Source organism: Ranitomeya imitator, chromosome 3 (assembly GCF_032444005.1).
Source record: "Ranitomeya imitator isolate aRanImi1 chromosome 3, aRanImi1.pri, whole genome shotgun sequence".
Taxonomy (NCBI): Eukaryota; Metazoa; Chordata; class Amphibia; order Anura; family Dendrobatidae; genus Ranitomeya; species Ranitomeya imitator.
In genome coordinates this window covers 195,398,007-195,542,185 of record NC_091284.1, presented here as the reverse complement: position 1 = coordinate 195,542,185, position 144,179 = coordinate 195,398,007, and positions in this window count along the sequence as shown.

Genomic DNA, 144,179 nt, shown 5'->3' with positions numbered 1-144,179 from the left:
CTGCACATCCAAACATAGACTCAGTGTGAACAGGTGCTGAACCTAGAGTCGCCAACTCGTATATAGTTAAGTAAATAAGGCAGCACACTGCAGCGCTAGAACATACAAACTTGAAAAATGAAATTTAAACTGTATTACTACACTAGAAATATGAAAAATGAGAGCTTTTAGCGCATAAAAATGGCCAATTTTATGTGTACCTGGTAGCCACGTTACGGCATCTCTCTTATACCAGGTCCTAAACTTGCCTTACCTCGCTGAGAATAAACGTCTCCATCTGAATGGGTACATGTGAAAACCTCTTACTAGACTAAAATTCTCTCTCTCTGTGGAGGGGTATTGGACCTGCTGTAATTAAAACACCTGAAGCTAGAAGGCGGAGTGCACGATCAGAAGGCTAGAGAATACATTTCAAAAACCTGACCTGCACATCCAAACATAGACTCATAGACTCAGTGTGAACAGGTGCTGAACCTAGAGTCGCCAACTCGTATATAGTTAAGTAAATAAGGCAGCACACTGCAGCGCTAGAACATACAAACTTGAAAAACGAAATTTGAACTGCATTACTGCACTAGAAATATGAAAAATGAGAGCTTTTAGCGCATAAAAATGGCCAATTTTATGTGTACCTGGTAGCCCCGTTACGGCATCTCTCTTATACCAGGTCCTAAACTTGCCTTACCTCGCTGAGAATAAACGTCTCCATCTGAATGGGTACATGTGAAAACCTCTTACTAGACTAAAATTCTCTCTCTCTGTGGAGGGGTATTGGACCTGCTGTAATTAAAACACCTGAAGCTAGAAGGCGGAGTGCACGATCAGAAGGCTAGAGAATATATTTCAAAAACCTGACCTGCACATCCAAACATAGACTCAGTGTGAACAGGTGCTGAACCTAGAGTCGCCAACTCGTATATAGTTAAGTAAATAAGGCAGCACACTGCAGCGCTAGAACATACAAACTTGAAAGATGAAATTTGAACTGCATTACTGCACTAGAAATATGAAAAATGAGAGCTTTTAGCGCATAAAAATGGCCAATTTTATGTGTACCTGGTAGCCCCGTTACGGCATCTCTCTTATACCAGGTCCTAAACTTGCCTTACCTCGCTGGGAATAAACGTCTCCATCTGAATGGGTACATGTGAAAACCTCTTACTAGACTAAAATTCTCTCTCTCTGTGGAGGGATATTGGACCTGCTGTAATTAAAACACCTGAAGCTAGAAGGCGGAGTGCACGATCAGAAGGCTAGAGAATACATTTCAAAAACCTGACCTGCACATCCAAACATAGACTCAGTGTGAACAGGTGCTGAACCTAGAGTCGCCAACTCGTATATAGTTAAGTAAATAAGGCAGCACACTGCAGCGCTAGAACATACAAACTTGAAAAACGAAATTTGAACTGCATTACTGCACTAGAAATATGAAAAATGAGAGCTTTTAGCGCATAAAAATGGCCAATTTTATGTGTACCTGGTAGCCCCGTTACGGCATCTCTCTTATACCAGTTCCTAAACTTGCCTTACCTCGCTGAGAATAAACGTCTCCATCTGAATGTGTACATGTGAAAACCTCTTACTAGACTAAAATTCTCTCTCTCTGTGGAGGGGTATTGGACCTGCTGTAATTAAATCACCTGAAGCTAGAAGGCAGAGTGCACAATCAGAAGGCTAGAGAATATATTTCAAAAACCTGACATGCACATCCAAACATAGACTCAGTGTGAACAGATGCTGAACCTAGAGTCGCCAACTCGTATATAGTTAAGTAAATAAGGCAGCACACTGCAGCGCTAGAACATACAAACTTGAAAAACGAAATTTGAACTGTATTACTACACTAGAAATATGAAAAATGAGAGCTTTTAGCGCATAAAAATGGCCAATTTTATGTGTACCTGGTAGCCACGTTACGGCATCTCTCTTATACCAGGTCCTAAACTTGCCTTACCTCGCTGAGAATAAACGTCTCCATCTGAATGGGTACATGTGAAAACCTCTTACTAGACTAATATTCTCTCTCTCTGTGGAGGGGTATTGGACCTGCTGTAATTAAAACACCTGAAGCTAGAAGGCGGAGTGCACGATCAGAAGGCTAGAGAATACATTTCAAAAACCTGACCTGCACATCCAAACATAGACTCAGTGTGAACAGGTGCTGAACCTAGAGTCGCCAACTCGTATATAGTTAAGTAAATAAGGCAGCACACTGCAGCGCTAGAACATACAAACTTGAAAAACAAAATTTGAACTGCATTACTGCACTAGAAATATGAAAAATGAGAGCTTTTAGCGCATAAAAATGGCCAATTTTATGTGTACCTGGTAGCCCCGTTACGGCATCTCTCTTATACCAGTTCCTAAACTTGCCTTACCTCGCTGAGAATAAACGTCTCCATCTGAATGGGTACATGTGAAAACCTCTTACTAGACTAAAATTCTCTCTCTCTGTGGAGGGGTATTGGACCTGCTGTAATTAAATCACCTGAAGCTAGAAGGCGGAGTGCACGATCAGAAGGCTAGAGAATATATTTCAAAAACCTGACCTGCACATCCAAACATAGACTCAGTGTGAACAGATGCTGAACCTAGAGTCGCCAACTCGTATATAGTTAAGTAAATAAGGCAGCACACTGCAGCGCTAGAACATACAAACTTGAAAAACGAAATTTGAACTGTATTACTACACTAGAAATATGAAAAATGAGAGCTTTTAGCGCATAAAAATGGCCAATTTTATGTGTACCTGGTAGCCACGTTACGGCATCTCTCTTATACCAGGTCCTAAACTTGCCTTACCTCGCTGAGAATAAACGTCTCCATCTGAATGGGTACATGTGAAAACCTCTTACTAGACTAATATTCTCTCTCTCTGTGGAGGGGTATTGGACCTGCTGTAATTAAAACACCTGAAGCTAGAAGGCGGAGTGCACGATCAGAAGGCTAGAAAATACATTTCAAAAACCTGACCTGCACATCCAAACATAGACTCATAGACTCAGTGTGAACAGGTGCTGAACCTAGAGTCGCCAACTCGTATATAGTTAAGTAAATAAGGCAGCACACTGCAGCGCTAGAACATACAAACTTGAAAAACGAAATTTGAACTGCATTACTGCACTAGAAATATGAAAAATGAGAGCTTTTAGCGCATAAAAATGGCCAATTTTATGTGTACCTGGTAGCCCCGTTACGGCATCTCTCTTATACCAGGTCCTAAACTTGCCTTACCTCGCTGAGAATAAACGTCTCCATCTGAATGGGTACATGTGAAAACCTCTTACTAGACTAAAATTCTCTCTCTCTGTGGAGGGGTATTGGACCTGCTGTAATTAAAACACCTGAAGCTAGAAGGCGGAGTGCACGATCAGAAGGCTAGAGAATATATTTCAAAAACCTGACCTGCACATCCAAACATAGACTCAGTGTGAACAGGTGCTGAACCCAGAGTCGCCAACTCGTATATAGGTAAGTAAATAAGGCAGCACACTGCAGCGCTAGAACATACAAACTTGAAAAATGAAATTTGAACTGCATTACTGCACTAGAAATATGAAAAATGAGAGCTTTTAGCGCATAAAAATGGCCAATTTTATGTGTACCTGGTAGCCACGTTACGGCATCTCTCTTATACCAGGTCCTAAACTTGCCTTACCTCGCTGAGAATAAACGTCTCCATCTGAATGGGTACATGTGAAAACCTCTTACTAGACTAAAATTCTCTCTCTCTGTGGAGGGGTATTGGACCTGCTGTAATTAAAACACCTGAAGCTAGAAGGCGGAGTGCACGATCAGAAGGCTAGAGAATACATTTCAAAAACCTGACCTGCACATCCAAACATAGACTCATAGACTCAGTGTGAACAGGTGCTGAACCTAGAGTCGCCAACTCGTATATAGTTAAGTAAATAAGGCAGCACACTGCAGCGCTAGAACATACAAACTTGAAAAACGAAATTTGAACTGCATTACTGCACTAGAAATATGAAAAATGAGAGCTTTTAGTGCATAAAAATGGCCAATTTTATGTGTACCTGGTAGCCCCGTTACGGCATCTCTCTTATACCAGGTCCTAAACTTGCCTTACCTCGCTGAGAATAAACGTCTCCATCTGAATGGGTACATGTGAAAACCTCTTACTAGACTAAAATTCTCTCTCTCTGTGGAGGGGTATTGGACCTGCTGTAATTAAAACACCTGAAGCTAGAAGGCGGAGTGCACGATCAGAAGGCTAGAGAATATATTTCAAAAACCTGACCTGCACATCCAAACATAGACTCAGTGTGAACAGGTGCTGAACCTAGAGTCGCCAACTCGTATATAGTTAAGTAAATAAGGCAGCACACTGCAGCGCTAGAACATACAAACTTGAAAAATGAAATTTAAACTGTATTACTACACTAGAAATATGAAAAATGAGAGCTTTTAGCGCATAAAAATGGCCAATTTTATGTGTACCTGGTAGCCACGTTACGGCATCTCTCTTATACCAGGTCCTAAACTTGCCTTACCTCGCTGAGAATAAACGTCTCCATCTGAATGGGTACATGTGAAAACCTCTTACTAGACTAAAATTCTCTCTCTCTGTGGAGGGGTATTGGACCTGCTGTAATTAAAACACCTGAAGCTAGAAGGCGGAGTGCACGATCAGAAGGCTAGAGAATACATTTCAAAAACCTGACCTGCACATCCAAACATAGACTCATAGACTCAGTGTGAACAGGTGCTGAACCTAGAGTCGCCAACTCGTATATAGTTAAGTAAATAAGGCAGCACACTGCAGCGCTAGAACATACAAACTTGAAAAACGAAATTTGAACTGCATTACTGCACTAGAAATATGAAAAATGAGAGCTTTTAGCGCATAAAAATGGCCAATTTTATGTGTACCTGGTAGCCCCGTTACGGCATCTCTCTTATACCAGGTCCTAAACTTGCCTTACCTCGCTGAGAATAAACGTCTCCATCTGAATGGGTACATGTGAAAACCTCTTACTAGACTAAAATTCTCTCTCTCTGTGGAGGGGTATTGGACCTGCTGTAATTAAAACACCTGAAGCTAGAAGGCGGAGTGCACGATCAGAAGGCTAGAGAATATATTTCAAAAACCTGACCTGCACATCCAAACATAGACTCAGTGTGAACAGGTGCTGAACCTAGAGTCGCCAACTCGTATATAGTTAAGTAAATAAGGCAGCACACTGCAGCGCTAGAACATACAAACTTGAAAGATGAAATTTGAACTGCATTACTGCACTAGAAATATGAAAAATGAGAGCTTTTAGCGCATAAAAATGGCCAATTTTATGTGTACCTGGTAGCCCCGTTACGGCATCTCTCTTATACCAGGTCCTAAACTTGCCTTACCTCGCTGGGAATAAACGTCTCCATCTGAATGGGTACATGTGAAAACCTCTTACTAGACTAAAATTCTCTCTCTCTGTGGAGGGATATTGGACCTGCTGTAATTAAAACACCTGAAGCTAGAAGGCGGAGTGCACGATCAGAAGGCTAGAGAATACATTTCAAAAACCTGACCTGCACATCCAAACATAGACTCAGTGTGAACAGGTGCTGAACCTAGAGTCGCCAACTCGTATATAGTTAAGTAAATAAGGCAGCACACTGCAGCGCTAGAACATACAAACTTGAAAAACGAAATTTGAACTGCATTACTGCACTAGAAATATGAAAAATGAGAGCTTTTAGCGCATAAAAATGGCCAATTTTATGTGTACCTGGTAGCCCCGTTACGGCATCTCTCTTATACCAGTTCCTAAACTTGCCTTACCTCGCTGAGAATAAACGTCTCCATCTGAATGTGTACATGTGAAAACCTCTTACTAGACTAAAATTCTCTCTCTCTGTGGAGGGGTATTGGACCTGCTGTAATTAAATCACCTGAAGCTAGAAGGCAGAGTGCACAATCAGAAGGCTAGAGAATATATTTCAAAAACCTGACATGCACATCCAAACATAGACTCAGTGTGAACAGATGCTGAACCTAGAGTCGCCAACTCGTATATAGTTAAGTAAATAAGGCAGCACACTGCAGCGCTAGAACATACAAACTTGAAAAACGAAATTTGAACTGTATTACTACACTAGAAATATGAAAAATGAGAGCTTTTAGCGCATAAAAATGGCCAATTTTATGTGTACCTGGTAGCCACGTTACGGCATCTCTCTTATACCAGGTCCTAAACTTGCCTTACCTCGCTGAGAATAAACGTCTCCATCTGAATGGGTACATGTGAAAACCTCTTACTAGACTAATATTCTCTCTCTCTGTGGAGGGGTATTGGACCTGCTGTAATTAAAACACCTGAAGCTAGAAGGCGGAGTGCACGATCAGAAGGCTAGAGAATACATTTCAAAAACCTGACCTGCACATCCAAACATAGACTCATAGACTCAGTGTGAACAGGTGCTGAATCTAGAGTCGCCAACTCGTATATAGTTAAGTAAATAAGGCAGCACACTGCAGCGCTAGAACATACAAACTTGAAAAACGAAATTTGAACTGCATTACTGCACTAGAAATATGAAAAATGAGAGCTTTTAGCGCATAAAAATGGCCAATTTTATGTGTACCTGGTAGCCCCGTTACGGCATCTCTCTTATACCAGGTCCTAAACTTGCCTTACCTCGCTGAGAATAAACGTCTCCATCTGAATGGGTACATGTGAAAACCTCTTACTAGACTAAAATTCTCTCTCTCTGTGGAGGGGTATTGGACCTGCTGTAATTAAAACACCTGAAGCTAGAAGGCGGAGTGCACGATCAGAAGGCTAGAGAATATATTTCAAAAACCTGACCTGCACATCCAAACATAGACTCAGTGTGAACAGGTGCTGAACCCAGAGTCGCCAACTCGTATATAGTTAAGTAAATAAGGCAGCACACTGCAGCGCTAGAACATACAAACTTGAAAAATGAAATTTGAACTGCATTACTGCACTAGAAATATGAAAAATGAGAGCTTTTAGCGCATAAAAATGGCCAATTTTATGTGTACCTGGTAGCCACGTTACGGCATCTCTCTTATACCAGGTCCTAAACTTGCCTTACCTCGCTGAGAATAAACGTCTCCATCTGAATGGGTACATGTGAAAACCTCTTACTAGACTAATATTCTCTCTCTCTGTGGAGGGGTATTGGACCTGCTGTAATTAAAACACCTGAAGCTAGAAGGCGGAGTGCACGATCAGAAGGCTAGAGAATACATTTCAAAAACCTGACCTGCACATCCAAACATAGACTCATAGACTCAGTGTGAACAGGTGCTGAACCTAGAGTCGCCAACTCGTATATAGTTAAGTAAATAAGGCAGCACACTGCAGCGCTAGAACATACAAACTTGAAAAACGAAATTTGAACTGCATTACTGCACTAGAAATATGAAAAATGAGAGCTTTTAGCGCATAAAAATGGCCAATTTTATGTGTACCTGGTAGCCCCGTTACGGCATCTCTCTTATACCAGGTCCTAAACTTGCCTTACCTCGCTGAGAATAAACGTCTCCATCTGAATGGGTACATGTGAAAACCTCTTACTAGACTAAAATTCTCTCTCTCTGTGGAGGGGTATTGGACCTGCTGTAATTAAAACACCTGAAGCTAGAAGGCGGAGTGCACGATCAGAAGGCTAGAGAATATATTTCAGAAACCTGACCTGCACATCCAAACATAGACTCAGTGTGAACAGGTGCTGAACCTAGAGTCTCCAACTCGTATATAGTTAAGTAAATAAGGCAGCACACTGCAGCGCTAGAACATACAAACTTGAAAAACGAAATTTAAACTGTATTACTACACTAGAAATATGAAAAATGAGAGCTTTTAGCGCATAAAAATGGCCAATTTTATGTGTACCTGGTAGCCACGTTACGGCATCTCTCTTATACCAGGTCCTAAACTTGCCTTACCTCGCTGAGAATAAACGTCTCCATCTGAATGGGTACATGTGAATACCTCTTACTAGACTAAAATTCTCTCTCTCTGTGGAGGGGTATTGGACCTGCTGTAATTAAAACACCTGAAGCTAGAAGGCGGAGTGCACGATCAGAAGGCTAGAGAATACATTTCAAAAACCTGACCTTCACATCCAAACATAGACTCATAGACTCAGTGTGAACAGGTGCTGAACCTAGAGTCGCCAACTCGTATATAGTTAAGTAAATAAGGCAGCACACTGCAGCGCTAGAACATACAAACTTGAAAAACGAAATTTGAACTGCATTACTGCACTAGAAATATGAAAAATGAGAGCTTTTAGCGCATAAAAATGGCCAATTTTATGTGTACCTGGTAGCCCCGTTACGGCATCTCTCTTATACCAGGTCCTAAACTTGCCTTACCTCGCTGAGAATAAACGTCTCCATCTGAATGGATACATGTGAAAACCTCTTACTAGACTAAAATTCTCTCTCTCTGTGGAGGGGTATTGGACCTGCTGTAATTAAAACACCTGAAGCTAGAAGGCGGAGTGCACGATCAGAAGGCTAGAGAATATATTTCAAAAACCTGACCTGCACATCCAAACATAGACTCAGTGTGAACAGGTGCTGAACCTAGAGTCGCCAACTCGTATATAGTTAAGTAAATAACGCAGCACACTGCAGCGCTAGAACATACAAACTTGAAAAATGAAATTTGAACTGCATTACTGCACTAGAAATATGAAAAATGAGAGCTTTTAGCGCATAAAAATGGCCAATTTTATGTGTACCTGGTAGCCCCGTTACGGCATCTCTCTTATACCAGGTCCTAAACTTGCCTTACCTCGCTGGGAATAAACGTCTCCATCTGAATGGGTACATGTGCAAACCTCTTACTAGACTAAAATTCTCTCTCTCTGTGGAGGGGTATTGGACCTGCTGTAATTAAAACACCTGAAGCTAGAAGGCGGAGTGCACGATCAGAAGGCTAGAGAATACATTTCAAAAACCTGACCTGCACATCCAAACATAGACTCAGTGTGAACAGGTGCTGAACCTAGAGTCGCCAACTCGTATATAGTTAAGTAAATAAGGCAGCACACTGCAGCGCTAGAACATACAAACTTGAAAAACGAAATTTAAACTATTACTACACTAGAAATATGAAAAATGAGAGCTTTTAGCGCATAAAAATGGCCAATTTTATGTGTACCTGGTAGCCACGTTACGGCATCTCTCTTATACCAGGTCCTAAACTTGCCTTACCTCGCTGAGAATAAACGTCTCCATCTGAATGGGTACATGTGAAAACCTCTTACTAGACTAAAATTCTCTCTCTCTGTGGAGGGGTATTGGTCCTGCTGTAATTAAAACACCTGAAGCTAGAAGGCGGAGTGCACGATCAGAAGGCTAGAGAATACATTTCAAAAACCTGACCTGCACATCCAAACATAGATTCATAGACTCAGTGTGAACAGGTGCTGAACCTGGAGTCGCCAACTCGTATATAGTTAAGTAAATAAGGCAGCACACTGCAGCGCTAGAACATACAAACTTGAAAAACGAAATTTGAACTGCATTACTGCACTAGAAATATGAAAAATGAGAGCTTTTAGCGCATAAAAATGGCCAATTTTATGTGTACCTGGTAGCCCCGTTACGGCATCTCTCTTATACCAGGTCCTAAACTTGCCTTACCTCGCTGAGAATAAACGTCTCCATCTGAATGGGTACATGTGAAAACCTCTTACTAGACTAAAATTCTCTCTCTCTGTGGAGGGGTATTGGACCTGCTGTAATTAAAACACCTGAAGCTAGAAGGCGGAGTGCACGATCAGAAGGCTAGAGAATATATTTCAAAAACCTGACCTGCACATCCAAACATAGACTCAATGTGAACAGGTGCTGAACCTAGAGTCGCCAACTCGTATATAGTTAAGTAAATAAGGCAGCACACTGCAGCGCTAGAACATACAAACTTGAAAAACGAAATTTGAACTGCATTACTGCACTAGAAATATGAAAAATGAGAGCTTTTAGCGCATAAAAATGGCCAATTTTATGTGTACCTGGTAGCCCCGTTACGGCATCTCTCTTATACCAGGTCCTAAACTTGCCTTACCTCGCTGGGAATAAACGTCTCCATCTGAATGGGTACATGTGAAAACCTCTTACTAGACTAATATTCTCTCTCTCTGTGGAGGGGTATTGGACCTGCTGTAATTAAAACAACTGAAGCTAGAAGGCGGAGTGCACGATCAGAAGGCTAGAGAATATATTTCAAAAACCTGACCTGCACATCCAAACATAGACTCAGTGTGAACAGGTGCTGAACCTAGAGTCGCCAACTCGTATATAGTTAAGTAAATAAGGCAGCACACTGCAGCGCTAGAACATACAAACTTGAAAAACGAAATTTGAACTGCATTACTGCACTAGAAATATGAAAAATGAGAGCTTTTAGCGCATAAAAATGGCCAATTTTATGTGTACCTGGTAGCCCCGTTACGGCATCTCTCTTATACCAGGTCCTAAACTTGCCTTACCTCGCTGGGAATAAACGTCTCCATCTGAAGGGGTACATGTGAAAACCTCTTACTAGACTAAAATTCTCTCTCTCTGTGGAGGGGTATTGGACCTGCTATAATTAAAACACCTGAAGCTAGAAGGCGGAGTGCACGATCAGAAGGCTAGAGAATATATTTCAAAAACCTGACCTGCACATCCAAACATAGACTCAGTGTGAACAGGTGCTGAACCTAGAGTCGCCAACTCGTATATAGTTAAGTAAAAAAGGCAGCACACTGCAGCGCTAGAACATACAAACTTGAAAAACGAAATTTGAACTGCATTACTGCACTAGAAATCTGAAAAATGAGAGCTTTTAGCGCATAAAAATGGCCAATTTTATGTGTACCTGGTAGCCACGTTACGGCATCTCTCTTATACCAGGTCCTAAACTTGCCTTACCTCGCTGAGAATAAACGTCTCCATCTGAATGGGTACATGTGAATACCTCTTACTAGACTAATATTCTCTCTCTCTGTGGAGGGGTATTGGACCTGCTGTAATTAAAACACCTGAAGCTAGAAGGCGGAGTGCACGATCAGAAGGCTAGAGAATACATTTCAAAAACCTGACCTTCACATCCAAACATAGACTCATAGACTCAGTGTGAACAGGTGCTGAACCTAGAGTCGCCAACTCGTATATAGTTAAGTAAATAAGGCAGCACACTGCAGCGCTAGAACATACAAACTTGAAAAACGAAATTTGAACTGCATTACTGCACTAGAAATATGAAAAATGAGAGCTTTTAGCGCATAAAAATGGCCAATTTTATGTGTACCTGGTAGCCCCGTTACGGCATCTCTCTTATACCAGGTCCTAAACTTGCCTTACCTCGCTGAGAATAAACGTCTCCATCTGAATGGGTACATGTGAAAACCTCTTACTAGACTAAAATTCTCTCTCTCTGTGGAGGGGTATTGGACCTGCTGTAATTAAAACACCTGAAGCTAGAAGGCGGAGTGCACGATCAGAAGGCTAGAGAATATATTTCAAAAACCTGACCTGCACATCCAAACATAGACTCAGTGTGAACAGGTGCTGAACCTAGAGTCGCCAACTCGTATATAGTTAAGTAAATAACGCAGCACACTGCAGCGCTAGAACATACAAAATTGAAAAATGAAATTTGAACTGCATTACTGCACTAGAAATATGAAAAATGAGAGCTTTTAGCGCATAAAAATGGCCAATTTTATGTGTACCTGGTAGCCCCGTTACGGCATCTCTCTTATACCAGGTCCTAAACTTGCCTTACCTCGCTGGGAATAAACATCTCCATCTGAATGGGTACATGTGAAAACCTCTTACTAGACTAAAATTCTCTCTCTCTGTGGAGGGGTATTGGACCTGCTGTAATTAAAACACCTGAAGCTAGAAGGCGGAGTGCATGATCAGAAGGCTAGAGAATACATTTCAAAAACCTGACCTGCACATCCAAACATAGACTCAGTGTGAACAGGTGCTGAACCTAGAGTCGCCAACTCGTATATAGTTAAGTAAATAAGGCAGCACACTGCAGCACTAGAACAAACAAACTTGAAAAACGAAATTTAAACTATTACTACACTAGAAATATGAAAAATGAGAGCTTTTAGTGCATAAAAATGGCCAATTTTATGTGTACCTGGTAGCCACGTTACGGCATCTCTCTTATACCAGGTCCTAAACTTGCCTTACCTCGCTGAGAATAAACGTCTCCATCTGAATGGGTACATGTGAAAACCTCTTACTAGACTAAAATTCTCTCTCTCTGTGGAGGGGTATTGGACCTGCTGTAATTAAAACACCTGAAGCTAGAAGGCGGAGTGCACGATCAGAAGGCTAGAGAATACATTTCAAAAACCTGACCTGCACATCCAAACATAGACTCATAGACTCAGTGTGAACAGGTGCTGAACCTAGAGTCGCCAACTCGTATATAGTTAAGTAAATAAGGCAGCACACTGCAGCTCTAGAACATACAAACTTGAAAAACGAAATTTGAACTGCATTACTGCACTAGAAATATGAAAAATGAGAGCTTTTAGCGCATAAAAATGGCCAATTTTATGTGTACCTGGTAGCCCCGTTACGGCATCTCTCTTATACCAGGTCCTAAACTTGCCTTACCTCGCTGAGAATAAGCGTCTCCATCTGAATGGGTACATGTGAAAACCTCTTACTAGACTAAAATTCTCTCTCTCTGTGGAGGGGTATTGGACCTGCTGTAATTAAAACACCTGAAGCTAGAAGGCGGAGTGCACGATCAGAAGGCTAGAGAATATATTTCAAAAACCTGACCTGCACATCCAAACATAGACTCAGTGTGAACAGGTGCTGAACCTAGAGTCGCCAACTCGTATATAGTTAAGTAAATAAGGCAGCACACTGCAGCACTAGAACATACAAACTTGAAAAACGAAATTTAAACTGTATTACTACACTAGAAATATGAAAAATGAGAGCTTTTAGCGCATAAAAATGGCCATTTTTATGTGTACCTGGTAGCCACGTTACGGCATCTCTCTTTTACCAGGTCCTAAACTTGCCTTACCTCGCTGAGAATAAACGTCTCCATCTGAATGGGTACATGTGAAAACCTCTTACTAGACTAAAATTCTCTCTCTCTGTGGAGGGTTATTGGACCTGCTGTAATTAAAACACCTGAAGCTAGAAGGCGGAGTGCACGATCAGAAAGCTAGAGAATACATTTCAAAAACCTGACCTGCACATCCAAACATAGACTCATAGACTCAGTGTGAACAGGTGCTGAACCTGGAGTCGCCAACTCGTATATAGTTAAGTAAATAAGGCAGCACACTGCAGCACTAGAACATACAAACTTGAAAAACGAAATTTAAACTATTACTACACTAGAAATATGAAAAATGAGAGCTTTTAGCGCATAAAAATGGCCATTTTTATGTGTACCTGGTAGCCACGTTACGGCATCTCTCTTATACCAGGTCCTAAACTTGCCTTACCTCGCTGGGAATAAACGTCTCCATCTGAATGGGTACATGTGAAAACCTCTTACTAGACTAAAATTCTCTCTCTCTGTGGAGGGGTATTGGACCTGCTGTAATTAAAACACCTGAAGCTAGAAGGCGGAGTGCACGATCAGAAGGCTAGAGAATATATTTCAAAAACCTAACCTGCACATCCAAACATAGACTCAGTGTGAACAGGTGCTGAACCTAGAGTCGCCAACTCGTATATAGTTAAGTAAATAAGGCAGCACACTGCAGCGCTAGAACATACAAACTTGAAAAACGAAATTTGAACTGCATTACTGCACTAGAAATATGAAAAATGAGAGCTTTTAGCGCATAAAAATGGCCAATTTTATGTGTACCTGGTAGCCCCGTTACGGCATCTCTCTTATACCAGGTCCTAAACTTGCCTTACCTCGCTGGGAATAAACGTCTCCATCTGAATGAGTACATGTGAAAACCTCTTACTAGACTAAAATTCTCTCTCTCTGTGGAGGGGTATTGGACCTGCTGTAATTAAAACACCTGAAGCTAGAAGGCGGAGTGCACGATCAGAAGGCTAGAGAATACATTTCAAAAACCTGACCTGCACATCCAAACATAGACTCAGTGTGAACAGGTGCTGAACCTAGAGTCGCCAACTCGTAAATAGTTAAGTAAAAAAGGCAGCACACTGCAGCGCTAGAACATACAAACTTGAAAAACGAAATTTGAACTGCATTACTGCACTAGAAATATGAAAAATGAGAGCTTTTAGCGCATAAAAATGGCCAATTTTATGTGTACCTGGTAGCCCTGTTACGGCATCTCTCTTATACCAGGTCCTAAACTTGCCTTACCTCGCTGAGAATAAACGTCTCCATCTGAATGGGTACATGTGAAAACCTCTTACTAGACTAAAATTCTCTCTCTCTGTGGAGGGGTATTGGACCTGCTGTAATTAAATCAACTGAAGCTAGAAGGCGGAGTGCACGATCAGAAGGCTAGAGAATATATTTCAAAAACCTGACCTGCACATCCAAACATAGACTCAGTGTGAACAGGTGCTGAACCTAGAGTCGCCAATTCGTATATAGTTAAGTAAATAAGGCAGCACACTGCAGCGCTAGAACATACAAACTTGAAAAACGAAATTTGAACTGCATTACTACACTAGAAATATGAAAAATGAGAGCTTTTAGCGCATAAAAATGGCCAATTTTATGTGAACCTGGTAGCCCCGTTACGGCATCTCTCTTATACCATGTCCTAAACTTGCCTTACCTCGCTGAGAATAAACGTCTCCATCTGAATGGGTACATGTGAAAACCTCTTACTAGACTAAAATTCTCTCTCTCTGTGGAGGGGTATTGGACCTACTGTAATTAAATCACCTGAAGCTAGAAGGCGGAGTGCACGATCAGAAGGCTAGAGAATATATTTCAAAAACCTGACCTGCACATCCAAACATAGACTCAGTGTGAACAGGTGCTGAACCTAGAGTCGCCAACTCGTATATAGTTAAGTAAATAAGGCAGCACACTGCAGCGCTAGAACATACAAACTTGAAAAACGAAATTTAAACTGTATTACTACACTAGAAATATGAAAAATGAGAGCTTCTAGCGCATAAAAATGGCCAATTTTATGTGTACCTGGTAGCCACGTTACGGCATCTCTCTTATACCAGGTCCTAAACTTGCCTTACCTCGCTGAGAATAAACGTCTCCATCTGAATGGGTACATGTGTAAACCTCTTACTAGACTAAAATTCTCTCTCTCTGTGGAGGGGTATTGGACCTGCTGTAATTAAAACACCTGAAGCTAGAAGGCGGAGTGCATGATCAGAAGGCTAGAGAATACATTTCAAAAACCTGACCTGCACATCCAAACATAGACTCAGTGTGAACAGGTGCTGAACCTAGAGTCGCCAACTCGTATATAGTTAAGTAAATAAGGCAGCACACTGCAGCACTAGAACAAACAAACTTGAAAAACGAAATTTAAACTATTACTACACTAGAAATATGAAAAATGAGAGCTTTTAGCGCATAAAAATGGCCAATTTTATGTGTACCTGGTAGCCACGTTACGGCATCTCTCTTATACCAGGTCCTAAACTTGCCTTACCTCGCTGAGAATAAACGTCTCCATCTGAATGGGTACATGTGAAAACCTCTTACTAGACTAAAATTCTCTCTCTCTGTGGAGGGGTATTGGACCTGCTGTAATTAAAACACCTGAAGCTAGAAGGCGGAGTGCACGATCAGAAGGCTAGAGAATACATTTCAAAAACCTGACCTGCACATCCAAACATAGACTCATAGACTCAGTGTGAACAGGTGCTGAACCTAGAGTCGCCAACTCGTATATAGTTAAGTAAATAAGGCAGCACACTGCAGCTCTAGAACATACAAACTTGAAAAACGAAATTTGAACTGCATTACTGCACTAGAAATATGAAAAATGAGAGCTTTTAGCGCATAAAAATGGCCAATTTTATGTGTACCTGGTAGCCCCGTTACGGCATCTCTCTTATACCAGGTCCTAAACTTGCCTTACCTCGCTGAGAATAAGCGTCTCCATCTGAATGGGTACATGTGAAAACCTCTTACTAGACTAAAATTCTCTCTCTCTGTGGAGGGGTATTGGACCTGCTGTAATTAAAACACCTGAAGCTAGAAGGCGGAGTGCACGATCAGAAGGCTAGAGAATATATTTCAAAAACCTGACCTGCACATCCAAACATAGACTCAGTGTGAACAGGTGCTGAACCTAGAGTCGCCAACTCGTATATAGTTAAGTAAATAAGGCAGCACACTGCAGCACTAGAACATACAAACTTGAAAAACGAAATTTAAACTGTATTACTACACTAGAAATATGAAAAATGAGAGCTTTTAGCGCATAAAAATGGCCATTTTTATGTGTACCTGGTAGCCACGTTACGGCATCTCTCTTTTACCAGGTCCTAAACTTGCCTTACCTCGCTGAGAATAAACGTCTCCATCTGAATGGGTACATGTGAAAACCTCTTACTAGACTAAAATTCTCTCTCTCTGTGGAGGGTTATTGGACCTGCTGTAATTAAAACACCTGAAGCTAGAAGGCGGAGTGCACGATCAGAAGGCTAGAGAATACATTTCAAAAACCTGACCTGCACATCCAAACATAGACTCATAGACTCAGTGTGAACAGGTGCTGAACCTGGAGTCGCCAACTCGTATATAGTTAAGTAAATAAGGCAGCACACTGCAGCGCTAGAACATACAAACTTGAAAAACGAAATTTGAACTGCATTACTGCACTAGAAATATGAAAAATGAGAGCTTTTAGCGCATAAAAATGGCCAATTTTATGTGTACCTGGTAGCCCCGTTACGGCATCTCTCTTATACCAGGTCCTAAACTTGCCTTACCTCGCTGAGAATAAACGTCTCCATCTGAATGGGTACATGTGAAAACCTCTTACTAGACTAAAATTCTCTCTCTCTGTGGAGGGGTATTGGACCTGCTGTAATTAAAACACCTGAAGCTAGAAGGCGGAGTGCACGATCAGAAGGCTAGAGAATATATTTCAAAAACCTGACCTGCACATCCAAACATAGACTCAGTGTGAACAGGTGCTGAACCTAGAGTCGCCAACTCGTATATAGTTAAGTAAATAAGGCAGCACACTGCAGCACTAGAACATACAAACTTGAAAAACGAAATTTAAACTGTATTACTACACTAGAAATATGAAAAATGAGAGCTTTTAGCGCATAAAAATGGCCATTTTTATGTGTACCTGGTAGCCACGTTACGGCATCTCTCTTATACCAGGTCCTAAACTTGCCTTACCTCGCTGAGAATAAACGTCTCCATCTGAATGGGTACATGTGAAAACCTCTTACTAGACTAAAATTCTCTCTCTCTGTGGAGGGTTATTGGACCTGCTGTAATTAAAACACCTGAAGCTAGAAGGCGGAGTGCATGATCAGAAGGCTAGAGAATACATTTCAAAAACCTGACCTGCACATCCAAACATAGACTCATAGACTCAGTGTGAACAGGTGCTGAACCTGGAGTCGCCAACTCGTATATAGTTAAGGAAATAAGGCAGCACACTGCAGCGCTAGAACATACAAACTTGAAAAACGAAATTTGAACTGCATTACTGCACTAGAAATATGAAAAATGAGAGCTTTTAGCGCATAAAAATGGCCAATTTTATGTGTACCTGGTAGCCCCGTTACGGCATCTCTCTTATACCAGGTCCTGAACTTGCCTTACCTCGCTGAGAATAAACGTCTCCATCTGAATGGGTACATGTGAAAACCTCTTACTAGACTAAAATTCTCTCTCTCTGTGGAGGGGTATTGGACCTGCTGTAATTAAAACACCTGAAGCTAGAAGGCGGAGTGCACGATCAGAAGGCTAGAGAATATATTTCAAAAACCTGACCTGCACATCCAAACATAGACTCAATGTGAACAGGTGCTGAGCCTAGAGTCGCCAACTCGTATATAGTTAAGTAAATAAGGCAGCACACTGCAGCGCTAGAACATACAAACTTGAAAAACGAAATTTAAACTGTATTACTACACTAGAAATATGAAAAATGAGAGCTTCTAGCGCATAAAAATGGCCAATTTTATGTGTACCTGGTAGCCACGTTACGGCATCTCTCTTATACCAGGTCCTAAACTTGCCTTACCTCGCTGAGAATAAACGTCTCCATCTGAATGGGTACATGTGTAAACCTCTTACTAGACTAAAATTCTCTCTCTCTGTGGAGGGGTATTGGACCTGCTGTAATTAAAACACCTGAAGCTAGAAGGCGGAGTGCATGATCAGAAGGCTAGAGAATACATTTCAAAAACCTGACCTGCACATCCAAACATAGACTCAGTGTGAACAGGTGCTGAACCTAGAGTCGCCAACTCGTATATAGTTAAGTAAATAAGGCAGCACACTGCAGCACTAGAACAAACAAACTTGAAAAACGAAATTTAAACTATTACTACACTAGAAATATGAAAAATGAGAGCTTTTAGCGCATAAAAATGGCCAATTTTATGTGTACCTGGTAGCCACGTTACGGCATCTCTCTTATACCAGGTCCTAAACTTGCCTTACCTCGCTGAGAATAAACGTCTCCATCTGAATGGGTACATGTGAAAACCTCTTACTAGACTAAAATTCTCTCTCTCTGTGGAGGGGTATTGGACCTGCTGTAATTAAAACACCTGAAGCTAGAAGGCGGAGTGCACGATCAGAAGGCTAGAGAATACATTTCAAAAACCTGACCTGCACATCCAAACATAGACTCATAGACTCAGTGTGAACAGGTGCTGAACCTAGAGTCGCCAACTCGTATATAGTTAAGTAAATAAGGCAGCACACTGCAGCTCTAGAACATACAAACTTGAAAAACGAAATTTGAACTGCATTACTGCACTAGAAATATGAAAAATGAGAGCTTTTAGCGCATAAAAATGGCCAATTTTATGTGTACCTGGTAGCCCCGTTACGGCATCTCTCTTATACCAGGTCCTAAACTTGCCTTACCTCGCTGAGAATAAGCGTCTCCATCTGAATGGGTACATGTGAAAACCTCTTACTAGACTAAAATTCTCTCTCTCTGTGGAGGGGTATTGGACCTGCTGTAATTAAAACACCTGAAGCTAGAAGGCGGAGTGCACGATCAGAAGGCTAGAGAATATATTTCAAAAACCTGACCTGCACATCCAAACATAGACTCAGTGTGAACAGGTGCTGAACCTAGAGTCGCCAACTCGTATATAGTTAAGTAAATAAGGCAGCACACTGCAGCACTAGAACATACAAACTTGAAAAACGAAATTTAAACTGTATTACTACACTAGAAATATGAAAAATGAGAGCTTTTAGCGCATAAAAATGGCCATTTTTATGTGTACCTGGTAGCCACGTTACGGCATCTCTCTTTTACCAGGTCCTAAACTTGCCTTACCTCGCTGAGAATAAACGTCTCCATCTGAATGGGTACATGTGAAAACCTCTTACTAGACTAAAATTCTCTCTCTCTGTGGAGGGTTATTGGACCTGCTGTAATTAAAACACCTGAAGCTAGAAGGCGGAGTGCACGATCAGAAGGCTAGAGAATACATTTCAAAAACCTGACCTGCACATCCAAACATAGACTCATAGACTCAGTGTGAACAGGTGCTGAACCTGGAGTCGCCAACTCGTATATAGTTAAGTAAATAAGGCAGCACACTGCAGCGCTAGAACATACAAACTTGAAAAACGAAATTTGAACTGCATTACTGCACTAGAAATATGAAAAATGAGAGCTTTTAGCGCATAAAAATGGCCAATTTTATGTGTACCTGGTAGCCCCGTTACGGCATCTCTCTTATACCAGGTCCTAAACTTGCCTTACCTCGCTGAGAATAAACGTCTCCATCTGAATGGGTACATGTGAAAACCTCTTACTAGACTAAAATTCTCTCTCTCTGTGGAGGGGTATTGGACCTGCTGTAATTAAAACACCTGAAGCTAGAAGGCGGAGTGCACGATCAGAAGGCTAGAGAATATATTTCAAAAACCTGACCTGCACATCCAAACATAGACTCAGTGTGAACAGGTGCTGAACCTAGAGTCGCCAACTCGTATATAGTTAAGTAAATAAGGCAGCACACTGCAGCACTAGAACATACAAACTTGAAAAACGAAATTTAAACTGTATTACTACACTAGAAATATGAAAAATGAGAGCTTTTAGCGCATAAAAATGGCCATTTTTATGTGTACCTGGTAGCCACGTTACGGCATCTCTCTTATACCAGGTCCTAAACTTGCCTTACCTCGCTGAGAATAAACGTCTCCATCTGAATGGGTACATGTGAAAACCTCTTACTAGACTAAAATTCTCTCTCTCTGTGGAGGGTTATTGGACCTGCTGTAATTAAAACACCTGAAGCTAGAAGGCGGAGTGCACGATCAGAAGGCTAGAGAATACATTTCAAAAACCTGACCTGCACATCCAAACATAGACTCATAGACTCAGTGTGAACAGGTGCTGAACCTGGAGTCGCCAACTCGTATATAGTTAAGGAAATAAGGCAGCACACTGCAGCGCTAGAACATACAAACTTGAAAAACGAAATTTGAACTGCATTACTGCACTAGAAATATGAAAAATGAGAGCTTTTAGCGCATAAAAATGGCCAATTTTATGTGTACCTGGTAGCCCCGTTACGGCATCTCTCTTATACCAGGTCCTGAACTTGCCTTACCTCGCTGAGAATAAACGTCTCCATCTGAATGGGTACATGTGAAAACCTCTTACTAGACTAAAATTCTCTCTCTCTGTGGAGGGGTATTGGACCTGCTGTAATTAAAACACCTGAAGCTAGAAGGCGGAGTGCACGATCAGAAGGCTAGAGAATATATTTCAAAAACCTGACCTGCACATCCAAACATAGACTCAATGTGAACAGGTGCTGAACCTAGAGTCGCCAACTCGTATATAGTTAAGTAAATAAGGCAGCACACTGCAGCGCTAGAACATACAAACTTGAAAAACGAAATTTGAACTGCATTACTGCACTAGAAATATGAAAAATGAGAGCTTTTAGCGCATAAAAATGGTCAATTTTATGTGTACCTGGTAGCCCCGTTACGGCATCTCTCTTATACCAGGTCCTAAACTTGCCTTACCTCGCTGGGAATAAACGTCTCCATCTGAATGGGTACATGTGAAAACCTCTTACTAGACTAAAATTCTCTCTCTCTGTGGAGGGGTATTGGACCTGCTGTAATTAAAACACCTGAAGCTAGAAGGCGGAGTGCACGATCAGAAGGCTAGAGAATATATTTCAAAAACCTGACCTGCACATCCAAACATAGACTCAGTGTGAACAGGTGCTGAACCTAGAGTCGCCAACTCGTATATAGTTAAGTAAATAAGGCAGCACACTGCAGCGCTAGAATATACAAACTTGAAAAACGAAATTTGAACTGCATTACTGCACTAGAAATATGAAAAATGAGAGCTTTTAGCGCATAAAAATGGCCAATTTTATGTGTACCTGGTAGCCCCGTTACGGCATCTCTCCTATACCAGGTCCTAAACTTGCCTTACCTCGCTGGGAATAAACGTCTCCATCTGAATGGGTACATGTGAAAACCTCTTACTAGACTAAAATTCTCTCTCTCTGTGGAGGGGTATTGGACCTGCTGTAATTAAAACACCTGAAGCTAGAAGGCGGAGTGCACGATCAGAAGGCTAGAGAATACATTTCAAAAACCTGACCTGCACATCCAAACATAGACTCAGTGTGAACAGGTGCTGAACCTAGAGTCGCCAACTCGTAAATAGTTAAGTAAAAAAGGCAGCACACTGCAGCGCTAGAACATACAAACTTGAAAAACGAAATTTGAACTGCATTACTGCACTAGAAATATGAAAAATGAGAGCTTTTAGCGCATAAAAATGGCCAATTTTATGTGTACCTGGTAGCCCTGTTACGGCATCTCTCTTATACCAGGTCCTAAACTTGCCTTACCTCGCTGAGAATAAACGTCTCCATCTGAATGGGTACATGTGAAAACCTCTTACTAGACTAAAATTCTCTCTCTCTGTGGAGGGGTATTGGACCTGCTGTAATTAAATCAACTGAAGCTAGAAGGCGGAGTGCACGATCAGAAGGCTAGAGAATATATTTCAAAAACCTGACCTGCACATCCAAACATAGACTCAGTGTGAACAGGTGCTGAACCTAGAGTCGCCAATTCGTATATAGTTAAGTAAATAAGGCAGCACACTGCAGCGCTAGAACATACAAACTTGAAAAACGAAATTTGTACTGCATTACTACACTAGAAATATGAAAAATGAGAGCTTTTAGCGCATAAAAATGGCCAATTTTATGTGAACCTGGTAGCCCCGTTACGGCATCTCTCTTATACCATGTCCTAAACTTGCCTTACCTCGCTGAGAATAAACGTCTCCATCTGAATGGGTACATGTGAAAACCTCTTACTAGACTAAAATTCTCTCTCTCTGTGGAGGGGTATTGGACCTGCTGTAATTAAATCACCTGAAGCTAGAAGGCGGAGTGCACGATCAGAAGGCTAGAGAATATATTTCAAAAACCTGACCTGCACATCCAAACATAGACTCAGTGTGAACAGGTGCTGAACCTAGAGTCGCCAACTCGTATATAGTTAAGTAAATAAGGCAGCACACTGCAGCGCTAGAACATACAAACTTGAAAAACGAAATTTAAACTGTATTACTACACTAGAAATATGAAAAATGAGAGCTTCTAGCGCATAAAAATGGCCAATTTTATGTGTACCTGGTAGCCACGTTACGGCATCTCTCTTATACCAGGTCCTAAACTTGCCTTACCTCGCTGAGAATAAACGTCTCCATCTGAATGGGTACATGTGTAAACCTCTTACTAGACTAAAATTCTCTCTCTCTGTGGAGGGGTATTGGACCTGCTGTAATTAAAACACCTGAAGCTAGAAGGCGGAGTGCACGATCAGAAGGCTAGAGAATACATTTCAAAAACCTGACCTGCATATCCAAACATAGACTCATAGACTCAGTGTGAACAGGTGCTGAACCTAGAGTCGCCAACTCGTATATAGTTAAGTAAATAAGGCAGCACACTGCAGCGCTAGAACATACAAACTTGAAAAACGAAATTTGAACTGCATTACTGCACTAGAAATATGAAAAATGAGAGCTTTTAGCGCATAAAAATGGCCAATTTTATGTGTACCTGGTAGCCCTGTTACGGCATCTCTCTTATACCAGGTCCTAAACTTGCCTTACCTCGCTGAGAATAAACGTCTCCATCTGAATGGGTACATGTGAAAACCTCTTACTAGACTAAAATTCTCTCTCTCTGTGGAGGGGTATTGGACCTGCTGTAATTAAATCAACTGAAGCTAGAAGGCGGAGTGCACGATCAGAAGGCTAGAGAATATATTTCAAAAACCTGACCTGCACATCCAAACATAGACTCAGTGTGAACAGGTGCTGAACCTAGAGTCGCCAATTTGTATATAGTTAAGTAAATAAGGCAGCACACTGCAGCGCTAGAACATACAAACTTGAAAAACGAAATTTGAACTGTATTACTACACTAGAAATATGAAAAATGAGAGCTTTTAGCGCATAAAAATGGCCAATTTTATGTGAACCTGGTAGCCCCGTTACGGCATCTCTCTTATACCAGGTCCTAAACTTGCCTTACCTCGCTGAGAATAAACGTCTCCATCTGAATGGGTACATGTGAAAACCTCTTACTAGACTAAAATTCTCTCTCTCTGTGGAGGGGTATTGGACCTGCTGTAATTAAATCACCTGAAGCTAGAAGGCGGAGTGCACGATCAGAAGGCTAGAGAATATATTTCAAAAACCTGACCTGCACATCCAAACATAGACTCAGTGTGAACAGGTGCTGAACCTAGAGTCGCCAACTCGTATATAGTTAAGTAAATAAGGCAGCACACTGCAGCGCTAGAACATACAAACTTGAAAAACGAAATTTAAACTGTATTACTACACTAGAAATATGAAAAATGAGAGCTTCTAGCGCATAAAAATGGCCAATTTTATGTGTACCTGGTAGCCACGTTACGGCATCTCTCTTATACCAGGTCCTAAACTTGCCTTACCTCGCTGAGAATAAACGTCTCCATCTGAATGGGTACATGTGTAAACCTCTTACTAGACTAAAATTCTCTCTCTCTGTGGAGGGGTATTGGACCTGCTGTAATTAAAACACCTGAAGCTAGAAGGCGGAGTGCACGATCAGAAGGCTAGAGAATACATTTCAAAAACCTGACCTGCATATCCAAACATAGACTCATAGACTCAGTGTGAACAGGTGCTGAACCTAGAGTCGCCAACTCGTATATAGTTAAGTAAATAAGGCAGCACACTGCAGCGCTAGAACATACAAACTTGAAAAACGAAATTTGAACTGCATTACTGCACTAGAAATATGAAAAATGAGAGCTTTTAGCGCATAAAAATGGCCAATTTTATGTGTACCTGGTAGCCCCGTTACGGCATCTCTCCTATACCAGGTCCTAAACTTGCCTTACCTCGCTGGGAATAAACGTCTCCATCTGAATGGGTACATGTGAAAACCTCTTACTAGACTAAAATTCTCTCTCTCTGTGGAGGGGTATTGGACCTGCTGTAATTAAAACACCTGAAGCTAGAAGGCGGAGTGCACTATCAGAAGGCTAGAGAATACATTTCAAAAACCTGACCTGCACATCCAAACATAGACTCAGTGTGAACAGGTGCTGAACCTAGAGTCGCCAACTCGTATATAGTTAAGTAAATAAGGCAGCACACTGCATTGCTAGAACATACAAACTTGAAAAACGAAATTTGAACTGCATTACTGCACTAGAAATATGAAAAATGAGAGCTTTTAGCGCATAAAAATGGCCAATTTTATGTGTACCTGGTAGCCCCGTTACGGCATCTCTCTTATACCAGGTCCTAAACTTGCCTTACCTCGCTGAGAATAAACGTCTCCATCTGAATGGGTACATGTGAAAACCTCTTACTAGACTAAAATTCTCTCTCTCTGTGGAGGGGTATTGGACCTGCTGTAATTAAAACACCTGAAGCTAGAAGGCGGAGTGCACGATCAGAAGGCTAGAAAATATATTTCAAAAACCTGACCTGCACATCCAAACATAGACTCAGTGTGAACAGGTGCTGAACCTAGAGTCGCCAACTCGTATATAGTTAAGTAAATAAGGCAGCACACTGCAGCGCTAGAACATACAAACTTGAAAAACGAAATTTGAACTGCATTACTGCACTAGAAATATGAAAAATGAGAGCTTTTAGCGCATAAAAATGGCCAATTTTATGTGTACCTGGTAGCCCCGTTACGGCATCTCTCTTATACCAGGTCCTAAACTTGCCTTACCTCGCTGGGAATAAACGTCTCCATCTGAATGGGTACATGTGAAAACCTCTTACTAGACTAAAATTCTCTCTCTCTGTGGAGGGGTATTGGACCTGCTGTAATTAAAACACCTGAAGCTAGAAGGCGGAGTGCACGATCAGAAGGCTAGAGAATACATTTCAAAAACCTGACCTGCACATCCAAACATAGACTCAGTGTGAACAGGTGCTGAACCTAGAGTCGCCAACTCGTAAATAGTTAAGTAAAAAAGGCAGCACACTGCAGCGCTAGAACATACAAACTTGAAAAACGAAATTTGAACTGCATTACTGCACTAGAAATATGAAAAATGAGAGCTTTTAGCGCATAAAAATGGCCAATTTTATGTGTACCTGGTAGCCCTGTTACGGCATCTCTCTTATACCATGTCCTAAACTTGCCTTACCTCGCTGAGAATAAACGTCTCCATCTGAATGGGTACATGTGAAAACCTCTTACTAGACTAAAATTCTCTCTCTCTGTGGAGGGGTATTGGACCTGCTGTAATTAAATCACCTGAAGCTAGAAGGCGGAGTGCACGATCAGAAGGCTAGAGAATATATTTCAAAAACCTGACCTGCACATCCAAACATAGACTCAGTGTGAACAGGTGCTGAACCTAGAGTCGCCAACTCGTATATAGTTAAGTAAATAAGGCAGCACACTGCAGCGCTAGAACATACAAACTTGAAAAACGAAATTTAAACTGTATTACTACACTAGAAATATGAAAAATGAGAGCTTCTAGCGCATAAAAATGGCCAATTTTATGTGTACCTGGTAGCCACGTTACGGCATCTCTCTTATACCAGGTCCTAAACTTGCCTTACCTCGCTGAGAATAAACGTCTCCATCTGAATGGGTACATGTGTAAACCTCTTACTAGACTAAAATTCTCTCTCTCTGTGGAGGGGTATTGGACCTGCTGTAATTAAAACACCTGAAGCTAGAAGGCGGAGTGCACGATCAGAAGGCTAGAGAATACATTTCAAAAACCTGACCTGCATATCCAAACATAGACTCATAGACTCAGTGTGAACAGGTGCTGAACCTAGAGTCGCCAACTCGTATATAGTTAAGTAAATAAGGCAGCACACTGCAGCGCTAGAACATACAAACTTGAAAAACGAAATTTGAACTGCATTACTGCACTAGAAATATGAAAAATGAGAGCTTTTAGCGCATAAAAATGGCCAATTTTATGTGTACCTGGTAGCCCTGTTACGGCATCTCTCTTATACCAGGTCCTAAACTTGCCTTACCTCGCTGAGAATAAACGTCTCCATCTGAATGGGTACATGTGAAAACCTCTTACTAGACTAAAATTCTCTCTCTCTGTGGAGGGGTATTGGACCTGCTGTAATTAAGTCTGAACCACAGCGCTAAACGGGATTTAGGCTGGGGTCACACTGGCGACTTAAACGGACGAGTGCAATGCGAGTAAAAATCACACTGCACTCGGACCAATGTTAAATTATGGGGCAGCTCCCAGCAGCCGACTTTTTGTCGGCCGTTTTCCTTGGTCCGAGACAATCGCAGCATGCTGCTATTGTCACGGACACTTGGCCGACTCTCGGCTCACTCGCACCCATATGAGCCTATGGGTGCGAGTGAGACAGCGAACATCACTCGGATGTCATCCGAGTGCTGTGCGTTATAAGCGGACCTCAGCAATGGAGGAGATGGAGAAATTAGTTTCTCCGCCTCCTCCGCAGCTGTGCTCCGATCAGCTCTGTGCGAGACGATCGGAGCACAGATGCATGACACTCGACTCCCCCTCGCAGCAGAGCAGGAGCCGAGGGTCATTAGCATATCGCATCCGATACTCTCGCATCGGATGCAATACGCTAGTTTGACCCCAGCCTCACGCTTTTATTCTGAGGGGGTGATAGACGATAATGGTGCTGAAAGAGCGAACGTGTGTCCACCTCCATCAGGCATACATGCCCAAATCCCTTTTTGCTGGGGCTTTGGATGTAAACCTTTATGGGACCAATGAACAAGTGCCAGAATACATTGTGAACGCACCCTGGAAGGAAGTTCAGCATAGCACTGAAGTCATCAATGTACAAAGTAACTTAACCAGCAACTTTTAATAATTGCATTTCCCGGTTGTTTTTTTCTGAAAGTGTCTGCAGTTCTTCCAAGAAGTACACACACTATTTTTTCAGATTTACCTTTTTAGGAAGAGCCCAAAAGGGTATCAGGCAGCATATTTCAGTTGTCAAGTTCTCTTTAAGCAACAATATTTTAATATGAAACGGTATTTCCCTATAGGTAGTTTTGATAGTTTTCCATAATGCCTCGAGAAGGAATGTACTTGCTGGAGTTGGTTGACTGATGGCATGGGCATGTAGTTTCATTCTTTATGCAGCTTTTTTTCCTGTGGATGTAGAATGTGAACATGGCAATATGTGTTTGTGTTCTTTTTTTTGCAACCTTATACATAAAATTTGCAATGTACTTTCTTAAAATTACTGTATAGTCTTCATGTTTATGGGTTACGTACATTATACTAAAAAAACCAAAAATGTGATGCTACTTAAAATCCACTTTTTATTATTATAAAATATTCAACTTTTTTTTTCTATTACCTTCTTGATACATCTTTTTGTGGTCTAACATAATTTGCTGATACACATTTACAAGATTCCTGAGCAGGTTTTAAGTTTTAATCGATGTAGAACCTATTTTGCAAAAAATAATAAGGTTAAAGATGCACATTTATTTGCAGAAATGCTTTCAGGAAAATAAAAAGATTATCGAGATACTTCAGAAGGAATCTATATTTTTACCTTATTATCAGCGAATGACAAAAAAAGCAATCCAAGGGCAACTTTTTTTTTCTTTTCATAATATATGTGACAGAAGCACTGTTTTTCATATACATGTATCTAAATATATTTCTTCCTTTCACACAGCTAATAATAATAATAATAATAATAATTCTGCATATTCCGCAGCGCTTTACAGTTCTGCACACATTATCATCTCTGTCCCCGATGGGCTCACAATCTAGAATCCCTATCAGTATATCTTTGGAATGTGGGAGGAAACCGGAGAACCCGGAGGAAACCCACGCAGAGAACATACAAACTCTTTGCAGATGTTGTCCTGGGTGGGATTAGAACCCAGGACTCCAGCGCTGCAAGCACTGCGCCACCGGGCTAAAGCATTTAAGAATAAAATTCTGTCTGCTTGAAGTTTACTGTCCAAAAAAAGAATAATGTTCTTAAGTGGTTGGCAAATGTGAGCTAATTAATTTGACAAATATACTTTAGCTTTAGAAACTTCACTGATGGCCCAATTTCGGTGAAGTCAGTCTCGTTCTCTGTGTCGGCATCAGCCCTGGAGAAGAAGGAAGTTAACTTACTGAAGATAATGAACTGAGTCTGAATGTCAACCTATTTATCACTTCATTGACACATAATAGAAAAATAAGCCTTCTTCCTGTGATGGAACGGCATGAGAAATTATACAGAAGATCCATGACTACATAATAGCCCCTGGAATTGGGCCTTTGGTGTCATTTAGAAAATTAAAGGGGTGGTCTGACACCTTACTATTTTTTGAGGCATAAATGGTTCTGTGAGGGGTTCACAGAGACTGGTATATGCCCTCATCCCTTTAAGTACATCCAGGTTGTTGCACTGGGTAATGTATATTGTGCATTCTAAATGTTTGCTGTACCATAATGTGTTGCACTACTTATATGGTTCATTTTTGATAAGAATGTAGGGACAGTGTAGTACTGCAGTTGGCAACTCGTTGCATGGGCTGATGCCTTCAGAACCGTAGCGAAACAGCTAAGGGAACCCCCAGGCCCAGTGAATGTGGACAGGGAGAACGCTGAATTACCACTCACTCATTAACAATCACTAGCTGCTGCAGGTCGTGATGACTTCCAAATGGAGTAGACATTGTTTCCTAAACCAGTGCAGACCTTTAGAACGGCCTGTGCTGGATCCGTAGGGGTGCTAAAAGAAGAGTATTTTTTTTTTGAAAACCATAGATGTCTCGAAAAAAATAGTTCACTGTTTATCAAACCCTATAATCAATGAAAATTTCCCAACCGTTTAAGAACATTCGTAGGTCATTGGATAAGAAAAGAGGTTGTCCAGTGAAAACAAGTTATCTCCTATCATTTTCTATAGTGCTGTCGGTAAAAAGAAGCAAGAATGGAGTGGCATCAGAGCATGTGCACTTCTAATGGGGATAAAAGTGACATGTTCTTCAGACTATAGTGCAGAATAAACTATAGCTTGGCTCAGGTATTTCAGGGAAGATATACTTTTAAGGGACGTTCAGGGACCATAAACAGAGACTAGACTAGTCGGACGCCATTCCAAGCCGGTTCTTCTCAGGACAGCTAAAGGTGATTGACATGTCTTACCCTTGTGTATGCAGGGAGAGACCTGTCAATCACCTGCTACTGTCTCTTCAAAGTATACTTTCTCTGAAACCATGGAGTGTTTCACAGAATGGAAGGTGTAGTTGGAATCACAGCCAGGGTGCGATTCATGCCGCCTACAGTTTGGGCAGCATGAACAACCTAACAGGTTCCATTTCAGGAATTTAATACTGAGTTAAATAGGTAAATTCATAAGTACTAATCTTCCATTGTGTCACTTCCAAGTAGATCTGTATAATTTTTGTGGTTGTATGCAGAGATCTGATTCTTGAATTTTTGGATAAAAAAATGGTTCTCCATCCCTTATGAAGAAAGTTTAAAAAACAGCCTATTAAGATAACAAAATAAAACCCCACATTTTTAAACTTGTTTTTACGACCCGCAGATTCTGCCAGGATTCACGCAGCTGCCATGTAAACAAAATTTAACCAGTAGAAGATTAATTGAGCGCTCAGGGAAGCTGGCAGAGAACCATTCAGGAATTAATTCGGATTTCTTTTGTTTTATTATTAATTGGCTCAACATTCCAAGTACCGAGGGATTTTAGAGTTAGAAAGCACAGCTATATAAATTACAATCAATGAGAAAGCTATGAAGAAAACTGCAGTACATATACAGCAAATTGATTAATAGCAAAGCGCAGTCTACAGACAATTTCATTGCATCAGTACACCCCTTAGGCAGTCAGTAATTTGCTATTATCCAGCTAAAACAGTTGGTCTCATATAAAACAATACCACTTCCCTTCCAAATTTACATTCCCATTATCTGCTGCATCTATTACAACCTTGTCATACCCTTTAATCGAAGAAACCTCATGGATTTTCCATTTGTGTCTTGGAAGTGACAGAGATTAAAAGCTTTTTGTCTAACATTGAATTAATATTTAATGGCAGTTTCTCACCTGCCACGCTTGTGGAGCTGGCAAGATTGTATTCAGTGGCGGAAACGCTGCATTGATCTGATGATAAAAATAGCTCTGCCATCAATGAGACAGGAATGAATCACAGATTTCCAGGTTTAGTGGAGGTTTGCTTATTATCTCTAGGACTTTATTCGTTCTTTTGTAAAGTATATTTTTGTGAAGACCATGCATTTTTATTGTTTAAAAGGTAATTACATGTATTCACTGAGATGTCAAGTCTCTCAGTTTGTCATCCATTTCACTGCAATAATGGTATGACAGTACACAGGGCCGGCGTCAGCACCCGGGCAAGGGCCCAGTCGCCGTCGGGGACACTGGCGTGCTATAGTGCCGGCCCCCGCAAGTGGATCCCCCGCCTGCTCCGGGCCCCGGCACTTGCGATACTTGCCTCTCCCGGTTCCAGCATCTTCCATCCTCTGACTGTGACGTTCAGGTCAGAGGGTGCGATGACATCACCAGTGCCTGCCCTCTGCCTGAGCAGTCACAGCACAGAGAACAGGAATACGCCGACGGTGAGGAGTCCAGAGCAGAGCAGCGTCAAGCAACGAGAGATGAGTATTTCATTTTTTTTTTTATATTTGGAGCAATATATGGGGACCATCAGAAGGGGCCCATATATGGAGCATTATATGGGGCTAATTCTATATGGAGTATCTTATGGGGATAATAATATAGGGAGCATCTTATGGGGCCAATAATATAGGGAGCATCTTATGAAGCCAATTCTATAGGAAGCATTATATGGGGCCAGTTTAATATGGAGAATCTTATGTGGCAGATTTAATTTGGAGCAGTATATGGGGCCAATTACATATCGAGCAGTATATGGGTCCAATAATATATGAAACATCTTTTGGGACTAATTATATATGGAGCATTTTATATGGCCAATTATATATGGAGCATTATATGGGGCCCATTATACATGGAGCATCTTATGGGGACAATTATTTTTGGAGCATTATATGGGCAAAGAACTCTGGCGTATATCAAACTGTATTGGGCTAAATAAATAGAATAATCATATAAAACCAAAAATGTATTTATTTAAATATCTAAAATGCCACCAACCTGTGGCTGCACCAAAAAACAAAACACACCATGAAAAACTAGTGTAGGGGAAAATATAGTCCCTAGATAATAGCTATACTGGTGGCTGCCTAGCAGCGGGGGTTGGCGCCCTAGGGGGAACGTTGTGGCGCCCCCGCTCTACGATGACTATCCCTAGGGTCCCTGGATAGCCCTAGTATTCCCAAAGGGTCCCTCTACCCACACAGTAGGGATAAACTAAAGGAACCCCTGATTAGCTAGACAGGTAACACACCTAAGTATAGGGAATCCTATACCCCAACACCGTGAATATAAAAACAGAATGAGAACATGTGGTAGGCTTTTGACGGGTAAATATGATGTACACAAAGCATCTAGACAACCTTGCTTAAACAAGAAAATTTTGATGCTAGTTACTGTAATGCAAGGGTACCAGTGTAGTGGGTCACAAACAGCATAATATCCACTGGAGATAAATCACAAAATAGGCAATCCGCCTGATAAGCGTACACTTTCCATATATTCATAAATCCACATGCTGTAAGCAAAGCAAAAAGACCTCTGTTAACAGCACCCTATCATATATCAAGAGCTGCACAAATGGTACTCATCGTCAGGTGCCACGCCGTCAGCCCACTGTCATAAACCGCCTCAATGCGTTTCACCCCTCTGGCTCATCAGGAGGCCCGATAAGTTTGTCATGTGTCTTGATTAGGGTTGAGCGAAACGGGTCGAACATTTTCAAAAGTCGCCGACTTTTGGCTAAGTCGGGGTTTCATGAAACCCGATCCGACCCCTGTGCGGGGTCGGCCATGCGGTACGCGACTTTCGCGCCAAAGTCGCGTTTCAATGACGCGAAAAGCGCCATTTCTCAGCCAATGAAGGTAAACGCAGAGTGTGGGCAGCGTGATGACATAGGTCCTGGTCCCCACCATCTTAGAGAAGGGCATTGCAGTGATTGGCTTGCTGTCTGCGACGTCACAGGGGCTATAAAGAGGCGTTCCCGCCGACCGCCATCTTACTGCTGCTGATCTGAGCTTAGGGAGAGGTTGCTGCCGCTTTGTCAGAAGCAGGGATAGCGTTAGGCAGGGTCCATTAACCACAAAACCGCTTGTGCTGCAGCGATTTGCACTGTCCAACACCACCCTCGGTGTGCAGGGACAGTGGAAGTTTTTTTTTTTTTTTTTTTCCCCTCAGCGCTGTAGCTCATTGGGCTGCCCTAGAAGGCTCCCTGATAGCTGCATTGCTGTGTGTACGCCGCTGTGCAAACCAACTGCTTTTTTCAAAGCACAAATCCTCTTGTTCCTTCCTTTCTGCACAGCTATCTTTTTTGTTTGTCCACACTTTTTATTTCATTTGTGCATCAGTCCACTCCTTATTGCTGCCTGCCATACCTGGCTGAGATTACTGCAGGCAGGGAGATAGTAGCTGCCTGCCATACCTGGCTGAGATTACTGCAGGCAGGGAGATAGTAATTGTAGGACATTCCCTGTTTTTTTTTTTTTTTTTTTTTTGGTGGGAGATTAAGATTGGCAATTTGGCATTTCTGCTAGAGTGCCATCCCTGTGTGTGCCATCTCTCTCACATAGTGGGCCATAGAAAGCCTTTTCATTTTTCTGTATTTTTTTTTGTGGGGTGTATAAATTCTCCCTGATAAAAATACAGTGGGAGATTAATATTGGCCTTTGGGCTTGTGTGCCAGTCCTGAGTGTGCCATCTCTCTCACAAATAGTGGGCCATAGAAAGCCTATTTATTTTTTTTTTTGGTTTTATAAATTCTCCCTGAAAAAAAGGGAGATTAATATTGGCCTCTGGGCTTGTGTGCCAGTCCTGAGCGTGCCATCTGTGCCAGCCCTGAGCGTGCCATCTCTCTCACAAATAGTGGGCCATAGAAAGCCTATTTAATTTTTTTTTTTGTTTTATAAATTTTCCCTGAAAAAAGGGAGATTAATATTGGCCTCTGGGCTTGTGTGCCAGTTGTGAGCGTGCCATCTGTGCCAGTCCTGAGCGTGCCATCTCTCTCACAAATAGTGGGCCATAGAAAGCCTATTTAAATATTTTTTTGGTTTTATAAATTCTCCCAGAAAAAAAGGGAGATTAATATTGGCCTCTGGGCTTGTGTGCCAGTCCTGAGCGTGCCATCTGTGCCAGCCAGCCCTGAGCGTGCCATCTCTCTCACAAATAGTGGGCCATAGAAAGCCTATTTAATTTTTTTTTTTGTTTTATCAATTTTCCCTGAAAAAAGGGAGATTAATATTGGCCTCTGGGCTTGTGTGCCAGTTGTGAGCGTGCCATCTGTGCCAGTCCTGAGCGTGCCATCTCTCTCACAAATAGTGGGCCATAGAAAGCCTATTTAAATATTTTTTTGGTTTTATAAATTCTCCCAGAAAAAAAGGGAGATTAATATTGGCCTCTGGGCTTCTGTGCCAGTCCTGAGCGTGCCATCTGTGCCAGTCCTGAGCGTCCCATCTCTCTCACAAATAGTGGGCCATAGAAAGCCTATTTTATTTTTTTTTTGGGTTTTAGAAATTCTCCCTGAAAAAAGGGAGATTAATATTGGCCTCTGGGCTTGTGTGCCAGTTGTGAGCGTGCCATCTGTGCCAGTCCTGAGCGTGCCATCTCTCTCACAAATAGTGGGCCATAGAAAGCCTATTTAAATATTTTTTTGGTTTTATAAATTCTCCCAGAAAAAAAGGGAGATTAATATTGGCCTCTGGGCTTCTGTGCCAGTCCTGAGCGTGCCATCTGTGCCAGTCCTGAGCGTCCCATCTCTCTCACAAATAGTGGGCCATAGAAAGCCTATTTTATTTTTTTTTTGGGTTTCAGAAATTCTCCCTGGAAAAAAAAAGGGAGATTAATATTGCCCTTTGGGCTTGTGTGCCAGTACTAAGCGTTCCATCTCTCTCTCTCTCTCTCAGTCAGTGGGCCATAGAACGCATATTTTTGGTTTTATTTGTTTTCTAAATTCTCCCTGAAAAAATCATTTTATTTTATTTGGTTTCTAAATTCTTCCTGATAAAATCATATTTTTTTTATTATTTTTATTTCTAAAGTCTCCCTGAAAAAAAAAAAAAAAAAACAACCAAAAAAACAGTGGGAGATTAATATTGGCCTTTCTGCTTGTGTGCCAGTCTTGACTCCTGGGTGTGCCATCTCTCTCTCTCTCTCTCTCTCTCTCTCTCTCCAATTGTGGTCCATAGAAAGCCTATATTTTTTTTCCTTGATTTGGGTTCTAAAATCTACCAGAGAAAATAACTACATCAATCATTGGTAGAAAAATATTGGCCTCTGGGTTTGTGTGCCACTCCTGACTCCTGTGTGCGTCATCTCTCAGTCAGTGGGCCATAGAACGCCTATTTTTGTTTTTATTTGTTTTATAAATTCTCCCTGAAAAAATCATTTTATTTTATTTGGTTTCTAAATTCTTCCTGATAAAATCATATTTTTTTTATTATTTTTTTTTCTAAAGTCTCCCTGAAAAAAAAAAAAAAAAAAAAAAAACAGTGGGAGATTAATATTGGCCTTTCTGCTTGTGTGCCAGTCTTGACTCCTGGGTGTGCCATCTCTCTCTCTCTCTCTCTCCAATTGTGGTCCATAGAAAGCCTACATTTTTTTTCCTTGATTTGGGTTCCAAAATCTACCAGAGAAAATAACTCCATCAATCATTGGTAGAAAAATATTGGCCTCTGGGCTTGTGTGCCACTCCTGATTCCTGTGTGCGTCATCTCTCACTCAGTGGCCCATAGAAAGCATATAGTTTGTTACATTTGTTTTCTAAATTCTCCCTGCAAAAATCTATTTTTTTTTTTTTGGGGGGTTTCTAAAGTGTTCCTGAAAAAAATAAAAATAAAAAAAAAATAATAGTGTGACATTAATATTAACATTTGTGCTTCAGTGACAGTCCTGCGTGTGGGGCATCTCTCTAATTTGCAGCCACCAAAAAAAGAGTGTGTAACATTGGGCCTGATTTTCGCTGTGGTCTCACCAACCTGTAAAGGGGTAGCTAAATCATACTGAAGTTATAGCTCACCGTGTAAGTTGTGTGACTGCAACAAATAACGTTAGTTTGGTTACGTTTTTAAAACAATGAGGAAGTCTAGTGGAAGAGGTCGTGGCCGGGGGCGTTCATTGTCAGCTGGTAATGAGGGTAGTGGTAGTGGTGGAGCATCAGGTGGTCGTGGGGGAAAAAATATTGCACCTAAGTCTGGAGCTGTGGAGCCAGGTTCGTCGTCCGGCTACACAAGGCCTCGAACGCTCCCTTTTCTGGGATTAGGAAAACCGCTTTTAAAGCCGGAGCAGCAAGAGCAAGTTTTGGCTTATCTTGCTGACTCAGCCTCTAGCTCTTTTGCCTCATCTCGTGAAACTGGTAAAAGTAAAAGCAGCGCGTCGTTAGTGGATGTTCACGGTCAGGGACAAGTCACTTCCTTGTCCTCTTCAGCAAAAACAACAACAGAGAAGAATGCAGCAGGCGACACAACGGGTTACTCCATGGAGCTCTTTACACATACCGTCCCTGGCTTAGAAAGTGAAGCAGTTAACAGTCCATGCCCATTACAAATTGAATCTGACATGGAGTGCACTGACGCACAGCCACAGCCAGACTACTATGCTGGTCCTTTGACTCAGACCACAACATTGCCCTCGCAGGGTGCTGATCAAGAATCAGACCCTGATGAGACTATGTTGCCCCATCACGAACGCTATACCACCGAACGACACGGTGACACAGACGAAGTTGCGCAGGAGGTACAAGAAGAGTTATTAGATGACCCAGTTCTTGACCCCGATTGGCAGCCATTGGGGGAACAGGGTGCAGGCGGCAGCAGTTCTGAAGCAGAGGAGGAGGAGGGGCCGCAGCAGGCATCAACATCGCCACAGGTTCCATCTGCCGGGCCCGTATCTTGCCCAAAACGCGTGGCAAAGCCAAAACCTGGTGGAGGACAGCGTGGCCATCCGGTTAAAGCTCAGTCTGCAATGCCTGAAAAGGTATCCGATGCTAGAAAGAGTGCAGTCTGGCATTTTTTTAAACAACATCCAATTGATCAGCGCAAAGTCATCTGTCAAAAATGTTCTACTTCCTTAAGCAGAGGTCAGAATCTGAAAAGTCTCAATACTAGTTGCATGCATAGACATTTAACCACCATGCATTTGAAAGCTTGGACTAACTACCAAACGTCCCTTAAGGTTGTTGCACCCTCGGCCAATGAAGCTAGTCATCAACGCAACATCCCTTCCGGCAGTGTAGGACCACCATTTAGCGCACCACCTGCTGTATCTGTGCAGGTATCTTTGCCAGGCCAAAGCAGTCAGGGTCAGGGAATCACCAGTTTCGTAGTAGGAAACACTGCATCTAGGGCACCGGCGGCAACAATACCATCTCCCACCGTCTCTCAGTCTGCCATGTCCACCGGCACCCCCGCTAGTTCCACGATCTCCAGCTCTCCAGTCCAGCTCACCCTACATGAGACTATGGTTAGAAAAAGGAAATACTTAGCCTCGCATCCGCGTACACAGGGTTTGAACGCCCACATAGCTAGACTAATCTCGTTAGAGATGATGCCCTACCGGTTAGTTGAAAGCGAAGCTTTCAAAGACCTGATGGACTACGCTGTACCACGCTACGAGCTACCCAGTCGACACTTTTTTTCCAGAAAAGCCATCCCAGCCCTCCACCAGCATGTTAAAGAGCGCATCGTCCATGCACTCAGGCAATCTGTGAGCACAAAGGTGCACCTGACAACAGATGCATGGACCAGTAGGCATGGCCAGGGACGTTACGTGTCCATCACGGCACACTGGGTAAATGTGGTGGATTCAGGGTCCACAGGGGACAGCAAGTTTGGGACAGTTCTGCCTAGCCCACGGTCTAGTAAACAGTTGTCTGTAGCCGTTCGCACCCCCTCCTCCTCCTCCTCCTCGTCCTCCTGCAGAAGCAAGAGCTCGTCCACAGACCGCAGTCGCACAAACACTCCATCCGCACCTGCCACTGTTGCACACCAGGTCTCCCATTATGGGGCAGCTACTGGCATATGTCAGCAGGCTGTATTGGCTATGAAGTGTTTGGGCGACAATAGACACACCGCGGAAGTTCTGTCCGAGTTCTTGCAGCAAGAAACGCAGTCGTGGCTGGGCACTGTAGATCTTGAGGCAGGCAAGGTAGTGAGTGATAACGGAAGGAATTTCATGGCTGCCATCTCCCTTTCCCAACTGAAACACATTCCTTGCCTGGCTCACACCTTAAACCTGGTGGTGCAGTGCTTCCTGAAAAGTTATCCGGGGTTATCCGACCTGCTCCTCAAAGTGCGTGGACTTTGCGCACATATCCGCCGTTCGCCTGTACACTCCAGCCGTATGCAGACCTATCAGCGTTCTTTGAACCTTCCCCAGCATCGCCTAATCATAGACGTTGCAACAAGGTGGAACTCAACACTGCACATGCTTCAGAGACTGTGCGAACAGAGGCGGGCTGTTATGTTTTTGTGGGAGGATACACATACACGGGCAGGCAGTAGGATGGCAGACATGGAGTTGTCAGGTGTGCAGTGGTCGAAGATTCAAGACATGTGTCAAGTCCTTCAGTGTTTTGAGGAATGCACACGGCTGGTTAGTGCAGACAACGCCATAATAAGCATGAGCATCCCCCTAATGCGTCTGCTGATGCAAAGTTTGACGCACATAAAGGATCAGGCGTCTGCACCAGAGGAAGAGGAAAGCCTTGATGACAGTCAGCGATTGTCTGGTCAGGGCAGTGTACATGACGAGGTACCGGGCGAAGAGGAGGTGGAGGATGAGGAGGATGATGGGGATGAGTATATTTTTAATGAGGAAGCTTTCCCGGGGGCACGGGAAATTGGTGGCGTGGCAAGGCCGGGTTCTGGTTTTTTGAGGGACACAAGTGACGTAGATTTGCCTGCAACTGCCCCTCAACCAAGCACAACCGCAGATTTGACAACGGGAACTTTGGCCCACATGGCGGATTATGCCTTGCGTATCCTCAAAAGGGACACACGCATTACAAAAATGATGAACGATGACGATTACTGGTTGGCCTGCCTCCTTGATCCTCGCTATAAAGGCAAATTGCAAAATATTATGCCACATGAGAACTTGGAACTAATATTAGCAACAAAACAATCAACTCTTGTTGACCGTTTGCTTCTGGCATTCCCTGCACACAGCGCCCGTGATCGTTCTCACACGAGCTCCAGGGGCCAGCAGACCAGAGGTGTTAGAGGGGCAGAAATCAGAAGTGGCGTTGGACAGAGGGGTTTTCTGACCAGGTTGTGGAGTGATTTTTCTATGACCGCAGACAGGACAGGTACTGCAGCATCAATTCAAAGTGACAGGAGACAACATTTGTCCAGTATGGTTACAAACTATTTTTCATCCCTTATCGACGTTCTCCCTCAACCGTCATTCCCATTTGATTACTGGGCATCCAAATTAGACACCTGGCCAGAATTGGCAGAATATGCATTGCAGGAGCTTGCTTGCCCGGCAGCTAGTGTCCTATCAGAAAGAGTATTCAGTGCTGCAGGTTCAATACTAACAGAAAAAAGGACTCGTCTGGCTACCCAAAATGTAGATGATCTAACCTTCATTAAAATGAACCACAACTGGATTTCAAAATCTTTTGCCCCACCCTGCCCGGCTGACACCTAGCTTTCCTATGAAAAGGTCTTGCCTGTGGACTATTCTGAATGACTTTTCCAATCTCGTAATTTTCTTCACCTGATTGTCCAGCATACGACATGTTTCCACCTCACGAAATGGCCAAACTCCCCACACGGGGCCGTGCTATCGCCACTTTGCGCTTGGACCCTTGAGAGTGCTGTTTGTCTGAAGAGGTGGGTGTGGCCGCTTTTGGTCGACGGCACTGCCACTGGGTCCCTCATAGTACAATAAAGTGTCTCTGGCGGTGGTGGTGCGCACCCAACGTCAGACACACCGTTGTAATATGAGGGGCCCTGTGCCTGTACCGCCGGCCACAAGACAGTTCCCCCCCCCAGCTCAAACAGTGCTCTACCACTAGCAAAATTATCTCTCACAGCTTCACCAATGTGTAGTCTAGCCGCTGACATCCTTCAATGCCTGGCACTGACAATACCATTGTTTTGACATTTTTGTTATGTTAGGCCTTCGAAGCCTGTCTGCGGTCCCTTCTTTCTACAACTACTACACTGACCAGGCCACTGCTGGCCGTGTTACCCTGGAACCAATTTAAAAGTGCCTACAGTCAGCCCAATTTTGTTATGTTAGGCCTTCGAAGACTGTCTGCCGTCACTCCTTCCACTAGACTTCCACTGACCATACACTGCTGCCCATGTACCCCTGGAACCAATTTAAAGTGCCTACAGCCAGCCCAATTTTGTTATGTTAGGCCTTCGAAGCCTGTCTGCGGTCACTCCTTCCACTAGACTTCCACTGACCAGACCACTGCTGCCCGTGTACCCCTGGAACCAATTTAAAAGTGCCTACAGCCAGCCCAAGTTTGTTATGTTAGGCCTTGGAAGCCTGTCTGCGGTCACTCCTTCCACTAGACTTCCACTGACCAGACCACTGCTGCCCGTGTACCCCTGGAACCAATTTAAAAGTGCCTACAGCCAGCCCAAGTTTGTTATGTTAGGCCTTGGAAGCCTGTCTGCGGTCACTCCTTCCACTAGACTTCCACTGACCAGACCACTGCTGCCCGTGTACCCCTGGAACCAATTTAAAAGTGCCTACAGCCAGCCCAAGTTTGTTATGTTAGGCCTTGGAAGCCTGTCTGCGGTCACTCCTTCCACTAGACTTCCACTGACCAGACCACTGCTGCCCGTGTACCCCTGGAACCAATTTAAAAGTGCCTACAGCCAGCCCAAGTTTGTTATGTTAGGCCTTGGAAGCCTGTCTGCGGTCACTCCTTCCACTAGACTTCCACTGACCAGACCACTGCTGCCCGTGTACCCCTGGAACCAATTTAAAAGTGCCTACAGCCAGCCCAAGTTTGTTATGTTAGGCCTTGGAAGCCTGTCTGCGGTCACTCCTTCCACTAGACTTCCACTGACCAGACCACTGCTGCCCGTGTACCCCTGGAACCAATTTAAAAGTGCCTACAGCCAGCCCAAGTTTGTTATGTTAGGCCTTGGAAGCCTGTCTGCGGTCACTCCTTCCACTAGACTTCCACTGACCAGACCACTGCTGCCCGTGTACCCCTGGAACCAATTTAAAAGTGCCTACAGCCAGCCCAAGTTTGTTATGTTAGGCCTTCTAAGCCTGTCTGCGGTCCATTCTTTCAACTACTACTACACTGACCAGGTCACTGCTGCCCGTGTACCCCTGGAACCAATTTAAAATTGCCTACAGCCAGCCCAATTTTTTTATTTTAGGCCTTCGATGCCTGTCTGCGGTCCATTCTTTCAACTACTACTACACTGACCAGGTCACTGCTGTCCGTGTACCCCTGGAACCAATTTAAAATTGCCTACAGCCATGTGTTATTATTTTAGGCCTTCGATGCCTGTCTGCGGTCACTCCTTCCACTAGGCCTCCACTGACCACACCACTGCTGTCCGTGTACCCCTGGAACCAATTTAAAATTGCCTACAGCCATGTGTTATTATTTTAGGCCTTCGATGCCTGTCTGCGGTCACTCCTTCCACTAGGCCTCCACTGACCACACCACTGCTGTCCGTGTACCCCTGGAACCAATTTAAAATTGCCTACAGCCAGCCCAATTTTTTTATTTTAGGCCTTCGATGCCTGTCTGCGGTCCATTCTTTCAACTACTACTACACTGACCAGGTCACTGCTGTCCGTGTACCCCTGGAACCAATTTAAAATTGCCTACAGCCATGTGTTATTATTTTAGGCCTTCGATGCCTGTCTGCGGTCACTCCTTCCACTAGGCCTCCACTGACCACACCACTGCTGTCCGTGTACCCCTGGAACCAATTTAAAATTGCCTACAGCCATGTGTTATTATTTTAGGCCTTCGATGCCTGTCTGCGGTCACTCCTTCCACTAGGCCTCCACTGACCACACCACTGCTGTCCGTGTACCCCTGGAACCAATTTAAAATTGCCTACAGCCAGCCCAATTTTTTTATTTTAGGCCTTCGATGCCTGTCTGCGGTCCATTCTTTCAACTACTACTACACTGACCAGGTCACTGCTGTCCGTGTACCCCTGGAACCAATTTAAAATTGCCTACAGCCATGTGTTATTATTTTAGGCCTTCGATGCCTGTCTGCGGTCACTCCTTCCACTAGGCCTCCACTGACCACACCACTGCTGTCCGTGTACCCCTGGAACCAATTTAAAATTGCCTACAGCCATGTGTTATTATTTTAGGCCTTCGATGCCTGTCTGCGGTCACTCCTTCCACTAGGCCTCCACTGACCACACCACTGCTGCCCGTGTACCCCTGGAACCAATTTAAAATTGCCTACAGCCAGCCCAATTTTTTTATTTTAGGCCTTCGATGCCTGTCTGCGGTCCATTCTTTCAACTACTACTACACTGACCAGGTCACTGCTGTCCGTGTACCCCTGGAACCAATTTAAAATTGCCTACAGCCAGCCCAATTTTTTTATTTTAGGCCTTCGATGCCTGTCTGCGGTCCATTCTTTCAACTACTACTACACTGACCAGGTCACTGCTGTCCGTGTACCCCTGTAACCAATTTAAAATTGCCTACAGCCATGTGTTATTATTTTAGGCATTCGATGCCTGTCTGCGGTCCATTTTTTCAACTACTACTACACTGACCAGGTCACTGCTGCCCGTGTACCCCTGGAACCAATTTAAAATTGCCTACAGCCATGTGTTATTATTTTAGGCCTTCGATGCCTGTCTGCGGTCACTCCTTCCACTAGGCCTCCACTGACCACACCACTGCTGCCCGTGTACCCCTGGAACCAATTTAAAATTGCCTACAGCCAGCCCAATTTTTTTATTTTAGGCCTTCGATGCCTGTCTGCGGTCCATTCTTTCAACTACTACTACACTGACCAGGTCACTGCTGCCCGTGTACCCCTGGAACCAATTTAAAATTGCCTACAGCCATGTGTTATTATTTTAGGCCTTCGATGCCTGTCTGCGGTCACTCCTTCCACTAGGCCTCCACTGACCACACCACTGCTGTCCGTGTACCCCTGGAACCAATTTAAAATTGCCTACAGCCATGTGTTATTATTTTAGGCCTTCGATGCCTGTCTGCGGTCCATTCTTTCAACTACTACTACACTGACCAGGGCACTGCTGGCCGTGTACCCCTGGAACCAACATCAGAAAATATAAAAATAAGTATTTTGCTTATAAAAAAGAAAATACTGGTGAGATATCAAATGCAGACATTTTAACATTAAAAACAAACACACAACTCTAATCTGGTACAGTACTAAAAATGGCCACCAGCTACAATTACTTTCTCCTGCAAGTAGTTAACTGAAAGTTTTTTTAAATTGAAAACACACATATGGCATCCACCGAGTGTTGTCCTGTCGCGTCTTCTTTATATTATTGCCGAGAAGATGCAAAATAATGAAAATAATAAAATCATTAATTACCAAAATAATAGAGAAAGTCAACACCACATTGCAAATAAACATTCATTCCAAATAAAGAAGCAGGGCGCGTCCGAGGGTGAGTATATACCTAATAAGAATATAATCACCCTCGGACGCGCAATGCTTATTTCCAACAGCCTTCCTTCCTAAGAATCAGCCCTTCCGTCGTGTAGAGAGACGTTGTGTTACACTCCAAGGTGTTCCCCAGGTTGCCTTTCCTGAGCTTCGATCTTCCGGCTCTCGTTTAGTAGTTCTTGGAAACTACTCTGCATTAGGCCTTCAAATTGGGTATGGGGTGTAGAGAGATGGTGTGTTCCACTCCAAGGTGTTCCCCAGGTTGCCTTTCCTGAGCTTCGATCTTCCGGCTCTCGTTTAGTAGTTGTTGGAAACTACGCTGCATTAGGCCTTCAAATTGGGTATGGGGTGTAGCGAGAGGGTGTGTTACACTCCAAGGTGTTCCCCAGGTTGCCTTTCCTGAGCTTCGATCTTCCGGCTCTCGTTTAGTAGTTCTTGGAAACTACACTGCATTAGGCCTTCAAATTGGGTATGGGGTGTAGAGAGAGGGTGTGTTACACTCCAAGGTGTTCCCCAGGTTGCCTTTCCTGAGCTTCGATATTCCGGCTCTCGTTTAGTAGTTGTCGGAAACTACGCTGCATTAGGCCTACAAATTGGGTATGGGGCGTAGAGAGAGGGTGTGTTACACTCCAAGGTGTTCCCCAGGTTGCCTTTCCTGAGCTTCGATATTCCGGCTCTCGTTTAGTAGTTGTCGGAAACTACGCTGCATTAGGCCTACAAATTGGGTATGGGGTGTAGAGAGAGGGTGTGTTACACTCCAAGGTGTTCCCCAGGTTGCCTTTCCTGAGCTTCGATCTTCATGCTCTCGTTTAGTAGTTGTCGGAAACTACGCTGCATTAGGCCTACAAATTGGGTATGGGGTGTAGAGAGAGGGTTTGTTACACTCCAAGGTGTTCCCCAGGTTGCCTTTCCTGAGCTTCGATCTTCCGGCTCTCGTTTAGTAGTTGTTGGAAACTACGCTGCATTAGGCCTTCAAATTGGGTATGGGGTGTAGCGAGAGGGTGTGTTACACTCCAAGGTGTTCCCCAGGTTGCCTTTCCTGAGCTTCGATCTTCCGGCTCTCGTTTAGTAGTTCTTGGAAACTACACTGCATTAGGCCTTCAAATTGGGTATGGGGTGTAGAGAGAGGGTGTGTTACACTCTAAGGTGTTCCCCAGGTTTCCTTGCCATTGCTTCGGTCTTCCGACTCTCGTTTAGTAGTTGTAGAAAAGTACACTGCATTAGGCCATACAAAATGGGTATGGGGTGGAGAGAGATGGTGTGTTACACTCCAAGGTGTTCCCCAGGTTGCCTTTCCTGAGCTTCTATCTTCAGGCTCTCATTAAATTGTGGTTAAATGGAACAACTGCATTTGGCGTACTAGTTGGTTTGGGGCCTACTATCGGTGTCTGCCACTCCTTGCTGTTCTCCTCCACTGAACAAAGCTGTGCCGCCTGTTTACTACGGTTGCCAATTTTGAACTGCATTTCGACTACTTACTGATTTGGCCCTACTCTCTGTGTCAGCCTCTCATTCCAGTTGTCCTCCACTGCAATGCCCCCTGGTTATTCCTGTGTTACCAATTTTGAACTGCATTTAGCCCACTTTCTTCTTTGGGCCTATATCTGTGTTTCCACTTCATCGTGCCCATTGCCCAGCCAGTGATAGATGAGTCTGCTGGTACATTGACCCATAACGCAACATTCCCCGTGCACGCTACACAACAACATTGTGACCCTGCTGAAAGTCAGGTTGCTCTTCCCGCATACCATACCACCTTACACGGGGACAAAGAGGAAGGTGCAGATGAAAGTGCAGGTTCCTTCATCAGGTGGGGGGAGGAATACTAGTTGGCGACGTCACTGGCACAGGGCCTCTCATAGTACGCAAAAGTGTTGCTGCCGGTGGGAGGCGCCCCCGCCGTGCAAACACACCGCTGTACTTTGAGGGGCCCTGTGCCAGTGCCAATGCCAACGAGTGGGCCCCCCCTGCTTGCTCAGGTTCACAGCACTTGCAAAGTTGAAATACTTACCTCTCCCTGCTCCACTGCCGTGACGTGGTCCAGATTTCCTGGGCCCACTAATTACTTGAACCAGCCCTACCCCCCACAACTTTAGCCAAATGACCCCCAATTTCAAATGCCTTCCAATTATTATAAGGTAAATTACGCTTGACAAGCTTCATTAAGAAGAATGGATGGTTTTGACATTAAAATGGCCACTCTAGGTGTTTTCCTGGCCCCCACTCACTGCCGACTATGCTGCCCCATTGACTTGCATTGGGTTTCGTGTTTCGGTCGATCCCGACTTTACGTCATAATCGGCCGATTTCACTCGACCCGACTTTGGACATAGTCGGGTTTCGCAAAACCCGGCTCGACTCTAAAAAGGTCAAGGTCGCTCAACTCTAGTCTTGATAATGAAGGATGAAGGTTTGAGCATTATATGGGACCCATTCTGTAAGGAGTATTATATGGGGCCCATTCTGTATCGAGTATCATATGGGGCCCATTCTGTATGGAGCAATATATGGAACTCAGTACACCATATGGGGCCAATCATATACTGTATGGAGCATTATATGAGGCCCATTATATATGGAGCAATAGATGGGGCCTATCATATACTGTATGGAGAATTATATGAGGCCCATTATATATGGAGCAATAGATGGGGCCTATCATATACTGTATGGAGAATTATATGTGGCTCACTATACTGTATAGAGCATTATATGAGGTCAATTCCGTTTGGAGCAATATATGAGGCTCATTCTGTATGGACCACTCTGCGGTGCCTATTATACTGTATGGAGCATTATATGAGGCTCATTATTCTGTATGGAGCATAATATTGGGCTCATTATTCTGTTTGCAGCAATATATGGGGCTCATTATTCTGTATAGAGGACTATGTGGTGCCAATTACACTGTATGGAGCACTATATGGGGCCAATATACTGTATGGGGCAATATATGGGGCTTATTATTCTGTTTGGAGCAATATATGGAGCTCATTATTCTGTGTAGAGGACTATACTGTCCGGTTTCTGAGCTAAAGTAGAATGCACAATAGATATCACTCATGTAATGTAAGAAGTAAGTGGAATCTTTGACATTGTACTATACCTATATATCTCTGCCGTATCCATGCATTATGAATTGTGGTATGTGTTAAAGGGGCCCACCGGGACTCTTTCGCTCAGGGCCCATGAAAACCTGGAGCTGGGCCCTGACGGTACAGGAATAGATGTTAACAATAGTCTTTCTTACCACTACTGGAAAAAAAAGGAAAATACTGGAAAGGCAAGCTATTTTCTGAAACTTTTAATTAGATCCCAAAATGTTATTTTGTTTTACATGAGTAAATTAATTTTTTGTAAAATTAATCAGTTGTTACTTCTTACTTGATACACAGTACACATATTAACCATGGATACCTAAGCTACTGTAATCCTTCACCATTAGTAAGGTGAAGTTGTAGACTGCACACTGATGACAACAAATACAAAAATACTCAGACTCATATTGTTAAATATGCAGAGTGAAAATCACTTATCTGCTTAAATACCACTCCATAATCAATGATCAAATCAAGGAGAACTATAGGAGTTTTCATAAAAATATCAAAAAATCTTTATTAATACAATCCAAATAACATAAACAAAAGTTAAAAAATGTGCAAAAAAGGAACACCAGAAGTGATGTCACACTCAGTACAATGTATAAATATGATGGCAATTCCAATACAAATGGCTTTAAAGTTAAAGACTGCCATAAGGATTAACATGCCTCCATCTGTCACTAATAAAGTAAGCTTCAGTCCTGTATAATGTTGCCTTAACCCATGTGGACATGGTCAGCATGAGAAACCCATCCCTTATAAGGCTATCCCTACAAATAAGGCCATCTCATAAGCCTGCCTAATATGAGACAGGAGGTAATCTTACCCAGCACTGAGGTACACCACTGGACGCACCCCGACGTGCATTTTGCTGCCTTTTAGCCATGCTTTCTTAAGCGGAGGTGTGTTGAAGGTCTCCTGCAGGACCTTAAATATCCCTGGCAACCGGTCACTTGTGTGTCAGATGGCCGACCGCTGCCAGGTTGTGTATATTCGGCGCATGCGCCTGGGGCCACCCACACCATACCCATGTGACTTTGCCTGGCATAACCGCATGCTCGACCAGGAGTCAGGCCGTTGCCAAGACTCTCAGTTGAGCGCCAGCGGCGCCAAAAATGCCAGATGATGCAGGGCAGCAACGGACTAGCAAGCTCATGCGCACCACAGCCGCAGTGGTATAATAGATACATTGAAAACTTCATAATGTGCACAATGACATCAAAATATAACCACAGCAAATAAAATGATGACAACATGTAGCGAACAGCACCAACTACAGATATATGAAAAAGTTTGGGCACCCTATTAATCTTAAGCTTAATGTTTTCTAAAAAAAAAATTTTTGCAACAGCTATTTCAGCTTCATATATCTAATAACTGTTGGACACAGTAATGTTTCTGCCTTGAAATGAGGTTTATTGTACTAACAGAAAATGTGCAATCTGCATTCAAACATTAGCAGGGGTGTTACAACTCACTGACTGGGCACTGGTTGACTCTGGTGGCTTTGGGGACAGGCAGTCAATGGGCTGCTCCACAAGTCTTGGAATCCCCAAGGCTTGCGGGACAAACCTCTATATCTAACTCTTCCTAAACTGCTTCTTACACAGTGCAGGGAAGCTGACACCATGGGACGTGACAGACATCGGAATGTGAGTATGTAGTGTATTTTTTTTACTTTTACAATGGTAACCAGGGTAAATATCGGGTCACTAAGCGCGGCCCTGCACTTAGTAACCCGATGTTTACCCTGGTTACCCAGGGACTTCGGCATCGTTGAAGACAGTTTCAACGATGCCGAAGTTGTTCCCCTGATCGTTTGTCGCTGGAGAGAGCTGTCTGTGTGACAGCTCCCCAGCGACCACACAATGACTTACCATTGATCACGGCCAGGTCGTATCGCTGGTCATGATTGTTGCTAAATCGTTTAGTGTAACGGTACCTTTAATAATAGGCTACCTGACCATTGGGTTGGCCTCTCAGGGTTATGAACATTGCCTAGCAATTGTGGATCACTTCACGAAATATGCCGTTATGACTCCAACCCTGCACATGCAATCTGTTAGAACTTCATCCAACTCTATGGATGTCTGAGACTGAATCATTCTAACCAGGGAGCCTGCTTCTTATGAAAAGTAATGGAAGAATTGCATCGCATGTACCGGATTGACAAATCCCACACCACACCATATCATTCTAAGGACAATGACGACTGTGAGCGGTTCAATCGGACATTAATTCAAATGTTGAGAACTTTAGAAGAACATCGGAAAACCCGGTGGCCTGAACACGTGTCAGAGTTGATGTGGATATATAAAAACCGAGTACATTGAACTACAGGGGTTTAACCTCTTAACGACCGCAAATACGTCTTTTAACTGACCTGAGATATAAGAGAATAGCATCTCCGCACAGGTGACAATCCAGCAGCTGTCGGCTGGACACTATAGCTGACAACTGGCTGCATCAGCTACGATCAGTGTTTGCACCATCCAAATCTGTTTAATCCCTTAGATGCTGCTGTCTATAGTGACTACTAGAGTTGAGCGACCTTGACCTTTTTAGAGTCGAGCCGGGTTTTGCGAAACCCGACTATGTCCAAAGTCGGGTCGAGTGAAATCGGCCGATTATGACGTAAAGTCGGGATCGACCGAAACACGAAACCCAATGCAAGTCAATGGGGCAGCATAGTCGGCAGTGAGTGGGGGCCAGGAAAACACCTAGAGTGGCCATTTTAATGTCAAAACCATCCATTCTTCTTAATGAAGCTTGTCAAGCGTAATTTACCTTATAATAATTGGAAGGCATTTGAAATTGGGGGTCATTTGGCTAAAGTTGTGGGGGGTAGGGCTGGTTCAAGTAATTAGTGGGCCCAGGAAATCTGGACCACGTCACGGCAGTGGAGCAGGGAGAGGTAAGTATTTCAACTTTGCAAGTGCTGTGAACCTGAGCAAGCAGGGGGGGCCCACTCGTTGGCATTGGCACTGGCACAGGGCCCCTCAAAGTACAGCGGTGTGTTTGCACGGCGGGGGCGCCTCCCACCGGCAGCAACACTTTTGCGTACTATGAGAGGCCCTGTGCCAGTGACGTCGCCAACTAGTATTCCTCCCCCCACCTGATGAAGGAACCTGCACTTTCATCTGCACCTTCCTCTTTGTCCCCGTGTAAGGTGGTATGGTATGCGGGAAGAGCAACCTGACTTTCAGCAGGGTCACAATGTTGTTGTGTAGCGTGCACGGGGAATGTTGCGTTATGGGTCAATGTACCAGCAGACTCATCTATCACTGGCTGGGCAATGGGCACGATGAAGTGGAAACACAGATATAGGCCCAAAGAAGAAAGTGGGCTAAATGCAGTTCAAAATTGGTAACACAGGAATAACCAGGGGGCATTGCAGTGGAGGACAACTGGAATGAGAGGCTGACACAGAGAGTAGGGCCAAATCAGTAAGTAGTCGAAATGCAGTTCAAAATTGGCAACCGTAGTAAACAGGCGGCACAGCTTTGTTCAGTGGAGGAGAACAGCAAGGAGTGGCAGACACCGATAGTAGGCCCCAAACCAACTAGTACGCCAAATGCAGTTGTTCCATTTAACCACAATTTAATGAGAGCCTGAAGATAGAAGCTCAGGAAAGGCAACCTGGGGAACACCTTGGAGTGTAACACACCATCTCTCTCCACCCCATACCCATTTTGTATGGCCTAATGCAGTGTACTTTTCTACAACTACTAAACGAGAGTCGGAAGACCGAAGCAATGGCAAGGAAACCTGGGGAACACCTTAGAGTGTAACACACCCTCTCTCTACACCCCATACCCAATTTGAAGGCCTAATGCAGTGTAGTTTCCAAGAACTACTAAACGAGAGCCGGAAGATCGAAGCTCAGGAAAGGCAACCTGGGGAACACCTTGGAGTGTAACACACCCTCTCGCTACACCCCATACCCAATTTGAAGGCCTAATGCAGCGTAGTTTCCAACAACTACTAAACGAGAGCCGGAAGATCGAAGCTCAGGAAAGGCAACCTGGGGAACACCTTGGAGTGTAACAAACCCTCTCTCTACACCCCATACCCAATTTGTAGGCCTAATGCAGCGTAGTTTCCGACAACTACTAAACGAGAGCATGAAGATCGAAGCTCAGGAAAGGCAACCTGGGGAACACCTTGGAGTGTAACACACCCTCTCTCTACACCCCATACCCAATTTGTAGGCCTAATGCAGCGTAGTTTCCGACAACTACTAAACGAGAGCCGGAATATCGAAGCTCAGGAAAGGCAACCTGGGGAACACCTTGGAGTGTAACACACCCTCTCTCTACGCCCCATACCCAATTTGTAGGCCTAATGCAGCGTAGTTTCCGACAACTACTAAACGAGAGCCGGAATATCGAAGCTCAGGAAAGGCAACCTGGGGAACACCTTGGAGTGTAACACACCCTCTCTCTACACCCCATACCCAATTTGAAGGCCTAATGCAGTGTAGTTTCCAAGAACTACTAAACGAGAGCCGGAAGATCGAAGCTCAGGAAAGGCAACCTGGGGAACACCTTGGAGTGTAACACACCCTCTCGCTACACCCCATACCCAATTTGAAGGCCTAATGCAGCGTAGTTTCCAACAACTACTAAACGAGAGCCGGAAGATCGAAGCTCAGGAAAGGCAACCTGGGGAACACCTTGGAGTGGAACACACCATCTCTCTACACCCCATACCCAATTTGAAGGCCTAATGCAGAGTAGTTTCCAAGAACTACTAAACGAGAGCCGGAAGATCGAAGCTCAGGAAAGGCAACCTGGGGAACACCTTGGAGTGTAACACAACGTCTCTCTACACGACGGAAGGGCTGATTCTTAGGAAGGAAGGCTGTTGGAAATAAGCATTGCGCGTCCGAGGGTGATTATATTCTTATTAGGTATATACTCACCCTCGGACGCGCCCTGCTTCTTTATTTGGAATGAATGTTTATTTGCAATGTGGTGTTGACTTTCTCTATTATTTTGGTAATTAATGATTTTATTATTTTCATTATTTTGCATCTTCTCGGCAATAATATAAAGAAGACGCGACAGGACAACACTCGGTGGATGCCATATGTGTGTTTTCAATTTAAAAAAACTTTCAGTTAACTACTTGCAGGAGAAAGTAATTGTAGCTGGTGGCCATTTTTAGTACTGTACCAGATTAGAGTTGTGTGTTTGTTTTTAATGTTAAAATGTCTGCATTTGATATCTCACCAGTATTTTCTTTTTTATAAGCAAAATACTTATTTTTATATTTTCTGATGTTGGTTCCAGGGGTACACGGCCAGCAGTGCCCTGGTCAGTGTAGTAGTAGTTGAAAGAATGGACCGCAGACAGGCATCGAAGGCCTAAAATAATAACACATGGCTGTAGGCAATTTTAAATTGGTTCCAGGGGTACACGGACAGCAGTGGTGTGGTCAGTGGAGGCCTAGTGGAAGGAGTGACCGCAGACAGGCATCGAAGGCCTAAAATAATAACACATGGCTGTAGGCAATTTTAAATTGGTTCCAGGGGTACACGGGCAGCAGTGACCTGGTCAGTGTAGTAGTAGTTGAAAGAATGGACCGCAGACAGGCATCGAAGGCCTAAAATAAAAAAATTGGGCTGGCTGTAGGCAATTTTAAATTGGTTCCAGGGGTACACGGGCAGCAGTGGTGTGGTCAGTGGAGGCCTAGTGGAAGGAGTGACCGCAGACAGGCATCGAAGGCCTAAAATAATAACACATGGCTGTAGGCAATTTTAAATTGGTTCCAGGGGTACACGGGCAGCAGTGACCTGGTCAGTGTAGTAGTAGTTGAAAAAATGGACCGCAGACAGGCATCGAATGCCTAAAATAATAACACATGGCTGTAGGCAATTTTAAATTGGTTACAGGGGTACACGGACAGCAGTGACCTGGTCAGTGTAGTAGTAGTTGAAAGAATGGACCGCAGACAGGCATCGAAGGCCTAAAATAAAAAAATTGGGCTGGCTGTAGGCAATTTTAAATTGGTTCCAGGGGTACACGGACAGCAGTGACCTGGTCAGTGTAGTAGTAGTTGAAAGAATGGACCGCAGACAGGCATCGAAGGCCTAAAATAAAAAAATTGGGCTGGCTGTAGGCAATTTTAAATTGGTTCCAGGGGTACACGGGCAGCAGTGGTGTGGTCAGTGGAGGCCTAGTGGAAGGAGTGACCGCAGACAGGCATCGAAGGCCTAAAATAATAACACATGGCTGTAGGCAATTTTAAATTGGTTCCAGGGGTACACGGACAGCAGTGGTGTGGTCAGTGGAGGCCTAGTGGAAGGAGTGACCGCAGACAGGCATCGAAGGCCTAAAATAATAACACATGGCTGTAGGCAATTTTAAATTGGTTCCAGGGGTACACGGACAGCAGTGACCTGGTCAGTGTAGTAGTAGTTGAAAGAATGGACCGCAGACAGGCATCGAAGGCCTAAAATAAAAAAATTGGGCTGGCTGTAGGCAATTTTAAATTGGTTCCAGGGGTACACGGACAGCAGTGGTGTGGTCAGTGGAGGCCTAGTGGAAGGAGTGACCGCAGACAGGCATCGAAGGCCTAAAATAATAACACATGGCTGTAGGCAATTTTAAATTGGTTCCAGGGGTACACGGACAGCAGTGGTGTGGTCAGTGGAGGCCTAGTGGAAGGAGTGACCGCAGACAGGCATCGAAGGCCTAAAATAATAACACATGGCTGTAGGCAATTTTAAATTGGTTCCAGGGGTACACGGACAGCAGTGACCTGGTCAGTGTAGTAGTAGTTGAAAGAATGGACCGCAGACAGGCATCGAAGGCCTAAAATAAAAAAATTGGGCTGGCTGTAGGCAATTTTAAATTGGTTCCAGGGGTACACGGACAGCAGTGGTGTGGTCAGTGGAGGCCTAGTGGAAGGAGTGACCGCAGACAGGCATCGAAGGCCTAAAATAATAACACATGGCTGTAGGCAATTTTAAATTGGTTCCAGGGGTACACGGACAGCAGTGGTGTGGTCAGTGGAGGCCTAGTGGAAGGAGTGACCGCAGACAGGCATCGAAGGCCTAAAATAATAACACATGGCTGTAGGCAATTTTAAATTGGTTCCAGGGGTACACGGACAGCAGTGACCTGGTCAGTGTAGTAGTAGTTGAAAGAATGGACCGCAGACAGGCATCGAAGGCCTAAAATAAAAAAATTGGGCTGGCTGTAGGCAATTTTAAATTGGTTCCAGGGGTACACGGGCAGCAGTGACCTGGTCAGTGTAGTAGTAGTTGAAAGAATGGACCGCAGACAGGCTTAGAAGGCCTAACATAACAAACTTGGGCTGGCTGTAGGCACTTTTAAATTGGTTCCAGGGGTACACGGGCAGCAGTGGTCTGGTCAGTGGAAGTCTAGTGGAAGGAGTGACCGCAGACAGGCTTCCAAGGCCTAACATAACAAACTTGGGCTGGCTGTAGGCACTTTTAAATTGGTTCCAGGGGTACACGGGCAGCAGTGGTCTGGTCAGTGGAAGTCTAGTGGAAGGAGTGACCGCAGACAGGCTTCCAAGGCCTAACATAACAAACTTGGGCTGGCTGTAGGCACTTTTAAATTGGTTCCAGGGGTACACGGGCAGCAGTGGTCTGGTCAGTGGAAGTCTAGTGGAAGGAGTGACCGCAGACAGGCTTCCAAGGCCTAACATAACAAACTTGGGCTGGCTGTAGGCACTTTTAAATTGGTTCCAGGGGTACACGGGCAGCAGTGGTCTGGTCAGTGGAAGTCTAGTGGAAGGAGTGACCGCAGACAGGCTTCCAAGGCCTAACATAACAAACTTGGGCTGGCTGTAGGCACTTTTAAATTGGTTCCAGGGGTACACGGGCAGCAGTGGTCTGGTCAGTGGAAGTCTAGTGGAAGGAGTGACCGCAGACAGGCTTCCAAGGCCTAACATAACAAACTTGGGCTGGCTGTAGGCACTTTTAAATTGGTTCCAGGGGTACACGGGCAGCAGTGGTCTGGTCAGTGGAAGTCTAGTGGAAGGAGTGACCGCAGACAGGCTTCCAAGGCCTAACATAACAAACTTGGGCTGGCTGTAGGCACTTTTAAATTGGTTCCAGGGGTACACGGGCAGCAGTGGTCTGGTCAGTGGAAGTCTAGTGGAAGGAGTGACCGCAGACAGGCTTCGAAGGCCTAACATAACAAAATTGGGCTGGCTGTAGGCACTTTAAATTGGTTCCAGGGGTACATGGGCAGCAGTGTATGGTCAGTGGAAGTCTAGTGGAAGGAGTGACGGCAGACAGTCTTCGAAGGCCTAACATAACAAAATTGGGCTGACTGTAGGCACTTTTAAATTGGTTCCAGGGTAACACGGCCAGCAGTGGCCTGGTCAGTGTAGTAGTTGTAGAAAGAAGGGACCGCAGACAGGCTTCGAAGGCCTAACATAACAAAAATGTCAAAACAATGGTATTGTCAGTGCCAGGCATTGAAGGATGTCAGCGGCTAGACTACACATTGGTGAAGCTGTGAGAGATAATTTTGCTAGTGGTAGAGCACTGTTTGAGCTGGGGGGGGGAACTGTCTTGTGGCCGGCGGTACAGGCACAGGGCCCCTCATATTACAACGGTGTGTCTGACGTTGGGTGCGCACCACCACCGCCAGAGACACTTTATTGTACTATGAGGGACCCAGTGGCAGTGCCGTCGACCAAAAGCGGCCACACCCACCTCTTCAGACAAACAGCACTCTCAAGGGTCCAAGCGCAAAGTGGCGATAGCACGGCCCCGTGTGGGGAGTTTGGCCATTTCGTGAGGTGGAAACATGTCGTATGCTGGACAATCAGGTGAAGAAAATTACGAGATTGGAAAAGTCATTCAGAATAGTCCACAGGCAAGACCTTTTCATAGGAAAGCTAGGTGTCAGCCGGGCAGGGTGGGGCAAAAGATTTTGAAATCCAGTTGTGGTTCATTTTAATGAAGGTTAGATCATCTACATTTTGGGTAGCCAGACGAGTCCTTTTTTCTGTTAGTATTGAACCTGCAGCACTGAATACTCTTTCTGATAGGACACTAGCTGCCGGGCAAGCAAGCTCCTGCAATGCATATTCTGCCAATTCTGGCCAGGTGTCTAATTTGGATGCCCAGTAATCAAATGGGAATGACGGTTGAGGGAGAACGTCGATAAGGGATGAAAAATAGTTTGTAACCATACTGGACAAATGTTGTCTCCTGTCACTTTGAATTGATGCTGCAGTACCTGTCCTGTCTGCGGTCATAGAAAAATCACTCCACAACCTGGTCAGAAAACCCCTCTGTCCAACGCCACTTCTGATTTCTGCCCCTCTAACACCTCTGGTCTGCTGGCCCCTGGAGCTCGTGTGAGAACGATCACGGGCGCTGTGTGCAGGGAATGCCAGAAGCAAACGGTCAACAAGAGTTGATTGTTTTGTTGCTAATATTAGTTCCAAGTTCTCATGTGGCATAATATTTTGCAATTTGCCTTTATAGCGAGGATCAAGGAGGCAGGCCAACCAGTAATCGTCATCGTTCATCATTTTTGTAATGCGTGTGTCCCTTTTGAGGATACGCAAGGCATAATCCGCCATGTGGGCCAAAGTTCCCGTTGTCAAATCTGCGGTTGTGCTTGGTTGAGGGGCAGTTGCAGGCAAATCTACGTCACTTGTGTCCCTCAAAAAACCAGAACCCGGCCTTGCCACGCCACCAATTTCCCGTGCCCCCGGGAAAGCTTCCTCATTAAAAATATACTCATCCCCATCATCCTCCTCATCCTCCACCTCCTCTTCGCCCGGTACCTCGTCATGTACACTGCCCTGACCAGACAATCGCTGACTGTCATCAAGGCTTTCCTCTTCCTCTGGTGCAGACGCCTGATCCTTTATGTGCGTCAAACTTTGCATCAGCAGACGCATTAGGGGGATGCTCATGCTTATTATGGCGTTGTCTGCACTAACCAGCCGTGTGCATTCCTCAAAACACTGAAGGACTTGACACATGTCTTGAATCTTCGACCACTGCACACCTGACAACTCCATGTCTGCCATCCTACTGCCTGCCCGTGTATGTGTATCCTCCCACAAAAACATAACAGCCCGCCTCTGTTCGCACAGTCTCTGAAGCATGTGCAGTGTTGAGTTCCACCTTGTTGCAACGTCTATGATTAGGCGATGCTGGGGAAGGTTCAAAGAACGCTGATAGGTCTGCATACGGCTGGAGTGTACAGGCGAACGGCGGATATGTGCGCAAAGTCCACGCACTTTGAGGAGCAGGTCGGATAACCCCGGATAACTTTTCAGGAAGCACTGCACCACCAGGTTTAAGGTGTGAGCCAGGCAAGGAATGTGTTTCAGTTGGGAAAGGGAGATGGCAGCCATGAAATTCCTTCCGTTATCACTCACTACCTTGCCTGCCTCAAGATCTACAGTGCCCAGCCACGACTGCGTTTCTTGCTGCAAGAACTCGGACAGAACTTCCGCGGTGTGTCTATTGTCGCCCAAACACTTCATAGCCAATACAGCCTGCTGACGTATGCCAGTAGCTGCCCCATAATGGGAGACCTGGTGTGCAACAGTGGCAGGTGCGGATGGAGTGTTTGTGCGACTGCGGTCTGTGGACGAGCTCTTGCTTCTGCAGGAGGACGAGGAGGAGGAGGAGGAGGGGGTGCGAACGGCTACAGACAACTGTTTACTAGACCGTGGGCTAGGCAGAACTGTCCCAAACTTGCTGTCCCCTGTGGACCCTGAATCCACCACATTTACCCAGTGTGCCGTGATGGACACGTAACGTCCCTGGCCATGCCTACTGGTCCATGCATCTGTTGTCAGGTGCACCTTTGTGCTCACAGATTGCCTGAGTGCATGGACGATGCGCTCTTTAACATGCTGGTGGAGGGCTGGGATGGCTTTTCTGGAAAAAAAGTGTCGACTGGGTAGCTCGTAGCGTGGTACAGCGTAGTCCATCAGGTCTTTGAAAGCTTCGCTTTCAACTAACCGGTAGGGCATCATCTCTAACGAGATTAGTCTAGCTATGTGGGCGTTCAAACCCTGTGTACGCGGATGCGAGGCTAAGTATTTCCTTTTTCTAACCATAGTCTCATGTAGGGTGAGCTGGACTGGAGAGCTGGAGATCGTGGAACTAGCGGGGGTGCCGGTGGACATGGCAGACTGAGAGACGGTGGGAGATGGTATTGTTGCCGCCGGTGCCCTAGATGCAGTGTTTCCTACTACGAAACTGGTGATTCCCTGACCCTGACTGCTTTGGCCTGGCAAAGATACCTGCACAGATACAGCAGGTGGTGCGCTAAATGGTGGTCCTACACTGCCGGAAGGGATGTTGCGTTGATGACTAGCTTCATTGGCCGAGGGTGCAACAACCTTAAGGGACGTTTGGTAGTTAGTCCAAGCTTTCAAATGCATGGTGGTTAAATGTCTATGCATGCAACTAGTATTGAGACTTTTCAGATTCTGACCTCTGCTTAAGGAAGTAGAACATTTTTGACAGATGACTTTGCGCTGATCAATTGGATGTTGTTTAAAAAAATGCCAGACTGCACTCTTTCTAGCATCGGATACCTTTTCAGGCATTGCAGACTGAGCTTTAACCGGATGGCCACGCTGTCCTCCACCAGGTTTTGGCTTTGCCACGCGTTTTGGGCAAGATACGGGCCCGGCAGATGGAACCTGTGGCGATGTTGATGCCTGCTGCGGCCCCTCCTCCTCCTCTGCTTCAGAACTGCTGCCGCCTGCACCCTGTTCCCCCAATGGCTGCCAATCGGGGTCAAGAACTGGGTCATCTAATAACTCTTCTTGTACCTCCTGCGCAACTTCGTCTGTGTCACCGTGTCGTTCGGTGGTATAGCGTTCGTGATGGGGCAACATAGTCTCATCAGGGTCTGATTCTTGATCAGCACCCTGCGAGGGCAATGTTGTGGTCTGAGTCAAAGGACCAGCATAGTAGTCTGGCTGTGGCTGTGCGTCAGTGCACTCCATGTCAGATTCAATTTGTAATGGGCATGGACTGTTAACTGCTTCACTTTCTAAGCCAGGGACGGTATGTGTAAAGAGCTCCATGGAGTAACCCGTTGTGTCGCCTGCTGCATTCTTCTCTGTTGTTGTTTTTGCTGAAGAGGACAAGGAAGTGACTTGTCCCTGACCGTGAACATCCACTAACGACGCGCTGCTTTTACTTTTACCAGTTTCACGAGATGAGGCAAAAGAGCTAGAGGCTGAGTCAGCAAGATAAGCCAAAACTTGCTCTTGCTGCTCCGGCTTTAAAAGCGGTTTTCCTAATCCCAGAAAAGGGAGCGTTCGAGGCCTTGTGTAGCCGGACGACGAACCTGGCTCCACAGCTCCAGACTTAGGTGCAATATTTTTTCCCCCACGACCACCTGATGCTCCACCACTACCACTACCCTCATTACCAGCTGACAATGAACGCCCCCGGCCACGACCTCTTCCACTAGACTTCCTCATTGTTTTAAAAACGTAACCAAACTAACGTTATTTGTTGCAGTCACACAACTTACACGGTGAGCTATAACTTCAGTATGATTTAGCTACCCCTTTACAGGTTGGTGAGACCACAGCGAAAATCAGGCCCAATGTTACACACTCTTTTTTTGGTGGCTGCAAATTAGAGAGATGCCCCACACGCAGGACTGTCACTGAAGCACAAATGTTAATATTAATGTCACACTATTATTTTTTTTTTATTTTTATTTTTTTCAGGAACACTTTAGAAACCCCCCAAAAAAAAAAAAATAGATTTTTGCAGGGAGAATTTAGAAAACAAATGTAACAAACTATATGCTTTCTATGGGCCACTGAGTGAGAGATGACGCACACAGGAATCAGGAGTGGCACACAAGCCCAGAGGCCAATATTTTTCTACCAATGATTGATGGAGTTATTTTCTCTGGTAGATTTTGGAACCCAAATCAAGGAAAAAAAATGTAGGCTTTCTATGGACCACAATTGGAGAGAGAGAGAGAGAGAGATGGCACACCCAGGAGTCAAGACTGGCACACAAGCAGAAAGGCCAATATTAATCTCCCACTGTTTTTTTTTTGTTTTTTTTTTTTTTTTTTTTTTTCAGGGAGACTTTAGAAAAAAAAATAATAAAAAAAATATGATTTTATCAGGAAGAATTTAGAAACCAAATAAAATAAAATGATTTTTTCAGGGAGAATTTATAAAACAAATAAAAACAAAAATAGGCGTTCTATGGCCCACTGACTGAGAGATGACGCACACAGGAGTCAGGAGTGGCACACAAACCCAGAGGCCAATATTTTTCTACCAATGATTGATGTAGTTATTTTCTCTGGTAGATTTTAGAACCCAAATCAAGGAAAAAAAATATAGGCTTTCTATGGACCACAATTGGAGAGAGAGAGAGAGAGAGAGAGAGAGAGAGAGAGATGGCACACCCAGGAGTCAAGACTGGCACACAAGCAGAAAGGCCAATATTAATCTCCCACTGTTTTTTTGGTTGTTTTTTTTTTTTTTTTTTCAGGGAGACTTTAGAAATAAAAATAATAAAAAAAATATGATTTTATCAGGAAGAATTTAGAAACCAAATAAAATAAAATGATTTTTTCAGGGAGAATTTAGAAAACAAATAAAACCAAAAATATGCGTTCTATGGCCCACTGACTGAGAGAGAGAGAGAGATGGAACGCTTAGTACTGGCACACAAGCCCAAAGGGCAATATTAATCTCCCTTTTTTTTTCCAGGGAGAATTTCTGAAACCCAAAAAAAAAATAAAATAGGCTTTCTATGGCCCACTATTTGTGAGAGAGATGGGACGCTCAGGACTGGCACAGATGGCACGCTCAGGACTGGCACAGAAGCCCAGAGGCCAATATTAATCTCCCTTTTTTTCTGGGAGAATTTATAAAACCAAAAAAATATTTAAATAGGCTTTCTATGGCCCACTATTTGTGAGAGAGATGGCACGCTCAGGACTGGCACAGATGGCACGCTCACAACTGGCACACAAGCCCAGAGGCCAATATTAATCTCCCTTTTTTCAGGGAGAATTTCTAAAACCCAAAAAAAAAATAAAATAGGCTTTCTATGGCCCACTATTTGTGAGAGAGATGGGACGCTCAGGACTGGCACAGATGGCACGCTCAGGACTGGCACAGAAGCCCAGAGGCCAATATTAATCTCCCTTTTTTTCTGGGAGAATTTATAAAACCAAAAAAATATTTAAATAGGCTTTCTATGGCCCACTATTTGTGAGAGAGATGGCACGCTCAGGACTGGCACAGATGGCACGCTCACAACTGGCACACAAGCCCAGAGGCCAATATTAATCTCCCTTTTTTCAGGGAAAATTGATAAAACAAAAAAAAAAATTAAATAGGCTTTCTATGGCCCACTATTTGTGAGAGAGATGGCACGCTCAGGGCTGGCTGGCACAGATGGCACGCTCAGGACTGGCACACAAGCCCAGAGGCCAATATTAATCTCCCTTTTTTTCTGGGAGAATTTATAAAACCAAAAAAATATTTAAATAGGCTTTCTATGGCCCACTATTTGTGAGAGAGATGGCACGCTCAGGACTGGCACAGATGGCACGCTCACAACTGGCACACAAGCCCAGAGGCCAATATTAATCTCCCTTTTTTCAGGGAAAATTTATAAAACAAAAAAAAAAATTAAATAGGCTTTCTATGGCCCACTATTTGTGAGAGAGATGGCACGCTCAGGGCTGGCACAGATGGCACGCTCAGGACTGGCACACAAGCCCAGAGGCCAATATTAATCTCCCTTTTTTTCAGGGAGAATTTATAAAACCAAAAAAAAAAATAAATAGGCTTTCTATGGCCCACTATTTGTGAGAGAGATGGCACACTCAGGACTGGCACACAAGCCCAAAGGCCAATATTAATCTCCCACTGTATTTTTATCAGGGAGAATTTATACACCCCACAAAAAAAAATACAGAAAAATGAAAAGGCTTTCTATGGCCCACTATGTGAGAGAGATGGCACACACAGGGATGGCACTCTAGCAGAAATGCCAAATTGCCAATCTTAATCTCCCACCAAAAAAAAAAAAAAAAAAAAAACAGGGAATGTCCTACAATTACTATCTCCCTGCCTGCAGTAATCTCAGCCAGGTATGGCAGGCAGCTACTATCTCCCTGCCTGCAGTAATCTCAGCCAGGTATGGCAGGCAGCAATAAGGAGTGGACTGATGCACAAATGAAATAAAAAGTGTGGACAAACAAAAAAGATAGCTGTGCAGAAAGGAAGGAACAAGAGGATTTGTGCTTTGAAAAAAGCAGTTGGTTTGCACAGCGGCGTACACACAGCAATGCAGCTATCAGGGAGCCTTCTAGGGCAGCCCAATGAGCTACAGCGCTGAGGGGAAAAAAAAAAAAAAAAAACTTCCACTGTCCCTGCACACCGAGGGTGGTGTTGGACAGTGCAAATCGCTGCAGCACAAGCGGTTTTGTGGTTAATGGACCCTGCCTAACGCTATCCCTGCTTCTGACAAAGCGGCAGCAACCTCTCCCTAAGCTCAGATCAGCAGCAGTAAGATGGCGGTCGGCGGGAACGCCTCTTTATAGCCCCTGTGACGTCGCAGACAGCAAGCCAATCACTGCAATGCCCTTCTCTAAGATGGTGGGGACCAGGACCTATGTCATCACGCTGCCCACACTCTGCGTTTACCTTCATTGGCTGAGAAATGGCGCTTTTCGCGTCATTGAAACGCGACTTTGGCGCGAAAGTCGCGTACCGCATGGCCGACCCCGCACAGGGGTCGGATCGGGTTTCATGAAACCCCGACTTAGCCAAAAGTCGGCGACTTTTGAAAATGTTCGACCCGTTTCGCTCAACCCTAGTGACTACATCATTTTAAATGGTTAACAGAGTGTGGGGGCTTCCTCTTTATCCCAATTGGTGCCCTCAGATCAAGATTTTGTGGTCCTGATGTTTGTGATGGCAATTCACGACCAAATAGCGGCCTTAGTGTCTGACGGCTGCTGTAATCTGTTCAGAAGTTAGAAGCATTTAGGTGGTAAAAATACACATTTTCATTTCTGTCATGCCACTTTGCAACAATTCCTGAAACGCACCTGAAGGGTTAATAGACTACCTGACAGCAGTTTTCAATATGTCGAGGGGTGCTGTTTTTACAATGATATAACCTTTGGAGGTTTCCCACTATATAGGAACCCTAAAGGCACTTGAAACATGGATAAGTCCCTAAAAAAAAAATTCTGTAGATTTTCAAGAAAAACATGAAAAACTACTTCTACATTTTTAAACCTTCTGAAATGCTAACAAAATAAAATAACATTATACAAATGGTGCTGATGTAAAGCAAACATGTGGGAAATGTTAATTATTAATGTTTTGCCATGGTATGACTATCTGGATTAAAGGGATAATCATTCAAAGTTTGAAAATTGCTAATTTTTTTACATTTTTATCATATTTCTGATAGGTTTTGTGTATATTTATAAAAAATATCGACCTAAATGTACCATTATCATAAAGTATAATATGTCACAAAAAAACTTTCTTAAAATCACTGGGATTTGTTGAAGCGTTCTAGAGTTATTACCACATAAAGTGACACTGGTCAGAATTAAAAAAGTTGGCTCCGTCACTAAGGGGTTAACACTTTTTCCCTCTTATTTGGCCAGGATGGAAAGAAGATCACTGAGCTGGATTTGTATCCAGAAGAGGATTTCCTGTAGATCGGGATTTCCGCTTGGGTTAGTGAACATCTTCATCGCCTGCAGTCTTTACATCGGTTGGTACAGACCAGGCTTTGAGAGGTGGAGCATGCTGAGAGAACTTCTCTGCGGGCAACCGAACCTCAGGATCGAGACCGTGTCTTAGTGCGAGAAAGGCATCCTGAAGACAAACTGGAGAATCGATGGGAAAAGAACCCATATCGCGTGAAGCGATGAGTCAGTCCTAAAGGGCCTGTGTATGAGATTCAACCTGAAGGAGAAGTGAACACTCCTACTCTGACAGTCCACCGGAATATGCTTCGGCCTTGTCTATCAAAAGATCCTGAACAAGTAGAAGAGGTGCCAGAGGCTCCTGAGTCTCAATAGGAGGAGAGTGACTCAGGATCCCCGAAAGAGTCTGACCCAAAGAGTATAGACACATCATTGCCCTCTCCTATACTACCTTATTCTACCCCTCAAGGGGACTCAACTACTCCATCTAACTTACGACGCTCTGAATGAACAACAGCTGGAAAACCCCCCATCGTTATGATCAAGAAAATTTAATTTGGCAATGTGTACGACAGGAAAAAAGCCACAAGTTTCACAGGAATCCTTGCCCGTGGAATGATGAGCAAAAGTAGTGGGGAAATGTAGGAAGATGGACCGGGCTAGTGGTCCCTCTTGTGTATCCGGGCCGGAACTGTTGGGGCTGTCACCATTGTTGTCGGGGGAAAGACTTCCTGACTGGAGCAGACTTGTGCACTTGACTGAGGGTGATGGGTCGGGTATAAAAGATACTGAGCGCGGGAACACGGGACTCTAAGTGGGTACTCAGCCTGTGTGACAAGAGAAGGTTGACTCCCTCTCTGCTGACCGATGCCAATTGACAGCCGCATGATCTGACTATGGTCCCCACTCAGACACACCTCGCTTCCAAAAGGGACAATTACACACCGCCCTTTGACTCTGAGAGTTCTTACCGGACTGTGCCTCGTAGAACCACAGACATATCGCACAGTGCAGATCTCTCGGTGCACGCTGAGTGAGGGAGTGACGTTGTGGCCTGTTCTTCTGGAGTGTGTACTTCACCAGCGGTGCTGTGGATTTGCTCATGTACAGCTCCTCATTCCAAGGACAGGAGACCATGTGCGGGAAGGACCAGATACTTCACCTCCTTGCGGAGACAGTGCTTCAATTATTTTCAGGACTGGATCAGAGACTTCTTGCGCCATGTACGGCGCAACCGTGGGATTTTCCAGCCTTCACCGTCCAGGAACTAGAGACTGATAAGTTAATTTGTTTTACTTGTCCCTCGGCTATTACCTTGTTGCCGTAATCATTCATCTGTTGTTTTACATATTGTTCCCCCCATCCTCCCTGTCTGGAGAGTAACTGCTGAATTGTTTAATTATAAAGAACCAGTTAACTCTTGTCCTGTCTACTGCCTGTCACTGCATCCCTCGTGCATGCTAGTACCTTACATATCTCTACCCCAAGGAGTGGTCTGGGACTTAAATATCTAGCCTCCAGAGGCAGAGGGTGTTCAGTGTCTGGAGAGTAACACTGTAGAGAAGGGTATGTATTTGTGCTTAAACCTGAACTGAGGGTCTTGCTAACCCTGAGTGGGCTGATTATCACCATCACAAGGACTGTTCTGTGTGATGCCACTTTGTTTTGCTTTTGCCTATTTTTGCCCAGAATGCCATGTTTACTTTTTGCTTCAGCTTGGTTTATGCTGCACATAATAAACCAAGGAAGATCTTAAAAGAGACAACATTCCAGTATCTACCTCCATGTACAGCTGAGTGAGCCAATCTACCACAGTATGAACATGCTTGCAAGTGTAATAACGTGTGGGGTAAAGGTCCTTTTTACTTGGAATCTATATTTGTAAAAGATTTGTTTGCTCTACCAGAAGTGAAACATTATTTACTGGGTAGCTACTATCTGTCGAAGAACTATTTTGTAGTTACCACGCAGAAAATGATAAAATGTACAATGCAGAGGAACACAAACTGTAGACCAAGTGTATACAAAAAATCTAATTAAAATTCACATCACACGACACCTATTATCTTCTCAAGTTCCCTTATAGTTATTCATTCTTTTGCGAGTGCTGTTTTACATTCCACAATGGCAATAGATCAATTGCTAGGATAGAAGCAAAAAAGACTTAAAAGTGAATATACCATGTTGCGCTTCTGAAGGATTTGGTCTTGCATACAATTAACATTTTGTTGAAATAAATCTGCGGTTATATTTTATGAGGCAGACATCAAGACAAATGTGTTGATCTGTGCAGTAAGATCCTCAGCGAGAGGTGCGACAAGTATTAATTGAAATATGTGCTGCTTTGATTTGCTGCTCCATGGCTTTTCCGCTAGACATGCTGTTCTTATAACGAATTTTTCTGTCCTTGGATGTGGTGTGTAACACAAAACTGAATAAAGGCAATGAAAGCAGGAAAGTCAAATCTATCCTCCCTGTGCCTTAACCAGAAGTTAGCTGGATTTGAAGTGGAAAGCATTTTATTTTAACCACTAGATGGTGGCACGATTCTATCGCATTGGGTATTCTAGAATATGCATGTCCACGTAGTATATTGCCCAGCCACGTAGTATATTGCCCAGCCACGTAGTATATTGCCCAGTCACGTAGTATATTGCCCAGCCACGTAGTATATTGCCCAGTCACGTAGTATATTGCCCAGTCACATAGTATATTGCCCAGCCACGTAGTATATTGCCCAGCCACGTAGTATATTGCCCAGGCACGTAGTAAATTGCCCAGGCACGTAGTATATTGCCCAGTCACGTAGTATATTGCCCAGTCACGTAGTATATTGCCCAGCGACATAGTATATTGCCCAGACACGTAGTATATTGCCCAGCGATGTAGTATACGGCACAGTGCCACGTAGTATATTGCACAGCGACGTAGTATATTGCCCAGCCACGTAGTATATTGCCCAGCCACGTAGTATATTGCCCAGTCACGTAGTATATTGCCCAGCCACGTAGTATATCGCCCAGTCACGTAGACGTAGTATATTGCCCAGTCACATAGTATATTGCCCAGTCATGTAGTATATTGCCCAGTCACGTAGACGTAGTATATTGCCCAGTCACATAGTATATTGCCCAGTCATGTAGTATATTGCCCAGTCATGTAGTTTATTGCCCAGTCACGTAGTATGTTGCCCAGTCACGTAGTATATTGCCCAGTCACGTAGTTTATTGCCCAGTCACGTAGACGTAGTATATTGCCCAGTCACGTAGTATATTGCCCAGTCATGTAGTATATTGCCCAGTCACGTAGTATATTGCCCAGCCACATAGTATATTGCCTAGTGACGTAGTATACAGCACAGTGCCACGTAGTATATTGCACAGCGACGTAGTATACTGCCCAGCCACGTAGTATATTGCACAGCGACGTAGTATACTGCCCAGCCACGTAGTATATTGGCCAGTCACGTAGTATATTGCCCTGCTACATAGTATATTGCCCAGCCATGTAGTATATTGCCCAGCCACATAGTATATTGCCCAGTTACGTAGTATATTGCCCAGTGACATAGTATATTGCCCAGTGATATAGTATACAGCACAGAGCCACGTAGTATATTGCCCAGTTACGTAGTATATTGCCCAGTCACGTAGTATATTGCCCAGCTACATAGTATATTGCCCAGTCACGTAGTATACAGCACAGAGCCACGTAGTATATTGCACAGCGACATAGTATACAGCACAGAGTCACGTAGTATATTGTCCATTTACGTAGTATATTGCCAAGCTATGTAGTATATTGCCCAGTGACGTAGTATATTGCCCAGTGATGTAGTATACAGCACAGAGCCACGTAGTATATTTCCCAGATACTTAGTATATTGGCCAGTCACGTAGTATACAGCACAGAGCCACGTAGTATATTTCCCAGTTACTTAGTATATTGCCCAGCCACGTAGTATATTGCCCAGCTATGTAGTATATTGCCCAGTGATGTAGTATATTGCCCAGTGACGTAGTATACAGCAAACAGCCACGTAGTATATTGCCCAGTTACGTAGTATATTGCCCAGCCACGTAGTATATTGTCCAGCCACGTAGTATATTTCCCAGCCATGTAGTATATTGCCCAGTCACGTAGCATATTGCCCAGCCACGTAGTATATTGCCCAGGCATGTGGTATATTGCCTAGGCACGTAGTATAATGCACAACCCACGTAGTATATTGCCCAGTCACGTAGTATATTTCCCAGGCACGTAGTATATTGCCCTGTCACCTAGTATATTGCCCAGTGACTTAGTATATTGCCCAGTCACGTAGTATATTGCCCAGCGACATAGTATATTGCCCAGACATGTAGTATATTGTCCAGCCACGTAGTATATTTCCCAGCCACATAGTATATTGCCCAGTCACGTAGTATATTGCCCAGCCACTTAGTATATTGCCCAGGCATGCAGTGTAATGCACAGCCCACATAGTATATTGCCCAGTCACGTAGTATATTGCCCAGTGACGTAGTATATTGCCCAGTCATGTAGTATATTGCCCAGTCACGTAGTATATTGCCCAGTGACTTAGTATATTGACCAGACACGTAGTATATTGCACAGCGATGTAGTATACGGCACAGTGCCACGTAGTATATTGCACAGCGATGTAGTATATTGCCCAGCCACGTAGTATATTGCCCAGCCACATAGTATATTGCCCAGTCACGTAGTATATTGCCCAGCCACGAAGTATATTGCCCAGTCACGTAGTATAGTGCCCAGGCACATAGTATATTGCACAGCCCACGCAGTATATTGCCCAGTCACGTAGTATATTGCCCAGCCACGTAGTATATTGCCCAGTCACGTAGTATATTGCCCAATCATGTAGTATTTTGCCCAGTCACGTAGTTTATTGCCCAGTCATGTAGTATATTGCCCAGCCACATAGTATATTGCCTAGTGACGTAGTATACAGCACAGTGCCACGTAGTATATTGCACAGCGACGTAGTATACTGCCCAGCCACGCAGTATTTTGGCCAGTCACGTAGTATATTGCCCTGCCACGTAGTATATTGCCCAGCCACGTAGTATATTGCCAAGGCACGTAGTGTAATGCACAGCCCACATAGTATATTGCCCAGTCACGTAGTATATTGCCCAGTGACGTAGTATATTGCCCAGCCATGTATTATATTGCCCAGTCACGTAGTATATTGCCCAGCGACATAGTATATTGCCTAGACACGTAGTATATTGCCCAGCGATGTAGTATACGGCACAGTGCCACGTAGTATATTGCACAGCGACGTAGTATATTGCCCAGCCATGTAGTATATTGCCCAGTCACGTAGTATAGTGCCCAGGCACGTAGTATATTGCCCAGCCATGTAGTATATTGCCCAGTCACGTAGTATAGTGCCCAGGCACATAGTATATTGCACAGCCCACGTAGTATATTGCCCAGTCACGTAGTATATTGCCCAGGCACGTAGTATATTGCCCAGGCATGTAGTATATTGCCCGGTCACGTAGTATATTGCCCAGCCACGTAGTATATTCCCCAGCCATGTAGTATATTGCCCAGCGATGTAGTATACGGCAGAGTGCCACGTAGTATATTGCACAGCGACGTAGCATACTGCCCAGCCACATAGTATATTGCCCAGTCACATAGTATATTGCCCAGTCATGTAGTATATTGGCCAGTCACGTAGTATATTGCCCTGCTACGTAGTATATTGCCCAGCCATGTAGTATATTGCCCAGCCACATAGTATATTGCCCAGTTACGTAGTATATTGCCCAGTGACATAGTATATTGCCCAGTGATATATTATACAGCACAGAGCCACGTAGTATATTGCCCAGTTACGTAGTATATTGCCCAGTCACGTAGTATATTGCCCAGCTACATACTATATTGCCCAGTCACGCAGTATACAGCACAGAGCCACGTAGTATATTGCACAGCGATATAGTATACAGCACAGAGTCACGTAGTATATTGCCCATTTACGTAGTATATTGCCCAGCTATGTAGTATATTGCCCAGTGACGTAGTATATTGCCTAGTGATGTAGTATACAGCACAGAGCCATGTAGTATATTTCCCAGATACTTAGTATATTGGCCAGTCACGTAGTATACAGCACAGAGCCACGTAGTATATTTCCCAGTTACTTAGTATATTGCCCAGCCACGTAGTATATTGCCCAGCTATGTAGTATATTGCCCAGTGATGTAGTATATTGCCCAGTGACGTAGTATACAGCACACAGCCACGTAGTATATTGCCCAGTTGCGTAGTACATTGCCCAGCCACGTAGTATATTGTCCAGCCACGTAGTATATTTTCCAGCCACGTAGTATATTGCCCAGTCACGTAGTATATTGCCCAGCCACGTAGTATATTGCCCAGGCACGTAGTATATTGCCCAGGCATATAATGTAATACATAGCCCACGTAGTATATTGCCCAGTCACGTAGTATATTGCCCAGGCACGTAGTATATTGCACAATCCCCTAGTATATTGCCCAGTGACGTAGTATATTGCCCAGGCACGTAGTATATTGCCCAGTCACGTAGTATATTGCCCAGCCACGTAGTATATTGCCCAGGCACGTAGTATATTGCCCAGGCATATAATGTAATACATAGCCCACGTAGTATATTGCCCAGTCACGTAGTATATTGCCCAGGCACGTAGTATATTGCACAATCCCCTAGTATATTGCCCAGTGACGTAGTATATTGCCCAGGCACGTGGTATATTGCCTAGGCACGTAGTATAATGCACAACCCACGTAGTGTATTGCCCAGTCACGTAGTATATTTCCCAGGCACGTAGTATATTGCCCTGTCACCTAGTATATTGCCCAGTGACGTAGTATATTGCCCAGTCACGTAGTATATTGCCCAGTGACATAGTATATTGCCCAGACACGTAGTATATTGTCCAGCCACGTAGTATATTTCCCAGCCACAAAGTATATTGCCCAGTCACGTAGTATATTGCCCAGCCACGTAGTATATTGCCCAGGCACGTAGTATATTGCCCAGGCATATAATGTAATACATAGCCCACGTAGTATATTGCCCAGTCACGTAGTATATTGCCCAGGCACGTAGTATATTGCACAATCCCCTAGTATATTGCCCAGTGACGTAGTATATTGCCCAGGCACGTAGTATATTGCCCAGGCACGTAGTGTAATGCACAGCCCACGTAGTATATTGCCCAGTCACGTAGTATATTGCCCAGGCATGTAACAGATTGCACAATCTCCTAGTATATTGCCCAGTCACGCAGTATATTGCCCGGTCACGTAGTATATTGCCCAGGTACGTAGTATATTGCCCAGCCACGTAGTATATTGCCCAGCCACGTAGTATATTGCCCAGCGATGTAGTGTACGGCACAGTGCCAAATAGTATATTGCCCAGTCACGTAGTATATTGCCCAGCCACATAGTATATTGCCTAGTGACATAGTATACAGCACAGTGCCACGTAGTATATTGCACAGCGACGTAGTATACTGCCCAGCCACGTAGTATATTGGCCAGTCACGTAGTATATTGCCCTGCTACATAGTATATTGCCCAGCCATGTAGTATATTGCCCAGCCACATAGTAAATTGCCCAGTTACGTAGTATATTGCCCAGTGACATAGTATATTGCCCAGTGATATAGTCTACAGCACAGGGTCACGTAGTATATTGCCCAGCTACATACTATATTGCCCAGTCGCGTAGTATACAGCACAGAGCCACGTAGTATATTTCCCAGTTACTTAGTATATTGCCCAGCCACGTAGTATATTGCCCAGCTATGTAGTATATTGCCCAGTGATGTAGTATATTGCCCAGTGACGTAGTATACAGCACACAGCCACGTAGTATATTGCCCAGTTACGTAGTATATTGCCCAGCCACGTAGTATATTGTCCAGCCACGTAGTATATTTCCCAGCCACGTAGTATATTGCCCAATCACGTAGTATATTGCCCAGCCACGTAGTATATTGCCCAGGCACGTGGTATATTGCCTAGGCACGTAGTATGATGCACAACCCACATAGTGTATTGCCCAGTCACGTAGAATATTTCCCAGGCACGTGGTATATTGCCCTGTCACCTAGTATATTGCCAAGTGATGTAGTATATTGCCCAGTCACGTAGTATATTGCCCAGTGACATAGTATATTGCCCAGACACATAGTATATTGTCCAGCCACGTAGTATATTTCCCAGCCACGTAGTATATTGCCCAGTCACGTAGTATATTGCCCAGCCACGTAGTATATTGCCCAGGCATGTAGTATATTGCCCAGGCATATAGTGTAATGCACAGCCCACGTAGTATATTGCCCAGTCACGTAGTATATTGCCCAGGCACGTAGTATATTGCACAATCCCCTAGTATATTGCCCAGTGACGTAGTATATTGCCCAGCCACGTAGTATATTGCCCAGGCACGTAGTATATTGCCCAGGCACGTAGTGTAATGCACAGCCCACGTAGTATATTGCCCAGTCACGTAGTATATTGCCCAGGCATGTAGTATATTGCACAATCCCCTAGTATATTGCCCAGTCACGCAGTATATTGCCCGGTCACGTAGTATATTGCCCAGGTACGTAGTATATTGCCCAGCCACGTAGTATATTGCCCAGCCACGTAGTATATTGCCCAGCGATGTAGTGTACGGCACAGTGCCACGTAGTATATTGCACAGCGACATAGTATATTGCCCAGACACGTAGTATATTGCCCAGTCACATAGTATATTGCCCGGTCAAGTAGTATACTGCCCAGCCACGTAGTATATTGCCCAGTCACGTAGTATATTGCCCAGTCACGTAGTATATTTCCCAGTCACGTAGTATATTGCCCAATCACGTAGTATATTGCCCAGCCACATAGTATATTGCCCAGCCACATAGTATATTGCCCAGTCACGTAGTATATTTCCCAGTCACGTAGTATATTGCCCAGCCACGTTGTATATTGCAGAGCCACGTAGTATTTTGCCCAGCCACGTAGTATATTGCCCAGCCACATAGTATATTGCCTAGTGATGTAGTATACAGCACAGTGCCACGTAGTTAATTGCACAGGAACGTAGTATACTGCCCAGCCACGTAGTATATTGGCCAGTCACGTAGTATATTGCCCAGCTACGTAGTATATTGCCCAGCCACGTAGTATATTGCCCAGCCATGAAGTATATTGTCCAGTTACGTAGTATATTTCCCAGTGACGTAGTATATTGCCCAGACACATAGTATATTGCCCAGTCACGTAGTATAGTGCCCGGTCACGTAGTATATTGCCCAGGTACGTGGTATATTGCCCACCCACGTAGTATATTGCCCAGCCACGTAGTATATTGCCCAGCGATGTAGTATACGGCACAGTGCCACTTAGTATATTGCACAGCGACATAGTATATTGCCCAGACACGTAGTATATTGCCCAGTCACATAGTACATTGCCCGGTAATGTAGTATACTGCCCAGCCACGTAGTATATTGCCCGGTCACGTAGTATATTGCCCAGTCACGTAGTATATTTCCCAGTCACGTAGTATATTGCCCAATCACGTAGTATATTGCCCAGCCACATAGTATATTGCCCAGCCACATAGTATATTGCCCAGTCACATAGTATGTTGCCCAGTCACGTAGTATATTGCCCAGCCACGTTGTTTATTGCCGAGCCACGTAGTATTTTGCCCAGCCACGTAGTATATTGCCCAGCCACATAGTATATTGCCCAGTCACGTAGTATATTGCCCAGTCACGTAGTATATTGCCCAGCCACGTTGTTTATTGCCGAGCCACGTAGTATTTTGCCCAGCCACGTAGTATGTTGCCCAGCCACATAGTATATTGCCTAGTGATGTAGTATACTGCACAGTGCCACGTAGTTAATTGCACAGCAACGTAGTATACTGCCCAGCCACATAGTATATTGGCCAGTCACGTAGTATATTGCCCAGCTACGTAGTATATTGCCCAGCCACGTAGTATATTGCCCAGCCACATAGTATATTGTCCAGTTACGTAGTATATTGCCCAGTGACGTAGTATATTGCCCAGTGACGTAGTATACAGCACAGAGCCATGTAGTATATTGCCCAATTACGTAGTCCATTGCCCAGTCACGTTGTATATTGCCCAGCTACATAGTATATTGCCCAGTCACGTAGTATACAGCACAGAGCCACGTAGTATATTGCATAGCGACGAAGTATACAGCACAGAGTCACATAGTATATTGCCCAGTTACGTAGTATATTGTCCAGCCACGTAGTATATTGCCCAGCTATGTAGTATATTGCCCAGTGACGTAGTATATTGCCCAATGACGTAGTATACAGCACAGAGCCACGTAGTATATTGCCCAGTTACGTAGTATATTGCCCAGTCACGTAGTATATTGCCCAGCTACGTGGTTTATTGCCCAGTCACGTAGTACACAGCACAGAGCCACATAGTGTATTGCACAGCGACGTAGTATACAGCACAGAGTCACGTAGTATATTGCCCAGTGACGTAGTATATTGCCCAGTGACGTAGTATATTGCCCAGTGACGTAGTATACAACACAGTGCCACGTAGTATATTGCTCAGTTACTCAGTATGTTGCGCAGTCATGTAATATACAGCACAGAGCCACGTAGTATATTGCCCAGCCACGTAGTATATTGCCTAGTGACATAGTATACAGCACAGTGCCTTGTAGTATATTGCACAGCGACATAGTATACTGCCCAGCCACGTAGTATATTGGCCAGTCACGTAGTATATTGAACAGCTACGTAGTATATTGCCCAGCCACGTAGTATATTGCCCAGTCATGTAGTATATTGCCCAGCTACGTAGTATATTGCCAAGCCACGTAGTATATTGCCCAGCCACGTAGTATATTGCCCAGTTACGTAGTATATCGCCCAGTTACATAGTATATTGCCCAGTCACGTAGTATATTGCCCAGCTATGTAGTATATTGCCCAGTCACGTAGTATACAGCACAGAGCGACGTAGTATATTGCACAGCGACGTAGTATACCGCACAGAGTCACGTATTATATTGCCCAATTACGTAGTATATTGTCAAGTCACGTAGTATATTGCCCAGCTATGTAGTATATTGCCCAGCCACGTAGTACATTGCCCAGCTATGTAGTATATTGCCCAGTGACGTAGTATATTGCCAAGTGATGTAGTATACAGCACAGAGCCACATAGTATATTGCACAGCGACGTAGTATACAACACAGAGTCACGTAGTATATTTATTGCCCAGTCATGTAGTATATTGTGCAGCCACGTAGTATATTGCCCAGTAACGTAGTATATTTCCCAGTCACGTAGTACACAGCACAGAACCACGTCTTATATTGCCCAGTTATGTAGTATATTGCCCAGTCACGTAGTATATTGCCTAGTCACGTAGTATATTGCCCACTCACGTAGTATATTGCCCAGTGACATAGTATATTGCCCAGTTACGCAGTATATTGCCCAGTGATGTAGTATACAGCACAAAGCCACGTAGTATATTGCACAGTGACATAGTATATTGCCCAGCTACATAGTATATTGCCCAGTCATATAGTATATTGCCCAGTCACGTAGTATATTGCCCAGTCACGTAGTAGATTGCCCAGTCACGCAGTATATTGCCCAGCCACGTTGTTTATTGCCGAGCCACGTAGTATTTTGCCCAGCCATGTAGTATATTGCCCAGCCACATAGTATATTGCCTAGTGATGTAGTATACTGCACAGTGCCACGTAGTTAATTGCACAGCAACGTAGTATACTGCCCAGCCACGTAGTATATTGGCCAGTCACGTAGTATATTGCCCAGCTACGTAGTATATTGCCCAGCCACGCAGTATATTGCCCAGCCACGTAGTATATTGTCCAGTTACGTAGTATATTGCCCAGTGACGTAGTATATTGCCCAGTGACGTAGTATACAGCACAGAGCCACGTAGTATATTGCCCAATTACGTAGTACATTGCCCAGTCACGTTGTATATTGCCCAGCTACATAGTATATTGCCCAGTCACGTAGTATACAGCACAGAGCCACGTAGTATATTGCATAGCGACGTAGTATACAACACAGAGTCACAAAGTATATTGCCCAGCCACATAGTATATTGCCCAGTGACGTAGTATATTGCCCAGTGACGTAGTATATTGCCCAGTGACATGGTATACAACACAGTGCCACGTAGTATATTGCTCAGTTACTCAGTATGTTGCGCAGTCATGTAATATACACCACAGAGCCACGTAGTATATTGCCCAGCCACGTAGTATATTGCCTAGTGACATATTATACAGCACAGTGCCATGTAGTATATTGCACAGCGACATAGTATACTGCCCAGCCACGTAGTATATTGGCCAGTCACGTAGTATATTGAACAGCTACGTAGTATATTGCCCAGCCACGTAGTATATTGCCCAGTCACGTAGTATATTGCCCAGCTACGTAGTATATTGCCAAGCCACGTAGTATATTGCCCAGCCACGTAGTATATTGCCCAGTTACGTAGTATATCGCCCAGGTACATAGTATATTGCCCAGTCACGTAGTATATTGCCCAGCTATGTAGTATATTGCCCAGTCACATAGTATACAGCACAGAGCGACGTAGTTTATTGCACAGCGACGTAGTATACCGCACAGAGTCACGTAATATATTGCCCAGTTACGTAGTATATTGCCAAGTCACGTAGTATATTGCCCAGCTATGTAGTATATTGCCCAGCCACGTAGTACATTGCCCAGCTATGTAGTATATTGCCCAGTGACGTAGTATATTGCCAAGTGATGTAGTATACAGCACAGAGCCACATAGTATATTGCACAGCGACGTAGTATACAGCACAGAGTCACGTAGTATATTGCCCAGTCATGTAGTATATTGTGCAGCCACGTAGTATATTGCCCAGTAACATAGTATATTTCCCAGTCACGTAGTACACAGCACAGAACCACGTCGTATATTGCCCAGTTACGTAGTATATTGCCCAGTCACGTAGTATATTGCCTAGTCACGTAGTATATTGCCCAGTCACGTAGTATATTGCCCAGTGACGTAGTATATTGCCCAGCCACGTAGTATATTGCCCACTCACGTAGTATATTGCCCAGTGACATAGTATATTGCCCAGTTATGCAGTATATTGCCCAGTGATGTAGTATACAGCACAGAGCCACGTAGTATATTGCACAGTGACATAGTATATTGCCCAGCTACATAGTATATTGCCCAGTCATGTAGTATATTGCCCAGTCACATAGTATATTGCCCAGTGATGTAGTATATTGCCCAGCCACGTATGTCACAGATTTAAAAAAAAAAAACATACTCACCTTCTGAGGGCCAGTTGTAGTTCGATCACATGACCATGACGTCATGGCAGGTCCTTGTCAAGCAGGCGCGCAGGACCTGTGATGACGTCACGGTCACATGACTGTGACGTCATGGCAGGTCGTTCTCGCGCAGGGCCTGTGATGACGTCGCGGTCACATGACCGTGACGTCATCATGGCAGGTCCTTCTTGCGCAGGCACTATGGGCCTGTGATGACGTCGCGGTCACATGACCGTGACGTCATGGCAGGTCCTTCTCCCATACCACCGGAACTTGCCGCTTGCATGGAGCGGTCACCGGATCATAGCCAGGAGCGGGAAAGGCGACGGAAGGTGAGTATATAATGATGTTTTATTTTTTTTGTTATTTTAAACATTAGATGTTTTAATATTGACGCTGCATAGGCAGCATCAATAGTAAAAATTTGGTCACACATGGTTAATAGCGGCGGTAACGGAGTGAGTTACCTGCGGCATAACGCGGTCCGTTACCGCTGGTATTAACCCTGTGTGAGCGGTGACTGCGGGGAGTATGGAGCGGGCGCTGACTGCAGGGGAGTAAGGAGGGACTAATCGGACTGTGGCCATCGCTGATTGGTCGCGACAGCCATGACAGGCAGCTGGCGAGACCAACCAGCGACTTGGATTCCATGACAGACAGAGGCCGCGACCAATGAATATCTGTGACAGACAGAAGGACAGACAGACAGAAAGACAGAAGTGACCCTTGGACAATTATATAGAAGATATTTTTCCATGCCACAGACTACATTGGGCAGCATGTCCATGCTCTGTATGGTGCAATACCATAAAAGGAGACTGCACTGGAGGAAGTTGCTTTAAATTATTACAATGAGAAATTCCTTTTTGAAGATTTGAGTGTTCAAATTATTGAGAAGGAAGGTAGATATAATTTAGTATTATAGTAAAAAAGATTTATGAGAACACAAAAATGGAAACAATTATGCCACATTTATTTAAATTTTGCATGTGGCATAATATTGCCTAACTCCCTAGGCAAGTTTCTGTTTTTTTTTTGTTAGGATACCACATACATAAATATCCTGCATTGTTACTACATGCACTTATAGTCAGACACTTTTAAACATATACAGGTGCATCTCACAAAATTAGAATATCATCAAAAAGTTAATTTATTTTACTTCTTCAATACAAGAAGTGAAACTCACATATTAGATAGAATCATTACAAATAGAGTGATGCATTTCAAGTGTTTATTTCTTTTAATGTTGATGATTATGGCTTACAGCCAATGAAAACCCAAAAGTCATTATCTCAGTAAATTAGAATACTTTAGAACACCAGCTTGAAAAAATGACTTTAACATCTGAAATGTATGTTCAGTAAATGCACTCAATACTTGGTTGGGGCTCCTTTTGCATCAATTACTGCATCAATGTGGCGTGGCATGGAGATCAGCCTGTGGCACTGCTGAGGTGTTATGGAAGCCCAGGTTGCTATAATAGCAGCCTTTAGATCATCTGCATTGTTGGGTCTGGTGTCTCTCATCTTCCTTTTGACATTTTAGAGCACTTCATGCTTCCCTCTGCCAACAAGCTTTTTGCAGATGGAAATTTAAGTCTCCAACAGGACTTGGCACCTGTCCACACTGCCAAAAGTACCAATACCTGTTTTAAAACAACAGTGCTTGATTGGACAGCAAACTCGCCTGATCTTAACCCCATAGAGAATCTATGGAGTATTGTCAAGAGGAAGATGAGAGACACCAGACCCAACAATGCAGACGAGCTGAAGGCTGCTATCAAAGCAACCTGGGCTTCTATAACACCTCAGTAGTGCCACAGACTTATCACCTCCATGCCACGCTGCATTGATGCAGTAATTGATACAAAAGGAGCCCCAACCAAGTATTGAGTGCATTTAAAGAACATACATTTCAGTAGGCCAACATTTTGGATGTTAAAATCGTTTTTACAAACTGGTGTTATAAAGTATTCTAATTTATTGAGATAATGACTTTTGGGTTTTTATTGGCTGTAAGCCATAATCATCAACATTAACAGAAATAAACACTTGAAATACATCACTCTATTTGTAATTACTCTAATATATTAGTTTCACTTTTTGTATTGAAGAACTGAAATAAATTAACTTTTTGATGATATTCTAATTTTGTGAGATGCACCTGTATAATAAAAATTCAAAATAGTTCTCAGAATTTTCACATATTTTACCTAATAAATGTCCCCAGTGGATGTGGATGAATAAAAAACGTGTATTTTACCTAAAAGTGCCCTTCATCTGTATTAATTGTGCATATTTATGCATTTTAATGGTGACATACTATATTTCTGGTGAAAATGTAATCTTTTTTGTTCTGACTAGAGCTGCAGAAAAACTAGTTGCAGCACTTGGCTCATTACACTGCACAGTATTCAGTCCACAATACAGTAAAGTTTTGTACCCAAGATCAAAAACTCCTTGTGTGAGCAATGACATATCTAAAAGTATTCACCGACAGTAGTAGTAGATTTGTCGCCTGATTTATAAACTCTTGTGAATATTTCCTTAGTTTAGGCTGTTTCTGCAACTCCCCATGAACAATAATAATTATGAAGAATGAAAGCTCTGTTGGTGGATAAATTCTAAGCCCCATCTTACAGTCCCCATCGGTGTGAGTTACACTTGCGGGACGTCCACATATTAAACATTTTTTACATATCCTATAGCTGTGCTTTACTGCATACTCAATACATTTACAAAACAAACTTCGGGACATTTAAGCCCTGCCTTGCAAACACTTGGAGATGCCCACTAAAATGTCCCTAAAAGCCACCAATATACCCAACTAAAAACTATACTGTTAAGAAGTATGCATGTTGAGTAGACATGAGAGAAAATCGTCAGCTCCCTCCTTATTCGGCATTCTATAGTGCTTACAGAAGAAGCTACAGCAGGAACCCGGATACCTGGAGCGCTACCGATAATCAGGTGTCCGCAGCTACATGTGTCCGCGGCTGTGCGACAGTCGCAACACATGCATGGAGAGCCAGTGTGTTATGACTGTCGCACAGCCGTGACACATGCAGCTGCGACTCCGGACACCTGATTATCGGGAGCGCTACAGGTATCCGGATACCCGATGCAGCTATTCAGTAAGCTTTATTTGCGAGCCAAATAAGGAGGGAGCCAACGATGTTCGCGCATCTCTAATGTTGAGGCCACATTCACACATTCAGTATTAGATCAGTATTTTAGATCAACATTTGTAAGCCGGAGTGGAACAGTGAGAGGAAAAGTATAAAAGAAATATATGCACTTTTTTTTAAATCCACTCCTGATTTTGGCTTACAAATGCTGATGTAAAATGCTGGCCAAATAATGAGCATGGCATGAGAGTGGCCTACACTTATCTTCCAAATGAGATTTCTAAGACTCTTTGTTTTGTCTGGTTCCAAAGCTTCTTTGAATGGACAAGTGGCCATGCACGCTACATTTGCTTTAATGGAAGTTTGCACACTTGCTTGGGATTTGCCATATATGTTTAAGACAAGAATATCTATTCTTGTCATTGTGTTGAAGTGTGCTAGATTTTCTAGTAATGGTATAATTGGCAGGTTGCAGAGTTAACCTTGGGCCAAAAGACTTTCTGGAAGCTCCTGAACTCCAGAGTAAAAACTGTTACTGAGCTTTCTACCTACAGTACAGACCAAAAGTTTGGACACACCTTCTCATTTAAAGATTTTTCTGTATTTTCATGACCATGAAAATTGTACATTCACACTGAAGGCATCAAAACTATGAATTAACACTAGGGTTGAGCGAAACGGGTCGTTCATTTTCAAAAGTCGCCGACTTTTGGCAAAGTCGGGTTTCATGAAACCCAATCCGACCCCTGTGCGGGGTCGGCCATGCGGTACGCGACTTTCGCGCCAAAGTCGCGTTTCAATGACGCGAAAAGCGCCATTTCTCAGCCAATGAAGGTAAACGCAGAGTGTGGGCAGCGTGATGACATAGGTCCTGGTCCCCACCATCTTAGAGAAGGGCATTGTAGTGATTGGCTTGCTGTCTGCGGCGTCACAGGGGCTATAAAGGGGCGTTCCCGCCGACCGCCTTGTTACTGCTGCTGATCTGAGCTTAGGGAGAGGTTGCTGCCGCTTCGTCAGAAGCAGGGATAGCGTTAGGCAGGGTCCATTAACCACCAAACCGCTTGTGCTGTAGCGATTTCCACTGCCCAACACCACCTTCGGTGTGCAGGGACAGTGGAAGCTACATTTTTTTTTTTTCCCCCTCAGCGCTGTAGCTCATTGGGCTGCCCTAGAAGGCTCCCTGATAGCTGCATTGCTGTGTGTACGCCGCTGTGCAAACCAACTGTTTTTTTCAAAGCACAAATCCTCTTGTTCCTTCCTTTCTGCACAGCTATCTTTTTGGTTTGTACACACTTTTTATTTAATTTGTGCATCAGTCCACTCCTTATTGCTGCCTGCCATACCTGGCTGAGATTACTGCAGGGAGATAGTAATTGAAGGACACTCCCTGTTTTTTTTTTTTTTTTTGTGGGAGATTAAGATTGACATTTCTGCTAGAGTGCCATCCTTGTCTGTGTCATCACTCACTCAGTGGGCTATAGAAAGCCTATTTATTTTTTTGCTTGATTTGGGTTATAAAATCTACCTGAAAAAATCACTACATCAATCAGTGGGAGAAAAATATTGGCCTCAGGGCTTGTGTGCCACTCTTGACTCCTGTGTGCATCATCACTCACTCAGTGGGCCATAGAAAGCCCATTTTTTTTTTTTTTTGCTTTATTTGGGTTTTAAATTCTACCTGAAAAAATCAATAAATCAATCAGTGGGAGATTAATATTGGCCTTTGGGCTTGTGTGCCAGTCCTAAGCGTGCCATCTCTCTCTCTCAGATAGTGGGCCATAGAAAGCCTATTTTTTTTTATTTTTTTTATTGGGTTTATAAATTTTCCCTGGAAAAAAAAAAAAAAAGTGGGAGATTAATATTGGCCTCTGGGCTTGTGTGCCAGTCCTGAGCGTGCCATCTCTCTCACAAATAGTGGGCCATAGAAAGCCTATTTATTTATTTTTTTTTGGTTTTATAAATTCTCCCTTAAAAAAAAAAGGGAGATTAATATTGGCCTTTGGGCTTGTGTGCCAGTCCTAAGCGTGCCATCTCTCTCTGTCTCTCAGATAGTGGGCCATAGAAAGCCTATTTATTATTTTTTTTATTGGGTTTATAAATTTTCCCTGGAACAAAAAAAAAAAAGTGGGAGATAAATATTGGCCTCTGGGCTTGTGTGCCACTCCTGACTCCTGTGTGCGTCATCTCTCACTCAGTGGGCCATAGAAAGCCTTTTTTTGTTTTATTTGTTTTCTAAATTCTCCCTGAAAAAATCATTTTATTTTCTTTGGTTTCTAAATTCTTCCTGAAAAAATCATTTTATTCTATTTTTTTTTTCCTAAAGTCTCCCTGAAAAACAAAAAAACAAAAACAAATCAGTGGGAGATTAATATTGCCCTTTCTGCTTGTGTGCCAGTCTTGACTCCTGGGTGTGCCATCTCTCTCTCTCTCTCTCCAATTGTGGGCCATAGAAAGCCTATTATTTTTTTAGCTTGATTTGGGTTCCAAAATCTACCTGAAAAAATCACTACATCAATCAGTGGGAGATAAATATTGGCCTCTGGGCTTGTGTGCCACTCCTGACTCCTGTGTGCGTCATCTCTCACTCAGTGGGCCATAGAAAGCCTTTTTTTGTTTTATTTGTTTTCTAAATTCTCCCTGAAAAAATCATTTTATTTTCTTTGGTTTCTAAATTCTTCCTGAAAAAATCATTTTATTCTATTTTTTTTTTCCTAAAGTCTCCCTGAAAAAACAAAAAACAAAAACAAATCAGTGGGAGATTAATATTGCCCTTTCTGCTTGTGTGCCAGTCTTGATTCCTGGGTGTGCCATCTCTCTCTCTCTCTCTCCAATTGTGGGCCATAGAAAGCCTATTATTTTTTTAGCTTGATTTGGGTTCCAAAATCTACCTGAAAAAATCACTACATCAATCAGTGGGAGATAAATATTGGCCTCTGGGCTTGTGTGCCACTCCTGACTCCTGTGTGCGTCATCTCTCACTCAGTGGGCCATAGAAAGCCTTTTTTTGTTTTATTTGGTTTCTAAATTCTTCCTGAAAAAATCATTTTATTCTATTATTTTTTTTTCCTAAAGTCTCCCATAAAAAAAAAAAAAATCAAATCAGTGGGAGATTAATATTTACATTTGTGCTTCAGTGACAGTCCTGCGTGTGTGGCATCTCTCTCATTTGTTGCCACCAACAACAGAGTGTGTAACATTGTGCCTGATTTTCGTTGTGGTCTCACGCACCTGTAAAGGGGTAGCTAAATCATACTGAAGTTATAGCTCACCGTGTAATTTGTGTGACAGCAACAAATACCGTTAGTTTGTTTACGTTTTTAAAACAATGAGGAAGTATGGTGGAAGAGGTCGTGGCCGGGGGCGTTCATTGTCAGCTGGTAATGAGGGTAGTGGTAGTGGTGGAGCATCAGCTGGTCGTGTGAAAAAAAATATTGCACCTAAGTCTGGAGCTGTGGAGCCAGGTTCGTCGTCTGGCTACACAAGGCCTCGAACGCTCCCTTTTCTGGGAGTAGGAAAACCGCTTTTAAAGCCGGAGCAGCAAGAGCAAGTTTTGGCTTATCTTGCTGACTCAGCCTCTAGCTCTTTTGCCTCCTCTCGTGAAACTGGTAAATGTCAAAGCAGCGTGTCGTTAGTGGATGTTCACGGTCAGGGACAAGTCGCTTCCTTGTCCTCTTCAGCAAAAACAACAACAGAGAAGAATGCAGCAGGCGACACAACGGGTTACTCCATGGAGCTCTTTACACATACCGTCCCTGGCTTAGAAAGTGAAGCAGTTAACAGTCCATGCCCATTACAAGTTGAATCTGACATGGAGTGCACTCATGCACAGCCACAGCCAGACTACTATGCTGGTCCTTTGACTCAGACCACAACATTGCTCTCGCAGGGTGCTGATCAAGAATCAGACCCTGATGAGACTATGTTGCCCCATCACGAACGCTATACCACCGACCGACACGGTGACACAGACGAAGTTGCACACGAGCTACAAGAAGAGGTAATAGATGACCCAGTTCTTGACCCCGATTGGCAGCCATTGGGGGAATAGTGTGCAGGCGGCAGCAGTTCTGAAGCGGAGGAGGAGGGGCCGCAGCAGGCATCAACATCGCAACAGGTTCCATCTGCCGGGCCCGTATCTTGCCCAAAACGCGTGGCAAAGCCAAAACCTGTTGGAGGACAGCGTGGCCATCCGGTTAAAGCTCAGTCTGCAATGCCTGAAAAGGTATCCGATGCTAGAAAGAGTGCAGTCTGGCATTTTTTTAAACAACATCCAATTGATCAGCGCAAAGTCATCTGTCAAAAATGTTCAACTACCTTAAGCAGAGGACAGAATCTGAAAAGTCTCAATACAAGTTGCATGCATAGACATTTAACCACCATGCATTTGCAAGCCTGGACTAACTACCAAACGTCCTTTAAGGTTGTAGCACCCTCGGCCAATGAAGCTAGTCAGCAACGCAACATCCCTTCCGGCAGTGTAGGGCCACCATTTTCCGCACCACCTGCAGTATCTGTGCAGGTTTCTTTGCCAGGCCAAAGCAGTCAGGGTCAGGGAATCACCAGTTTCGTAGTAGGAAACACTGCATCTAGGGCACCGGTGGCAACAATACCATCTCCCACCGTCTCTCAGTCTGCCATGTCCACCGGCACCCCCGCTAGTTCCACGATCTCCAGCTCTCCAGTCCAGCTCACCCTACATGAGACTATGGTTAGAAAAAGGAAGTACTTAGCCTCGCATCCGCGTACACAGGGTTTGAACGCACACATAGCTAGACTAATCTCGTTAGAGATGATGCCCTACCGGTTAGCTGAAAGCGAAGCTTTCAAAGCCCTGATGGACTACGCTGTACCACGCTACGAGCTACCCAGTCGACACTTTTTTCCAGAAAAGCCATCCCAGCCCTCCACCAGCATGTTAAAGAGCGCATCGTCCATGCACTCAGGCAATCTGTGAGCACAAAGGTGCACCTGACAACAGATGCATGGACCAGTAGGCATGGCCAGGGACGTTACGTGTCCATCACGGCACACTGGGTAAATGTGGTGGATGCAGGGTCCACAGGGGACAGCAAGTTTGGGACAGTTCTGCCTAGCCCACGGTCTAGGAAACAATTGGCTGTAGCCGTTCGCACCCCTTCCTACTCCTCTTCGTCCTCCTGCAGAAGCGAGAGCTCGTCCACAGACCGCAGTCGCACAACCACTCCATCCGCAGCTGCCACTGTTGCACACCAGGTCTCCCATTATGGGGCAGCTACTGGCAAACGTCAGCAGGCTGTATTGGCTATGAAGTGTTTGGGCGACAACAGACACACCGCGGAAGTTCTGTCCGAGTTCTTGCAGAAAGAAACGCAGTCGTGGCTGGGCACTGTAGATCTTGAGGCAGGCAAGGTAGTGAGTGATAACGGAAGGAATTTTATGGCTGCCATCTCCCTTTCCCAACTGAAACACATTCCTTGCCTGGCTCACACCTTAAACCTGGTGGTGCAGTGCTTCCTGAAAAGTTATCCGGGGTTATCCGACCTGCTCCTCAAAGTGCGTGGACTTTGCTCACATATCCGCCGTTCGCCCGTACACTCCAGCCGTATGCAGACCTATCAGCGTTCTTTGAACCTTCCCCAGCATCGCCTAATCATAGACGTTGCAACAAGGTGGAACTCAACACTGCACATGCTTCAGAGACTGTGTGAACAGAGGCGGGCTGTTATGTTTTTGTGGGAGGATACACATACACGGGCAGGCAGTAGGATGGCAGACATGGAGTTGTCAGGTGTGCAGTGGTCGAAGATTCAAGACATGTGTCAAGTCCTTCAGTGTTTTGAGGAATGCACACGGCTGGTTAGTGCAGACAACGCCATAATAAGCATGAGCATCCCCCTAATGCGTCTGCTGATGCAAAGTTTGACGCACATAAAGGATCAGGCGTCTGCAGCTGAGGAAGAGGAAAGCCTTGATGACAGTCAGCCATTGTCTGGCCAGGGCAGTGTACAGGACGAGGTAGCGGGCGAAGAGGAGGAGGAGGACGAGGAGGATGATGGGGATGATTATATTTTTAATGAGGAAGCTTTTCTGGGGCCACTGGAAATTGGTGGCGCGGCAAGGCCGGGTTCTGGTTTTTTGAGGGACACAAGTGACGTGGATTTGCCTGAAACTGCCCCTCAACCAAGCACAACCGCAGATTTGAGAACTGGAACTTTGGCCCACATGGCGGATTATGCCTTACGTATCCTCAAAAGGGACACACGCATAACTAAAATGATGAATGATGACGATTACTGGTTGGCCTGCCTCCTTGATCCTCGCTATAAAGGCAAATTGCAAAATATAATGCCACATGAGAACTTGGAACTAATATTAGCAACCAAACAATCAACTCTTGTTGACCGTTTGCTTCTGGCATTCCCTGCACACAGCGCCCGTGATCATTCTCACACGAGCTGCAGGGGCCAGCAGACCAGAGGAGTTAGAGGGGCAGAAATCAGAAGTGGCGTTGGCCAGAGGGGTTTTCTGACCAGGTTGTGGAGTGATTTTGCTATGACCGCAGACAGGACAGGTACTGCAGCATCAATTCAAAGTGACAGGAGACAACATTTGTCCAGTATGGTTACAAACTATTTTTCATCCCTTATCGATGTTCTCCCTCAACCGTCATTCCCATTTGATTACTGGGCATCAAAATTAGACACCTGGCCAGAATTGGCAGAATATGCATTGCAGGAGCTTGCTTGCCCGGCAGCTAGTGTCCTATCAGAAAGAGTATTCAGTGCTGCAGGTTCAATACTAACAGAAAAAAGGACTCGTCTGGCTACCCAAAATGTAGATGATCTAACCTTCATTAAAATGAACCTCAACTGGATTTCGAAATCTTTTGCCCCACCTTGCCCGGCTGACACCTAGCTTTCCTATGAAAAGGTCTTGCCTGTGGACTATTCTGAATGCCTTTTCCAATCTCGTAATTTTCTGCACCTGATTGTCCAGCATACGACATGTTTACACCTCACTAAATGGCCAAACTCCCCACACGGGGCCGTGGTATCGACACTTGGCGACAGCACCCGTGAGAGTGCAGTTTGTCTGAAGAGGTGGGTGAGCCCGCTTTTGGTCGACGGCACTGCCACTGGGTCCCTCCTAGTACAATAAAGTGTCTCTGGCGGTGGTGATGCGCACCCAACGTCAGACACACCGTTGTAATATGAGGGGCCCTGGGCCTGTACCGCCGGCCACAAGACAGTTTCCCCCCACCCCAGCTCAAACAGTGCTCTACCACTTGCAAAATTATCTCACAGCTCCACCAATGTTTAGTCTATGCGCTGACATCCTTCAATGCCTGCCACTGACAATACCATTGTATTGACATTTTTGTTATGTTAGGCCTTCGATGCCTGTCTGTGGTCACTCCTTCCACTAGGCCTCCACTGACCACACCACTGCTGCCCGTGTACCCCTGTAACCAATTTAAAATTGCCTACAGCCATGTGTTATTATTTTAGGCCTTCGATGCCTGTCTGCGGTGACTCCTTCCACTAGGCCTCCACTGACCACACCACTGCTGCCCGTGTACCCCTGGAACCAATTTAAAATTGCCTACAGCCATGTGTTATTATTTTAGGCCTTCGATGCCTGTCTGCGGTCACTCCTTCCACTAGGCCTCCACTGACCACACCACTGCTGCCCGTGTACCCCTGGAACCAATTTAAAATTGCCTACAGCCATGTGTTATTATTTTAGGCCTTCGATGCCTGTCTGCGGTCACTCCTTCCACTAGGCCTCCACTGACCACACCACTGCTGCCCGTGTACCCCTGGAACCAATTTAAAATTGCCTACAGCCATGTGTTATTATTTTAGGCCTTCGATGCCTGTCTGCGGTCACTCCTTCCACTAGGCCTCCACTGACCACACCACTGCTGCCCGTGTACCCCTGGAACCAATTTAAAATTGCCTACAGCCATGTGTTATTATTTTAGGCCTTCGATGCCTGTCTGCGGTCACTCCTTCCACTAGGCCTCCACTGACCACACCACTGCTGCCCGTGTACCCCTGGAACCAATTTAAAATTGCCTACAGCCATGTGTTATTATTTTAGGCCTTCGATGCCTGTCTGCGGTCACTCCTTCCACTAGGCCTCCACTGACCACACCACTGCTGCCCGTGTACCCCTGGAACCAATTTAAAATTGCCTACAGCCATGTGTTATTATTTTAGGCCTTCGATGCCTGTCTGCGGTCACTCCTTCCACTAGGCCTCCACTGACCACACCACTGCTGCCCGTGTACCCCTGGAACCAATTTAAAATTGCCTACAGCCATGTGTTATTATTTTAGGCCTTCGATGCCTGTCTGCGGTCACTCCTTCCACTAGGCCTCCACTGACCACACCACTGCTGCCCGTGTACCCCTGGAACCAATTTAAAATTGCCTACAGCCATGTGTTATTATTTTAGGCCTTCGATGCCTGTCTGCGGTCACTCCTTCCACTAGGCCTCCACTGACCACACCACTGCTGCCCGTGTACCCCTGGAACCAATTTAAAATTGCCTACAGCCATGTGTTATTATTTTAGGCCTTCGATGCCTGTCTGCGGTCACTCCTTCCACTAGGCCTCCACTGACCACACCACTGCTGCCCGTGTACCCCTGGAACCAATTTAAAATTGCCTACAGCCATGTGTTATTATTTTAGGCCTTCGATGCCTGTCTGCGGTGACTCCTTCCACTAGGCCTCCACTGACCACACCACTGCTGCCCGTGTACCCCTGGAACCAATTTAAAATTGCCTACAGCCATGTGTTATTATTTTAGGCCTTCGATGCCTGTCTGCGGTCACTCCTTCCACTAGGCCTCCACTGACCACACCACTGCTGCCCGTGTACCCCTGGAACCAACATCAGAAAATATAAAAATAAGTATTTTGCTTATAAAAAAGAAAATACTGGAGAGATATCAAATGCAGACATTTTAACATTAAAAACAAACACATACAACAAAAATCTGGTACAGTACTAAAAATGGCCACCAGCTACAATAACTTTCTCCTGCAAGTAGTTAACTGAAAGGTTTTTTCAATTTTAAACACAGATATGGCATCCACCGAGTGTTGTCCTGTCGCGTCTTCTTTATATTATTGCCAAGAAGATGCAAAACAATGAAAATAATAAAATCATTATTTACCAAAAAAATAGAGTAAGTCAAAACCACATTGCAAATAAACATTCATTACAAATAAAGAAGCAGGGCGCGTCCGAGGGTGAGTATATACCTAATAAGAATATAATCACCCTCGGACGCGCCCTGCTTCTTTCCGACAGCCTTCCTTCCTAAGAAACAGCCCTTCCGTGGTGTAGAGAGAGGGTTTGTTACACTTCAAGGTGTTCCCCAGGTTGCCTTTCCTGAGCTTCGATCTTCCGGCTCTCGTTTAGTAGTTGTTGGAAACTACGCTGCATTGGGCCTACAAATTGGGTATGGGGTGTAGAGAGATGGTGTGTTCCACTCCAAGGTGTTCCCCAGGTTGCCTTTCCTGAGCTTCGATCTTCCGGCTCTCGTTTAGTAGTTGTTGGAAACTACGCTGCATTAGGCCTACAAATTGGGTATGGGGTGTAGAGAGATGGTGTGTTCCACTGTAGAGAGATGGTGTGTTCCACTCCAAGGTGTTCCCCAGGTTTCCTCGCCAATGCTTCGATCATCATGCTCTCGTTTAGTAGTTGTTGGAAACTACGCTGCATTAGGCCTACAAATTGGGTATGGGGTGTAGAGAGATGGTGTGTTCCACTCCAAGGTGTTCCCCAGGTTTCCTCTCCATTGCTTCGATCTTCCGGCTCTCGTTTAGTAGTTGTTGGAAACTACGCTGCATTAGGCCTACAAATTGGGTATGGGGTGTAGAGAGATGGTGTGTTACACTCCAAGGTGTTCCCCAGGTTTCCTCTCCATTGCTTCGATCTTCCGGCTCTCGTTTAGTAGTTGTTGGAAACTACGCTGCATTAGGCCTACAAATTGGGTATGGGGTGTAGAGAGATGGTGTGTTACACTCCAAGGTGTTCCCCAGGTTTCCTCTCCATTGCTTCGATCTTCTGGCTCTCGTTTAGTAGTTGTTGGAAACTACGCTGCATTAGGCCTACAAATTGGGTATGGGGTGTAGAGAGATGGTGTGTTACACTCCAAGGATTTCCCCAGGTTTCCTCTCCATTGCTTCGATCTTCCGGCTCTCGTTTAGTAGTTGTTGGAAACTACGCTGCATTAGGCCTACAAATTGGGTATGGGGTGTAGAGAGATGGTGTGTTACACTCCAAGGTGTTCCCCAGGTTTCCTCTCCATTGCTTCGATCTTCCGGCTCTCGTTTAGTAGTTGTTGGAAACTACGCTGCATTAGGCCTACAAATTGGGTATGGGGTGTAGAGAGATGGTGTGTTACACTCCAAGGTGTTCCCCAGGTTTCCTCTCCATTGCTTCGATCTTCCGGCTCTCGTTTAGTAGTTGTTGGAATCTACGCTGCATTAGGCCTACAAATTGGGTATGGGGTGTAGAGAGATGGTGTGTTACACTCCAAGGTGTTCCCCAGGTTTCCTCTCCATTGCTTCGATCTTCCGGCTCTCGTTTAGTAGTTGTTGGAAACTACGCTGCATTGGGCCTACAAATTGGGTATGGGGTGTAGAGAGATGGTGTGTTCCACTCCAAGGTGTTCCCCAGGTTTCCTCGCCAATGCTTCGATCATCATGCTCTCGTTTAGTAGTTGTTGGAAACTACGCTGCATTAGGCCTACAAATTGGGTATGGGGTGTAGAGAGATGGTGTGTTCCACTGTAGAGAGATGGTGTGTTCCACTCCAAGGTGTTCCCCAGGTTTCCTCGCCAATGCTTCGATCATCATGCTCTCGTTTAGTAGTTGTTGGAAACTACGCTGCATTAGGCCTACAAATTGGGTATGGGGTGTAGAGAGATGGTGTGTTCCACTCCAAGGTGTTCCCCAGGTTTCCTCGCCAATGCTTCGATCATCATGCTCTCGTTTAGTAGTTGTTGGAAACTACGCTGCATTAGACCTACAAATTGGGTATGGGGTGTAGAGAGATGGTGTGTTCCACTCCAAGGTGTTCTCCAGGTTGCCTTTCCTGAACTTCTATCTTCAGGCTCTCATTAAATTGTGGTTAAACGGAACAACTGCATTTGGCGTACTAGTTGGTTTGGGGCCTACTATCGGTGTCTGCCGCTCCTTGCTGTTCTCCTGGTTTCCTGTCCTGAAATTCCGTTTTCAGGCGCTCGTTAAGTAGTTGTTAATGTTAGACTGCATTTGGCCTACTAGTTGGGTTGGGGCCTACTATCGGTGTCTGGCACTCCTTGCTGTTCTCCTCCACTGAACAAAGCTGTGCCGCCTGTTTACTACTGTTGCTAATTTTGAACTGCATTTCGACTACTTACTGATTTGGGCCTACTCTCTGTGTCAGCCTCTCATTCCAGTTGTCCTCCACTGCAATGCCCCCTGATTAGTCCTGTGTTACCAATTTTGAACTGCATTTAGCCCACTTTATTCTTTGGGCCTATATCTGTGTTTCCTCCTCATCCTGCCCATTGCCCAGCCAGTGATAGATGAGTCTGCTGGTACATTGACCCATAACGCAACATTTCCCGTGCACGCTACACTGCAAGATTGTGACCCTGCTGAAAGTCAGGTCCCCCTTCCCGCATACCATACCACCTTACACGGGGACAAACAGGAAGGTGCAGATGAAAGTGCAGGTTCCTTCATCAGGTGGGGGGAGGAATACTAGTTGGCGACGTCACTGGCACAGGGCCTCTCATGGTACGCAAAAGTGTTGCTGCCGGTGGGAGGCGCCCCCGCCGTGCAAACACTCCGCTGTACTTTGAGGGGCCCTGTGCCAGTGCCAATGCCAACGAGTGGGCCCCCCCTGCTTGCTCAGGTTCACAGCACTTGCAAAGTTGAAATACTTACCTCTCCCTGCTCCACTGCCGTGACGTGGTCCAGATTTCCTGGGCCCACTAATTACTTGAACCAGCCCTACCCACCACAACTTTAGCCAAATGACCCCCAATTTCAAATGCCTTCCAATTATTATAAGGTAAATTACGCTTGACAAGCTTCATTAAGAAGAATGGATGTTTTTGACATTAAAATGGGCACTCTAGGTGTTTTCCTGGCCCCCACTCACTGCCGACTATGCTGCCCCATTGACTTGCATTGGGTTTCGTGTTTCGGTCGATCCCGACTTTACGTCATAATCGGCCGATTTCACTCGACCCGACTTTTGAGATAGTCGGGTTTCGCGAAACCCGGCTCGACTCTAAAAAGGTCAAGGTCGCTCAACTCTAATTAACACATGTGGAATTATATACTTAGCAAAAAGTGTGAAACAGCTGAAAATGTCTTATATTCTAGGTTCGTCAAAGTCGCCACCTTTTGCTTTAATGACTGCTTTGCACACTCTTGGTATTCTCTTGATGAGCTCCAAGAGGTAGCCACCGGAAATGGTCTTCCAACAATCTTGAAGGAGTTTCCAGAGATGTTTAGCACTTGTTTTTGCCTTCACTCTATGGTTCAGCTCACCCTAAACCATCTTGATTGGGTTCAGGTCTGGTGACTGTGGAGCACACCATCACTCTCCTTCTTGGTCAAATAGCCCTTACACAGCCTGGAGGCATGTTTGGGGTTATTTTCTTGTTGAAAATTAAATGATGGTCCAACTAAACTCAAACCGGATGGAATAGCATCCCGCTGCAAGATGCTGTGGTAGCCATGCTGGTTCAGTATGCCTTCAATTTTGAATAAATCCCCAACAGTGTCACCAGCAAAGCACCCCCACACCATCACACCTCCTCCTCCATGCTTTATGGTGGGTACCAGGCATGTAGAGTTCACCTTTTCTGCATCGCATAAAGACATGGTGATTGGAACCAAAGATCTCAAATTTGGACTCATCAGACCAAAGTACAGATTTCCCCTGGTCTAATGTCCATTCCTTGTGTTCTTTAGCCCAAACAAGTCTCTTCTGCTTGTTGCCTGTCCTTTGCAGTGGTTTCCTAGCAGCTATTTTACCATGAAGGCCTGCTGCAAAAAGTCTCCTCTTAACAGTTGTTGTAGAGATGTGTCTGCTGCTAGAACTCTGTGTGGCATTGACCTGGTCTCTAATCTGAGCTGCTGTTAGCCTGCGATTTCTGAGGCTGGTGACTCGGATAAACTTATCCTCAGAAGCAGAGGTGACTCTTGGTCTTCCTTTCCTGGGGTGGTCCTCATGTGAGCCAGTTTCTTTGTAGCGCTTGATGGTTTTTGCCACTGCACTTGGGGACACTTTCAAAATTTTCCCAATTTTTCAGACTGACTGACCTTCATTTCTTAAAGTAATGATGGCCACTTGTTTTTCTTTACTTAGCTGCTATTTTTGTGCCATAATACAAATTATAACAGTCTATTCAGTAGGATGATCAACTGTGTATCCACCAGACTTCTGCTCAACACAACTGATGGTCCCAACCCCATTTATAAGGCAAGAAATCCCACTTATTAAACCTGACAGGGCACACCTGTGAAATGAAAACCATTCCCGGTGACTACCTCTTGAAGCTGATCAAGAGACTGGCAAGAGTGTGCAAAGCAGTCATCAAAGCAAAAGGTGGCTACTTTGAAGAACCTAGAATATCAGACATATCTTCAGTTGTTTCACACTTTTTCCTTAAGTATATAATTCCACATGTGGTAATTCATAGTTTTGATGCCTTCAGTGTGAATGTACAATTTTCATAGTCATGAAAAATACAGAAAAATCTTTAAATGAGAAGGTGTGTCCAAACTTTTGGTCTGTGCTGTACAATGGACCAGTTATTGTGTTTGTGCCTTTTCTGGCATTGTGGACTTTGGGGGCTCACTCAGGCACCAAAACTCTGTAATCTGCATCTTCTATGGCCTTGCCCATACCTTGAGCTGTATCTAATATTGCAGTTTAGGTGAGGCAAGAGGGTTACAGTTTGTAGAAAGAAAACAGACTACTTTTCTTATATCATTTCACATAGCATATTAAAATGACAAAAATGTAAATTTAAAGTACTGCCATCCTCACTGTTCATGACCCTTAGTGACATGCTGAATGCCAACCATTTATATAGCACAACCGACTCCTGACAGGCAGAATGTAATACGTATTGTAGACAAGGTTAGTTCATGAACAAAGAGAGCAGAAACTACAAAGGACGTCTTCTGTACTGTCTCTAATGATGTGTCTCTTTTATTGGCCTTATCAAGCATCACCTTATTTCAAAGGTACTCAACTCTTGTCCAATGTCCCCTGCCAAAATAACAAAGACCATGTTCAGTTTGATCATTGATGGCCTAAAAAGCAGGTTTATGTTTGACTCAAAACCTCCTGCTGTTTTGGGATATAAGGGGAAAAGAATCACATTGAACTGAGTGTCAATGACGCACATAGCAAACATAGGAGTATGTTTGGACAATAAAGTTTGCAATGCATTGTCTTTAACCAGTTCATCACCAGACCATTTCACACCCTCCTAACAAGACAAATTTCCGGGCTGTGTCATACATGTACGTTTAACGGCTCTAAAAGTTTTCCTATTCTGATATTAAACCATTTTTGCCTCTTTTTTTGCAATACATGCAACTTATTGTTGTACTTCAGCTCATATTCAGTTACATTTGTGCTAATATCTAAAGAAAATTTAAAGAAAACAGCTATCTCCTCCCAATCAATCCTGATTTGTTTAATCAGATTGACGGTGTAAAATGGTTCTCCAAAATGTAAATTAGAGGGGCACATAATCTGAATAGAATCAGAGCAGGGGATGAGTGGAAAATACCCTTCAACGCTCCTGAGGGGCATTATGAAAATGTTGTCATGCCACTTGGTCTGACTAATGCTCCCTCCGCTTTTCAACATTTTGTCAGTGATATCTTTCATCATCTGGTGAGCAAATTAGTGGTGGTATATAAATATGACAATATGATTCATTCTCCTGATTTTGAGACTTATCTGGTACATGTCAGCAGGTATTACAGATATGAATGGATAATAAACTGTATGCTAAGCTTGAAAAATGCATGTTCACAGTAAAGGAGATGCCATTTTTAGGATACCTGGTGTCATCTTTGGGGTTCTGGATGTACCCTTAGAAAGTCTGCTCAGCGCCTTAATGCTCAAATGGGACTCTCCAGAAAATCTTCACGTTGATTGTCGAACCGCTCCCGAACATGATCAAAAAGGGCACAAATTTTTCCAATTGGTCTGACCTTTCTCACCAGGCATTTATTTCTCTAAAGAATGTGACCTCTCAAATCATCGTGTGACAGTAGGGATTAGATGCACAGATGAGGAATATGGTTGTTTACATTATGACTATAGGGTTAGTAATGAATAGGCATCTTATAGACGCTTCTCCATAACTAACCTGTGGGCTTGATGTCACCTGACAATACAAAGGTGACACCAACCCCACAAATATTAACCTCACTTACCTCCACTATAGGGCAAGTGGGAAGAGGCAGGCAAAGTGCCAAAATTGGCGCATCTAATAGATCCTCTGAGATGCTCTTTTTAGGCTGGGGCAATATCCATGGCCCCCTTACCAGCCTGAAAATACCAATCCCCAGCTGTCAGCTTTAGCTTGGCTGGTTGTCAAAAATGGGGGACCCCAAGCAGTTTTTTTAAATTATTTATTTAAATACTTTAAATAACATCCTGGGAACCACTCTCTTCCTGATAACCAGCCATGATAAAGCTGACAGCTGAGAGTTGCAGCCCACCGCTGTCAGTTTTACCATGCTGGTTATAAAAAATAGAATCGACCCTCGTGTCATTTAAAATATATATATATTTATAGCGCAGACACCATCTGATGAATTCTCCATCAGCGGTGCCTGCTCAGACTGATGGGAGTAATACTCACTTCAGAAAACGCCTCTGAGACTGGAGGTGAACTTTTTATCACTGGTGACATCTGCAGGCGCTTTGACCGGCGGTAATAATCTTGCCACTTGTGTTTCTTGTGCTGTCATGCAGATGACAGCTTGGGAAACAACTGATGTTCAGCGTGTCAAACCCGAACAACAACATTGACTTCCTGGAGAAGTCTGTGTTTGAGGTCCATGCCTGAGCAGTAGGTGCCTGGTACTGACCCCAAACGTTATTGTTCTGGTTTGCCCTTCACTATCTCTTATATCTAGAATCTGCTAAACATTAGTGATGAGCGAGTATACTCGTTACTCGAGATTTCCTGAGCATGCTCAGGTGGTCTCAGAGTATTTCGGCGTGCTCGGAGATTTAGTTTATGTTGATGCAGCTGCATGATTTGCTGCTGCTGGACAGCTTGAATACATGTGGGGATTGCCTGTTTGTTTAGGTAGTATGCAATTTTCGATTCTCATTTTATCTTTCTCTTGCTCCAATACCTGGCGCATTGGAAAGGTTATGATCTTGAGTAGAGAATGTGGGTACTGGTGCCTGAAGTTAATGCCAGTAAACTGGTTCATTCTGTATATGTAGGCTATGGAGATAAACCTGGTCCTGAGGGTCTGGAATCCCCTCATAGAAGTGAGGGTACTGTTATGAATGTGCTGCACCCTGCCGGAACCTGTGGTGTGTCTGGGATCAGAAAATCACATAGATTAGCTGATCATATGTCTTCTTTGGAGTCTACACAGCCATTCACGTGTATTTTGCAGGTTTATTATTTTTCATGGTATGGAAGGGGTTAAGAGTTTCTGGTATAAATCTGCTGAGATTCCATTAGGCTTTTTGTCTCAGTTGCTGCTCATTGGGGGCCACTCCCTTTTATTATTTAAATGCACTTTTGGCTTCCTCTCTTGCTAGCAATAGAAACTTCTGTGTCTTCCATTGAAGCCGTGCAGTTCTATTTGTTTGTATGTTTCCCTTGCTTTTTTCCTTTTCTGTGTTGTCTTGTCCTAGTAATAAGACCAGCATCTTGCTCTATATCTCTTTAGTCAGGGCAAAGCCCAGAATCAGCCAGGGCTTAGGCACGCGATGGAGCATGGAAGAAAGGACCCTTCTAGGGAGATTGCAAGGCATAATATATTAGCCCAGCATTAAGTGAGTGTCTCCCCCTTTCCCTATTGTCAAGGCTCACATTTCCTGTTTTTCCCTCTCAATTTGCGCCACTTGCAGGACATCTCTCTGCCCTGGCGTAACAGTTACCCTCGTACACCAATCTCTGGGTCTGGAGGTGGATGGACTGGCAGTTTTTCCTAATCTGTATAAACAGTGCTTGTTCAGCGCTGGGTATACAGCAATCGAGAAGGTAGACATGACTACAAACTATGTCTGCCTACTCGGCTGGGAGTCTAACTTTGTCTGACAGCTGGCACCACCCTCTCATAGTTGCACAATGCGTGCAGCAGCACTATTATGCAGACATGCTTTAGAACGCCATTGCAGAATAGAATAGTTTATAGTTTAGCTGCCCTGAAGTAGTTAGTTAAATTTCATCATCGGTTAATTTACCAGTGAGCTAAGATCTGATATAATGATTTTGGTATTCCCATGGTTAGAATGTGCAGTACGAGTGTCATCTGATTATCTCGTACATGAGGAAATAAAAAAAAATGTCTCTACCTTCTTCATTCTGACAGTTATTGGGAATTTTTTCACTGACCACTCGACTTGCATTGCAGATTTTGATCTGACCCTTGGATAAAAACCAGAAATGCCTGTCATATTTTCTGCGGACGACTTGAGCCGGGGAAAAAAATTAAACATGTGAATGGCCCCATATACTATCACTGGTACGAGTGCTATCCTTGAAAAACATAGATAGAACGTGCATGTGAAAATCGACTGTCTGAATGAGGCCTTAGGTTTAGTCATCACTCACACAGTTGTGTTACACGTACATGTGTTATCTGCTTTATTCACGGATACCATGCACACCCCTTATAATTTATGGTGCTATTCACATCTCAGTGCTTTCTCATGGGCCGTCTATCCATTTAAAACTCATGGAGACATGTCCATTTTCAACGGTATTACGGATGAAAAGTGAGAATACAAGTCCATCAAAAAAAAGTACAGCACATGGATACCATCTGTGTACCATTTGCATCCTGTCCGCATGTAACATTACAAAGAACACGAGAAGCTTTGTAATTTTATTTATTTATCCAACGTTGAAAAACACTCATGACACACTAATGGTAAAAATAGACACATGGATGACAGAATGATGATCCAAAACAATGATGATGCCGACACCATTTTTGTGTACTTGAAAATTACTGATGTGTGAATAAGGCCTTAGACAAAGAACAGTTCAATCAGAAGATGGAAAAACTACTCATGCTCATCTGGGCCTCCCCCAGTAATGGAGGCTGTTCACTGTTGATATTTTCGTTTGATATATTGAAAATCTTGCTATCTTGCATTCTATTTTGCAGTCATGGTCAAAAGTGTTGGCACCCTTGAAATTGTTCCATAAAATGACTTATTTCTGCCAAAAAATTCTTGGAAAGATATATATATTGGTACCGTGTTAGCCAGTGGATAGAAAAATATTTAGAATTTAGAGTCCTCAGTGGTTGATACCTTTTAATGGCTAACTGAAAAGATTAGCCATTAACCCCTTCACCCCAAAGCCTGTTTTCACCTAAGTGACAGGGCCAATTTTTACAATTCTGACCACTGTCACTTTATGAGGTCATAACTCTGAAACGCTTCAATGGATCCTGGTGATTCTGACACTGTTTTCTCGTGACATATTGTACTTAATGATAGTGGTAAAACTTCTTCGATATGACTTGCATTTATTTGTGAAAAAAACAAAAATTTGTCGGAAATTATGAAAATTTAGCAATTTTCAAACTCTTAGTTTTTATGCCCTTAAATTAGAGAGTTATATCACATAATATAGTTAATAAACAACATTTCCCACATGTCTGCTTTACATCAGCACAATTTTGGAAACATAATTTTTTTTTGTTAGGACGTTATAAGGGTTAAAAGTTAACCAGCGATTTCTCATTTTTGCAACAAAATTTGCAAAACCATTTTTTTACGGACCACCTCACACTTGAAGTGACTTTGAGGGGTCTATATGACAGAAAATGCCCAAGAATGACACCATTCTAAAAATTGCACCCCTCAAGGTACTCAAAACCACATTCAAAAAGTTTATTAACCCTTCAGGTGCTTCACAGGAATTTTTTGAATGTTTAAAAAAATTGAACATTTAACTTTTTTTTCACAAAATGTTTATTTCAGGTCCAATTTGTTTCATTTTACCAAGGGTAACAGGAGAAATTGGACCACAAACGTCGTTGTACAATTTGTCCTGAGTATGCCGATACCCCATATGTGGGGGTAAACCACTGTTTGGGCACATGGCAGAGCTCGGAAGGGAAGGAGCGCCATTTGACTTTTCAATGCAAGATTTGCTGGAATTGAGATCGGAGCCCATGTCACGATTGGAGAGCCCCTGATGTGCATAAACAGTGGAAACCCCCACAAGTGACACCATTTTGGAAAGTAGACCCCCTAAGGAACTAATCTAGATGTGTGGTGAGCACTATGAACCTCCAAGTGCTTCACAGAAGTTTATAATGTAGAGCCGTAAAAAATATGTTATATTAATTTTCACAAAAAATGATCTTTTTGCCCCAAATTTTTTATTTTCCAAAGGGTAACAGGATAAATTGGACCCCAAAAGTTGTTGTGCAATTTGTCCTGAGTACGTCGATACTTCATATATGGGGATAAACCACTGTTTGAGCGCATGGCAGAGCTCGGAAGGGAAGGAGTGCCATTTGACTTTTCAATGCAAAATTGGCTGGAATTGAGATCGGACGCCATGTCGCATTTGGAGAGCCCCTGACGTGCCTTAACAGTGGAAACCCCCCACAAGTGACCCCATTTTGGAAAGAAGACCCCCTAAGGAGCTTATCTAGATGTATGGTGAGCACTTTTAACCCCCAATTGTTTCACTAAAGTTTAGAATGTAGCATTGTGAAAATTAAAAAATAATTTTTTCTTTCCACAAAATGATGTTTTAGCCCGCAATTTTTTTTCCCAAGGGTAACAGGAGAAATTGGACCACAAATGTTATTGTCCAATTTGTCCTGAGTACGCTGATACTCCACATGTGGGGGGAAACCACCGTTTGAGTGCATGGCAGAGCTCGGAAGGGAAGGAGCACCGTTTGAAATGCAGACTTAGATGGATTGGTCTGCAGGCATCACGTTGCTTTTGCAGAGCCCCTGATGTACCTAAACAGTAGAAACCCACCACAAGTGACCCCATATTGGAAACTAGACCCCCCAAGGAACTTATCTAGATGTGTTGTGAGAGCTTTGAACCAACAAGTGTTTCACTACAGTTTATAACGCAGAGCCGTGAAAATAAAAAATATTTTTTTTTCCACGAAAATGATATTTTATCCCCTATGTTTTTATTTTCCCAAGGGTAACAGGACAAATTGGACCCCAAAAGTTGTTGTCCAACTTGTCCTGAGAACGCTGATACCCCATATGTTGGGGGGAACCACTGTTTGGGCACACAGGAGAACTCGGAAGGGAAGGAGCCCTGTTTTACTTTTTCAAAGCAGAATTGGCTGGAATTGAGATCGGACGCCATGTCGCGTTTGGAGAGCCCCTGATGTGCCTAAACAGTGGAAACCCCCAATTATAACTGAAACCCTAACCCCAACCCTAGCCCTAACCCTAGCCCTAGCCCTAACCCTAGCCCTAACCCTAGCCCTAACCCTAGCCCTAACCCTAACCCTAGCCCTAACCTTAACCCTAACCCTAGCCCTAACCCTAGCCCTAATGGGAAAATGGAAATAAATACTTTTTTTTACATTTTATTATTTTTCCCTAACTAAGGGGGTGATGAAGGGGGGTTTGATTTACTTTTATAACGTTTTTTAGGCGGATTTTTAGGGTTGGCAGCTGTCACACACTAAAATACGCTTTTTATTGCAAAAAATAGTTTTTGCATCACCACATTTTGAGAGCTATAATTTATCCATATTTTGGCCCACAGAGTCATATGAGGTCTTGTTTTTTGCGGGACGAGTTGTCGTTTTCATTGGTAACATTTTCGGGCAGATAACATTTTTTGATCGCTTTTTATTCCGATTTTTGGGAGGCGGAATGAACAAAAACCAGCAATTCCTGAATTTCTTTTAGGGGGGGCGTTTATACCGTTCCACGTGTGGTAAAATGGATAAAGCAGTTTTATTCTTCAGGTCAGTACGATTACAGTGATACCTCATTTATGTAATTTTTTTTATGTTTTGGCACTTTTACACAATAAAAACTATTTTATATAAAAAAATAATTTTTGCATCGCATTATTCTGAGAGCTATAACTTTTTTATTTTTCTGCTGATGATGCTGTATGGCGGCTTTTTTTTTGCGGGACAAGATGACATTTTCAGAGGTACCATGGTTATTTATATCCGTCATTTTGATCGCGTGTTATTCCACTTTTTGTTCGCCTGTATGATAACAAAGCAATGTTTTTTGCCTTGTTTTTTATTTTATTTTTTTGCGGTGTTCACTGAAGGGGTTAACTAGTGGGATAGTTTTATAGAGCGGGTCGTTACGGGCGCGGCGATACCAAATATGTGTACATTTATTGTTTTTTTTTTTTTTACATAAATAAATGGATTTATTGGGAAATAAACACTTTAAATAAATCGCTCTGTGATGACTCTATATAATATATGAGATTCACTTTTTGTATTGAAGAACTGAAATAAAATAACTTTTTGATGATATTCTAATTTTGTGAGAACCACCTGTACATTATGTAGTAATCAATTATTTGACAATAGCATTTACAGGAAGCATTGAGGGAGATTTATTAAAGTGATTCTTAGCTGTCTATACCACTATTTGAGCCAGGTATATTTACCTCTGTAACCCTGCAGCCTTTCAGAGAAAATAGAGATCCAGCGTTTCCATCATTTGGAGTAAAAGAAGACATAGTACAGGAACACTTTTATTGTGCTTTCTATGTAGGATTTCATCCATCTATTGCAGCACAAAAATATCAGAAACTGCTAAAACATATAATCTGTCAACTGCTTCTTCTGTGCTCAGTAGGTTTAATTAGCTTTTTGTGGGCTCACACCAACAGTTGGCTACTGATATAGTAGACAATAGTCATCATTATATAAGAAACACATGCTATCTATAAACCCCATGATCCTAGCATTGCCTTATGAAAATTGTTGTGTCTTGACGGGAGACCAGTAGATTAAAGAAATAATATATGAAAGCAATTATAATTCTGAGAAAAAATGCTGCAACAAGGTGACCTCACAGTACCAATAGTGGTTCACTATAACAGTATTTTTAATGATTGTACTTCATGTTGGTAAAACAGTCACTGTTTTAATGATTTTATACTCTGTTATTAACCCTATCCATGTTGTGTCTTAACTTCATGTCTTTATAATTATACAGTTTAGGATCATGAAAATAAAAAAATCAAATCAGGGAAAATAGCACAGAGGAACAATAGCAAGAAATAAGAGCAAGCTCATACAATAAGCAAATAAATGGCAGGACAATACACTTGGAAATATATCATCATGCCCTATGCAATCTTTGAGTGTCATTTGTTTCGGAAACCAAATGCGGCTGATAATCCTCAGGCCACCAGGGCCTGGATCATCTTTACTTGTCAGTTGCCTAAGCAATTAGATGCTGCTGAGAATCCACCGCAGCTCTGCCACAGGTTAAATCAGCAGGGTCAAAAGTGAGAAGGAATAAGCGTCTGTTTGCAAGATCATTAAAGACAGCCATGACTGCTTGCTGTGACATGGCACTGAAAATGATTTTCTTTATTTGTGACAGATCGGACAGTTTCTCTTTTGCTGTTTTTACTTAGTTTTAATAACAGCTGGGGATGAACCAACAGTAAAGTACTCGGATACTTGGTACTGGAATAGAGCGATTTGAAATGCTACGGTGCTCGATTCGAATACTGAGCATAATGTACGTCAATGAAGAACTCAAGCATTTTTCCGGCAAACTGTTACTCGATGGCCAAGGGGTTAGAAGAGAGAGAGAGAAAGAATATTCTCGGTTTCAGTGCTATGCAGCTCAGGGATACGAGCACTCGAGCACTATGCGATACTCAGCACTGTTTGGTACTTGATCGAGCACCCAAATGCTAGATCATGTATTGAGCATTGGCAAGCATGCTCGCCCATCACTACTAACAGCCCTCAGTATTTTTGGTGGCAAAGCTCAATTTAGTAGCCACCTAATGGTTAGTTATTGGTAAATTCATCTTCCTGGTGGTCATATATCTTGTAAAGATTCTATTTAGAGTTGAGCAACTTTTACTTTTTTAGGATCGAGTCAGGTTTCGCGAAACCCGACTTTCTCAAATGTCGGGTCGGGTGAAATCAGCCGATTATTGCGAAAAGTCGGGGGCCGACCGAAGCACGAAACACAATGCAAGTCAATTGGGGAATCAAAGTCGGCAGTGAGTGGACGACAGGAAAACACCTACAGTGTCCATTTTAATGCCAAAAACATCAATTCTTATTTCTTAAGCTTGTCAATCTTAATTTACTTTATAATAGTTAGGCATTGAAAACAGGGGCTCATTTGGCTAAAGTTGTGGGGGGATAGGGCTGGCTCAAGATTTTCGTGGGCCCAGGAAACGCAGAATACGTTACGGTGGTGGAGCAGGGAGAGGTAAGTATTTCAACTTTGCAAGTGCTGTGATCCTGAGCAAGCAGGGGGGGCCCACTAGTTGGCTCTGGCACAGGGCCCCTCATAGTATGGTGGTGTGTTTGACGGCGGGCAGCGCCTCCCACTGCCAGAGAAACTTTTGCGTACTATGAGGGGCCCTGTGCCAGTGCCAACGAGTATGCCCCCCCACCTGATGAAAAAAACTGCACTTTCATCTGCACCTTCCTCTTTGTCCCCGTGTAAGGTGGTATAGTATGCGGGAAGGGGAACCTGACTTTCAGCAGGGTCAGATTCTGGCTCTGTAGAGTGCTAGGGGAATGTAGTGGTCTGGGTCAATGCACCAACAGACTCATCTAGCAGTGGCTGGGCAATGGGCAGGATGAGGAGGAAACACAGATATAAGCCCAAAATAAAAAAAAGTAGGCTAAAAGCAGTTCAAAATTGGTAACAGGGCTAAACAGGCGGCATAGCTTTGTTCAGTGGAGGACAACTGTAATGAGTGGCGCAGACACAGTTAGCATGCCCAAAATAAAAAAGTATTCTAAATGCAGTTCAAAATTAGTAAGAGGAGTACACAGGCGGCATAGCTTTGTTCAGCGGAGGAGGACAACTGTTATGAGAGGCTCACATAGACTTAGTAGGCCTAAAACAAAAAAAGTAGGCTAAATGCAGTTCAATATTGGTAACAGGAGTACACAGGCGGCATAGCTTTGTTCAGCGGAGGAGGACAACTGTCATGAGAGGCTCACACAGACTTAGTAGGCCTAAAATAAAAAAGTAGGCTAAATACAGTTCAAAATAGGTAAGAGGAGTACACAGTCAGCATAGCTTTTTTCAGCGGAGGAGGACAACTGTTATGCAAGGCTTACACAGTTACTAGGCCCAAGTAAGTAAGTAGGCTAAATGCAGTTCAAAATTGGTAAGAGGAGTACACAAGCGGCATAGCTTTTTCAGCAGAGGAGGACAACTGTTATGAGAGGCTCACATAGTTACTAGGCCCAAGTAAGTAAGTAGGCCAAATGCAGTTCAAAATTGGTAAGAGGAGTACACAGGCGGCATAGCTTTTTTCAGCGGAGGAGGACAACTGTTATGAGAGGCTCAGACAGACTTAGTAGGCCTAAAATAAAAAAGTAGGCTAAATGCAGTTCAAAATAGGTAAGAGGAGTACACAGGCAGCATTGCTTTGTTCAGTGGAGGACAACTGTAAAAAGTGGCTGACACAGTTAGTAGTCCAAAATAATAAGGTGGGCTAAATGACAGCCAAAAAATGTTCATAAATAAGCTGGTGGCATAGCTAGGTACAGGGGTGGGCTCCTCAGCTGAGTAGTAGACAGTGGTAGTTGGCGTAAAGTATTAACTGGTCTAAATAGAGGCCAGGGCCCCTGTATATTTTTACTATCATCTATCATTTCAACAAATTTGTATTGGCAGTGCCATTGAAGGATTTAACAACACAGACAACACAGTGGTGGAGCAGGGAGAGGTAAGTTTTGCAAGTGGTAGAGCACTGTTCGAGCTAGGGGGGAACACTCTCTCGTGGGCAGCGGTACTGGCACAGGGCCCCTCATAATATGATGGTGTGTCCGACGTTGGTTGTGCACCCCCACCATTAGAGACACTTCATTGTACTATGAGGGACCCTGTGTCAGTTTCGTCGCCCAAGAGTGGGCAGACCCACCTGTCCAGGCAAACGGCACTCGCACAGGTGCTTGCGCCAAGTGGTGACCACGGCCCTTTGGGGGGAGTCAGCCCATATAGGGAGGTATAAAAATGGCCTATGGTGGACATTCAACAGCTGCAAATGGAGGAAATGGAGCAGTCAGTAAGAGGAGGCCAAAAGCAAGACATTTTTAAGGCAAGCTACGTGTCAGCAGGGGAAGATGGGGCAAAATAATTTGAAATCCATGATTGGTTCATTTTAATGAAGGTTAGATCATCAACATTTCGGTTAGCCAGACGTGTCCTTTTTTTGGTCAGTATTGAACCAGCAGCACTGAAGACTCTTTCTGATAGCAGCTGGGCAAGCGAGCTCCTGTAATGCATATTCTACCAATTCAGGTCAGGTGTCTATTTTAGATGCCCAGTAATCAAAGGGGAATGACCTGTGAGGGAGAACATCGATAAGGGAGGAAAAATAGTTGGTAACCATACTGGAAAAATGCTATCTCCTGTCACTTTGAATTGATGCAGCAGTACCTGTCGTGCCTGCGGTCATTGCGAAATCACTCCACAACCTGGTCAGAAAACCCCTCTGTCCAATGCCACTTCGGATTTGTGCACCTCTAACACCTCTGCCATGTTGCCCCCTACAGCTCGTGTGAGAACCATCACCGCCGCTGTGTGCTGGGAATGCCTGAACCAAACAAGAGTTGCTTGTTTGGTAGCCAATATTTGCTCAAGGTTCTCATGTGGCATGATATTTTGCATTTTCCTTTGTATCGTGGATCCAGGAGGCAGGCCAACCAGTAATCGTCATCGGTCATCATTTTAATAATGCGGGGGTCCCGTTTTAGGATACCCAAGGCATACTCTGCCATGTGGGCCAATGTTCCAGGTGTCAATTCACTGCTTGTGCTGGGTTGAGGAGCACTTTCTTGCAAATCAACATCACTTGTCTCCCGCAAAAACCCTGTACCTGACCTTGCAACACCACCAGTTTCTATTGCCCCCTGAGAAGCATCCTCCTCCCATAAATATTCATCCCCATCATCTTCCTCCTCTTCGTCCACCACCTCGTCCAGGAGAGTTCCCTGACCAGACAATGGCTGACTGTCATCAAGGCTTCCCTCCTCCTCGGCTGCAGACGACTGCGCCTTGATGTGCGTCAAACTTTGCATCAGCAGACGCATTAGTGGGATGCTCATGCTTATGATGGTGTTGTCTGCACTTACCAGCCGTGTGCATTCCTCAAAACACTGAAGGACTTGACAGAGGTCTTGGAGCTTCGACCACTGCACACCAGACAACTCCATGTCTGCCATCCAACTGCCTGCCCGTGTATGTGTATCCTCCCACAAATAAATGACAGCACACCTCTGTTCGCACAGCCTCTGAAGCATGTGCAGTGTGGAGTTCCACATTGTTGCAATGTCGATTATTAGGCGGTGCTGGGGAAGATTCAGCGATCGCTGATGGTTCTGCATACGGCTGGAGTGTACGGGCGACTGGCGGATGTGCGAGCAAAGTCTTCGCACCTTCAGGAGCAGGGCTGGTAACTCCGGATAATTTTTTAGGAAGCACTGCACCACCAGGTTCAATGTATGAGCCAGGCAAGGAATGTGTTTCAGTTCTGAAAGGGCTATGGCAGCCATAAAATTCCTTCCGTTATCACTGACTACCTTGCCTGCCTCAAGATGTACAGTGCCCAGCCATGACTGAGTTTCTTGCTGCAAGTACTCGGCCAGTACTTTCGCAGTGTGTTTGTTGCCGCCCAAACACTTCATTTGTAGCACAGCCTGCTGACGCTTATCACTAGCTGTTTGATAATGGGACACCTCGTGTGCAACACTGGCAGCTGCGGAAGGAGTGGTCGTGCGACTGCGCCCTGTGGATGAGCTTTCACTTCTGGAGGAGGAGGAGGGGTGGTGAACGCCTACAGCAAACTGTTTCCTAGACTGCGGGCTAGGCAGAACTGTCCCAATGTGGCTGTCCCCTGTTGACCCTGCATCCACCACATTAACCCAGTGCGCCGTGATGGACACGTAACGTCCCTTGCCATGCCTACTGGTCCATGCATCTGTTGTGAGGTGCACCTTTTTACTGACTGACTGCCTCAGTGCATGGACAATGCGGTCTTTGACATGTTGGGGGAGTGCTGCGATGGCTTTTCTCGCAAAGAAGTGTCGACTGTGTAGGTCATGGCGTGGTACTGCGTAGGCCATCAGGGCTTTGAAAGCTTTGCTTTCAACCAACCGGTAGGGCATCATCTCTATCAAGATTAGTCTAGCAATGTGGGCATTCAAACCCTGTGTACGCAGATGACATGATGAGTACTTTCTTTTCCTAACGAGAGTCTCTTGTAGGGTGAGCTGGACTGGAGAGCTGCATATGGTGTAACTAGCGGGGGTGGTGGTGGACATGGCAGATTGAGAGAGGGTTGGTGATGGTATTCTTGATGTTGGCCTACCTACAGTGTTTCCTACCAAGAACATTGTGACTCCCTGACTGCTTTGGCCTTGCGACAATACCTCCACATTTGCTGCTGGTGTTGTCCTAACCGGTGGGCTTACAGTGAGGAAAGCAATGTAGCTTTGCTGAATACCTTCATTCTCAGCAGGTGCACCAACGGTACTGGACGTTTGGTAGTTAGTCCAGGCTTGCAAGTGCATGCTGGTTAAATGTCTACGCATGCACGTTGTATTTAAATTTAGGAGATTCTTCCCTCTGCTAAAGGTCTTTGAGCACTTCTTACAGATAACTTTGCACTGATTATTCGGATCTTGGTTAAAAAATTCCCACACTTTTCAGGCATTGCATGCTGTGCTACTTTCACCGGATGGCCATGCTGTCCTAAAACTGTTTTTGGTTTTGACAAACATTTTTGGCCAGATACGGGCCTGCCAGATGAAAGCTGTTGAGATGTAGATGGCTGCTGAGGATCATTCTCCTCCACCTCTGAGCTACTGGCAGCGGCACCCTCTTCCCCCAATGGCTGCCAATCTGGATGAACAACTGGGTCATCTATCGCCTCCTCTTCAATGTCATGTGCACCTTCCTCTGTGTCACCGTGTAAGTTGCTATAGCGTTCATGACAGGGCACCATAGTCTCATCAGGGTCAGAATCTGGCTCAGTACACTGCGAGGGCAATGTAGTGATCTGAGTCAATGGAAAAGCATAATAATCTAGCTGAGGCTGTGCATCTGTGCACTCCATGTTCGATTCATCTTGTAATGGGCTTTTAACAATTTCCCTCTCTAACCCAGGCACGGTATGTGTAAAGAGCTCCATGGAGTAAACTGTAGTTTCTCCTGCCGCATCCTTCACTTTTGGTTAGGGTGAAGGACACAAGGAAGCGACTTGTTCCTGACCGGGAGCATCCAATGACGACTCACTGCTTTTAGATTTCGAACCTTCTGAAGAGGAGGCGAAAGAGCAAGAGGCTGAGTCAGCAAGGAAAGCCAAAACTTTTTCCTGCTGCTCCGGCTTTAAAAGCTGTTTTCCTACTCCCAGATAAGGGAGCCTTCGAGGCCTTTTGTAGCCAGACGATGATGCTGGCTCAAAACCTCGAGCCTTTGGTGCTATTTTGCTTTTCCCACTACCACTAGATGCTCCACCACCACCACCATCAGTACCATGACCGCCCACGGCCTCTTCCACCAGACTTCCTGATTTTTGGAAAAATCTAACCAAAATAGCAACCGTTATATGGTACTGTGAAACAAGGTAGAAGGTGTATATAAACTTGTGGAGAATTTAAATTTTTTTTTTGGGGGGGGGAGACTGCAACAAAACTCAGGCGTAGTGTATTACACTACACAATGTAAGTGGCAGAACGTGGCTGGAAGATGTACGACAAACTAACAGAACTGTGACGTAGATCCACTTAGTGCCAATATAAATCTCCCTTTTTTTGGGGGGAGACTGCAACAAAACTCAGACCCAGTGTATTACACTACACAATGTAATTGGCAGAACGCGGCTGAAAGATGTACGACAAACTAACAGAACTGTGACGTAGATCCACTTAGTGCCAATTTAAATCTCCCTTTTTTGGGGGGGAGACTGCAACAAAACTCAGGCCCAGTGTATTACACTACACAATGTAAGTGGCAGAACAAGGCTGGAAGATGTACGACCAACTAACAGAACTGTGACGTAGATCCACTTAGTGCCAATTTAAATCTCCCTTTTTTGGGGGGAGACTGCAACAAAACTCAGGCCCAGTGTATTACACTACACAATGTAAGTGGCAGAACGTGGCTGGAAGATGTACGACAAAGTAACAGAACTGTGACGTAGATCCACTTAGTGCCAATTTAGATCTCCCTTTTTTTGGGGGGGAGACTGCAACAAAACTCAGGCCCAGTGTATTACAACACACAATGTAAGTGGCAGAACGTGGCTGGAAGATGTATGTCAAACTAACAGAACTGTGACGTAGATCCACTTAGTGCCAATTTAAATCTCCCTTTCTTTTGGGGGGGGTGACTGCAACAAAACTCAGGCCCAGTGTATTACACTACACAATGTAAGTGGCAGAACGTGGCTGGCTGATATACGACAAGCTAACAAAACTGACGTAGATCCACTTAGTGCCAATTTAAATCTCCCTTTTTTTTTGGGGGGGGAGACTGCAACAAAACTCAGGCCCAGTGTATTACACTACACAATGTAAGTGGCAGAACGTGGCTGAAAGATATATAAAAAAATACAAGGGCTGTAGTACAATTTCAGTCTCACTAGAATGATCTCAGGACAAGTATGGCAGCAATAAAAAGGACTGCTGCACACAAAAGTGTGGACAAATAAACAAGAGAACTGTGCAGAAAGGAGCAAGAGGATTTTTGCTTTTAAAAAGCAGTTGGTTTGCACAGCGGCGTACAAACAGCAATGCAGCTATCAGGGAGCCTTATAAGGCAGCCTAATAAGCTACAGAGCTGATGCACAAAAATATAGCCTCCACTGTCCCTGCAAAGAAAAGGTGGTGTTGGACAGTGGAAATCGCTACAGCACAAGCAGTTTTGGGGTTAATCTTCCCTCCCTAACTATATCCCTTCTTCTGATGCAGCTGCAGCAACCTCTCCCTATGCTAAGATCGGCAGAAGTAAGATGGCGGTCGGCGTGCATGCCCCTTTATAGCCCCTGTGACACCACAGAAAGCAAGCCAATCACTGTAATGCCCGTCTCTAAGATGGTGGGGACCGAGACCTATGTCATCACGCTGCCCACACTCTGCGTCCTCATTCATTGTATGAGAAATGGCGCTGAACGCATTATGCGAAACGGGACTTTGGCACACTGATCGCCGACGTCATGGCCGATCCCACACTAGGATCGGGTCGGGTTTAATGAAACCCGACTTTGCCGAAAGTCGGCGATTTTTGAATTTGTCCGATCCATTTCGCTCAACCCTAATCCTATTCACTCTCTGGGTGAATTCTCCAGAAATGTGGGGCATTGCGGCTGCCAGTAAGCCAGTTTTTTAGTCTTAGAGAGGGACAATTATAACACTCTTCATTGAGCCAGGGCGACACATTGAATTATTATGGTACCAACCATCTCAGTTAGGATGGGAACAGTATAGGGCGAATTCAGCCCTCTAACTCTGTCCCCTCCTTTTCTTGTTTGATATATTTCTATTTTTATTCTTGAATCTGTGTTGTGTGTACCTCATTTTAATTTAATATTTAATAAAAAAAATATGGTTCTGGGAGTTTGTATTTTTGGTTATCTATAGTATACAACTTGGAGTTATTCCTTTATGGAGGCTGCAGAGATATTTTCTAACAAAGGTGTTTTACCATCATCCATAGATCGTGTTGGAGTTATCTCTTTTCTAAGGCTGCAGCAGAGAAAAAGAGCATACATATCTACTGGGGGCACAATTGGGGAACCATCATTTGATTGAAGGGGTGGGGGAGGGAGGGAGAGAGAATATTATATCAATTAAGTAATTTTGTTTAGCCTCAATTGAGTAAGTGAACGATCTCCAATCAAATTAGGTTTTAAAACCATTTTTGTTTTTCCTGTAGCTATTGAGGTGATAGAGATTGGGTTTGGAAAACCATTATAAAATTAGCAGCAAAATATGACTCAAAACACATTAAACTTTTTTCATGTATTTTCAACAATATGATGCTTAACCCCTTTCTGTCCTCTTATGGAATAGTATGTCCGAGGACAGAACCTTTGCTTTGATGCGGGCTCCTGTTTCGTACAGCTAACATGTGCCCATAATAGCAGCGGGTGGAATCGCGATCCACCCACCACTATTAACTAGTTAAATGCCGCTGTCAAACTCTGACAACAGCATTTAACTAGCGCTTCCAGCCATCGGGCTGGAAATGCGCACATCGCTGACACCCGTCATGTGATCGGGGTCAGCGATGCGTCGGCATGACAAGCAGAGGTCTCCTGAAGACCTCTATGGTTGTTGATGCCGGATTGCTGTGAACGCCACCCTGTGGTCAGCGTTCATAACAATGCAGCAATTCTACTACATAGGAGCAATCTGAGCATCGCTCCTATGGAGCAGAGTCGGTCAGGGTATGCCAGCTTCTAGCCTCCCATGGAGGCTATTGAAGCATGGCAAAATAAAAAAAAAGTTTTGAAAATAAATAAATAAATAAAAGTTTAAATCACCCCCCTTTCACCTCATTCAAAATAAAACAATAAAAAAACAAACATATACATTATTTGGTATCGCCACTTTCAGAATCGCCCGATCTATTAATAAAAAAAGGATTAACCTGATCGCTAAACGACGTAGTGAGAGAAAAATTCAAAAAGCCAGAATTACGTTTTTTTGGTCACCGCGACATTGCATTAAAATGCAATAACAGTCGATCAAAAGAATGTATCTGCACCAAAATGGATTCATTAAAATTGTCAGCTCGGCACGCAAAAAATAAGCCATCACCCAACCCCAGATCACAAAAAATGGAGACGCTCCGGGTATCGGAAAATTGTCAATTTTTTTTCTTTTTTTTTTTTTAGCAAAGTTTACCACTTAGATAAAAAAAATATATATGTTTTGTATGTATGAACACATGATGACCTGGAGAATCCTAATGCAGATCAGTTTTATCATTTAGTTAACTTAGCAAAAAAGCCAAACAGAAAACCAGTGTGGGATTGCACTTTTTTGCAATTTCTCCACACTGGGATTTTTTTCCTGTTTTCTAGTACACGGCATGCTAAAACCAATGTTGTTGTTCAAAAGAACAACTCGTCCCGCAAAAAATAAGCCCTCACATGGCCATATTGATTGAAAAATAAAAAAGTTATGGCTCTGGGATGAGATGGAGCCAAAAACGAAAATGCAAAACAGAAAAAAGCTGGGGACAATAAGGGGTTAAAAGGAAAGTTGACTTAGTTGTAAGGCAGTAGTATGTAAGGTAGTACTTTTTAATTTTCTTTAGCTTTGACAGTTTTTTACTTCAGCTGTACTCCATCAGAGAAAAGCTACGATTTCTGATTGTTTAGCTGCATGTTCTAATCTGTGGTATTGTAAAATACTATAATAGTGTAATTCTATTGGACAGTCGCAGAGTCAAGTCTGTTAAGTGTATTAAAAAAATAAAGTAGAAAATAAAAAAAGTTTTTAAAAAATAAAAGTATAGAAAAATCCCCATTTTCCCCACATTGAAAAGAATTTAAAAATCCCAACTTATCTGGCATTGCCTTCCATAGGGGTCCAGTCTGTCATAATAAAATTATCCTATGCAGTAAACACTGCAAACAAAAAAAAAACTTGAAACACCAGAATTGTGTTTTTTTTTCAGTCACTACACCTCTATTAAATAATACAATAAAAAGTGATCAATGTTTCTGTACATCAAAATGGTATCAGTGAAAATGATAACTTTCCATGCAAAAAACAAGCCCCCATCTATCTCAATACACAGATACATATATGCTAGCCACCTTAGGGAGAGACCCAAGTTGGGCTAAATGTAGCGGGACGAAAGAGACCGAAAAGCCCTCTACTTAAAGGAAATACATAGTGGATGCTTTCCTGAAACGGAAAGTATTTGCAAGCAGCATAATACAAAGAATAGCAGGTTTACCCAGAATCCTTTGCAATACACAATTCTGGTGTTTCAAGTTTTTTTTTTGTTTGCAGTGTTTACTGCATAGGATAATTTTATTATGACAGACTGGACCCCTATGGAAGGCAATGCCAGATAAGTTGGGATTTTTAAATTCTTTTCAATGTGGGGAAAATGGGGATTTTTCTATACTTTTATTTTTTAAAAACTTTTTTTATTTTCTACTTTATTTTTTTAATACACTTAACAGACTTGACTCTGCGACTGTCCAATAGAATTACACTATTATAGTATTTTACAATACCACAGATTAGAATTTTACAATACACAGAAAAATTCTTACAGTTCATAGAAAACAGAGACACAATCTAATTTTTTTTAATCTAATTTTCACTACAACAAAGATAGATTGATTATAAACTAAATGCAAATTAACCAACAGCAAGTAAAAGATCAACAGATAACTGTTCCACAAATGAAATACTTGAAAGTTTATTGTTGACACTTGCTATAGGAATATTTTGATTTTAATGAACTGCTGTCATGAAGGAATAATAGTTTAAACTTCATCAAAACCTTTACTCCTATTTATCTGCTTATTGTTCCTCAGATAAAAATGGCATATTCTGTAGTTAGTCTTTGATAGAATCCATCTTCCATAATTGCTTCTAGCTATGTGGGTGGTCCATTTATACCCCTTTCTCTCCAAAGCTTCTTTATGAATTATTATCTGATCGTAGCTAGTGATGAAAGAGCTCCGTAATATTCGTAATAATCTCTATAATCGTAACGAGAACTTTGTAAAAATCTCGTATTCGTTCCGAATATCAAGTACAATGCAAGTCAATTGGAAATAGCATAGTATAATATTGTATAACATAACATAGTATAACATAGTTAGCAAGGCCAAAAAAAAAGACATTTGTCCATCCAGTTCAGCCTATATTCCTTCAGAATAAATCCCCAGACCTACGTCCTTCTAAGAACCTAATAACTGTAAGATACAATATTGTTAAGCTCCAGGAAGACATCCAGGCTTCTCTTGAACCCTTCAACTAAGTTCACCATCACCACCTCCTCAGGCAAGGAATTCCAGATTCAAATTCAAATTCAAATGAGCTTTATTGGCATGACCAAGTACACGTTAGCATTTCCAAAGCATATGGTAAAAATATGGGGGTGGGGGAGGGAGGCATATAGAGGTCCAGGATATATCAGACTCCTTTTAGAGGATAGGATGTTTCCAGGGTGGGGTATAGGAGTCCATGACATATCAGGCTCTTTAGTCGGGTTATAGGGATATGTCCAGTGTTGCGGTACAGGAGTCCATGACATATCATGCTCCTCTTAGTCTGTGGCAGGCACTGACATATTCCACTGCTACGGCCACTGCACTTTCCTCTTCCCCCAGTATTATCGGCAGTTTCTCTTCCTCCTCCATGGAGGTGAGGTCTGGGAGGAGATCAGACAGTCTCTTGAAGTGAGTGTCCCTCACTGCGGAGTATTTGGGGCAGTTCAGCAGGAAGTGGGCCTTATCCTCCATGGCCTCCTGGGGGCACTGCTGGCAGAGTCTGCTCTCTCAGGGCTTGTAGTTCTGTTGGTGCCACCCGGATTCGATGAGTAGGCTGTGGGCGCTCAGTCTGTTCCGGCTCAGTATCTGTAGATCTTTGGGGTTTTCTAGTTTCTCTATATATGGGGCCAGTTTGTACTCCCTCTGTAGATTCTGGTATATTGTCAGTTTCTTGGATTTGTTTATGTCATTCCTCCAGATGCTGAGATATTCCTCTTTGACTTTGTGTACCATCTTCTGGATTTCACCTTTTGTCAGGCCATGTAAATTGATGGCTTGGTCAGACTGGCTTTGGGTACTTTTTCTTGGGAGGCTTCCTGAGGCTTCCTGGTGTAGGAAGGCTTTGTGATGGTAGGAACTGGGACTGCTACTTTGAGGATGAGCCTGGAATGACAGTGCCTTCTTCTTTATTGCGATGTGTAGTGGGAATCTGCCCTGCTCTACTCGGCAGGCGCTATTTGATGTGCTCCGATGGACTTGGAGAATATGCTTGCAGAACTCTAGGTGGAATATTTCTGTCGTCCCAGCATCCCACTTTGACCAGTTTGGGTATGAGACTGGGCCCCAGACCTCACTACCATACAGAAGGATTAGGGCCCTGATGGAGTCAAAGATTTTTAGCCAGATGGTTACTGGTGCCTTGAGATGGTACAGACGCCTTCTGATGGCATAGAAGGCTTTGGATGCCTTGTCTTTTAGTAACTCTATGGCTTGCTTGAATCTCCCTGACTGGCTGAGTTCTAGGCCCAGGTAGGTGTACCTGTTGGTTTAAGTGAACGGTTGTCTATCATAAAGGTAGGATGGCCAGTGGGTTTCTGCTTTCTTTTCTGGAACACCATGATATTAGTTTTTTTCTTGTTGATTAGCAGTGTCCATGTGCTGCTGAAGGTCTCTAGGATTTTCAGATGATCTTGGAGGCCTTTCTCAGTTGGTGATAACAGCACGAGGTCATCTGCATACAGCAGAAATTTCACCTGGGTGTCAGGGAGGGTGAGTCCTGGTGCTGAGGAGGACTCTAGGGCCACTGCCAGCTCATTGATGTAGATGTTAAAGAGCGTTGGACTGAGGCTGCAGCCCTGTCTCGCTCCTCGACTCTGTTGGAAATAGACCGTCCTCCTTCCGTTGACCTTCACACTGCAACTGTGTACAGTGTAGGAGCTTCAGATGACGTCATATGTCTTGCCTCCTATTCCGCTCCCCAGCAGTTTAGGAATAGTCCTGGGTGCCACACTGAGTCGAAGGCCTTCTTGAAGTCCACAAAGCAAGCGTATATCTTCCCGTTCTTTGTATTGTGGACATGGCTCTTGATGAGGCTGTGCAGAGTGTAGATGTGGTCAGTGGTGCGGTGGTTTGGCATGAACCCTGCTTAGCTCCTGCTGATGACGTTGTGCTCGGTGAGGAAGGTGAGGATCCTCTTGTTTAGGATGCAGTTGAAGAGTTTATCCAGGTTCCTGCTCACACATATCCCTTGGTAGTTTGCTGGGTCGTACTTGTCCCCATTTTTGTGTATAGGGGTTATGAGGCCTTGTTTCCAGTTTTTGGGGAAGCAGCCGGCCTGCAGTATGATATTTAATAGTTTTGTTATCGCAGCCTGGATGTCTGGAGGGCTGTATTTCAGCATTTGTGGGAGGATCCCATCTGGACTGATGTATTTTTTACCTTTTATCTGTGTGATCCTTTCTGTTATTTTTGTCAGTGTGATTGGTGTATCCTAAAGATTTTGGAAATCTTTGAACTTTTCCTCCATATCTTTTAGTTTTTTCATAAGCTCTTTTTGTGCCAGGTTCAGGTCTTCACTTGGAATGTCATTGTAAAGGTCCTTGAAGTACTGGAGCCAGATGTTGCCGCTCTGGATGTGGAGGCTGTTGCTTTTCTGGTTGGATCCAAGGTAATTCCACAGTTCCAAAAATTTGTTGTCTTCAAGGGCATCTTGGAGTTGGAGGAGTTTGGTAGACATGTCGTTTTGCATTTTTTTTCTGAGGATGGCTTTGTAATTTCGTTGTACGGTGTGGTAGGCTTCTCTCAGAGTGGGGTTGTTGTGGTCTCTGTGTTTTTTATTTGAGGCCATTCTTAGGGCCTTCTGTATGGTCTTGCATTCTTTGTCGAACCAGTTGTTGGGATTTTGTTTACTCGGTCTCTTGTTGATGCTTCTTTTCAGGTCAGAAATTTCTGCCATGGCATATAGAATGTCGTTAAGTTCTCTTACCGCTAGGTGTACTCCTTCTGGGTTAAGTTCATACATGTTATTATGGAAGCATTGGAGCTTCTCCTTGATCTCTGGTCTGTTGATGGCAAACTTTCTCATTGCCCTAACAGTAAAGAATCTTCCTTCTATGTTGGTGGAAAAACCTTCTCTCTTGCAGACGCAGAGAATGTCCCCTTGTGACTGTGACATTCCTTGCTATAATCAGAGATATTTGTACTGTCCCCTTATATACTTATACATGATTATTAGATCGCCCTTCAGTCTTTTTTTTCTAGACTAAATAATGCTAATTTTGCTAATCTATCCGGGTATTGTAGTTCCCCCATCCCCTTTATTAATTTTGTTGCCCTCCTTTGTACTCGCTCTAGTTCCACTATATCCTTCCTAAACACCAGTGCCCAAAACTGTACACAGTACTCCATGTGCAGTCTAACCAGAGATTTGTATAGAGGTAGTACAATGTTCTAATCATGTGCATCCAGACCTCTTTTAATGCACCCCATGATCTTGTTTGCCTTGGCAGCCGCTGCCTGGCAAGTAATTTTCTGCTGGACCCTACAAAGGGGTCTAAGGGCCTGAAGAAAAGACCAAAATTGATGGGAAAGTGATGAAATAGAATGGGAAGGGCCTAGAGAATATGCCTGCATGCATTGCTGGCTCACATATGGTTTCTGGGAATAAGTTTGTCATAGTATTATACCACTTTTACAGATACACAAGAACAACTACCAAACGCAGATTTCGATTGACAATGTATCCCCTATTTCAGTCACAATGTGGGACAACCTGTAACAAGGGCCTCCAATGACAAATATTAGTTTGGTAGGACCACTTTACATTCAAGATTTGTCCACTGCACAATGTGCATAGGGTTTGTAATAATTAGCTCTATGGGCTGAGTCATGGTTGATGCAGGAAGCCACCATCCCAAGGGCCTCCAATCACAATTAGTAGTTAGACTGGAGTAGAAATACTGTCCTGGTTTGTCCACTGCACAATGTGCATAGGGTTTGTAAAAATTAGCTCTATGGGCTGAGTCATGGTTGATGCAGGAAGACACTATCCCAAAGGCCTCCAATCACAAATAGTAGTTAGGCTGGAGTAGGAATACTGTTCTGGTTTGTCCACTGCACTATGAGCATCGGCTTTGTAAAATTAGCTCTATGGGCTGAGTCATGGTTGACGATGGAAGGAAACGGGTTTATGGGAAGGGGATGACGTTAGCAACAGTAGAATGAATCAGCTTTTTTGGTGAATTTAGGTTGGCTTGCTGTCATCTGGAGGGATTGCAAACTGTGGAGATATCCAGTCCTCGTTTAATTTAATCAGACTAAGTTTGTCTGCATTTTCCGTGGAGAAGCGTATTCGCCTATCAGTTATGATTGACCCAGCAGAACTGAAAACACCCTCTGACATAACACTAGCAGCCGGCAGTTGAGCACCTCCAAGGCATATAAGGAGACGTTGGGCCAAGTGTTCAGCTTGGACACCCAATAATTAAAGGGAACTTAAATGTCAGAAAGGACGTACATATGGTCACTTAAGCACCCCTTGACCATGTTCTGCAACTTCTCCCTCCTTGGCATTGTTACAGGCAGAGATAGCACTTGCTGTTTTGCTGGCTTATTGAAAATTGCCCATTTTGTGCACATTTTCCTTCACCTTTGTTGGACCTTGTGTTCGTGCCTCTCCCCATTATCCCTTGGTGTTGAAAACACCACCAGGATTGTTTGATGGTGATGTTTTCGGCAACTGATCTACAATGGCCCTCTTGAATAATTTCATTGTAAAATTCTTTGGTGACTCCAAAAGGATTTCCTTGTACCATGGATTGAGAAAAGTGGCCAACTAGTATTGGGTGTGAGAAATAGTGTATATCATGAGAGAGTCTTGCCACAGACACTTACACATGAACTGTACTATGTGAGCCAAGCTGCAAAAAGGTTAATATTCTGTGTCCCCAACAGTAGGAAGAGTACCCATCCTCTCCTCACTCTGACTCACCTCCTCCTCCACATCCTCCTCTCCAGCCCATCCAGGCTGCACAGACATGAAACTTGGGTTTAGTGTCCTCTCTGTGGCATTAGGAGTCTCCTATGTAGCACAGAAACACAAGTCCTCTCCTTCCCCACTCTCCTCATCTTCTTTCTAATCACCCAATGTTGCCTCAGAATATTGTCTGGGCTGGGTTGGGTAGTATCACCCATTGTGAAATCTGGCTCCATGCCAACATGCTGGGCCCTCAAAGCTTCTTCTTTGAGATTATGCAGTGATTGTTTCAAGAGACACAGCAGCATGATGTTTACACTGATAACAGCCTGATCACCGCTCACGAGCTTGGTGTAACACTCAAAGTTCTCAAAAACCTCAAAAATGTCAGCGATCCACACCCACTCGAGAGTTGTTTTGTGTGGTGGCTGACTCTCAGTCTGATGGGCATCTTGAAGCTGGTATTCAGCTATTGCCCTCTGCTGCTCACTAATCCTCACCAACATATGATAGGTTGAGTTCCACTGCAATGGCAGGTCACAAATAAGTTGGTGACTTGGCAAATTCAAGCGCTTTTGCAGCATTTTAAGATCATCAAAAGGAGTAGAGGAATGGCGTAAATGGGCACTAATGTGGCGCACCTTCTCAAGTAGGTACAGCAAGGCAGGGTAACTTTTCAGAAATTTCTGAACAACTAGGTTCAGCACGTGAGCCATGCATGGCACGTGTACCAGCTTGCCGACCTTTAAAGTCACCACCAGGTTATGCCCATTATCACAGATGACCACACCAGGTTGGAGGTGCAGCAGGGAGAGCCACTGATCGGTCTGTTGTTTTAAAGCTTGCCACAGCTCTGTTGCAGTGTGTGGTTTATGACCTAAACAGATCAGTTTCAGCAGAGCTTCCAATGTGCTGCTGCACAGGTCCCAGCTTGGCAGTGATGGGGAGTGCACTGTAGCAGAGGATGAGGAGCAGGAGGAGAGGAGAGAGGAAGTGGAATATGAAGAGGTGGAAACACTGACTAAAGTTGTGCCTGCTAATCTTGGCATGGGTAGGATGTATGATTTTCCAGTTTGCACTTCTGTTCCACCCTCCACCAGGTTCACCCAGTGTGCCGTGACAGAACTGTATCATCTCTGTCCACAACAATTTGTCCAGGTGTCTGTTGTTAGGTGTACCTTCCTGGTTATGGTGTTGGTGAGAGCACGGTTCAGATTGTTTAACTTGTGCTTGTGTAATGCATAAATTCATAGCCATGAGTCTGACCAGACGTGTCTGACCATCTTAGAAATTGCATTTTTAAATTGCAGTTTTTTAATTGCTATGAATTAGACTAGAATTCCATGGGGCATTTGAGCATTCATCACTGCTGTACTTTCATCATCCTCATCACCACCTGTATCCTCTAATCAAGCTGTTTTGTCTACCCACAGGTATGCTGCTGTCCATCTACTCTGCCTTTCCTGCAATGTGTGTTTATGTGAACTGCATATAATTCCCACCTGGTATGCTGCTGTCCATCTACTCTGCCTTTCCTGCAATGTGTGTTTATGTGAACTGCATATAATTCCCACCTGGTATGCTGCTGTCCATCTACTCTGCCTTTCCTGCAATGTGTGTTTATGTGAACTGCATATAATTCCCACCTGGTATGCTGCTGTCCATCTACTCTGCCTTTCCTGCAATGTGTGTTTATGTGAACTGCATATAATTCCCACCTGGTATGCTGCTGTCCATCTACTCTGCCTTTCCTGCAATGTGTGTTTATGTGAACTGCATATAATTCCCACCTGGTATGCTGCTGTCCATCTACTCTGCCTTTCCTGCAATGTGTGTTTATGTGAACTGCATATAATTCCCACCTGGTATGCTGCTGTCCATCTACTCTGCCTTTCCTGCAATGTGTGTTTATGTGAACTGCATATAATTCCCACCTGGTATGCTGCTGTCCATCTACTCTGCCTTTCCTGCAATGTGTGTTTATGTGAACTGCATATAATTCCCACCTGGTATGCTTTGCTTACCCATTGTTTTCTATCCATTTGTATTTCACTTCCCTTGCTTCTTGCTTGCATACCTGAGTGGCCATCTACCCCACCCCCTCTTTATGACCTGGCTTAACTGTGAACATGTGCTCTAGACACACAGGCCCACATCCTCCCTCTCAGCTGTGAGCCCTTAGGTGCCCATAAATTCATAGCCATGAGTCTGACCAGACGTGTCTGACCATCTTAGAAATTGCATTTTTAAATTGCAGTTTTTTAATTGCTATGAATTAGACTAGAATTGGACTGGAATTGACTGGAAGGTAAAGGAATAGAAAACCACTATAATGTTTCGGTTTCTTTTCACATTCACCCCCATACTACTCTATTTCTTCCTATCTCCTGTAGTCCCTCCACCCAGTAAAGAACTAGTCATTTCTCCCTCCATCCTCCCCAGTCATCTCACCTCCTCCACAGAACTATTCCTCCACATACAATCCTTTCTCGCCAGGCACACACGGCCACATCATGACCTATCCAGCTCACACCTTCTAACGCTCTGTCTGCTGCTCCTCATTGCTGGCGACATATCCCCAAATCCTGGCCCTCCTCATCACATCCCCACATTCATTTCTAATCCCCTGCCACGATCCTCTACACGTCCTCGCAACCACAGTAACCTCATACCCATTCATCCTGCCCCCGCTCCCCCAATTTCCCTATCTGGAGCACTATGGAACGCACGCTCTGTCTGCAATAAACTTCCATTTATCCATGACCTCTTTATCAATAACAAACTCTCCTTCCTCGGCATCACTGAAACCTGGCTCACCCCTTCTGACACAGCCTCCCCTGCGGCACTCTCTTACGGTGGCTTCCACCTTTCTCACACACCCCGCCCCAGCAGCAAGCATGGCGGAGGAGTTGGTTTCCTCCTGTCAGATAACTGCTCCTTCACCCCAATCCCACTGCCACCCTCTGTTATCCTCCCTTCCTTTGAGGTGCACTCTGTGCGCATCTACTCCCCCTCCAACCTCCAACTGGCTGTCATCTACCGTCCCCCAGGGCCAGCCACCACCTTCTTCGACCACTTCACCACCTGGCTACTCCACTTCCTCGCCGCTGACATCCCCACTATCATCATGGGCGACTTCAACATCCCCATTGACACTTCCCTCTCAGCTGCCACTAAACTTCTATCTCTCACTTCCTCCTTTGGCCTCACTCAATGGTCTTCTACAGCCACCCACAAAGATGGTCACACACTGGACCTCATTCTCACCCGCCTCTGCTCCCTATCTAACCTCTCAAACTCACCTCTTCCTCTTTCTGACCACAACCTACTTACATTCTCTTCCCTTTCCACTCCTTGTCTACAACCCCCACCCCACAAACTCTCACACCCTCGCAGAAATCTTAAACACCTTGATCTTCACTCACTCTCTGAATCCCTCCTCCCTCTCACAGACATAAGCTCCCTACACAATGCGGATGATGCTGCCGCTCTATATAACACCACAATAGCTGCAGCTTTGGAATCTCTTGCCCCTCTCACACATACCAAAGCTCGCAAAATCAACAGACAACCCTGGCACACCAGCATGACAAAAGAACTGAGGCGAGCTTCCAGAGCTGCTGAGCGCAGATGGAAAAGATCCCACTCCATCGAGCACTTCATCGCATTCAAACAGTCCCTCACTGCTTTCAAAACCATGCTCGCCACAGCAAAACAAACCTACTTCTCATCTCTCATATCCTCCCTGTCTCACAACCCCAAACAGTTATTCAACACCTTCAACTCTCTCCTCCGTCCCCCAGCACCTCCTTCCTCCCCACTCATCTCAGCTGAAGACTTCGCCTCATTTTTCAAGCAGAAAATTGAGAACATCAGAGACAATTTTAGTAAACAACCCCCAGAACCCTTCCTCCCAACTACCCAGCCCTCCACCTCCAAAACCAACTTCTCCACCATTACAGAAGACGGACTCTCCACTCTACTCTCAAGATCGCATCTCACCACCTGTGCACTTGACCCACTCCCATCCCACTTCATCCCAAACCTCACCACAGTCTTCATCCCAACCCTAACCCATCTCTTTAACCTATCACTAACAACTGGCATTTTCCCCTCAAGCTTTAAACATGCCACAATCACACCTATCCTCAAAAAGCCCTCTCTTGACCCACCCTCTGTATCTAGCTATCGCCCTATATCACTTCTCCCCTTTGCCTCAAAACTACTGGAACAACATGTCCATATTGAACTGTCCTCCCATCTATCTTCCTGCTCCTTCTTCGACCGCTTTCAATCAGGCTTCCGGTCACACCACTCCACTGAAACTGCCCTAACTAAGGTCACCAATGACCTATTAACCGCCAAGAGCAAGCGACACTACTCTGTCCTCCTCCTCCTGGACCTGTCCTCTGCCTTTGACACAGTGGACCATTCTCTGCTGCTGCAGACCCTCTCATCCCTTGGCATCACAGAATTGGCCCTATCCTGGATCTCATCATACCTAACTGACCGTACATTCAGCGTCTCCCACTCACACACCACCTCCTCACCTCGCCCCCTATCTGTCGGAGTTCCGCAAGGTTCAGTTCTAGGACCCCTGCTCTTCTCCATTTACACCTTTGGCCTGGGACAGCTCATAGAATCTCACGGCTTTCAGTATCATCTCTATGCTGACGACACACAGATCTACATCTCTGGACCAGATATCACCTCCCTACTAACCAGAATCCCTCAATGTCTGTCTGCTATTTCATCCTTCTTCTCCACTAGATTTCTAAAACTTAACATGGACAAAACAGAATTCATCATCTTTCCCCCATCTCACGCGATCTCCCCAACGAACCTATCCATTACAGTAAACGGCTGCCCACTCTCCCCAGTCCCACAAGCTCGCTGTCTTGGGGTAATCCTTGACACTGATCTCTCCTTTAAACCACATATCCAAACCCTTTCCACTTCCTGCCGCCTCCAACTCAAAAATATTTCACGGATCCGCACATTCCTAAACCAAGAATCTGCAAAAACCCTAGTCCATGCCCTCATCATCTCCCGCCTTGACTACTGTAACCTCCTGCTCTGTGGCCTCCCCTCTAACACTCTTGCACCCCTCCAATCTATTCTAAACTCTGCTGCCCGACTAATCCACCTGTCCCCCCGCTATTCCCCGGCCTCTCCCCTCTGTCAATCCCTGCACTGGCTCCCCATCACCCAGAGACTCCAGTACAAAAGCCTAACCATGACGTACAAAGCCATCCACAACCTGTCTCCTCCATACATCTGTGACCTCGTCTCCCGGTACTTTCCTGCACGCAACCTCCGATCCTCACAAGATCTCCTTCTCTACTCCCCTATTATCTCCTCTTCCCACAATCGCATACAAGATTTCTCTCGTGCATCCCCCCTACTCTGGAATGCTCTACCACAACATATCAGACTCTCGCCTACCATCGAAACCTTCAAAAAGAACCTGAAGACCCACCTCTTCCGACAAGCCTACAACCTGCAGTAACCACCGATTGACCAAACCGCTGCACGGCCAGCTCTACCCTCACCTACTGTATCCTCACCCATCCCTTGTAGATTGTGAGCCCTCGCGGGCAGGGTCCTCTCTCCTCCTGTACCAGTTGTGACTTGTATTTTTCAAGATTATTGTACTTGTTTTATTATGTATACCCCTCCTCACATGTAAAGCGCCATGGAATAAATGGCGCTATAATAATAAATAATAATAATAATAATAATAATAATAATGCAGGGACGGCACACCGGGCAAAATAGTGGCAGCTGGGAACACTGTATCGTGGGGCAGCCACAGCCAAGAAATCACAAAAAGACTATGTTCCCACAAATGACAACATTTCCAGAGCTATCAATTTGTCAATGTGCGAGTTTAGTATTTATGCCTGTGGGTGTGTGGCTGGGTACTTACACTTTCTTTCCTATCTCTCAGGCACGGACAATTGGATGCTTCACTGGGAAAAGGAAGTGGATGTGGTTGATGTTTCTTGTGTGTGAGCAACTGCGGCATGTGGGCTGGAGGTATGATCGCCTCCTTCCTGAACAGCACTTTCTGAAGGACAAAGCCTAGGTGACATTGCAGTGGTTTGACTCACAGTCACAGATTTGATACCTACTGGGGTGATTGGCTGCCATGTGGTTTCACATACTGGTGGTGCTTAGTTTGCCTTTGACCTGGCCTCTGCTCAACTTGGTATGGCAGGTGCTACAGACTACAGTGTTTTTCTCTGAAGGACTTTCAGAAAAAAAATTCCACACAGTGGCTGAATGCCCCCTTGCCTTGACTTAGTGCACAGCGGGGGTGCTCTTGGGAACAGTTGACTCAGTTTTCACTCTGGGCAAACCATGACCCCTTATTGCCTGTGCTGGTGCTATGCTACATATCCATCTTCCTCTTTGTTGCTGTGATGGCTATGCGTTCCAATGGTCCAGGTCAGATCAGTGGACTCATCATCAACCACCTCATCTTCCATCTCATTCTCCTTCCGAGTTGACATTGTAGGCTGCCCTGATGGCAACTGTGTCTCATCATCATCAGCCTCCAACCTCTGGAGACAGTAAATGACGCTCCTACAAGTTGCTTTTCTCTAGCCGTAGGTCCTCAAATACTTGAGCATCAACGAACGCCACCTCCTCAGGTCCCTCTTCAATGCTGCATGTTGATACATAACAATTGTATCCTCAGAGTGGCCAAGCTTGGGGTCATATGTCTCCTGTGATAATGGTGGGAAGAAGGAGAACCAGCTTCAGGGTTGGATGGGCCAACCTTCTGTGTATCAACAGTAGACTGTGTGGTCGTGGAAGATTTGTTGCTGCTTGACAAATGCGTAGAGGCCTTGTCTGCTATCCAAGACAGAATCTGTTCTCGCTCTTCTGGCTTCCACACACATTTACGTTCCAGACTGGGAAATTTTTCAAGGAACATAGTGGATGCATCAAACTTCTGACGTGACACAGACTCAATGCCTTTTTGCGCACCACTGACAACACCATGTCCACATCCATATCCCTGTTCCTTAACAACAGGCTTTTCTGGCATTTTGGGTTTTCCTCACAGATTTTCAGATGTTGATGGCACAAGCCAAGCTAGCTGTCACAGACAAAATAGTGGGGAAAATGGCCTGGTGTGTGCTTGGTAACAGGCAGTAGAAAATGTTTGGACTTCTGCTTTGCTTCTGCTTTGTGTAGGGCTCTTAACGCCTTTTTAAGTGGACTCATGTAGACAGCAGGAGGCAGGCACTAACCCCAAAAACAGCAGGGAAAATGGCAACTGACAACATCAGTAAAGGTTTTAGTGAGTTTTATGGGAAGGAGTATTGACAGTGCAGTCAACCAATGACTACTTCTCGGAAAGTCACATGGGGAGGATCTATCTGTTATGAAGCGGCAAGATTTGAGTCAGTCAGAAAAGGATGGTGATGGCAGCAAGGACTGGTATGTGAGACTCTGACAGGAGACAGGTCTCTACTGGGATCTGGGCTTTCACACACCATTTTGAGCGGTCATTGCTAATAGATGCATATATAAAGAGCATATGTGGTCTGATCTGCCAAATGACCAGGTGATGTGAAATTTGATATTTTTCCGCACTGCCAGCTGATATCGGACCTTTATGTTCCCATGATAGATTTATTCATAGGGATTTTGGGATATTGAGGTCTGAGGCAGTTCGATTTATTTGTGATATTGGCATTTCTTCTTTTGAAATGTGACGTACTGTGAGTCCTTTATGTGTTTTGATTATTTGGGTCTACCATTTTTTAACGAGTTTATTAAAAGTTAATTTTTAATCTAGAATCACATCCTGCTTTTTATACTATATTATTGATTGGTGGTCACAGCTTTTTCAGAGATTGCCCTGCCACAGGGAGATAGAAGGGAAGGCAGTGGACAGCTGACATTGTGAGAGGATTTTCACTGCATTTCTGGGAGGGCAAGTTGCCTCAGAGGGAAGAAAACAGCTCAGCCACTGAGGTGTAACTGAGTGAGAGTCTCCACAGAGAGAGAACCTGAAAGCAGCCAATATCACACTGAGAAACTCCCTGTCTGCAAATGTTCATCTGTAAGGAATAGGCAGACCCATTCACCTCACAACTGTACATAGTTATCCACCAGATTACCTCCAGTAAAATCAGTTCAATACAAGCTGTCTCTGTCATCTCTGTGGAAATGTCTACATATATATTTTGGCTCATCACATTTTTTTTAGTTTGTCACCACCATTGAACTGAAGTTACTCCACTGTTTGATCTGATTTAAAGGGGAAAAATGCCCCTACAGTGTATCAATGATCCGAACAGATTCTGCTATGTGTGTGGTTCTTTTACACCAGAAGGCCAAGTATGTTCAAGCACTCATGATATTAAAAAGGTGTACAAGATGTACTTTAAGTGTCCATTTGGTGACTAAGTCAAAAGCTGGGCCCCTCATGTGATTGCTGTACTCATGATTTGGAGAGAACCCAAAAATCATAGGGATGACTGCTACTTTTGTTTCGTCAAACTGAAGGGCTTTTCTACAAAGAACAAACATAAGATTAATTACCCTGAACTTGAATCTGCAATTAGGCCAGTACCAAATGATGGTACCTTGCCAGTTCCTGTACCACCGTTGTCTGGATTGGATGAAAATTAATTAGAATATGAAGCCTATGGAGATTAAGCTACTGGCAAAGACATGGAGGCCTAATGTCAAGATGAATGTGCACCTGATGGAGCAGCTGAGCAGCCATAACTCTTTACTCACCAGGAATTACGGTAAATGATTTCATCAGAGACCTTTCATTGTCAAAAGATAAAGCTGAAATTCTTGCATATAGGTTGAAACAGAAGAATTTTCTTCATGATGATGTCAAAGTGTGTTATTACCAAAACAGAAGTAACACTTTAACATAATGTTTCACAGTTGATTGACCAAAGGTGTACTGTAGCCATTTGAATGGAACAACGCTACCAAGGTTTTTGGAATGACTCAATGATGGCAGATTACTGTTGGATGTTATATAGGGACAACCCTGTCAAGCACCTTTAATTGTTGCTCTTATTTTGGTTTATATTTTGCATGTGAAATTATTTTGGTTCAATAAAACTGTTTTGTAAGGTGAAGCATTTTTTTCTGATATGTAGATTATTGTTTTCTTAATGTCACCAGTATATTTCCTATAGCTTGGATAAAGACTGCGGATGCAGTCGAAATGCGTCGCTTTCCTCCCGGGGCTATTGTGAGATCCGTGGAGCATGCACTTTTTAAGAATTTTTCAATAAATCTGCAATTTTATTTCTAAGATGCTGGAACATGTGTTTTTTTCTGCTGTGAGTCCATTGCCTTTCAAGACGGAGTTCCGTGCTTCCAACAACCGGTGAGCTGGCTTGTCCACTTTTTTCTTCTTATATTTCCTATACCTTATAATGATGATGCAGCTCCATGGAAACTAAACGTGCTATAGAAAAACTATATACATTCTCGAAAGATGATTCAGAAAAGTACAAAGTTACCTGCGATGATTGCAAAAAATATTTTTTTCTAGACCTGTCCTATTATTATTTATTATAGCGCCATTTATTCCATGGCGCTTTACATGTGATGAGGGGTATACATAATAAAAACAAGTACAATAATCTTAACCTCTTTCTGACCTCGGACGGGATAGTACGTCCGAGGTCAGCTCCCCTGCTTTGATGCAGGGCTCCGCGGTGAGCCCGCATCAAAGCCGGGACATGTCAGCTGTTTTGAACAGCTGACATGTGCCCGTAATAGGCGCGGGAAGAATCGCGATCTGCCCGCACCTATTAACTAGTTTGAATGCTGCTGTCAAACGCAGACAGCGGCATTTAACTACCGCTTCCGGCCGGGCGGCCGGAAATGACGTCATCGCCGACCCCCGTCACATGATCGGGGGTCGGCGATGCGTCTCCATTGTAACCATAGAGGTCCTTGAGACGTCTATGGTTACTGATCGCCGGTGGCTGTGAGCGCCACCCTGTGGTCGGCGCTCACAGCACACCTCCATTTCTGCTACATAGCAGCGATCAGCAGATCGCTGCTATGTAGCAGAGGCGATCGAGTTGTGCCTGCTTCTAGCCTCCCATGGAGGCTATTGAAGCATGGCAAAAGTAAAAAAAAAGTTGAAAAAAATGTTAAAAAAATAAAAAAATATAAAAGTTTAAATCACCCCCCTTTTGCCCCAATCAAAATAAATCAATCAAAAAAATATAAAATCTACGCATATTTGGTATCGCCGCGCTCAGAATCGCCCGATCTATCAACTAAAAAAAATCATTAACCTGATCGCTAAACGACGTACCGTGAAAAAAATTCTAAACGCCAGAAATACGGTTTTTTGGTCGCCGTGACATTGCATTAAAATGCAATAATGGGCGATCAAAAGAATGTATCTGCACCAAAATGCTATCAATAAAAACGTCATCTCAGCACGCATAAAATAAGCCCTCAACCGACCCCAGATCATGAAAAATGGAGACGCTACGAGTATCGGAAAATGGCGCAATATTTTTTTTTTTTTTTGCAAAGTTTGGAATTTTTTTTCACCACTTAGGTAAAAAATAACCTAGTCATGTTTGGTGTCTATGAACTCGTACTGATATGGAGAATCATAATGTCAGGTCATTTTTAGCATTTAGGGAACCTATCAAAAAAGCCAAACAAAAAACAAGTGTGGGACTGCACTTTTTTTGCAATTTCACCGCACTTGGAATTTTTTTCCCGTTTTCTAGTACACGACATGCTAAAACCAATGATGTCGTTTAAAAGTACAACTCGTCCCGCAAAAAAATAAGTCCTCACATGGCCAAATTGACAGAAAAATAAAAAAGTTATGGCTCTGGGAAGGAGGGGAGCGAAAAACGAACACGGAAAAACGAAAAATCCCAAGGTCATGAAGGGGTTAAGCAATACAAGTCACGATTGGTACAGGAGGAGAGCGGACCCTGCCCATGAGTTGTCACAATCTACAAGGGATGGGTGAGAATATAATAGGTGAGGGCAGAGCTGGTCCTGCAGCGGTTTGGTAGATCTGTGGTTACTGCAGGTTGTAGGTTTGTCGGAAGAGGTAGGTCTTCAGGTTCATTTTGAAAGTTTTTTCAGTAGGCGAGAGTCAGACATGTTGGGGTAGAAGCTCCAGAGTAGGGGGATACATGGGAGACAGCTTGTATGCAATTGTGCAAAGAGGAGATAAGAGGGGAGTAGAGAAGGAGATCTTGTGAGGGTCGGAGGTTGCGTGCAGATAAGTACCAAGAGACTAGGTCACAGATGTATGGAGGACACAGGTTGTGGATGGCTTTGTATGCCATAGTTAGGTTTTGAACTGGAATCTCTGGGTAATGGGGAGCCAGTGAAGGGATTGACAGAGAGGAGAGGCCTGGTAATAGCGGGGGGAGACAGATGGACTAGTCAGGCAGCAGAGTGGATAGATTGGAGGGGCGTGAGAGTGTTAGAGGGGAGGCCCCAGAGCAGGAGGTTGCAGTAGTCAAGGCGGGAGATGATGAGGTCATGCACAAGAGTTTTGCAGATTCTATGATGAGGAATGTACTGATTTGGGAAATATTTTTGAGTCGAATTCGGCAGGAAGTGGAAAGGGTTTGGATATGGGGTTTGAAGGAGAGATCAAAGTCAAGGATTACCCCGAGGTAGCAAGCTTGAGGGACTGGGGAGAGTGAGCAGCTATTTACTTTAATGGATAGTTCTGTGTCTGGGGAGTCGAGTGAGATGGAGAAAAGATGATGAATTCTGTTTGCTCCATGTTAAGTTTTAGAACTCTAGTGGAGAAGGATGAAATAGCGGACAGACATTGTGGGATTATGGTTAGTAGGGAGGTGCTATCTGGTCCAGAGAGATAGATCTGTGTTTCATCAGCATAGAGGTGATACTGAAAACCGTAATCTACTATATAATTGTCTAAGGGTCACTTCCGTCTGCCTGTCTGTCTGTCTGTCACGGATATTCATTGGTCGCGGCCTCTGTCTGTCATGGAAATCCAAGTCGCTGTCAGTGACGGGCACAGTCCGGAAGAAAATGGCCGCTCCTTCCTCCCCGCAGTCAGTGCACGCTCCATACTCCCCTCCAGTCAGCATTCACACAGGGTTAATGGCAGTGTTGACGGCAGTGTAAGGCACTTGGTTAACACTGCTATTAACCCTGTGTGACCAACTTTTTACTATTCATGCTGCCTATGCAGCATGAATAGTAAAAAGATCTAATGTTAAAAATAAGAAAAAAAAATAAAAAAAAAGTTATATACTCACCCTCCGTTGGCCCCCTGGATCAGGAACCGGCCTTTCCCGCTCCTCGCAATGCCCCGGTGACCGCTCCATGCATTGCAGTCTCACGAGATGATGACGTGCGGTCTCGCGAGACCGATACGTCATCATCTCGCGAGACCGCAATGCACTCTTCAGACCAGAGCGCACAAGAAGCGTCGGTAACCGCTTCGATCCGGAGCCAACGGAGGGTGAGTATATAACTATTTTTAATTTTAATTCTTTTTTTTAACAGATATATGGTGCCCACATTGCTATAGACTGTGTGGGCTGTGCAATATATTATGTGGGCTGGGCAATATATTATGTGGGCTGGGCAATATACAACGTGGGCTGGGCAATATACTACGTGTGCTGTGCTATATACTACGTGTGCTGTGCTATATACTACGTGGGCTGTGCAATATACAACGTGGGCTGCGCAATATACTACGTGGGTAGTGCAATATACAACGTGGTCTGCGCAATATAGAATGGGGGCTGAGCAATGTACAACATGGGCTGCGCAATATACTACGTGGGCTGTGAAATAGAGTAAGTTGGCTGCGCAATATACTACGTGGCCTGGGCAATGTACTACATGGGCTGCACAATGTACTACGTGGGCTGCGCAATATACAATGTGGGCTGCGTAATGTACTACGTGGGCTGCGCAATATACAACGTGGGCTGCGCAATATACTATGTGGGCTGCGCACTATACTACGTGGGCTGCGCAATATATTATGTGGGCTGGGCAATGTACTACGTGGGCTGCGCAATGTACTATGTGGGCTGCGCAATATTCAACGTGGGCTGCACAATGTACTACGTGGGCTGCGCACTATACTACGTGGGCTGTGCAATATACTATATGGGCTGCGCACTATGCTACGTGGGCTGGGCAATATACAACGTGGACTGCACAATATACTACGTTGGCAGCGCAATATACAATGTGGGCTGCGCAATATACAATGTGGGCTGCGCAATATACAATGTGGGCTGCACAATATACAACATGGGCTGCGCAATATACTACGTGGGCTGCGCAATGTACTACGTGGGCTGCGCAATGTACTATGTGGGCTGTGCAATATACAGCGTAGGCTGCATAATGTATTACGTGGGCTGCGCAATATGCTACGTGGGCTGCGCAATATACTACGTGGGCTGCGCACTATACTACATGGGCTGCCCAATATACTACGTGGGCTGCACATTATACTACGTGGGCTGCGCAATATACTACGTGGGCTGGGCAATGTACTAAGTGGGCTGTGCAATATACTACATGGGCTGCGCAATATACTACGTGGGCTGCGCAATGTACTACGTTGGCTGTGCAATATACTACATGGGCTGTGCTATACACTATGCATACATATTCTAGAATACCCAATGCATTAGAATCGGGCTACCATATAGTTTTCTATAAGCTGTGCCAGGTCAGAAAAAAAAATGGAGAAGAGCAGGGGCCCTAGGACTGAACCATGTGTAACTCCGACAGATAAGGGGTGAGTAGAAGAGGTTGTGTGTTGTGAATTTGCTTTTTGGCTCCCTCTAGTGGTTACTAGTTTTTTGACTCTGGTTTTTCTGTCTTTCCTTTTATCCGCACCTGGGTCGTTAGTTAGGGGCGTTGCTTTATAAGCTCCCTGGACACTCAGTTCTATGCCTGGCAACGTAGTTATCAGAGCTAATCTGCTGTGCTCTTGTTTACTGATCCTGGTCCGGTTATTCAGCTAAGTCATTTACTTTGCTTTTTGCTATTTGTTTTTGGTTTTGTATTTTTGTCCAGCTTGTTCCTAATCTGTATCCTGACTTTTGCTGGAAGCTCTAGGGCGCTGGTGTTCTCCCCCCGGACCGTTAGACGGTTCGGGGGTTCTTGAATTTCCAGTGTGGATTTTTGATAGGGTTTTTTGTTGACCATATAAGTTACCTTTCTATATTCTGCTATTAGTTAGCGGGCCTCTCTGTGCTAAACCTGGTTCATTTCTGTGTTTGTCATTTCCTCTTACCTCACCGTTATTATTTGTGGGGGGCTTCTATCCTGCTTTGGGGTCCCTTTCTCTGGAGGCAAGAGAGGTCTTTGTTTTCCTCTACTAGGGGTATTTAGATTCTCCGGCTGGCGCGAGTCATCTAGGATCAACGTAGGTATGACCCCCGGCTACTTCTAGTGTTGGCGTTAGGAGTAGATATATGGTCAACCCAGTTACCACTGCCCTATGAGCTGGATTTTTGTATCTTGCAGACTTCCACGTTCCTCTGAGACCCTCGCCATTGGGGTCATAACAGTTTGCCAGGCCATTATTAAATGTTTAATGCATTGCAAAAGAGGGATTATAAGAAAGAAGATTCTGAGTTTTTTTTTTTCTCCTCTCTCATTTTTTTTTTTTTTTTTTTTTTTCTTCATCCCCTTTACCTCAGAGTGGCTTATGCTTGCTGCAGACATGAATGTCCAGACCTTGATTACAAGTGTGGACCAGCTGGCTACTCGTGTGCAGGGCTTACAAGATTATGTTATCAGAAGTCCTGGGTCAGAACCTAAGATACCGATTCCTGAACTGTTTTCCGGAGACAGGTTTAAGTTTAGGAATTTCAAGAATAATTGTAAATTGTTTTTGTCCCTGAGACCCTGTTCATCTGGAGACTCCGCTCAGCAAGTAAAAATTGTTATTTCGTTCTTACGGGGTGACCCTCAAGATTGGGCTTTTTCGCTGGCGCCAGGAGATCCGGCATTGGCTGATATTGATGCGTTTTTTCTGGCGCTCGGTTTACTTTATGAGGAACCCAATCTTGAGATTCAGGCAGAAAAGGCCCTGCTGGCTATGTCTCAGGGGCAGGACGAGGCTGAAGTGTATTGCCAAAAATTTCGGAAATGGTCCGTGCTGACACATTGGAACGACTGTGCACTGGCCGCTAATTTTAGAAATGGTCTTTCTGATGCCATTAAAGATGTTATGGTGGGTTTTCCCATTCCCACAGGTCTGAATGATGCTATGGCACTGGCTATTCAAATTGACCGGCGATTGCGGGAGCGCAAGACCGCAAATTCCCTCATGGTGTTGTCTGAACAGACACCTGATTTAATGCAATGTGATAGAATCCTGACCAGAAATGAGCGGAAAATTCATAGACGCCGGAATGGCTTGTGCTACTACTGTGGTGATTCTACACATGTTATCTCAGCATGCTCTAAACGTATAGCTAAGGTTGTTGGTCCGGTCACCGCTGGAAATTTGCAACCTAAATTTATTCTGTCTGTAACTTTGATTTGCTCACTGTCGTCTTATCCTGTCATGGCGTTTGTAGATTCAGGTGCTGCCCTGAGTCTTATGGATCTGTCATTTGCTAAGCGCTGTGGTTTTACTCTTGAACCATTAGAAAATCCTATTCCTCTTAGGGGTATTGATGCTACGCCATTGGCAGCAAATAAACCGCAGTATTGGACACAGGTTACCATGTGCATGACTCCTGAACACCGCGAGGTGATACGTTTTCTTGTTTTACATAAAATGCATGATTTGGTTGTTTTAGGGCTGCCATGGTTACAGACCCATAATCCCGTCCTGGACTGGAAGGCTATGTCAGTTTCTAGTTGGGGCTGTCGTGGTATTCATGGGGATATCCTGCCTGTGTCTATTGCTTCTTCTACGCCTTCGGAAGTTCCGGAGTATTTGTCTGATTATCAGGATGTCTTTAGCGAGTCCAGGTCCAGTGCATTGCCTCCTCATAGGGACTGTGACTGTGCTATAGATTTGATTCCAGGCAGTAAATTTCCTAAGGGAAGACTCTTTAATCTGTCGGTACCTGAACATACCGCTATGCGTTCGTATATCAAGGAGTCTTTGGAGAAAGGACATATTCGTCCGTCTTCTTCCCCTCTTGGTGCAGGATTCTTTTTTGTGGCTAAAAAGGACGGATCTTTGAGGCCTTGTATTGATTATCGGCTTTTAAATAAGATCACTGTCAAATTTCAGTATCCTCTGCCGCTGTTGTCTGACTTGTTTGCCCGAATTAAAGGTGCCAAGTGGTTCACCAAGATAGACCTTCGTGGTGCGTACAACCTTGTGCGCATTAAGCAAGGTGATGAATGGAAAACCGCATTCAATACGCCCGAAGGTCATTTTGAGTACTTGGTGATGCCTTTTGGGCTCTCCAATGCGCCTTCAGTTTTTCAGTCCTTTATGCATGACATTTTCCGGAAGTATCTGGATAGATTTTTGATCGTTTATCTGGATGATATTTTGGTTTTTTCTGATGATTGGGACTCGCATGTGGAGCAGGTCAGGTTGGTCTTTAAAATTTTGCGTGAAAATTCTTTGTTTGTCAAAGGCTCAAAGTGTCTCTTTGGTGTACAGAAGGTTCCCTTTTTGGGGTTTATTTTTTCCCCTTCTGCTGTGGAGATGGACCCGGTCAAGGTCCGAGCTATTCTTGATTGGACTCAGCCCTCGTCAGTTAAGAGTCTTCAGAAGTTCTTGGGTTTCGCTAACTTCTACCGTCGTTTTATCGCTAATTTTTCTAGCGTTGTGAAACCTTTGACGGATATGACCAAGAAGGGCTCCGATGTAGCTAACTGGGCTCCTGCTGCCGTGGAGGCTTTCCAGGAGTTGAAACGCCGGTTTACTTCGGCGCCTGTTTTGTGCCAGCCCGATGTCTCACTTCCCTTTCAGGTTGAGGTGGATGCTTCGGAGATTGGAGCAGGGGCCGTTTTGTCGCAGAGAGGCCCTGGTTGCTCTGTTATGAAACCTTGTGCCTTTTTCTCTAGGAAGTTTTCGCCTGCCGAGCGAAATTATGATGTGGGCAATCGGGAGTTGTTGGCCATGAAGTGGGCATTTGAGGAGTGGCGTCATTGGCTCGAGGGTGCTAAGCATCGTGTGGTGGTCTTGACTGATCACAAAAATCTGATGTATCTCGAGTCTGCTAAACGCCTTAATCCGAGACAGGCCCGCTGGTCATTGTTTTTCTCCCGCTTTGATTTTGTTGTCTCGTATTTACCAGGTTCAAAGAATGTGAAGGCCGATGCTCTTTCTAGGAGCTTTGTGCCTGATGCTCCTGGAGTCGCTGATCCTGTTGGTATTCTTAAGGATGGAGTTATCTTATCAGCTATTTCTCCGGATCTGCGACGTGTGTTGCAGAGATTTCAAGCTGATAGGCCTGAGTCTTGTCCACCTGACAGACTGTTTGTTCCGGATAAGTGGACCAGCAGAGTCATTTCCGAGGTTCATTCCTCGGTGTTGGCAGGTCACCCGGGAATTTTTGGCACCAGAGATCTGGTGGCCAGGTCCTTTTGGTGGCCTTCTTTGTCAAGGGATGTGCGGTCATTTGTGCAGTCCTGTGGGACTTGTGCTAGAGCTAAGCCTTGCTGTTCTCGTGCCAGCGGGTTGCTCTTGCCCTTGCCTGTCCCGAAGAGACCTTGGACACATATCTCCATGGATTTCATTTCTGATCTTCCGCTATCTCAGGGCATGTCTGTTATCTGGGTGATATGTGATCGCTTCTCCAAGATGGTCCATTTGGTTCCTTTGCCTAAGCTGCCTTCCTCTTCCGATCTGGTTCCTGTGTTTTTCCAGAACGTGGTTCGTTTGCACGGCATCCCTGAGAATATTGTGTCAGATAGAGGATCCCAGTTCGTTTCCAGGTTCTGGCGATCCTTTTGTAGTAGGATGGGCATTGATTTGTCGTTTTCCTCTGCTTTCCATCCTCAGACTAATGGACAGACGGAGCGAACCAATCAGACTTTGGAGGCTTATTTGAGGTGTTTTGTCTCTGCTGATCAGGACGATTGGGTGACATTCTTGCCGTTGGCTGAGTTTGCCCTTAATAATCGGGCTAGTTCCGCCACCTTGGTTTCGCCTTTTTTCTGCAACACTGGTTTCCATCCTCGCTTTTCTTCAGGTCATGTGGAGTCTTCTGACTGTCCTGGGGTGGATTCTGTGGTGGATAGGTTGCAGCGGATCTGGAATCATGTGGTGGACAACTTGAAGTTGTCACAGGAGAGGGCTCAGCGCTTTGCCAACCGCCGCCGCGGTGTGGGTCCCCGACTACGCGTTGGGGATTTGGTATGGCTTTCTTCCCGCTTTGTTCCTATGAAGGTCTCCTCTCCCAAATTTAAACCTCGTTTTATTGGTCCTTACAAGATATTGGAAATCCTTAATCCTGTATCTTTTCGTCTGGATCTTCCTGTGTCGTTTGCTATTCACAATGTATTTCATAGGTCCTTGTTGCGGCGGTACGTTGTGCCTGTAGTTCCTTCTGCTGAGCCTCCTGCTCCGGTGTTGGTTGAGGGCGAGTTGGAGTACGTGGTGGAGAAGATCTTGGATTCTCGCCTCTCCAGGCGAAGACTTCAGTACCTGGTCAAGTGGAAGGGCTATGGTCAGGAGGATAATTCCTGGGTGGTCGCCTCTGATGTTCATGCGGCCGATTTAGTTCGTGCCTTTCATGCCGCTCATCCTGATCGCCCTGGTGGTCGTGGTGAGGGTTCGGTGACCCCTCACTAAGGGGGGGGTACTGTTGTGAATTTGCTTTTTGGCTCCCTCTAGTGGTTACTAGTTTTTTGACTCTGGTTTTTCTGTCTTTCCTTTTATCCGCACCTGGGTCGTTAGTTAGGGGCGTTGCTTTATAAGCTCCCTGGACACTCAGTTCTATGCCTGGCAACGTAGTTATCAGAGCTAATCTGCTGTGCTCTTGTTTACTGATCCTGGTCCGGTTATTCAGCTAAGTCATTTACTTTGCTTTTTGCTATTTGTTTTTGGTTTTGTATTTTTGTCCAGCTTGTTCCTAATCTGTATCCTGACTTTTGCTGGAAGCTCTAGGGCGCTGGTGTTCTCCCCCCGGACCGTTAGACGGTTCGGGGGTTCTTGAATTTCCAGTGTGGATTTTTGATAGGGTTTTTTGTTGACCATATAAGTTACCTTTCTATATTCTGCTATTAGTTAGCGGGCCTCTCTGTGCTAAACCTGGTTCATTTCTGTGTTTGTCATTTCCTCTTACCTCACCGTTATTATTTGTGGGGGGCTTCTATCCTGCTTTGGGGTCCCTTTCTCTGGAGGCAAGAGAGGTCTTTGTTTTCCTCTACTAGGGGTATTTAGATTCTCCGGCTGGCGCGAGTCATCTAGGATCAACGTAGGTATGACCCCCGGCTACTTCTAGTGTTGGCGTTAGGAGTAGATATATGGTCAACCCAGTTACCACTGCCCTATGAGCTGGATTTTTGTATCTTGCAGACTTCCACGTTCCTCTGAGACCCTCGCCATTGGGGTCATAACAGTTGTGTGTGAGTGGGAGATGCTGAATGTCCAGTCTGTTAGGTTTTACGCCATCCAAGATAGGGCCAAGTCTGTGATACCAAGAGAGCTAAAAGGAATGTACTTCCAAAAACATAGTACAATACTGATCATCGGTGCTGCTTCAAACATGACTCACAATTGCTTACTCTCAAGTGAACCCAAACAGAGTGATCTATTTCAAGTGTTTATTTCTGTGTAGATGATTCTGGCTTACAGCCAATGAAAACTCGAAAGTCATTTTCTCAGTAAATTAGAATACTTTATAACACCAGCTTGAAAAATGATTTTAAACTCTGAAATGTTGACCTACTGAAATGTATGTTCAATAAATGCACTCAATAGTTGGTTGGGGCTCCTTTTGCATCAATTACTGCATCAATGCGGTGCAGCATGGAGACGATCAGTCTGTAGCACTGCTAAAGTGTTATGGAAGCCCAGGATGCTTTGATAGCAGCCTTCATCTCATCTTCATTGTTGGGTCTGGTGTCTCTCATCTTCTTCTTGACAATAACCTATGGGGTTAAGGTTAGGTGAGTTTGCTGGCCAATCAAGCACAGTGATTCTGTTGTTTTAAACCAGGTATTGGTATTTTTGGCAGTGTGGATAGGTGCCAAGTCCTGCTGTAGAATGAAATTTCCATCTCCAAATAGCTTATCGGCTGAGAGAAGCATGAAGTGCTCTAAAATTTCCTGGTAGATGACTGCGCTGACTTTGGTCTATATACAACACAGTGGACCTACACCATAAGATGGCATGGCTCCCCAAACCATCACTAATTGAAGAAACTTCACACAAGACCAAAAGCAGCTTGGATTGTGTGCCTCTCCAATCTTCCTCCAGACTCTGGAACCTTGATTTCCAAATGAAATGCAAAATTTACTTTCCTTGTGAATAGTGTCAATGACTGCCTTGTGGACATCTATCAATTCAGCAATCTTCCCTATGATTGTGGAGCCAACTGAAACAGACTAAGGGATATTTTAAATACTTAGGAAGTTTTCTTGTTAATTATTCTAATTTATTGCGATAATGACTTTTGGGTTTTCGTTGGCTGTAATCCATAATCATCAACATTATCAGAAATAAATACTTGAAATTGATCATTCTGTTTGTAATGACTCTATGTAATATATGACTTTCACTTTTTGTGTTGAAGAACTGAAAAAATTAACTTTTTGTTGATATTCTAATTTTGTGAGAAGAACCTGTATGTTTAATCTGAACGTTTGTAGCATTATGAAGGTGCCCAGCCACTATAGTAAATGTAAGTGACCAGAGAAAAATAAACTTTATTCATCTCAGAAGCTGACAGCTTTCAGTCATGCAGGCGTGCCAGCATGGTTTCAGTCACCGTTCACAGAGCTGTGAGCGGTGGCTGTATGAATACCCTGGCATTTTGATTGACAGCCAGCTCTGTGAACGTGACACAATAAGTCATGTTACTCACTGGGAACAGCAACACCAACATTGCTTCAATGGTGCAGTGGCAAAAGGTTAGTTATCCAATGTTTTATTTTAATTAGGGTCTTGAATAGTGTTGAGCGAAACCTTCCGATATCGGAAAGTATCGGTATCGGATAGGATCGGCCGATATTCAAAAAATATCGGATATCGCCGATACCGATACCTGATCCCAATGCAAGTCAATGGGACCAAAATATCGGAATTAAAATAAACCCTTTCTTTCCTTGTAGGTTCATTCTACATGAAGGAAAACAACTAAGAATAATGCAGGATGTATTTGGGGAGGTGGCGGAGACATTAAAGTCATAGAGGATTAGCCCAATCAAATAGAATAGCATGTTTTCTTTTTTTTTTTTAAAGACGTTCGGAGTGACAAAGATATTGACTATGTAAATTTTTTTTTTATTTTGTCAGATATTGATGTTTCACTATTCCACGCCCTTCCCCTTCTTTTTTTTTTACTTTTCCAACACTTTCATCTTCATCATCATCAGCATCTTTGACATCAACTTCTTCTTCACCTTATTCATCTTCTTCTTCATCCTTTACCTTTTTTTTTTTTTTATTACATTCTTCATATTCATTTTATTCAACTATTATTATTCTTCCTATTCTACATATTCATTTTATTCAACTGTTATTATTCTTCCTATTCTACTTCTTCATCATATTCTCATTTGTGACAGGCATTCCCGTAGTTGTTATCTATAAAAGTTGGAAGATTACACCTTCCGTTCTGCCAGTCACAAAAGTTACATTTGTCCGCGTTCAGTTTGGCCTGCAGCATCAGGCTTTATCCAGGGGCACCACGAGGAGGAACGGACTCACCCCCATACACTGCTTAGTCTTCTTCTGCATATAATTTAGATAATATCTTTTGCTCTGATATTAAGTGTTATGCTTAATGTTCTTCTGCTCTTTGTTCTGCAGCCTCTTGTTCTTCTGCTTCTCGGTCTTCCATGTCGTCGTCTCCAGGGTCGTCGTCTCCAGTGTCGTCGTCTCCGCCGTCGTCGTCTCCGCCGTCGTCGTCATCGGGGTGGTCTTCCGGGTCGTCGACGTTAGGGTCTTCAACTTGGAAATGTAGCAGAAGGTACAAGAAGGCTGAGAAAATGCCAAGAACCAGCTGATGGAACTGGAACTCGGATGGCTACCCGAAGGTTCAAGAGCCTATGGAACTACCGAGGACCAGCTGACGTTACTGGAACCCGGTTACTAAGCAGGAGGTACCCGTGCTAAAAAGCACTACCAAGGACCGCCTGACGTTGGCGGAACTCGGATACCCAGAAGGAGGCACCTAAGCCAAAGGCTCTGCCCGGAACCAGCTGATGGTACTGGAACCAGGATGGGGAGCAGAAGGTACAAGAGCAAAAGACACTGCCGAGAACCAGCTGACGGTACTGGAACCCGGATGGGTAGCCGAAGGTCCAAGAGCCAATGGAACTACCGAGGACCAGCTGACGTTACTGGAACCCGGTTACTAAGCAGGAAGTACCCGTGCCTGAAAGCACTACCAAGGACCACCTGACGTTGGTGGAACTTGGATACCCAGAAGGAGGCACATAAGCCAAAGGCTCTGCCCGGAACCAGCTGACGGTACTGGAACCAGGATGGGGAGCAGAAGGTACAAGAGCAAAAGACACTGCCGAGAACCAGCTGACGGTGCTGGAACCAGGTGGTGGACCCGAAGGCCCACAGGAGAGGAGAGAACAGCTAGGCCGCGAGGCAGCCGCAGTTACCGAACCCCAACAGTCCTACAGGGGGAGCTGGGCCTACTGGCACTACAGAACCAGCCTTGACTACCAATTCACGCAGCCCACATAGGAAGCTCCTAAACTGGAGTCACCCTGGAGTTGGCTAACCCGACCGCACCACGACGGGGCAAGCATAGGCGTCTCAGCGAGCTTGACACAACCCGGAAACAGCTGACGGTGCTGAAACCAGGTTTGGCACGAGGGAGTACCTGTGACAAAAACACTGCCAAAAACCAGCTGGCGGTGCTGGAACCCGGATGCATTGCCCCAGTGTGCAAGAGCCAATGGCACGATCGAGGACCAGCTGACGGTGCTGGAACCCGGTTACTAAGCTGTAGGTGCCCGCGCTTAAAAGCACTACCAAGGACCGCCTGGCGTTGGCGGAACTCGGATACCCAGGAGGAGGCACCTAAGCCAAAGGCTCGGCCCGGAACCAGCTGACGGTGCTGGAACCAGGTGGTTGACCCGAAGGTCCACAGGAGAGGAGAGAACAGCTAGGCCGCGAGGCAGCCGCAGTTACCGAACCCCAACAGTCCTACAGGGGGAGCTTGGCCTACTGGCACTACAGAACCAGCCTTGACTACCAATTCACGCAGCCCACATAGGAAGCTCCTAAACTGGAGGCACCCTGGAGTTGGCTAACTCGACCGCAACACGATGGGGCAACGCATAGGTGTCTCAGTGAGTTTGACAGTACCCGGAAACAGCTGACGGTGCTGGAACCAGGCTGGGCACGAGGGAGTACCCGTGACAAAAACACTGCCGAGAACCAGCTGGCGGTGCTGGAACCCAGATGCGTTGCCTATTAAAGATTGTCTTCCTAGAGCCCCAAACTAGCGGTGTTGGAGCAAAGGGTAAGCAGGGGGAGCAGAGTGTAGGCTGAAGCCTGCACTGGAGGCAGTTTTGTGTCTGCGTTGCGTTTGCAGGACACTTTGCCGGCTACACAGTGGGGGAACAGCTGGCGTTGCTGAACCCCACTAACACAATGGCGGGTGTTTCTCTCTGTGCAGCTAGCACTTCAGGGCAAAAACTAGCGGTGTTAGAGCCCAGGGTCAGCAGGAGGAGGAGAGGAGCAGAGTGTAGGCCGAAGCCTAGTTGAACCAATTTCAAAAGTTACCTTTAACCCCCCCTCAGGTGTTACAAAGTACAAGAGACACACCTTGTGCAGTATTAATGCTGCACATGTGAAAGGTTGCTCTATTAATTTGTCTACTTGCACACGCTGAATGAAAGACGTACACAATTTAGCCCATTCTACAGTCAAACTGTAGTGGATGCGTGACTTGGCTTTTTAAGGAGACGCAGCACAGGTGTCCCAAATAACGCCTTGGTGCTTGGCGCAGCTTCCTGAGCATTGTTATTTGCTGAACAGGAGTCTGCGCTCTTGTGTTATCCCTTGGCAATGCCCTGTTAGCGCTGCCCGTCTTATGACCTCATTTCATGTTGGCCGGTGCGGTTAACGATGGCCATAAATCCCAGACCCACAGTGCCTTTTCATAAAGTCACACTGCGGTGCTGGGATTCGTGGCCTTGAGGAGTAAATTTTTTCACCTGTCACTCATGTCCTTACACCTGCTTCAGACTGGGCTGAAGGAGATGAGTGACGACAGGCGAACATATGCACTGCTCATGCCCATAAACCATACCCTCGGTGACAAAATAAATAAGAAACCGAGGGGCGTTGTTCGGAGCAGGGCGGACGCACAGGCGCAGCCAGCTAACCAATGATGTCAAAAGACGGGAAGCGCTACCAAGGCTGGTGCTGCGTATCATTAGAAATGAAAGTCACACCTCAGGGACAGTGGAATGGTCTCAATGAGACACATTTTGCACGTGTTGAGTTCCACGTGGGCAAGTAGAAAAAGTCAGCCACCTTGTACAAATGCAGCAGTACTGCTGTACAAGGTGGCTGTTATACATAGAAACACCTGGGGGTGGGGGGCAGGCTTCCTTCAATTTCAGTTCATGTGCCTGCGTGGCGTTTGCAGGTCACGTTGCCGGCTACACAGCAGGGGAACAGCTGGGGTTGCTGAACCCCACTAACACATTGGCTGGTGTTTTATTCTGTGCAGCTAGCACTTCCGGGCCAAAACTAGCGGTGTTTGAGCCCAGGGGCAGCAGCAGGAGGAGAGGAGCAGAGTGTAGGCCGAGGCCTGCACTGGTGGCAGCTTTTGGTCGGTTGTGCCAGCGTGGCTTGTGCTGGACACGATGCCGGCTACACAGCAGGGGAACAGCTGGCGGTGCTGAACCCCACTAACACATTGGCTGGTGTTTTTCTCTGTGCAGCTAGCACTTCAGGGCAAAAACTAGCGGTGTTAGAGCCCAGGGTCAGCAGGAGGAGGAGAGGAGCAGAGTGTAGGCCGAAGCCTAGTTGAACCAATTTCAAAGGTAGCCTTTAACCCCCCCTCAGGTGTTGCAAGGTACAAGAGCCACACCTTGAACAGCATTAATGCTGCACAAGTCAAAGATTGCTCTCTTAATTTTGCTCCTTGCAAA